Source organism: Lemur catta, chromosome 20, assembly GCF_020740605.2.
Source record: "Lemur catta isolate mLemCat1 chromosome 20, mLemCat1.pri, whole genome shotgun sequence".
NCBI classification, from domain to species: domain Eukaryota; kingdom Metazoa; phylum Chordata; class Mammalia; order Primates; family Lemuridae; genus Lemur; species Lemur catta.
In genome coordinates this window covers 4783594-4927772 of record NC_059147.1, presented here as the reverse complement: position 1 = coordinate 4927772, position 144179 = coordinate 4783594, and the positions used below count along the sequence as shown (strand labels likewise).

The following is a 144179-nucleotide window of genomic DNA, read 5'->3' as shown; positions in this document are numbered from 1 at the left end:
AGATCTGTTTTGTCCACCTTTGAGTGCACAATCAGTATGTGATGAAAGATTGAACTAATGAGTGAGTGATTTAGCATCTGGCAGCATTGGAGAAAAGCATTGTGAACCACTTGTGAGGTAGGATAGTGGTTCTCAGACAGTAAGACTTGGAGCTTGTTTTTTATATTTTGAAAAGCCCCCATCATGCAGAAAAGAAATGTGTAATATCTGTGTATTATTTTTGAAAGCCAACATAATTTCCTGAGATATAAAGGAGAAATTAAAGTCACTTATAATAGCATTTCAGTATGTGATAGTTGGGTGTTTATACCTCTACTTAGAAATATGAGTGCCACAGGTGTGTTGTGTTGTCAGACACACCAAGCAAAACACCATTCCTGATGGGATTTTCTGAAATGGTGTACAATTCTTGATAACGTCCTGTGCAAAACAGCACAGTTGTCCCTCGAATTACAAGGTAATTGTACTGTATATGAAAACCATGTGGATAGTTTGTGTTTATGTAGTGAAATATCGTTTGGCTCAAGGCTCAGATAACATGAACAGATCATTTTTTTACCCACACGAATGTCAGGATGTTCAAGAGTCATACAGAATGTGGGACAATTCATGCTTCGGATAGTCTCAAGCAAAGAACGAAGTCTGCCTTTACTGATTCCTGCCCACAGATGTCTATTAGCATTGCCCCATCAGGCTAACCAGTAAAAAAAAAAAAAAAAAGAAAAGAAAATGCATGCCCCTACAGGGGCAGGCTGCTCTGGCATCCTCAGCAAAGTCTTCAAGGCCAGAGGAGTGTGTGTAAGTAGAAGTGTAGATACAGCTTCTGATTGCAGAGGCCATTGTCAGGAGAAGTTGCAGCTTGGCCCGGTGGGAAAAGGGGCCCTAACAGGCTTTTTTTTTTCCGCCCCCCAAAACGGGCCGAGGATGCTTTGGTCATCTTGGGGGGTGGAGGACTTCCCTTTGCTTCCTACCTGACAGCCATGGGGGATGAGCATTTCTATGCTGAACACTTGATGCCAGCTCTGCAGAGGCTGCTGGACCCAGAGTCAGCCCACAGACTGGCTGTTCAGTTTACTTCCCTGGGACTCCTTCCTCGAACTTCAAGACTCTGACATGCTGGTAGGTACTCTTGGAACACCTTATGCATTAAATGCAAGGCTGAAGCTGGGAGTAATGTTTCTCAGCCGGGACTGATTCTTTTTAAAACCAGACCCTCGAGTTAGCAGTGAGAATTAGAGTTCAATCTGAGCAGTATTTGTTATATGTAACATATTATAAAATTAAATGACAAGGAGAATTATATATTACTTACAGGACTTATGTTAAACAGTGGTCTCATTTGAGCTTCACAACTACTCTTGGAGCATCTTTCTCACCTCCTGCTTACACGATCAGATGGTGCTCACCTTGGGCGCCCTTTGCTGGTCCTCTTAAAGGTTGCCGGAGACCAGCAATCCGTTCTGCCCAGCGGAGCAGCTCCTCCCTCTGGCTCCCATGAGAGTCTGTGCACTGTTGCTGGGGTTTCTTATGAGACTGGCTGAGCAAGGGCACAGCTGAAGCTGACTTTATTAAGCCGATTAAAGGGTTTTGTTGTTTGACACTCCTGGTTTCAGAGCAGCACTGTCAAGGGCCTGACGCCAGTGAGCTACTCTCTCCCACCCAGGACAGTAGACAAGAAGGTACGAATCGTAACCATAGTTGGAAACGACAGTGCCTGTCTCATGTTCATGCCATGGTAGAAACACTTTTTCTCCCCAGTCTTGTTGGTAATAGAGCCTTATGGTTTTCCAACTCTAGCAGGCATCACAATCACCTGGAGAGCTCTGTTAAAAATAGGTTCTCTCAGCACTCCGTCGCCTGCCTTGGGTGGAACCCAGCAATCCCATGTTTAACCAGCTTCCCAGGTGTTTCGGATGTAGGTGAGCCAGGGACCACACTTGGAGAAACACTGGGAAAGCCTTATGTACTTCTGACTTTTGTCGTCGTTTTCCCAGGAAGTGAGAGTTCTGGGTCATAAATTCCAAAATCCAGTAGGAATTGCGGCAGGATGTGACAAACACGGGGAAGCTGTGGATGGACTTTATAAGATGGGCTTTGGATTTGCTGAGAATGGAAGTGTGACTCCAAAACCTCAGGAAGGAAACCCCAGACCCAGACTCTTCTGCCTCCTCAAGGACCAAGCCGTCATTAACAGGTAGGCGAAAGACCCAGAGTTAACAGAGGAGGCCTCTTTCCAGTGGGGCTCTCGGTTTTTTCTCTCATAGAACATAGACATTGTTCTGACACTTGGAATGTTCAGGAACCCTGCTGAGCATCTATAGTGTGCCAGGCATCTGTCCTCACACCAGCCCTGGAAAGCAGGTTTCACTATTTCTGTTGAACAGGTTTATACGTCAAGGTTCAGAGAGCTAAATAACTTAGCTGCGGTCATGGAGGTGAAAAGCAGGAGAGCTTGGGTGTGGCTCAGGCTTATTGGACTTCAGAGTTTGTAGTTCATCCACCTGTTTCTCCAGTGCCCTCACTCAACTCTGCAAGCATATGTGAATTCAAAATATTTTGGTGACATTAAGACAGTAAAAAGGGCTGGGCACATACCTGGTCACACACTCATGTTTCAGTTGCCAGCAAGGCTGGAAGGAGTCATTAGCATCTTCCCCAGTATCAGGGGAGGTGGGTTCCACTGGAGGCAGAGAAGGGGAATGGCCACTAGGTCAGCCACCCACAGTGGGGCTGGGGATACAGGGATTAAAAAGAAAAACGATGCCTCTGCCTGCGGGGGGTGCCTAGTGACAGGGTGATAGAGAGGTAGGACATGTCGCTTGCCCTCAAGATTATAACCGGGATGGGAACTTTAAAGTACACATATATACATACATATCCTGGGCCAGGAGGATGGGTATGAAGCCCTCTGTGAATGCCAAGGGGCTGAGGGATCCTCTGCAGCTGGGAACTCTGTGCAGGAGGAGGGGAGCCTTAGATCTGGACCAGGAAGAGGGGCGATTTCGTAGGGAGAGAGCACAGGGAAGTGGAGCAGCATGGGCCCCAGGAGGACGCTGGCGGAGCCCAGGCGAGAGGTGGAAAGTTCGGCTATCAGAGTGGTGAGGGCTGGGGGGACCAGTGGCTGGGTAAGGAGCGGATGTAGGATCCAGCAGGTCTGGGGCAGCTACTGCAGACGAGTCGGGGCTGCTGCCAATGCTAGTTGGCTGACCGGCCTGTCTGTGACTTTTAATCTTTCCCTTTGTATTAGACGGCGTTCTGGCAAGTTCTCTAGGAGTCCCAGGCAGTTTAAGAACTGATTCTGACTGTTTGTTGTTTCTGTTTTCAAAAGTCATAAGTATACAGTGGAAATGGCCTCGGAGCTCTCTCCCCACATCCTTTGCCTTCTAACCTTGCCCTCCCCATCTGCTTGTGTGCTGCAGATACGGATTTAACAGTCAGGGGCTGTCAGTGGTAGAACACAGGTTACGGGCCAGACAGCAGAAGCAGGCCAGGCTCACGGAAGGTAAAATGGAGTTGCATCCGTGGGGCTCTTTGCATTTATTAGGAGGAACTGTGGGAGAAACACTGGCAACACTCTCAGTGAAATGAACATGGTTGAGCAATAGAAAAAGCCACTAAGGAACTCAGGGCTCATCTCCTAGGGGAATTTTCCTGGTTCCGCCCCAGCCTCCAAGATTTTAACTCAGTTTCACGATTTAGCAAAGACTCACTGTGTTTCTGTCTCATTATGTAACCTGTGTTATATCATAACTAGTGAAGGCTGGAAGTAAGCAAAGCAAAGTGGCTCAACTATGATCTTACAGGTGGTTAGGGTGTGAACAGGACATCTTCCTATGTTCCACTCTGTTGTCCTTTCTTTCACATTGTAAATAATATGTATTAGTTATAGAAGAGTTAGTAAATACAGAGAAGCATAAAGAAGAAAAAGTAACTCAAACTCCTCCCCACTCAGGGATAACTAATATTAGCATTTGGGAAAATATTCCCCATGACTTACTTTGGAAACAAGAAGCATGTTCGAAGGCTGCCTTTGGAAATGCAGATGTTTACTCTCCGTGGCTGTCTGCTTTGCTGTCTCTCAGGACGCACTTAGTGCTCATAGCCCTGTGGTGTCCTGACATACGTCCCCAGGTGCCCTCTGGGATCATGCAGGGCTGTGGCTCAGTAGGGATCATTTTCTTCTTTGGGTCCCTCTGAAACTCCTTCCATGAGGTTGAAGTCTCATTAGATGTCCTGGTGGCATGATGAGGAAACCCATGGATGTCAGATTCATTTCAGGAAGTGAGGCGGAAAGGTCTGGGGCATTAAGCAATGTCAGATTTGGAGAGTAGAAATGGCCTTGTTTGGGAACAGCTGCCTTTGTTATACTGCAGACCTGCCCACTCGGGGAACTGGGAAGGTCACGGTAGGGTGTCACTGTTTGGGATGCTCTCCTTCCTGCTCACCTTCCTTTTCTTCTTTTAATAGTCCACAGTGCTCTGTGCGCCAGCCTTCCCGCTGCCCCCGTGCCCCCCCTCACTCTCAGTCTGGCCCTGACGCTCACTGCAGTGCAAAGCCTATGGCAGTGCTCTGCACAGACGTACCCGCCAGCAGCTGGGAGTCTTGAAAACAGCTTCTTGCTAGCACCATGCCAAGGGACATGAGTTGACAAAGCTGTGGTGCCCTCTGGGGACAGAGCTACCCAGCAATTTCTAACTCCAAAATCTTGTCAGTTTGGGCAGATGACTACTAATGAAAGATTCATTAGCTACACAAAAGTGATATTCTCTTTCAAGCCAATTTACCTAAGTGGAAAAGAATTGAAGCTTACAAATGATCTTGGCTTGATGGTTGCTAAACTTGGGAAGCTTGGAGACCTTGTCTTCTAACTTTTGTCTGCTTGAGTTCTAATCCTCTCCCTCGGCCCCCTCCCAGGAGGTTAGCTACACAAATCTCATTTACTTTCAAGCTGGTGATAAGAAAGTGTGATCTGGAGTGTGGGAAGGTCATTAGCAGTACTAGATATTGTTCTTCCATCCTCCCTGGCCTGACACATGTTTTGTGAGCTAACTTGGTGTTCTAGGTCTTTTCCCAACCATCAGATGGAAAAAGCAGCCTATACCATTGACGTACCACTGACTTTTGCAGATAGGAGAGTCTCTTAGGAGAAGTCAAGTACAGACAACCCCTTTCTTTCACACACGGCATATTTCTGAAAATGCATTTTCCTGGAGATCAAAAATGCAAGTCAAGTGATAGTCCTATGGACTTTTAAGCAAGGTGACCTCATTACTTACGTGCAAATGGAGACACTTTGGAGAGTGAAAGGCGGTAGGCGGTAGGCAGTAATAATTACGCCCAGGCTACAGGAGTAGTCAACACTCTCCTGAGAGTGCTGAGATGTACAGTCACCTCAATTATAAGGGGAAATTCCTTTTCTCAGAACCAAAATTATAAAACAATTATACCTCTGCATTTTAGGCATGATAATTAAATTTTTTCCAGTATTGTATACATATTCTTTAATTTTGTTTTTTCCTCACAATTACACATTGCTTGTTGGAGCATCCCTTGAGATTAAAGTCGCCCCACATATATTGATTTCTGTCCACTCTGAGTTTTACTAAATTTATGGGGCCTACCTTTGGATCACTACTATTTGCCCTCCTCGTTTCTCCATTTTCCATTACAGTTTTAAAAATAAAAAAGGCAAAATGCCATGGAACATTCTTGGAGTTGCCCAGAATTGCTATACGGAGACTGCGGTGTTCTTTGGGGAGCAGGCAAGGGGCGCAGGGAAGCTTGGGCTCGGAGCGGGGGATCTACAAGGCCGTTTGCAGGCTGTCTGGTCGAAGATGGCCTCCGACTGTTGCCCAGGAAGTGGTGTGTGGGGTCAAAATCCTGACCAGCGATGTTTGCAGATGGGCTGCCACTGGGAATAAACCTGGGGAAGAATAAGACTTTGGCGGATGCAGCCGCAGACTATGCGGTGGGCGTCCAGGTGCTGGGCCCCCTGGCCGACTACCTGGTGGGGAACGTATCCAGCCCCAACACGGCTGGGCTGTGGGGCCTTCAGGGAAAGGCCGAGCCGCGCTGCCTGCTGACCAAGGTGGGCAGTTACACCCTCGTCGCCCATCCATCTGCTCCCTTTCATTCTCCAGGGCCAAGCTTCAGCGTCACCCTCAGGAAGCTGTCCCTGACACCTGGACCAGTCAGGCCGCCGTGCCACACCCTCCTGAAGCACCCTCTGACTTTCTACCACAACACTGATCATGTGCAGTAGTTATTAATTGTTGTCTGTCCCTGCTGTTAAACCCTAAGGCCCATGACAGCAGGGACCATGTCTCTCTCATTTGTCACTCTGTCCCTAGCACCTAGCATAGGAATGAATGGAATGACTTTCCACCATCTAGTACTTGGCGCAGTATTTCTTGGTTATGTTTTAGGAACTAAAGTCTAAAAGACCCTTAAGATATTATTAGCCAATGCCAGTGGGTTTTCTTTGGTTCAAAAGAATTGAATCAAATCCATCTTGATGGGGTCCCTCATGTAACTGAGGGCTGGGTTTCCTAAAAAGGAAAAATTGTTCATGCTTAAGTTTGATAACGTGTGAAAACCCACTGACCTGCAGCCGTAGGTCCCAGTTACACTGTCGGGCCGTGGTCTGGGGGTCCCCATCTCTGGCCATTTGTCATCCCAGGTGCTCCAGGAAAGGGAGGCCTTGCAGAGAGCATGGAAGCTGGCAGTGCTGGTGAAGATTGCCCCTGACCTCACAGCCCAGGACAAGGAGGACATTGCTAGCGTGGTGAGAGAGGTTAGAGTCAGGGTCTGGGCCGGGAGGGCGGTGGGGGGGGAACCTCTCATTGTCTGATGAGGCCAGCTGGGATAGCCCAGAACGGCAGCCTTTGTGATTTCCTCTCTGTGACACTAAAGGCTGGTTTGGTATCTGTCACAGTGTCATTCATCCTGTAGTAAAAACTGAATGTTTGAATAAATGTCTGAATGAGCCTTTTTCTTATGTCTCTTCCTTCCTCTCTTTCCTCATCTTTATCCAGCAAGGGCTTTAAAGCTCGTGCAGGTATCCCTGGCCAATCTCAGTTGGGACCAGCATATTCTGTCTCATTCTCTGCAGCCTTTCTGAATACCAGGTCTCTATGGCCACGACAGTGGCAGGAAAACAGACTGAGCCCAGCAGGCGTTGGTAAAAATCTTCATTCCACCACTTCCTAACTGGGGCCTCAGACAAGACACTGTATTATTTATTTATTGAGACAGGGTCTTGCTCTGCTGCCTGGGCTGGAGTGCAGTGGCATCATAGCTCACAGCAACCTCAAACTCCTGGGCTCAAGTGATCCTCCTACCTCAGCCTCCCAAGTAGCTGGGACTACAGGCGTGTGCCACTGGGAAGACCCTATAAAGTGGGTTGTTCCAAGGATTAAACTCTGTCCTAATGGAACTTCATGGGTGGTCAGTATGTGATAGCTATTGTCACATTGTGGCTCATTCAGACACTTGTTCAAGGAAAGGATAGTGAGGTCTGCGGCAGCTCTTGCTTCTGGGGACTGTAGGTGTGGGCACCTGGCCCAGCTGCTGTCTCAGACCTCCAAAGAAGCTTCTCTGAGTCCATCAGTGCCACAACTCAAGGGCTTTTCTCTGTCTCACACTGCAGTTGGGCATTCACGGATTGATTGTCACGAACACCACAGTGAGCCACCCCGCCAGCCTCCAGGGTACCCTCTGCTCTGAAATGGGAGGGCTGAGCGGGAAGCCCCTCCGGGATTTATCCATTCAAACCATTTGGGAGATGTACACACTCACCCAAGGCAAGGATTCGGTGTCTTCAGACCTGCATGTGGCCTGGGTTCCTGGGTTGTGATGGGAATCACTGTTCCCTAACCTGCTGTGTTGGGCGGGGGGAGCTGTTGGGCTGAAGCCAAACCGAGGTTCTGTTTCTTGCGCCCACCTGACTGTGTAGCCGTGTCCTTCTCTGCAGGTAGAGTTCCCGTAATTGGAGTCGGCGGAGTCAGCAGGAGGCAGGATGCACTGAAGAAGATCCGGGCGGGGGCCCCCCTGGTGCAGCTGTATACAGCGCTCACCTACCAGGGGCCGCCCATGGTCAGCAGGAGCTGGAGGCCCTTTTGAAGTGAGTGGGGCCTCGGGTGGCTAAAACAGGAGTTCGTTAGGAGACATTAATTCCAACCGCTCCAGTCATCCGGATGCTATTCATCTATTGCTCATTCAGAAAGCCTTCGAGGGGTACACTCTGAAAGCGGGGAACATTACTCTGTGCTTCTGCTTTGACGGAGGACAAACAGTGCCAAGGGGACTTGGGATTGACCCCGCAGCAGTGGTGTTTCCAAGGCAGAGTCATCCATTTCTCTGAGGGAGAGGAGCCTGGGGGGAGTCCTGGCAGCATTCCCTCTAATTAACATTGCTCAGTGTCAGGGAGCTGTCTGTACTTAAAATCGATTCCCTTCCTGCTCAGAACAGCTGCGTAGTAATACCTCTCAGTCCCTGGGGGACCGTGTCGAGGGCATGCCATGTGCCTGGGTGGGATGGTGCATTGAGGGGTGAACGTGGGCTTCCTGTAAGAGCAGGGCCCATCCTTTACTGTTTGCTGAAATTGCTTTATTTTCTTCCTTTTCAGCTGATTACAGAGAGACAAGATCTGTGAATGGATACATCTGTCAGCAGACAGATAAATGTGTCAGTAAAGTGGTTAGAATTCTACCAGTCTGATATAATTTGATCTTTGCAAAATGAGATAGTAGTTAGAACTACTTGAATTATCCATGAGTGCTAAGACCCTCCTCGTTTGTTGTTCCTTCTCCTTGTTAAGCCACGGCATCCTGTTCATCATCAGTGAGCGTAAGGGTGTGAGGACAATCACCTGGACAGGAAAATCGTAGGAGGAGAACTTAATGAGCAAACAGGACACATCCAAGAAGATGACATCACACATACAAAGGTAAAGGTGGGTATTAATACATTTCAATTACGTGGCCCTTTAGTTTTATGGATAACTGACAATGAACTCATTTTCTACTCTTTTTTCATAATGATGGGGACCTGGAAGGGCCCCAAGAGTCTACATAATGTTAATATTCACATTTTCGTTTATAGTCCTTGATGTGGTTGGCTAGGAAAGCTTAAACTGTTAAATGATTTGTGCTGACACGTGTAAGTTGTTCAATGATGTCTCTCAGTATCTTTGGAAGACCTGTGATGGTCTTACACATATCCCTAACAAAGGTCACTCTGCCTGCTTTTTCTCTTGTTGTTACTGTTGTTAAATTTTCAAACACCATTAGGCGCCTTGGCTTGACATCCATGGGACCTCAGTTTCCCAAGCTCCCTGCGACTGTAATGGTTTATTCCAGTCCTCACGTACCTTTACTGGCTGGCTGGTGAATATGTTCTCAAGCACTGATAAAATAACGGAAACAACCCAGCTGGTGGCTTGGTCTTGGTTCAATTCTAAGCTATAAAGTGGAGTAAAAAAGGCAGAAGCCAGGCTAGTGACCCCTAGGAGGAGCCAGCAGATGTAAGGCAACCATGTGGGCAGGCCGCCAGAGATGGGATTCTTCCCTTCTGCTGGGCTCAGGATGGGGAAACTGGTCACCTCCCTGAAGGACAAAAGTAGAAGGAACCATCTTGTACCCAACAGCTCAGAGAGAGGATGACAGGTGATCCGGAAAGCTGGTGCTGTGCATACCTGGATGGCTCTTCCTCCATGGGAAGAATATGTTTCCAAGAGTTGCTGGAGTTTCTGAAGCTGGCTGGCTGCATCTAGGAAGTCACAGGGCTGGTGAAGCTGGGTGAGACCCAGTCTGCCTACATGAGATTTCAGCCTCTGCAAAACTCTGAGCAGGTAACAGCAGAAGTGATGGTGGTTTTCAGGAACCACCGAAAATATATTTCAAGCTGACACTTTCAACAAGTGGAAGATTTCAATAAGTAGCAATTAGCGGTAGAGATCAGCAATTCATTTAGTTGATGATAAGGTTACATTTTCCCTGTACTAATGGAGATTGGACCCAACACCTACAGTATTACTGTCTTCTCTGAGGATGCTGGTGAATTTTTAACAATTGTAAAGTTCTAAACTTTTATCTAAAGGCTTTTAAAACCTCATGTAGCTATTTCTGTAGAACAGCAGGACATGCAACCTATACTGGTAAGTGCCCAGGGGACTCAAACTGTACTCGAGTTTGATAAACTGCATAATCTCACCATTCCACGGAAGAGAAAGAATGACAAGTTCCAACAGCCTTTAACAAAGCAGATGGAATACAGGGGTCTGATACAGAGAATATTTTTGGGTTTTTTTTTCTTAATTCTGTACTTTGAATCATCAGGTAGATTGTCTAGAAGCCGTCAAAGGGATCAGGGCTGCTAGCTCTATATTGGAAGCTTAAAGAAATTGAAACAAGCAGGTGGTTGTATCATGACTGTTGGTTATGAATGAGTAAGAAAGTAAGAGACGCGCAAGGGAGCAGGAGGCAGATGAAAGGTGAGTTACTGAAGTCTACACACCTTTACCATTTGCCCAGCAGGGTTCTGCCTGCTGATGACAACCCTGACCCTCTAAGTGAGAATAAATGAGGCTGGATAAGAGTGTCACCAGCTTGTTAATGTCATAACAACTCCATGGAGATTGTTCACACTCTGAGAACAGATATGGATTTCTCCTGAGCAGGAATCCCACAGTTTCCTGTAATTCCTGAAGGTAGGAACAAGATGAGAAAAATCAGTCTGCCGTACGTTAATCCGGGACTGGTAGCGATTACAGACGGTCAGGCTGTTTCTTACAGTCACAGGGGGATAGGCTTAGTGTTGCAGGGAGCAGTCACCTCACAGTAGGTTCAAAAACAGTTTTATGAGAGAATATGGAATGAAAGAAGGGACAGTTTGATCAAACATCAAAAACTAAAACAGTTCGAGTAGCACATAATCATTCCCACTCTGTCCTCAGAATACTTTATAGTCAAGAGTAAAAGCTACAGGTACGACTGATCACAACTCAGGGGACAGGAATTAGGGGGAAGATATTAAGGGTAAAAGGACCCCAAAGCCTTCCAGGAGATCCTCTCCACTGCTCTTTCCCATTACATAGGGAACGGGACCGTGTCATTTACCTTACCTCGACCACCTTTGTCAGACAGGGGGCTCGACAGAAGCATCTGAGAGGCAGGAGGCCTGGCCAGGGGATAAGGGAGACAGAGTTTCCTGTGGTTGAATCAATGGGAAGAGCCGCCCAATGACAAGATTGATTGGGAAAAGGATGACAGCAGTTCAGACGCTGATAAGCAGTTCACGCTGATAACCAGTTCAGACGCTGATAAGCAGTTCGTGCTGATAACCAGTTTGGACGCTGATAAGCAGTTCAGACCAGGTCACAGCAAATGGACTCACTGAAAGAAAAGCACTATGTCAACCTTCATTCTCAACAACCAAAATCCTCACAAAGTCATTCCTCTCCTAGGTTTGACTATTTAGGAATTTAACTACATTTATCTAGGGATAGACAATTACCATGGCAGTAAGGATCCCGATGTGTTCCTAAGACTGCTCCATTTGCTAATGAACAAGAACAGTGGGAAAATCTGCTAGAGCATTCTAACGTTAGGGCGGGGCAAGGTACATCATGATTCTGCTTCTAACCCTGAAGTTAAGGAGGGCGGAGCACAGTGCAAGGGTTGCACGCGACCCACGCCACACGCTAGGGCTCGTACATGTGTGCTCGTCTCTCTCGGCAGTGGTGCTGCTTCTCTTCCAGAACATGACGCTGGTGACCGTGTTGCAGAGGAGCAGCGTCCTGCAGCGCGAGAGCCGCTAGACCCTCGTGAACTGGTTCCAGGGATGCCGAGTTGCCACTGAGAGCCACAGGTAATCCTGGGTGAACTTCTCCACAACCATGGAGGAAAACATGTGTCTAAAAAGAGAAATCAGAATAGGAGAAACGTAAGATTTCAGTCTGACAGTGCTCCAGACTAAGATGCGGTTTGCCCAGCAATCAGCTACGTAGCAACTCCTCAGCCTCTGTTCTTCGCCTGTACAGACGGGCTTTCAGATAATTTCATTCTTCTGTTATTTTAGGATAAAAGGCTTCTGAGGATATGGATAATTTAATATTGTATAAGGGTTTAAAATTTAAAAAACTGTTGTTTTAGCTTTATAAGAGTTTTGATAATTCTTTCACTCTTTAAAAGTTTACAGTAAGCTTCCACTCAAAAGTTTGGATAGTTTGGATAATTCATCCTTTGAGCACCTAGTCTATCCCAAATGTGGAGGAACGGTAAATAATATATAAAAATAAAGAACCAAAAAGACTCAGCTGGGCTTAGAAACTAAATAAATATATCCGGGGAAGAGAAATGGAATGAGAAAACAAGGTAGTGAGTGACATAGAAGCCACAGGACTATGGAGCAGCTCTAGGCCTGGAAGAAAGCAGGACACAGAGGTGGGAGTTTGACTCTGCCGCCTAGGCTGGAGTGCAGTGGCGCGTTCATAGCTCACTGCAACCTCCAACTCCTGGGCTCAAGTGCCAGCCTCCTGAGTAACTGGGACTACAGGTGCATGCCACCACATCTGGCTAATTTTTTAAATTTTTTGTAGAGGTGAGGTCTTGCTATGTTGCCCAGGTTGGTCTCAAACGATCCTCCCACCTCGGCCTCCCAAAGTGCTAGGATTACGGGTATCACCCACTGTGCCCGGCCAAGACAGTGATTTAAAACATGGGAGTTGGGAGAGAGGTTATTCAAGAGTGGTTAAAGCATTTCTAGTTCTTTGTCATGTTCAGGAGGAACAAACCTATTCTAAGTAAGACCTTCTTAGAAAATTAATAGTGAAAAACTATGTTAAAAAGTTAAAGCTAACCACCAGAAGGAAAAAGAGGAGAAACAGCAGCAGGAGGTAGAAACAGAAGAGGAGGAAGATGAAAGAAATGCAATGTATAGTTTCTAAACTAGAAACCACTAACAATACAAGAGGTAGGGAACATTTAAAAAAACCCTGTCACTCCAACAGAAAGGGTGGTAACAAATAACACAAAATAAGATGGTACAGTCCAAATGGATCAGTAATCATAATTAATGTAAACATATTAAACTCACATATTAAGATATACAGATTAGATCTTATTTTAAAAAATACAATGATATGTAGCTTATAAGACATGCATCTAAACAAAATCATAGGAAAGGGCTGAAAATAAACTGATAAAGATATTTAATAGAAACATTAACCAAAGAAAGTTGACATACTAATATCAATATCAGACAAAACAGAATTTAAGATAAAAAGTGTTAAAAGGATAAAAAGGAAAGCTATATAACAAAAAAAAGGAAAAGGAAAAATTCACCCAGAATAACATGCACTTGAATTTCCTAATGAAATATCTTCAAAATATGTGTATGTGGTAAAAACATACATAATTAAAGGAGAATTAACAAATCTATCACAATACTTCTATGAGAAACACAGAGATTAAACAATCACATTTCAACAAAATGAATACACTTGAATTCTTAAATATACCCACATATTATAAAAAATACTAGAACTAGCTGGGCACAGCGGCATGCACCTGTAATCCCAGCTACTTGAGAGGCTAAGGCAGGAGGAGTGCTTGAGCCCAGGAGTTTGAGACCAGCCTGGGCAACACTGGGAGATCCCATCTCAAAAATAAAACATACTAGAACTGAGTCAGGTATCGGGATGGGGGGATACTTATTTACCACGTAAGTTTTCATAAAGAGGAGGAAATTTCTACCAGTTTACTCCTATACACAAGCAACAAACAATTTAAAATATGTAATTTTAGAAAGATATCTACATCAAAAGCAAACTCTACCATTTGACACTCTTACAACCAGTACATACTTCCCATTGTTGCACAACCTCTTCAATCCCTGGAATTATAGGTACATACCCCAAAGAATTTCAGCACATATCTGAAGAAGGACAGATACCAGACCATTCCCTGCAGATTGGCAGACACTCTTGGTTGCCTGTCCAACAGCCATTTATTTCCTTCTTCCTCTTTTCTAGTAGAAACCTGATTTTCCAGTAACAAGTAGCAACATGGGTGTGTTCACCCCAGGGAGTGAATCATGATTATTTTAAGCCAATTAAGGTGACCCCATGCCCACTGTCATTGTTTAGGAATAGAAATGTGTTTTATTTTGACCAAAGAAACCTAGGGGGAAATCTGCTAGGGTACTTCTCAATAAAAGATGATATAACTTTAGCTAGCACACAAGTCAGATGTGAGCTTCCATATTGCTAAAGGACACAGGCAAATTCAAACCCAACAACCTTTGCTATGGCAAACAAAACCACCAAAACCACAATTCACAATTGCAAAGATGTGGAAACCCAGGTGCCCATCAATACACGAGTGGATGAATAAAATGTGGTATGTGTATAACCATGGAGTACTACACAGCCATAAAAAACCAGTGGTGAACTATTACCTCTTGTATGAACCTGGATGGAACTGGAGACCATTCTTCTAAGTGAAGTATGACAAGAATGGAAAAACACACACCACATGTACTCACCATTAAATTGGAACTAATTGATCAACACTTATGGGCACATCTGGAAATGACATTCATCAGAAATCAAGCAACATGGATGGACCTGGAGACCATTATCTTAAATGAAACAATTCAGACACAAAGACAAATACAGCATGTTCTCACAAGTGGGAGCTAAATAACGTGTACCCATGGAAGCAGAGCGTAGAATGATGGACAGAGACTCGGAGGGGTGGGAGTGGGGAGGGGGTGGGTGACGGGAGGTGCTTGGGGGTACAATGCACATTGCTCCAATGATGGATGCGCTGAAGGCCCTGACTTCACCAGCATGCAATATGTTAATATCAATGTAGCAAAACTGCACTTGTACTCCGTGAATATATACAAATAAAAACAATAGAGGAAAAAAATAAAAACAAGCAAAAAATCCAAAATGAGATTTGTGTTCTTGTGGCAGTTCAGAAAAAAAGTTTCAGAATTCTTCGTTACTTCTCCCATCAAAAAATGGGGTCTATGTCCCTTCCCCTTGAATCTGATTTTTCAAAGCTAGGTCATAAAAGGCCAGAGAGCTTCCAGTTAGTTCTCTTGAAATGCCCCTCCTGGGAGAAGCCAGCCAGCATGTAAAACATCCAGCTGTCCTGAGGCTGCCATGTTGAATGGAGGCCAAGTGCAGACACTCTCTGAAGCCACAGATGTGCTCCCAGCTGGCAGGCAGCACCACCTGCTGGCCGCGCCAGGGGGCCACTTTTGGATCTCTAACACCAGGGACCCCAGAGATGACTGTGCAGGAGCCCAAGGGAAAACTGCCCGATCAGGCCCTTCCCAAATTTCTGACCCACAGAATCACGAGAAAATAAAACGGTCATTTTAATCCACTAAGTTTTGGGAGCAGCAATAGTAATCGGAATGATTCTTAATAAAGAACTAAGTATTTCTTGCTAGCTGGAAGTCCTGACTATTCAATCACACAAGAGGAGAGAAAGGAAACATTCATGAGGAAGAATTCAGCACAATTTTTAAAAAGGAGAGGGGATCAGGCTCTGGCAGAAGCAGTTCCATCTTTTTCGCCTTTAAGGCATTTTTATGTAAGGTGCTTGGACTTCTTGAAGTTGGTCATCTTGTTCTCATGAGGAAAAAGCCAAGAGCTCTGATATCACTGAACCCAAAAAACTGCAGGGAAGAAATGGAGCAGGTAGTCAAGGTACATTCACCTGGACGGCACATCAGTATTTACTGCTAATAGTGATTTCCCGACAGTACCTAAAGGAAAAGAGCTCTCTCTTTGCGGCTGGTAGGAAGACCCGGTCCTGCCAGGTCTTCCGGTCTCCTAGGTCCACGGCCAGCCAGCAATTGCACAGGAAGTGCCATTTCCTCTTAACTGCCACATCACTGGCAATCACCTGGCTTCCATACCTAGAGTAAAATGCAGACAGTCACGTTAGGAAGCTGGGCTTGAGTCAAGTGACAAGTAATCTTTCACCATCAGTGGATGTCCTAGTAAATGAGTGGTGTCAGCACAAGGCAAGAACTAAGGAAAGAAAGGAGAGTTGAGCCTGTCTCTCCCTTCCTACCCTCTAAGGGAGTTCATGTGTCAGACACCAGACTGCCAACTCCTGTTACCTATGAGCAGCTCAGTATGTGGGTGTACTTCATTGATTGATTTTAAATGTGAAGGGGCGGGCGGTTTTGAGTAGGCGTGCTCAGTTGCCTTGTCCATTTTTGTTTAGTAGAGTCTCACATTCGATTGCCCTGGGTACTACCCCCGCCTGTAGTCCCCGCTACCTGGGAGGCTGAGGCAGAAGGATTGCTTAGAGCCCAGGAGTTTGAGGCTGCAGTGAGCTATAAGGAGGCCACTGCACTCTAGCCCAGGCAACAGAGCGAGATCTTGTCTCAAAAAAAAAAAAAACCACTTTAATACCAAGCTGATGGAAAGCTCTAGAGGTGACACATAACCTTGAGAATTTATATGTAATAAATATTTATTGTTACAGTATTAACTATAATCATTAATTGTAACAAATACATATTCAGTCCTAATATAATCGTGCCACTGGACTGGCTGCTGCTAAGACAAACATGAATAAGACAGTATCGTTACCCTTGAAGAGCATAGGACCACTGTGAGCTAAAATTTTATAATCAAAGACTACATGTAAAGTTAGGATTGAGGTAAACTAGTGACATGAATTAGTGAGAAAAGTTGAAACTAATACATAGGTGTGAATTTCTTTAAGTGCTTCCTGTGAAAGAGTTATCTACTTTAAATTTTAAAATTATCTTCCTATGATTATCAACTAATAGGAATTCACTGTTACAATTCTAAAATACCTAAAAGTGTACTGAAGAAAATTTTTCAAATCTTGTGACCCTACTACCCGGAGATAATTATTGATTATAATTATCAAATATTATGTACTGGGCGGAGGAGGTGCCGGGCGGCCGCTTCCCGCCCCCCGGAGCGGAGCGGAGCCGAGGTTGGGCCCGAGCGGAGCCGGCTCAGTGGGCGCCACGCGCCCGCCACGGCCGGGAACACGTGGTCCTCGCGCTTCCACCGGGCGGACACCGACGAGTTTGACCAGAACAAATTCCTGGACGAGCAGGAGGCGGCGGCGGTGGGAGAGCCAAGCCCGGACCCTGATGAAGTGGACCGGCTCCTGCGACAAGGGGACAAGCTTCGGGCGTTTCATGCAGCCTTGCGGAACACCTGTCAACGCCAAGAATCAAGCTGTGAAGGAGCGAGCCCAGGCTGTGGTGCTGAAAGTGCTCACCAGCTTCAAGAGCAGCGAAACCGAGCAGGCTGTGCAGTCACTGCATGGAAATGGCGTTGGTTTGTTGTTGTTGTTTTTTTCCCCGGTCTCCACTCGTGGAGACCGAGTGACTTGTGAATGAAGTACATTTATAAAGGGTTTGAGAAGCCCACAGAAAGTAGCGCAGTGTTACTCCAGTGGCATGAAAAGGCCTTAGCAGTAGGAGGACGAGGCTCCATTATAAGAGTTCTTACAGCAAGAAAGACTGTTTAAAAAAAAAAAAAAAAAAACTCATGTTACCTTGAGAAGAACTTTGGATGCCCAGGCTGGGTGAAGAAGGGAATGACAATGGACCATCTTCCTAGGAACTCCCAACTAAACTATTTCAGGACATGTATCCGCTGAAATGTATTTTATTTTCAAGGTAAAGGGAGAAATCGTCTTACTGTTTCCTAAATCCTTTGCAGGATCTGATAGTCTATGCCTTTGTCTACAAGTAACGCAGAACTGACATTTTGACTGTTTACCAGAATGGCTGGCCGGGGTCAGTCAGGTGTACCTGTGTGCACTGGGGCAGGGATGATTTGGGCAGGTGCAGATCCAACGGCTGTGGGAAAAGGGAGAGCTTTTTTTTTTTTGGAAGTGGAAAAAAACCCCGAGAGTTTGTATAGACACCCCGTCTTCCCAGAGAAGGCAGACGCTCTTGGGTTCATTGTAAAGTGCCTGCTGCATCAATAAAGCTCTTGGCTTATTAGTATATACATGGCGGTGTGTTTCGAGTATGTAAGAAATGGTAACGAACAGGATGATAATGAATGAGAGTCCGACCGTTCCTCGGTGTGGAAGAGGTAGATGTGCGTCCCTGTTCAGCCATCCCTGGGGAGCGAGCATGGCAATCTGCAGGCCTCTGCCACAGCAGCACGGGAGCCTCGGCCACAGTGCTGCCGGCTGCTACGGAGGGGCGTTTTGGTGAATAACTATTTATTGTTTCTTACTCCTTTGATTTGTATGTAATTTTGGAGCTTATATAATTTAATAAAGTGCCAAACATTTTAATAATTGAAAAAAAATTATGTACTCTCCCCTATACACATACTTTTTAAAAATATTCAACTTTACTGGGCATAATTTACATATGATAAATTGCACCCAATTTTAAATATACAGTTCAATGCATTCTGACAAATGTATACACCTGTGTAAGCACCACCACCCCTAAAAACATCACCCCAAAAAGTTCCCTTGTGGCTCTTTCCAGTAACCTCCCACCCCCTCACTCCTGGCCTCAGGAGACCATGAATCTGCTTTCTTTCTCTATAGACTAGTTCACCTTTTTAAGAATTTCATATCCAAAGAATGGAAAAACAAGCATCACATGTACTCACCAGAAAACTGGTTTCCCTGACCATCACCTAAATGCACATCGGGGAAGGATACCAATTGGATATCAGACTGGGATGGGGGTGGGGGGAGGGGATGGGTTTATGCCTACATGATGAGTGCGTTGCACACCCTCTGGGGAATGGTCATGCTTGAAGGTGCAGACCCGGGGAGGTGGGGGGGAGGGGATGGAGGTATGACTACATGATGAGTGCCAGGCGCACTGTCTGGAGAATGAGAATGGACGCGCTTGGGACTCTGACTCGGGGGGATGGGCGGGACATGGACGATGTATATGACCTGAACTTATGTACCCCCATGATGAGCTGAAATAAAAAAAAAAAAAAAAAAAAAACCTAACAAAAAAAAAGAATTTCATATAATGCGAATTCATGCAGTATGTCTTCTTTGTATCTGGTTCTTTTTGCAGCATGATTTTCTCTTTTAAATTCATCCATGCTTTTTGTATATCAATAGTTGTCTCTTTCTTTGTTGAGTGGTACTCCATTGAATGACTATACTAGGATTTGTTTTTTCATTCATTTGATGGATATCTGTGCTGTTTCCAGATTTTGGCTATTATTAATAAAGCTGCTATGACCACATGTACAAGTCTTGGAGTGGACACACGTTTTCATTTATCCTGGGTAAATATCAAGGAGAGGAATTTCTGGGCGAGAGGAATATCAAGGAGATGGAATTTGCCACCTGGCAAATCCATGCTTAACTTTACGAGAAACTGCCAGATTATTCTCCGAAGTGGCTGTACCATTGCACACTCCCACCAGTGGCGTGGGAGTTCCAGTTGCTCCCATTCTCACCTAAACTTGGTTTTGTCAGAACTTTTAATGTAAGCCATTCTGGTGGGCAGTTAGTGCTCTTCCACTGTGGTTTTAATTTGCATTTCCTGATGACTAATGATATCAAGCACCTTTTGAAGTGCTTTTTTTTTTTTTTTGAGACAGAGTCTCACTCTGTTACCCAGGCTACAGTGCCATGGTGTCAGCCTAGTTCACAGCAACCTCAAACTCTTGGGCTCAAGCAATCCTTCTGCCTCAGCCTCCCGAGTAGCTGGGACTACAGGCTGCGCCACCATGCCCGGCTAATTTTTTCTATATATATATTTAGTTGTCCATATAATTTCTATTTTTTTTAGTAGAAATGGGGTCTCGCTCTTGCTCAGGCTGGTCTCAAACTCCTGACTTCGAGCGATCCTCCTGCCTCAGCCTCCCAGAGTGCTAGGATTACAGGCGTGAGCCACCGCGCCTGGCCTCAAGTGCTTGTTGTACATTATTCACCTTTATAAATAAAACTGAAATGATGTTATACAAACTGTTTTGTACGCACCTGAACAGAATGGGAGCAGCACGGAAGTGATTAGGCTCTGCCCGCCCACTGGTCGGTGTTTATAGCCTAGTAGGGAAAAACTTATTTTGCTAATAACTTTAGGGGGACGACATGCTCTTCTCAGGTGGGCAACGATCGGCAACTCATCCTTGTGAGTGCCTGCACCTTAGAACTTTCACTCCATTGCCTTCTTTTTTCCCAACTCCAAAAAACCAATAATCTTCATCCTTTAATTAATTTTATTACCTACTTTCTCCACCACCTTCTCCTAATTCTCAGGGTGTTGCTGAAGGAAGATGCCGAATCATGCAGACCAAACATGTGCCAAGTTCATGGGCTCTTATCTTTGTCCTTTCATCATCTCTCCAGCTCCCCGGGCACATCCCACATGCTCATTCTATTCTTTCCCTTCTCCTTGATCTCTTCATTTTGACCAAAAGTGAATTCAGTACATAGTTGTTTATAAAATTTACTCTTTAAAGATTTTTTTTGTATTTAGAAATATTTTTAATTTACCATACAGTGGGCCAACATTTCATCGTTATTTGCTGTTTGTAATCATGACAACATTTAATGAAAATAAAAAGATATCTATCCTTCTACTACCCAAAAAAAATCATATTGTTGATATGCCATCTTTCTTTCCAGGGTTTGTTCTTTGTAGATAGCTTTAAAACTTAAACCTAGTAATCATTTGTTACTGTTTGGCCCAGAGAGTCAGTTATTAATTGTGATGGCTTTGCCTTTCTTTCTCCATGAGCCGTAAAAAAGAAAAGGCAGCAAGATGCGGGTGCTCACCAGGAAGGACTGGCGCCCGAACTGTCATGCCAGAGCCAGGGCCTGTGCAGCTCCCCTAGTGAGGACCGAGTGGTGAGAAGGAAGACATCCAGGCCTCCCCGCTCAAACACCGTCTTCTGGGGGTCCCAAGGATGATGGGGCTCACTCCAGCCCTCTGATCTGTAGAGGGTGATAACCTAAAATGCGACAAGGAAAGATAAAATATAGGAAATTTTAACATGCTTCTTTGGGTTTATCCCTAAGAGGAAAGATGAAGACATAGAAAACTGTACTCAAATGAAGTCTCTGGAATCTCAGACAAGCATAGAGGTGGCTTTGCATTTACAACATAGAACCAGGAAATACTAATCTCTGTGATCCCTTTTAAAGTGCTTCTGGAAAGTGCCAGGATGTCACCAAGTCAGAGTGGGTCTCACGCGGTGGGAGACACAAAACAATGAATGAAGGACATTTATCTCATTAACCTTAGCTGTTGTAGTGACCCTTCTTCGATACCCTGTGTAGACCTGAATAAGGTAGTGAAATCGAGAGTCGGGGTCATTATCAGCCAGGATGGTGACCTTCACCTGCAGGAAAAGCAGAACCAAGTAACTTAGCAGGCCCCCAGGCAGCACAGCCTCCTGCCTCTTCCAGCGAAGGAGCAGGAGGAGGCAGCACTGCGGGTTGGGCAACCGGATGGAGAGCAGTGGCGGGGTGTGGTCAGAAGACAGACAAACTAGCAGACCTGAGCTAAGTGACTGAAGGGAGGATGAGACCTGAAATTCCAGAGCTTATGCCTTTAACATGAAATATTCACCGAATCAACCGATCAAGTCTTGGGCCTCTAAATCCACTTTCCTCCCACTCAGGGAGGATTGCCAGCTAACACAGAGGATACCCAGTTCAACTTGAATTTCAGACAAACGATGAATAATTTGTGCCATACTTAAACTGCATTCACTATGTATTTGAAATGCAAATTTGACTGGGTATCCTGTATTTTAATTTACTAGAGCTGGCAACTCTCCACCCAGGGCAACAAATAGATACTTTGCATATTCTAGAATTTCCAGGGTGTTTTCTGAGTCCCATGAGGATACAATCTTGGCTTAAAAAAAGTAGAGATTAAAGAGTTAATGTCTTAGGTCTTGAGACAGTAGATATGAAGAGAAATTTAAGCAAAGTCCCACTTGGATTTCTATGCTACGTAGTGTCATGCTATCTGCTTCTTCTGATCAAAGTCCCCCCAACCCCCAGTTTTATTTAATATCCTCAAGACACTATGACAAAGCTTTTGGAATCAAAGTCTCATTACCTTCTGCACATCTGCTTGGTCCTTCCTCCAAGCCCACACGACTATGATCATATAGAATCCTAAGAGGCTAGCCAGCCAGGACACCCCAGCGGGATTGCTGGTCACATGAAGGAACAGTTTGAACATGTCTTCAACATGCACCGTCCTGGGAACAATGAAGAAGTCACTGCTGAAGAAGGTCAGGTGGTTACAGAGACACTGTGTCCTCCAAATGGTGCTCTGCGGCCCAACCTGGAATGAGAGTCAAGACACCAATTCTACTCAGAGTGCTAAGGAAGGGACAAACCTAAGATGTAAAACACAGGTAGTTTCGAGATGGAAAAGGACGTCTGGACCTCTCCTTCACTGCTGGTGGTGGTGTGAACAGTTATAACCAATGCGGGGAGCAATGTGGCAACAGCCAGTGAGGCTGGAGCAGCTCTAACTCTGAATCCTGAAATTCCAGTTCTGAATATATATCCTAGGGGAACTTTGCATGAAGATATGTGAAAAGGAATGTTTTGTCAGCACTGTTTGTAACTATCAAAAATAGGAAACAACCTGTATGTCCAATAACAGTGCAACATAACAAATTAACAAGTATATAAGTACATAACACAGTGCAGAAGTACATAAGTAGAGTCAAACTGATGGAATACTATACAGCAGTTAAAAATTAATGAATGAGAAGTAGATGTATCAACACCGACAAATGCTGAGTGAATAAAACAAGGATATGTACAGCACGGTACTGTTTACACAAAGCCTAAAAGCATGCAAAACAACACTTAGTTATCTATTCAGTTTCAGTTTCTCTCTAGAACGTAAGCTCACGAGGATAGTGTCTTGTTCATTGCTGTGTCTCTAGTTCCCAGACTTGGGCATGGCATGTGGAAGATACTCAATAAATATTGGCTGAAAGAATGAACACATACACCAGACTCGGGACAGTGGTCACCCTTTGGTGGAAGGGAGGGAGTGAGATTAGAGAGGGATACACAGTCGGCTTCAGTTACTCCTGAGTGTATTATTTTTTAAAAAATCCACAGTAAATGGAGCAAAATACTAACTTTGATAAAGCTGAGTGTAAATTTAATGTTTATCATATTATTCCTGTATGTCATAACATTTCTTTATAATATTTTTTTTAAATGTCAGTAGGTAAGTGGAAGCCACTTACCACTGTGTTTGGTTTTGTGGATGAAAAGCCTAAGATATCGTCATTAGGACTGACTCCTTTCCATGGCACAAGGTTAAGTTCTGGATGCCCCACCTCTGTGCTCTGACCTGGGAAGAGCTCTCATGCTGTGCTTGGCGGCTCTAGTCCTTTCACAGAGTCCAAGCACTACAGGGAGCTTCGAGGAGGTGGGAGATACCCGATGCCTCCTGCGATCAATGGGTCTGTGTCGCCAGAGGAGCAGAGCTCTCCAGCCTGGCCACTCAGTGTGGCTTCCCCAGGACGCGGCACCGGCATCGGCCAGGAGCTCGTGAGAAGCGCAGGATCTCAGGCCTGGCCCCAGAGCCGCTGCGTCAGAATCCGCACTTTAACAAGCTCCCCAGTTTGAGGAGTTGCTTGAGAAGCCGCCATCCATCCCGAAACCACTGCTTGAGGCCAGGAATGGTGCCAGACGCCTCCCTGGGAATCCCTTTTCCTTCTCTTCCCAATCTGGATGACACTTTCTCAGCTGTTTTAAGAACAAGCTTCATAACCCCTCCAGGAATTGCACTGCATTCTTTCTGCTACTGAACCGAGACTTTAATCAGGCAGGAGCTCAGAGTGTGTGCAAATGGATAGTGCTGATTTAAAGTGGTTAGATGATAATGACGAAAGTGACACTCTGTCCCCATCTGGCCTCGAATATACAAGAATCTGCAGTTTTTTCTTAGCTGTAAAAATTCTCTTTTGTTGAGCAGGAAGTTTGTTTCGTTTTACCCACACCACATTTAATACTTCAAGATTTTTGCAGCTTCTAGATACTGCTTTCCTTATTTTATCTACAGCCATCAGATGCACCCTGGACTGTGAGAAAGAAATTACAAAGATAAAGCACAAACCTGCTCCTGCCCCAGAGACACACTGTCCCTGCCCACCACGCTCAACCCCTCCTGTTACCCAGGCCGATTTATTTCCCTTTTGATTATTTTTCTTTCTGGGCCCAGATAACAAATGCGCCCTGTGTAAGGGGGCAGCCAAGGTAGCAGAGAGGCCTGAGAAGTATCAGTTTCTTACTTGGCATCCGTTGCTCCTCCACGTCCTGTTGTGGCTGTCCCAGAAATAACCCTGACTGACGGCAGTGACGACAGAGACCAGCGGGGGTGTCAGCTGAGCACCCTCCTGGCTCCCATTCCACACGGCTGTTATGTAGTAGGTGCCAGTCCCGTACTGCAGGTTCTCCAGCGTCACCGCCCACATGTACTCCTCATCTTTGAGCAAAGAACACGGCTGCCCTATATTTCACATGGCACAAAAGGGCCAGTAGAACTTCTGTTCTGATCGGTCTATTGTTATTTTATTTTACAAATGAGGAAATGACAAGCCAAGAATCACAAATGATTTCAAAGGAAATGTTCAGTGATACAATCCCAGGATCCAGATTACCCATGTTCTGGTAAAGGATTTTTTTTTTTTTTTTTTTTGGAGAGAGAGTCTCACTCTGTTGCCCTGGCTAGAGTGAGTGCCGTGGCGTCAGCCTAGCTCACAGCAACCTCAAACTCCTGGGCTTAAGTGATCCTCCTGCCTCAGCCTCCCGAGTAGCTGGGACTACAGGCGTGTGCCACCATGCCCGGCTAATTTTTCTCTATATATATTTTAGTTGGCCAGATAATTTCTTTCTATTTTTAGTAGAGATGGGGTCTCGCTCTTCCTCAGGCTAGTCTCGAACTCCTGACCTTGAGCGATCCACCCGCCTCGGCCTCCCAGAGTGCTAGGATTACAGGCGTGAGCCACTGCGCCCGACCCATATTCTTTTGATAAATGAAAATTTAGGCTTAATGAATTAGAATGTATTATGAGTTTTAGAAAAATACGAAATTACACATCTAAATTAATAGAAGATCCAGGTAATAAAAGAAACCCAAGGGCAAAGCAAGGGTAGGAATAATGTTCCAGGAAGAGAGAGTCCTGCACTAGCATGTCCGGGGCCCGATGCCAGGCCCGGCTCTGTCACCAGCTGGCTGCTTAAGGGCTAAGGCAAGTCACCCAATCTCTCTGGGCCTCAGTTTCCTCATCTTTCAACCAAGGAGTCTTGTTCAAGCAAAGGATCTCTCAGGCCCCTTCCAGCTTTAAATGACACATTATTACTGCCAAGATCGGCACGAAAAACCGAGGGCACCTTCTGAATTGGAAAAAAGCCTGTTGGTTTTGATCAAGTATATGTAGGCACTATTTGTGTATCTTAGAAATTTTTAACCATTAATGTCTCCAATTCTTAGCTTTTCTAAACTACAGTGTAGTCTTTCTGGTCTTATACCAAGACTTACTGAGATAGCCTTACCCAAACCTAAGATTAGAAATGAAGTAGAAATATATGACATATTTCATATATGTATTCATCTACAATATGTAAGAGTTAAAGTATATATGATCCATGTTGCTGGAACTTTACTTTTGCTCTAAGTCTCAACATTTAATTATGAAAATTTAACTATATAGAAAGTTGAGAGAATTTTTACAATGAACACCCATACAATCACTAGATTCTACAATTAACATTTTACTACATTTGCTTTCTTACCTATATATCCTTTTCTCCACCCCATAATCCATTTTTCCTTGTTTGTGTTTTGTTTTTGGGGACAGGGTTTCACTGTCACCCAGGCTGGAGTACAATGGCACAGTCACAGCTCACTGCAGTCAAGAACACCTGTGCTCTGAAGCTATCCTCCCACCTTTGCCTTCTGAGTAGCTAGGACTACATGTCTGCCCCACCATGCCTGGCTGTTTTTAAAACTTTTTTTGCAGAGATAGGGTCTCACTATGTTGCCCAGGCTGGTCTCGAACTCCTGGCCTTAAGTGATTCTCCCACCTCAGCCTCTCAGAGTGCTGGGATTAGCAACGTGAGCCACTGTGCCTGGCCCTCATCCTTTTTTCAAATGCACTTCATGGTCACATGTATTTACATGTGTTAAAATTATACAAAACCAAATACACACAGAGAAATGAATGCTTGTAAATCTGGGGAAATCTGAATAAAGTTGATGTATTATATATATCGTTGTCATTTCCTGGTTGTGATATTGTTACTGTAATCATGAAGGATGTTACCATTAGGGAAAACTGGATTAAAGGTATATGAGCTATTTCTTACAATTGCACATGAACCTACAATTATCTCAAAATGAAAAGTTTAAAAAAGAAAGAAAGAAATGCATTTCAAGGTATGTTTCCAACGTCTAATTGGGGTTTTACCTTTCTGCCACACCTGATCCTTTGGAAGGGTGACGTTCAGGTGGAAGTGAGTGTGGTTAGGCTGATACTGGAAGCCCAGGTAGAGTGTCATTAACAGGGGACTTTCAGGCTCTATTCTCACTATCAGAGTTTTCTCCAAAGAGGTGATGTTCACTGTGATCACAAAATGGTCCATGCTCTTGTTGAGGCTGATGGGATGGGTTTCCATGCTCATATTTCTCCAGAGAATGATCTAGAATAAGAGACAGTCACTCTTCAAGTTTAAGATGGTCCATCCATTAACGCCTTTCAATTTCCTTTATATTGATAAGGTTGTGAAACTTTCTAGTCTTCCTCTTTGAATATTAGTAGCTAACATACCCCCAAGGGTTAAGGGAGAATATATAGATAGTCTAAGACTTAGAACACCTTTTTGTAAGGGTAAGGAATCTTTTTGTAAAAATTCCCTAAAGATGGTCATAACTAAATAATGGGCACTACCATCAATCTGAAATGATTTCCTGCAAGTTGTTTGCATCCTTCCATCCTACTCTCTAGAATGGCCTGTGCCCTTCTATTTTATTCCCTGAGAATCAATTCCTACCTCAATGTCTTCCATTAAATCACGGACTTGGAGCAATGGATGATTAGAGCTTAGTTTCACACTTCCAATGCTTCCAACAATGTTTTCGTCACCAAAATCCTTGAAGGGACTTAAAGCTAGTCCTGCCAGCTGGAAACAAAGAAAAGTCCAGTTTCATGAATTGCTGAAATATTTATAAGTGACCCCGTGATAGGTTACAAGGTATCAGATATCATAAAGTAAATGTTGGGATTTTGCCCCTGCTAATATCTCAAATGAAATAAGATTTTGTACTGTAACATCTATGAGGAATGATTAAAGACAAATCATATTATATTTGGGACCCTTAGTTTTGTTTTTTGGTTTTTTTTTTTAACATCTTTGTACGTGGAGGATTCTGTTTTACTGGGGAGTAAGGCAGCAATGCTATTTGTGTTTGTCAGGTAAATGCTGAAAGAAATACAATGCATGGACGTGACCAGGTTGGTATACCAAGTGGGTAATTATTGAGATATTCCCAAGCTTTGCGTAAATAGTGAAGAGCTGACATCATTTCAATTCACAACACAGAAGCTTAGTTAAATCCAGAAACCTGTTTACTGGTCTCAACTTTTCTCCCTGCCAGTGTAAAATAAAAACTGCTGCCACAAAACCTCTCTCATATGGTCCGGTCAGCTTACATACATTTCATGGTACACTCCTTTCACCCAAATGCCTCCTTGGCCATCCAACCCCATTTTCATTCTGATCGGAATCAATTTCACACTCACTTGGACATTCACTGCTGGGTGTTTGTTCAAGAGCTCCTCCAAAGCCGAAGCCGATGGAAAGCATAACCTCACAGGTGCCGGGTGACCCAGAGTATAAGAGCTCAGAGGCAAAGTTGATATGTTTTGGCTACTGAAAAAGAAGTTAAAATGGAAATCAGTTTTCGTATGTTCCCTAAAACTTAAAATGAAACTCTCCCCACTTCTTTCCTCCTACGTTAACCTGCTCAGCATCAGAGTGGCAACGGAAGAGATCAAGGTCACTGGAGATGCAGGAAACTGGCTCTCCTGTAGAAATGCTTCCTGGATGTTCCCAAGTGCCACCAAAGACATTTCTAGCATGTCTTCTACCTGCATTTAGAGGGAAACGCCATGTGACTTGTATAACCTCCATGTGTTGTGTTAGTGAAATAATGGTTTTAGAAGGGTGGAAGGTTTGTCAGTGATGTCATGAAAAGTGACATTCAATGGAGAAGACCTTGGAACCCCACACAAAGTACCTGCAGTCTGGCTGAAGACTTACTATCCTTTTTGTCAACTAAGAGAGCCAGCCAAGGAAATGTTCCTCTGCCCCATTATGTAATTGTCCTAGTCCTGCTCAGAATATGTTTTTTTTCTTTTTAAAAGACAGCTTTAAGATAAATTTCACATATACAACTCACCCACCGGGAGTATGTAGGTCAATGCTTTTTAGTATATGCACAGGGTTGTGTAGCCATCACCACAATCTAATTTTAGGATCCATCCTCCCTAAAATAAACCCGACCTCCACTAGCAGTCACTATCCATTCCCCCATCCCTACTCTTCCTGTTCCTAGATAACCACTAATCTATTTTCTATATCTATAAATTTGCCTCTTCTGGATGGTGCATATAAATGCATCACAACATACAGTCTTTTGTAACTGGCTTCTTTCATTTGGCACAATGTTTTCAAAGCTCATTCATGTTGGACCATGTACTTCATTTTTTTTGTTGCTGAATAATATTCCATCGTATGGATGTAACATATTATTTATCCACTGATCATATCATGGACATCATTTGGGTTGTTTCTGCTCTTTGGCTATTTAGCTATTTGGACAACGCTGCTATGAACATGAGCATACAAGTTTTTGAACGGACATATGTTTTCAATTCTCTTGGGTGTATACCAAGGAGCAGAATCACTAGGTTACATGGCAATTCTATTTTTAACATTTTAAAGAACTACCCAACACTTTTCCAAACTGGCTGCATCATTTTACAATACACAAATGTATAAGGATTGAGATGTCTCTGCATCCTTGCCAATACTTGTTTATTGTCTGCCTTTCTTGGGTGTACAGTGGTATCCCATTTTGGTTTCGACTTACAGTTCACTAATGATGTTGAATATATTTTCATGTGACTAGCAGATATGATTTACTGTCTGTTTACTATGTACCAACACTCTGCTAAATCCTTTTCACCCTGGTTTGGTGGAGAGGGAGACCCTGAGAGCCTTGGCAGAGTGGTTTCTTCAGCAGTGCACAGCTCAGCTGGATGCTCTTTGAAGGTCTAGGGAGAGTTTGGACCTTTCAAGATTAAAACGTTTCTAAACAGAGTTGGCCACTTGTGTCTATTGCACCTACCTGCTCAGCATCCTGCTCGGAGTTCTGCGAACTTTCCTCACCAGCTTCCCTGACGCTGCTGAAGGAGTGGAAGAGATGGACGGTCACAGGGAATCTGAAGCCCAGACTGCTGTTGTTCTGAAAAGGGATGTTCAGTAACTGCTCACTCAGGTAAATAAGAGAATCAGTGAGTTCAATATTCTTTACACATTTTAAATGCATTCTTCCAAAAAGCAACATTACAATTTGGCAAGGAAGGAAAATATATTATTTCATATTACCTATAGGGGAGGATTCATATTTCATGCCATTCAAGAAAGCTGATAATTCTTTGGAGTGGTAAGTATACCAAATGTCTAGCTCACAAAACTAACGTAAGAAAAGGAGTGCTGAGGAAAAGGGAAATGTGACCCAAATGATAAGTAGACTGTCCGCTTATATCTAGTCTATCTTGATATATCTTTTGATATAAAGCATTTGACATAGATTTAAAATACAGAACAAAGAGAAATTCTAAATGGAACAGAAAACACTAATTCTCTTTCAACGTAAGTCGTTCTCAAGAAAAATAAGAAAGGTTAGACAAATTGACAGGTATTTACTGAAATATTCACTGTACGTACTACTATTTGTTTTGAAATTTTATTCTCAAAGTTACATTTATTAAAAACTTGTGTAAGATAAAAAATAAAGGATATAGTAAATAATGTTAAAATAAAGACAAAGTATGTGCAACATACATAGAAAATGTTAACATTCATAATAAATAAAGCTCAAACAAGTTAGCAAAAGACAACCCAATGGGGGGAGGAGAATGGATGAAGGACATGAAGAAACAATTCAGGGCAGAAGTAAAAAGGTCAGTAAGTATATAAAATGATGCTTAGCCTCCTTAGTAATCAACCAAACGCCCCTCCACCTTTTCTATGTTTTCTTTTCTTGCTTTTGAAATTGGCAAAAGTGAGAGTGTGGAGAAATGGCTGGTGGGAATGTAAAATGGTACTTTTTTTTTTTTTTTTTTTTTTTTGAGACAGAGTCTCAGTCTGTTGCCCAGGCTAGAGAGCCATGGTGTTAGCCTAGCTCACAGCAACCTCAAACTCCTGGGCTCAAGGGCTCCTCCTGCGTCAGTCTCTTGAGTAGCTGGGACTACAGGTGCACGTGACCACGCCCAGATAATTTTTTCTATTTTTAGTGGAGACGGGTCTCGCTCTTGCTCAGGCTGGTCTGCAACTCCTGAGCTCAAGCCACGCTCCTGCCTGGGCCTCCCAGAGTGCTTGGATTACAGGCGTGAGCCACTGCATGGCCAAATGGTTCCTTTTAAGAAGGATTTTTGTTGTATCTATTGAAAATTTAAAAGCCCATCAGTTCTACTTTTAGCATTGTATCCCACCAGAGGTATTTGCGTACATGCGCAAAGATATAGGTACAAGGTTGTTCATGGACATGCTGTTTGTCGAAGTAAACAAATGAAAAAAATATAAGTGAACATTGAGTCCATTTATGTGCACTGACATGAAAAAATGTCCATGACAAGGTACTAAGTTTAAGAAAAAAAATGAAGGCTCCAAAAAATTTGTATACTTCAGCCCTATTTTTATTAAGAAAAAACCCCCAAAACCAAAAAGAGCTTATGTACACACAGAAAAAAGCCTAGAAAGTTACGTGCAGCAAGTTAACTTCAAACTGAAAATAGCAATTGCATCTAGAGAATGGGATTGGCGAGAAGGACAGAGATGGTGAGGGCTCTAGCTTTTTACTGTGTACGCTTTTGTTCTGATTTTTTAAATAATACGCATGTATTATTTCTGTCATTAAAAAGCCCAAGGAAACCAAAGCAGATTACATTTATGTGCTTATTGCAGAATATTCAAAAATATAGAAAATGGGAAACAGAAAATCACAATTCCCACTAATCTGACCACCTTTCTTTGCCTGTGTAGGAAGCCGTTCTACTCCCTAGGCACGACCAATCGTGGGGAAGTGACCTTGGTAAACGTGGCTGCAACAAATGCAAGGATCACGACCATGCTGATTTTGATGCCTGATTCCAGGCTGTACTACTCTATCCACTGCCAGGAGAGGATCTATTTTGCCTCCCATTATTTCTTCTAACAAACGCATCTCAAAGGCAATAAACCTGATAAATAAACAAATGAACATAAACACAGCATGTCCAAGGATGTCACTACTGATCAGCTTATTCACAATCTTTAAAGATACAAATGTACTTGCTAATGTTTAAATTCAGGCTCCACAAATCCTGCACAGGGCACAATCTCCAGATTCTGTTTTTCTGCTTTTCACTTTTCCCCTTTTTCTGTCTGGTTCCCTCCTGATCATCCTCTGCTTACGTGAGCTCGCTTAGAAAACCATGGGGCAAAGGCTGTCAGTGTCTGGAGGACCTCGCAAGCTTGCTGCAGCTTGTCACGAGCTTGCAAACCATAAACCGCTCTGCTGAATTTCCCAGCTACATCATCTATGAGCTATTGGAACAAAGAACTTGGTCAAAATGACTTGCATATAATCATCAGACTTCAACAGTTTGAGACATTGTCTTAACCAGAGTTGACTTTTGGTAACATTAAGCTCTAGGAAGCACAGGCTCTCCGAAACAGTTACTTTCAGAAGCTCTTCTGCAAATGCACAGAATTTATTTTCACTTCTTCCATACAGTACACAAAACGAGTAACAAGGTTATACAATGATTATAGCCCAAGGGCAAATGAGTATGGGAATAAGATGATAGGAGTACCTGTAAGTCTAAGAGCATGATCAAAGGTGAGGGAAACCAGGAAATCAAAACAACAGAAACACACTTTTCTATTCAGAAGTATCTCCCCTCCCCCCCCAGGTTTCCTACTGTTTGGTTCCCTCCATTCAGAGTTTGTGTTCAAGAGGGAACTAAAAGTGAATGACCACACAGCAGGTGGGAGGCAGAAAACCTCCCTGAAAAAACAAGCTGAGCAAACCGGACATGATCCCAGCACTTAAGAGTCTGCTGGTTTTGAACTGGACATCAACCCCAAGAGGCTCTGTGGACGCCAACTACTCGGTCCATTTCTAGAGAACAGCCCATTTATAGCTTAATCCAATCACACATTCGAGAAACCTTTATTAAATGCCTAGTGTGTACTGCCAGGTGCTAGAGCAGTTAAAGTCAGCCATGATCCCTGCCCTTGGGAACCACGCAGTCCCATAGGATGATTCCTGATTCAAGGGGTTTGTGAGAAGTCAAGTCATTTATAAAGTGATCTTAGAAGTGAGGAGCACCCAATTGTGGTTTTATACTGTGGGACTGAGCGTGAAGATATGGGTGAGATACATAGTTTCCACCCAACCACACATTTGCCAACAGCGGCCAGGGCTTGATGCCATTCTAGCTGCAGCCAGGAAGGTCACTGAGGGGGTCTTATGTGACATGTTAGAACAGAACTTGCAACCTGGGCTGAATCACGGTAGATCCCACCATTTATCTAGTCTTTTAAAAAATGTATCTTAAGTTATACAGTTGTCTCCTGAGAAATTTTGCACAATTTTGGTTATACTGAATCCTAGGCACTTGCTATGATATGTTTTAAAACTTTAATTTTCGAACCGATTGTCGCTGATATGTAAAAATCCAATTAGCTTTAGTATACTGGTGTGGTATTTAGCGAAGCTTCATTTGAGGCCCAGAGTTTGAAAGCAGCCTAGGCAACATAGCGAGACCTCATATCTAAAATGTAAAAAAAGTACACTTTAGTAAGAATTCCATAGATAATAATATTAAATACTTCTCTGTTTTAGTTTGCACAGAGATAGCACTGAAGGGAAAGTAAAAGAAATGTGAGACACTGTCTCTGCCTTTCAGATGCTTGGTAGATTAGACTTACACATTAAAATATTAGATAATACATTAAAAAGATAACATATTTTGCTACACAGAACATTACAGTTAACAAATGTTGGCAAAGAGGAAATTCACTGCTGTCTAGACACTTAGCCAAAGTGCTGTGGAAGAGATGGAATTGAATTTGGTAAGGATTTGATAGGAGGAAGATTAAATAATTGCCTTTCTGGAAAATTGGGTTGGTGGCAGGGCTGGAAGGTGGGCAGGAAATAGCATGAACTAGAGACTAGGTGTCAGGAAAATTGTGTGGTTTTGTGGTAAGACTGACCTAGCTAGTGTGTAAATTCTTACCGCAGAGAGAGAGATGTCTAGCAGATCAGATCTTGCTTAGAATCTAAGTTAGGAAAAGCATCAAAAACAGATCTAGGGCAGGATTCGTGGTTAACGATCATGTAAGAATAGAGCTGATGCAAGGCAGTTCATTCATATCTGGACTAGGAAGCCATGAGAAGTTCTTATGAAAGGAATGGTGCTTTCTAAAGCGGTGTTTTAGGAAAGTTATTGTTATTATAGCTAAGATGTGCTATAGCAGCAATTCCCAACCTTTTTGGCACCAGGGACCAGTTTCCTGGAAGACAGTTTTTCCAGTGGGGCTGGGGGTGGTTTCGGGATGATTCAAGCACTTTACATTTACTGTGCACTTTATTTCTATTATTATTACATTGTAATATATAAGGAAATAATTATACAACTCACCATAATGCAGAAGCAATGGGAGCCCTGAGCTTGTTTTCCTGCCGCTAAGTCCCATCTGGGGGTGATGGGAGACAGTGACACCTGAAGCGTGTTGCTTATGTCCATTCTACTCCATAATCTCGTTTTGCTTGCTGTCACTGCAGAAACCCTGCTTCACAAAGATAGGACGTTGGAAATGGAAGCAGGCTTTTCAGTGCTTTTGTGGCAATCTCAGGACATTCTACCTTGACTTTAATTCACAACGTATGGAGATGTGAAGTTGTCTCAAACATACTTTTAAGGTCACCATCATTTGTGATCTCAAACAGTTGATCCTCTTCTAGCATGGACAAAGTTGATTCACTTGGCCTGTTCACAAGTGGGTTGCGGATCCACTCCTTTCCAGTTCAGGGGTCTTTGTGGTTGGGAAGTAATGCTCAAACTCTTTTGAAAGCTGAGATAGGTGGTCATGCACCAGCTGGGAGAAAGAAAGCCCTGGCTCAGCCTGTTTCAAAATCTCTAATGTTTGAACCATGTCAAAACTCCCAGTGTTCACTTGTCACCCCCATAATTCCAGTCTGACTTCGAATGCAGCCACTTTATCTGCCGACTTGAACACAGTTGTCATTCTCCCCTGAAGTGACAGATGGATTTTGCTGAGCAGGTTGAATATGTCACACAAGTAAGTTTGGGGACCCATTCTGTGTCACTGAAATGTGCAGCTAGTGGTGACCGTTTTTCTAAAAGAAATCTCTGGAGTGGCTCTTGTAACTCAAAAACTCTGGCCAGTGATCTACCTTAGAAAGCCGTCTCGCTTCTGTGTGTAAGCGAAGATGTGTGCTCTGCGTCCAACTCCTCACAGAGCTGCACGAACACATGGAAGTTAAGGGCATGTGCTTTAATGTGGTTGATAATTTTAATCACATCCTGCAAAATGTTGTTTAGTTCAGGTGACACTTTTCAGCTAGTCAGCATTTCTCTATGGATGATGCAGTGCAGACTCACATTCAGAAGTGACCTCCTTGACCCAAGTAATGAAACCAGAACCTTGACCCAAGTAATGAAACCAGAAAGCCGTCCAGTCATGGCAACTGCTCCATCCATCCATTTACTGACACAAAATGACCCATTCACTTTTCCTGATATGTAATCATTCAAAGACTTGGATAGTTCTGTAGCTGTGGTATTGGTTGGCAACAAAAGTGCACATAACATATCCTCATACACATGGTCCTGAAAAATATATGGCACAGAAACAAGCATTGTTGCCTTGTCTACAGTGGTACACTTGTCAACCTGGATTGTGTACCATGGTGACTCATTAGTCCTCTCTAACGATTGCTCCTCAATAGCCTCTGCAATTTCATCAGTTCATTAGTTATCGTGCTAACTGAAAGAGGAACACGTGCCACCTTTTGAACTGCACCCTTTCCTAAAAGTTCACGGCCAATGTCCTTAGCAGCAAGCAGGATCAGCTCTTCCCCAGGAGTAAAGGACTTCTTAGCTTTAGCAATGCAGGTAGCCACTAAGAATGATGCTCTCAGGGCAGACATATTTGATGAAGTAGTGGCCTTCGATAATTGCTTCTGTTCTTCATGTTCATGTTTTTTTCTTTTGAAAAACTCCCAAGGCTTTTCTTTTAATGCAGGGTGCTTGGTCTCCATGTGGCAAAGCAGTTTTGAAGTTTTCATGGCTTCATTAGATAGCCAGTCACCCCATATTATACAAAGCGGGCTTAGAGAATGTGAATTACCTGTTGCAGTGAGCCTGTCATTTAAGTAGGACTCTTGGTATTTTCTTTTAAATGTAGCTTTCATTTTGTTGGCAGTCTTAGAGTCTCCTGCTGTCTCATCATTGGGTCAAAGAAGCTCTCCGGTGACATTTGTTTTTTACTCATCTTAGCTAAGGTTAGCTTATGGGCTTACCAAAACTGTGACTGAGACAAGAGTACAGGGTGGGAAAGAGGCACAGATGGAAATGGTAAATAAAATAGTCGGTAGGCCATGCACAGACTAAATAAGTGTCAGATTCTGACTTAAAGCCTGCCACCAGACACAGTTTAATTGTCGCTTGCCACTCACTAATAGGGTTCTGATATCAGTCTGCAAGCAATTGATTTATTATGGTCTCTGTGCAGTCAAACCTCTCTGCTAATGATAATCTGTATTTGCAACTACTCCCCAGTGCTAGCATCACTGCCTCAGCTCCACCTCAGATCATCAGGCATCAGATTCTCATATGGAGCGTACAACCTAGATCCCTCGCACGTGCAGTTTACAGTAGGGTTCGCACTCCTATGATAATCTCATGCTGCTGCTGATCTGACAGCAGGTGGAGCTCAGCCAGTGATGGGAGTGATGGGGGGAGCAGCTGTAAATACAGATGAAGCTTCACTCACTTGCCCACCACTAACGTCCTGTGCTCGGCTCCTGTGCGGCCTGGTTCCTAACAGGCCATGGACCAGTACCAGTCTGCGGCCCAGGGGTTGGGTCTGCAGATTTAAAGTATACAGAAGGATGTACATATGTTATATGCAAATACTATATACCGTTTTATAGAAAGGACTTAATCATCCTTGGATTTTGGTATCCATGAGGGTCCTAGAACCAATCCCCCGTGCATACCAAGAAACAACTGTATAGTGTTCAGATTTATATATCAACATGAATAAAAGTGTAAAATGTGCATGGAAATGAAAAATACCTAATTCAGGATAGTACTAACCATAGAGAAGAAGAACGTGGAATAGAGGATGGGGGTACACAGCGACTTTCAGGTATATCTTTTTTCCCCTAGCAGTTTCTTTTCCATTTATTTTTCTTTGACGTATGCGTTTTTTTTTTAATTTTTATAACTTTTTGTTTTGAGATAATTATAGATTCACAGGAAGATACAAAAAAATACACAGGAAAGTCCCATGCATCCCCTACCCCAACCACCTACCTCCACCAGCGTCTCCTACAACCACAGTATAATATCAAAAAATATCTGTGATATTTTGTTAATCTGGTTATAATAAAATTCACTATATGAATATAATAAAATCTTTTCCTTTTTTCCATAGTGTTATGTCCCATTCCTATGGTACTTTCATATATGCAAAAATGGTTTTTATTTATTATAATTAGTTTTTCCTTACCATGTGAATTACGAAACTTTTTTGAAACTAAGATGTGAGTAAGGTAAATGACTTCCACATGGTTACACAGCCAGCCAAAGGACAACATCTTATTCAGGTATAAACAGGACTTGCTCAGTAAATAAATTCTCCTTGAATGATTGAAAATGCATTTCTCATTACAAGCATGTAAACTATTTTAAACAAGAATCTCACCCTTGATAATATTTTCTTCTAATAAGAGAATTCAAGATTGTATATTCTTTTAGGAAAGGAACAATGCCTTATTTGTCTTTGAACCATCATACTGCCTAGTACATAGGTACTTAAAAAATACTTCTCGGGAGAAAAGATGAACGTGTGGAGCTGTTTCATTCATATCTCTTATAAACATTTTTATTGAATGCCTACTGACATGTGAAGGGCTTTTTGACAACTAAAAAGTTATTGGTAACCTTAAGGAAAATACCTTAAGTAGGCTGAGGCAGGAATGGACTATGGGAAACTGAGAAATGAGTTGCTCCTGAAAAAAAGGAACATAGTAGAGAACAATCTTTCAAAATTTTGGGAGTTATAAAAAGGTCAATGAGGTTTTTTTGTTTTTAGGTTTTTATTGAGATAGAGTCTCACTCTGTTACCTGGGCTAGAGTGCAGTGGCATTATCATAGCTCACAGCAACCTCAAACTCCTGGGCGCAAGTGATCCTCCTGCCTCAGCCTCCCAAGTAGCTGGGACTACAGGCACGCACCACCACATCTGGCTAATTTTTTCTATTTTTTAGTAGAGATGGAGTCTGGCTCTTGCTCAGGCTGGTCTGGAACTCCCGACCTCAAATGATCCTCCTGTCTCACATATCCCGAGAGTCTAGGATTATAGGCGTGAGCCACCATACCCGGCTGAAGTTTATTTTTTATTTGTTTGAGTTAGGCCATACTTTTACATTTGGAAGAAGAATCTAATGTAGAAAAAAGATATTTTGGCACAAGAAAAAGCAGAGATAAATATTAAAAGCAAGCTTTTAGAAAACGTAGGAATTAATGGGTTCAAAGAAGAGGGAAAGGTTTGTCTTGGACCAGAGAAAGTCATGTTTTTTCCTCTAAAAGACAAAGGAAAAGAAGGTGTGTGAATATCATGGGGAAGAAATTGAGAAGACAAGGCAGAAGTAGAAAGAGGCCTAGATTACAGTTCTTCAAGTTTTTAAATGAGAGGTGGGGGTGATGTCTTTAATTTGAGAATTGCTTGATTTAAAGATATATAAAATAAGAACTAACATTTCTATATATTTAGGAAAGTGATTACTTTCAGTTTGTATAAGAACTAGATTTACATTATTGCTTTCCATGATTTTAATTTAACAGGTACTTCCATTCAATCAACCCTTGGTGACAATGGGGTGATACTAGACAACCAGCCTATAGTCAAAAAAAGGTGAGGAAGGAGGAAGAATGTAGAAGGTGTTGACATCCTCTTTTTTAACAAAAGTAAACCACCTAATCATGTAAGTAAAGCAGTACTTAAAAACCACTGATCCTTGAGTCCAAAATTCAGTCCTAGTAAATACACATATTGCTCCTTGTGAATATTTAGTATTAATAGAATAATAGTAATAAAGAAATTAGAAGTATATGGTTTTCTGTTGTATCTCAGCAGAATCCAGCACTGACCAAGATTTACGAAAATTTTAAGTTTAAAAGATTTGGCAGAATTTTAAGCAACAACTTTTTTTATTCTCTTCAAAAAATTTTTCCATTGGACCAAAATTAGAATGATAAAGCATGGAAATAAAAATTTCATTTGGCGTTTTTCTACAGGTTACTTTAGGCTTAACCACCTCACAGATTTCCACAGGGATAAATCCAGCACTATCCTACGCTCAACCTCAAGGAATTCCTGATACGGAAAGTCCAGTTCCAGTTATTAATCTTAAAGATGGGACAAGACTTGCAGGAGATGATGCACCAAAGAGAAAGGATTTGGAAAAACGGCTTGAGGAGCACCCAGGTTATGTGGAAGATTTAGGAGCTTTTATTCCTGTAGGTGATACCTTAAAAATCTTGGTATATTTTATTTCTGTGATTTGTCAGACCTATAATGATGAAGCATAAATTCTCAACCACTTATGCTAAATATGTTTTCTGCTTAAGATTTAGGAAAATTAGCAGAAAAAATAATTACTATCTTTTCTATGATATCATACAGTGTCATTTTCCATTTTTCCATTGTGCATTCAACAACTATTTAATAATAAAAATCACTCTGATATAGAGTACTATGTTAGATTCAATGAAGGTTGCAAAGGTATAAAACTTTTAATCCTTTCTCAAGAAATTTATGTGGAAATAATAACGATCATAGTAAACATTTATTGAAACTTAACTATATGCCTGCCGTTATACTTAGCACTTAACATGCATGAACACTCACAACAACTTTATTACTTATTAGGAGGCACTGTTATAACTATTTTACAAAAAAAGAAATTGAAGGTCGGGCGCGGTGGCTCACACCTGTAATCCTAGCACTCTGGGTGGCCTAGGCGGGTGGATCACTCAAGGTCAGGAGTTCGAGACTAACCTAAGGAAGAGTGAGACCCTGTCTCTACTAAAAATAGGAAGAAATTATCTGGCCAACTATTTGTGTGTGTGTGTGTATATATACATATATATACAAAAAATTAGCCGGGCATGGTGGCACATGCCTGTAGTCCTAGCTACTTGGGAGGCTGAGGCAGGAGGATCGCTTGAGCCCAGGAGTTTGAGGTTGCTGTGAGCTAGGCTGACGCCACGGCACTCACTCTAGCCCAGGCAACAAAGCGAGACTCTGTCTCAAAAAAAAAAAGAAAAGAAATTGAAACGCTAAAATTTTAAGTAAATAGTCCAAGTCTGCAAAGCAAATAAACTCTTAAATCCAGTGTCCAAACTAGTACCGTTAAGCTTTCCTTCAAGCTTTAAGAGTACGCCTCCTATGCCTCTCCCGACGCACAAGTTTACACTAATCAAAGATGAGAATCATTATGTTTTATTTGCATTCCCCTTATCCTCTGAAATACTATCTTATGGGCATATGGCTTTTTTACTCCTAGAAATCTATTTGATTTTCCAGTACCTTCCTATCAGATGCTAATATATGAAAATTTGGGTATCACTGACTTTATAAGGTAAAAGAGTAAAAATACATCCTCTACACAGTGAAGTTAGCAGGCCTGTTCTGTCTACCTCCATTATGAAGATTAAACAGGTAACCTAAGTGAAGCTGTCTGCTACCCTATGGGCTTCTTAAGGACTATGTCTTATTCACTTTTGTATCCCCAGAACTAGCATGTATTTCCTGATACACAGAATAGTATCCAGCTCCCTGAAAATATTTATTGAATCTATGATTTTAAAATGAAAATCTTTTTCTTTTTTTTTTTTTTAATTTAGACAGGGTCTCACTCTGTCACCCAGGCTAGAGTGTTGTGGCATGATCATAGCTCACTGCAGCCTTCAACTCCTGGGCTCATGCAATCCTCCTGCCTCAGCCTCCTAAGTAGCTGGGACTACAGGCACATGCCACCAAGCCCAGCTAATTTTTCTATTTTTTGTAGAGATTGGGTTTCATGATATATTAATATATTTAGATGCAGTATTTTATATTGCTGGTGTTGTCACCAGGAAACAACCCAATAGTCTAAAACAAAGAGCCTGAGTTTTGGCTTTTAGTTGCCCTTCATATTCCTAGTTTACTCAAAGGATGCCACAAATTCTCAAGCTTTTATTTAATTCCTTTTGATTAAAAAAGATGGGCCAGGCATGGTGGCTCAGGCCTGGAATCCCAGTACTTTGGGAGGCTGAGGGAGGAGGATCGCTTCTGCCCAGGAATTCAAGGCTTCAGTGAGCTATGATTGTGCCACTGCAGTCCAGCCTAGGTGACAGCGAGATCTCATCTCAAAAAATTAAATTAAAAAAATAAATGCCAAGTAATTCTCTTATGAGGGGAGTGGTATTCTCTAAATGTAATGGGCAATCACAGAGCAAATACTTCAATTCTAAAAATAATGAGAATCATTAGTTTAACCCTATAATTTAACGTATTAGAAAATAACATTCATTTACCTAGTCAACCTTTATTGCATCACTACTATGTACTATTACTATTTTAAGGGATTGAGGATGTAATAGTAAACAATATAAAGTTCTTGCCCTCATGACACTTACACCGTAGGCTTGGAAAGATTATCATACCTTTCTCTTTTTAACTGCAAAAGAGTCTTTATTAAATTTTTATATCCATTCATCATTTTCACTTCAGATAAACCTTTTATCATAATGTTTTGTATAACTTTATCATAAGATTTTAAGAAAACCTTTTTTTAAAAGGGCAGTATTTGTTCCATCTACTAAAGAATATATAATTTTTCTGCCTTCCCAGGGATACTTTACATTAATGATGTCTTGGCTCTCACACTCTATTGTAACAGCTCTGGAGCTAAATAATTATAACATGGTGTAGAATGTAGTATAATAGAGGTGTGTATAAAGTGTCATGGGAACAGATATAAAAACAACTCTGCTTAAGCCGAGTAAAATATCTGGGGAAAGATAGAAAATAGAGCTGACATTTTACTAGTGGATGCAAAAAGAGGGCATTGACCAGGCTAACACAAAAGAAGGATATTTTAGCCATTATATAATAATTGTGTAGTTAATCATGATTTTCCTAGAAGAAATAAATATTTAAAAAAAGAATTATGAAGAAAGTTAAAAGAATATAACTATAAGGCATATTCATAAAATGGAATAAATCTGACATTCCAGAGAACGTGGAGGAATGAGTGGGTAATAGCAAATCAATAGAAAAGGTGAGCAGAATAGGTTCAGGCTGTGGCAGGACTCTTATGTCATATTGAAGAGTTTCTTGAAATCTTCTGATTGGTTGAAAATAGCTGCAAACATTAAGCACTGCTTTCTTAACAGTAGTACAGATTAGTAGCGTGGTTTGTTGGAAAGAGTGTTTCCCAGCTATGAGTTCTTAATTTGGCTCTGCTGTGTGTTAACTGTATGACCTTGAGGAGGATAACCAATCTGAGCCTTGATTCCCCATTTGTAAAATAAGAATACCTTTTAGTATTGTGAGGATTACATGAGAAAAAATGATAAAAACAAGTAGTGAGATGAAGAGAAATGAAGGCCACTAGAATAAATTATAAATTGTCACAGCACAGAGAAAGTCTTATACGTGGATAAAGAAAATTGGTAGGCCGGGCGTGGTGGCTCACACCTGTAATCCTAGCACTCTGGAAGGCTGAGGCACGTGGATTGTTTGAGCTCAGGAGTTCGAGACCAGCCTGAGCAAGAGCGAGACCCTGTCTCTACTAAAAATAGAAAGAAATTATATGGACAGCTAAAAATATATATAAAAAAAATTAGCCAGGCATGGTGGCACATGCCTGTAGTCCCAACTACTTGGGAGGCTGAGGCAGGAGGATTGCTTGAGCCCAGGAGTTTGAGGTTGCTGTGAGCTAAGCTGACACCACGGCACTCTAGCCTGGGCAACAGAGTGAGACTCTGTCTCAAAAAAAAAAAAAAAAAAAGAAAGAAAATTGGTCTATATATCATGGAATACTACTCAGCCTTGAAAAGGAATTAAATAATGTCTTTTGCAACAACTTGGAACTGGAGGCAATTATCCTAAGTGAAATAACCAGGAACAAAAAAACAAACACCACATGTTCTCACTTATAAGTGGGAGCTAAGCAGTGGGTATGCATGGTCATACGAAGTGACATAATGGACATTAGAGACTCAGAAGGGGGAGGCTAGGAGAGGGTGCAGGATGAAAAATTACCTACTGGTGAAACTTATCAGAGGAAAAATAACTATACAGTAAGTAAAGAAACTTACCAGAAGAGAAAGTAAAGAAACAGCTCCGATATCATTGGTAACCCCTTCAGGTATCACTCTAGGAATATGATGGTCTTTTAAGAAAAAAGACTAACAAAATCTTGCTCGTCAAGAGCCGATGGAAGGACACTACTTCCATATAGAGCCATCATTGTGATGGCCTTGAATAATTTTTTAAATGCATAATTTGAAGAAAAGATTTATGCAATACTTCTTATTAAGATATTTAAAGTTTAAATATTTTTTTAGATTTTATTTTAATAGATTTAGCAGGTACAAATGGATTTTTGTTACATGGATCAATTGTATAGTGAAGTCTAGGCTTTTAATGTACCTGTCACCTGAGTAGTGTACATTGTACCCAGTAGGTGATTTTTCATCTTGCACCCCTCCCATCCTCCCACTTCTGAGTCTCCAATGTCAATTATGTCACTTTGTATGACCATGGATACCCATTGCTTAGCTCCCACTTATGACCAAACATGTAGTGTTTGGTTTTTTGTTCCTGGGTTATTTCACTCAGGATAATGGCCTCCAGTTCTAGCCAAGTTGTTGCAAAAGACATTATTTAATTCCTTTTCAAGGCTCAGTAGTTTTCCATGGTGTGTATATACCACATTTTCTTTATCCACTTATCTCAGTCAATGGGCACTTGGGTGTCCTCCATATCTTTGCAGTTGTGAATTGCATTGCGATAAACATATGAGTGCAGGTGTCCTTTTTATAAAATGACTTCTCCTTTTGGTAAATCCCCAGTAGTGAGATGAGATTTTTGCTGGATTGAATGGTAGATCTACTTTTAGTTCTTTGGGAAATCTCTATACTGTTTTCCATAGACCTTGTATTTACATTCCCACCAACGGTGTATAAGCATTCTCTTTTTACTGCATCCTTGCCAACAGCTATTGTTTTTTTACTTTTTATTAATGGCCACTCTCACGGAGTAAAGGGGTATCTCATTATGGTTTTGATTTATATTTCCCTGATGATTAGTCATATTGAGCATTTTTTCATGTTTTTTGGCTGTTTTTTCCTTTTTCTTTTGAAAAGTGTCTGTTCATGTCTTTTGGCCACTTTTTAATAGAGTTGTTTTTTTCTTGATTTGTTTGAGTTCCTTATAGATTCTGGATATGAGCCCTTTGTCAGATATATAGCTTGTGAATATTTTCTCCCATTCTGTAGGTTGTTTACTGTTGATTATTTCTTTTGCTGTGTGAAAGCTTTTTAGTTTAAGTCCCATTTATTTATTTTTGCTTTTGTGGCATTTGCCTTTGGGGTCTTAGTCATAAATTCTTTATTCTAGGTCAATGTCAAGGACAGTTTTAAGTCTTTAATTCATCTAGAGTTCATTTTTATGCATAGTGAGAGAGAAGGATGCAGTTGTATTCTTCTTCATGAGTTTACGTAATTTTCCCAGCACCGCTTATTGAATAGGATATCCTTTCGCCATTGTTTGTTTTTCTCTGCTTTGTCAAAGATCAGTTGGTTGTAGGTGTATGGTTTTATTTCCAGGTTCTCTATTTTCGTTCCATTGTTCTATGTGTCTACTTTTCACCAGTACCATGATCTTTTGGTTACTATCACCTTGTAGTATAATTTGAAGTTGGGTAAGGTGATACCTCTAGATTATTCTTTTTGTTTAGGATTGCTTTGGTTATTTGTGGTCTTTCAGTTCCATGTGAATTTTAGGATTGTTTTTTCTTTTTCTTTTCTTTTTTTCTTCTTTTCTTTCTTTTTTTCTTTCTTCCTTCCTTTCTTTTTTTTTTTTTTTGAATGCCTCATTACTGTATTTTTATTTTTTATTTATTTATTTTTTATTTCAGAATATCATGGGAGCACAAATGCTTTGGTCACAATAAATTGCCTTTGCACCACCTGAGTCAAAACTACAAGCATGCCCATCCATGTTTTTTCTAATTCTGTGGAAAATGACATTGGTATTTTGATCAGAATTGCATCAAACCTAAAAATTTAAATATTTTAAAGTGTAAAAAACTAAAGTGTAAATAACTTCTATATAATGTAGGATTAAATTATTTGGATAGGCTCATTTGTAATATTTTGAGTAATTTTGCACAAAGATTTTAAAGACGTTTTCTTTGTCTATATATTTTAGAGAATGCAGCTTCATGAGGGAAGGCCCAAACAAAAAGGCATCGTTGCAGAAACCCCAACAAATTAGATATTAATAGTCTCACTGGAGAAGAGCGTGTTCAACTGATTAACAGAAGAAATGCTAGAAAGGTAATTACATGTTTGTTGTTAATCTTTTATATTGAGCCATATTTAAGAGATCTCTAGAACACTATTTCATTATGCAGGAGTATTTTCTAACAGACCTGGAAATGGGGTTGACTCTAGCAGATTTGTGGGGAAAGAGGTGGACTATAATTTTATGCCTTATAATTTAAAATCCCACATCATTGTCTAAACCATTAAATGAAATAAATCACTTAACATATCTGTGTCTAAGCAGTGCCATTGCATATTGTTGTACCTTTGCACAACAGCACTGTACCCAAGGCAGTGGTTCTCATCAGAGGTGATTTTGCCCATCAGGGGACATTTGGCAATGTTTGGAAACATTTTTGGTAGCCACAACTCAGCAGGGTGGGGAGGTGATTGGGAGGGAATGCTGCTGGCATCTGGTGGGTAGAAGCCAGAGATGCTGCTACACTTCCTACAACAGGACACCGCCCCACACACATCAGTACCAATCCAAAAGGTACAAAGGCTGAGAAACTCTCATCTATGGAGCTATCATAGCCATCATAAATTTATATATTTATTGCTGGATTTTTCCACGAGATGGCCTTAAAGTTTCTTGTCACTTTATGTAATATGTCAAAATCAGTGTATTACATAATTTTCTGGTAGATGAAAATAAAATATCTTAAACAAAGGTAACTTGTAGACTAATGGCACTTTTGTGCTTATCTTCTTGTTTTACTGATGGATAAATTGTAAGGGTTGAGGTTTTTCTGAAGTCTCTTTTTGAACCAGATATGGCTCAACATTTGTTTCCTCCAGTCTTTTTACATTTGGATTGGTATCTATCTCTTTTACCTCACAAAGTACAGAACAGAAGACTTGTGACACCATTTTGCAAATGTATATTTTTGACACACTGTTATTCTCATGAGTAAGTAAGTGAATAAGAAAGAACAACTGGCTTCAATACAAACATCAAATTTCTCACTGAGTTCTTTTGCTCACAAACTAAATTCATACCTTACATAGATCATGTTAATTCCTTGGTTCTGATTTACTCTCTGTTAAATGTCCTCATTGGTAGGATAAAAATACATAAAAATATTTGAATTTCTCACAAGGTATATTAGAATTAGAAGAAAACTTTTTTTTTTTTTTAAAGGGACAGGGTATTGCTCTGTTGCCCTGGCTGGATTACAGAGGGACGATCATAGCTCACTGCACCCTCAAACTCTTGGGCTCAAGGGATCCTCCTGCCTCAACCTCCTGAGTAGCTGGGACTACAGGAGTGCACCATCATGTGCAGCCAATTTTTTTTTTTTTTTTTGTAGAGACAAAGTCTCACTATGTTGACCGGGCTGGTCTTGAACTCCTGGCCTCAAGTGACCCTCCTGCCCGTCCTCCCAAAGTGCTGGGATCACAGGCATGAGCCACTGTGCCTGGCCAAGAAAACTGTTTTTAAAATAGCAGTTTTAATATTGTATACACCAACTGTTTAAAATTAATGCTAATTTCCAGAGAGAGCTTATTCAGCTTTTGTTAGCATTTTAAAGTGATAACATAGATGCCTTAGAGAAAGAACAAAGTGACATTTTAGCAGCATTTTACTTAAATTTTGTGCTGGCACAGATTGTGTTACAAATCTTTGCACTTGATCTTACACCAAAAGTTCTTACTAAATAGCATGAATGAATTTGTCTTAGCCAGTTTTAAGGAAATGAAACAGTTTTGGATTTTTACTTGTTAGGTTTGAAATTAAACATTCTAAATTTTATTTTTAATTATTGTAACTTCATAAGGGGCCTGTTCATTTCCCTTAATTTGTTAGGGTTCTTTATTGTCTTGAATCTGTAGGGTAGAGGCTTACGGATTGATGAGTTACTAAGGAAAAGAATCTACCTATTAAATTCTCATAAACCCCCAAGGGGGCCTCCAGTTTAAATTGAAGCTTAATGAAGGAGATAATAAAAAGGAGAAGGCAACAGAAATTACAGAGACTAAGTAAAGAATATAAGAATACTAGATAAGAATATTTGCAGGTAATATAACTGACCATATTAAACGCCATCTATATCCTATCAAGATATAGTATTAATTGATTTAATGGGGTATGGAAGAAGGAATTAAGACATTCTTTAGATTCCAAAGGGACATTAAATTGGTAAATGTAAATGATTTGTCCAAATATCATAGTCTTAATTTAAACTTCAAAATAATATTTTGTCTCAATGTCATACTAATTATCATATGTAGTGTCTTTTATTTTTTTAATTTACTTATGATTGGTTGGTTTTATCACTTTTCATATACAAAGTACTTCAGGGTGTCTGTATACATAATAGATAAGAATATGGGTTTTTGAGACCGGGGTTTGAATCCTGACCCTAACATTTATTAGCTGACTTTAGGCAAATTACATAAATTCTCTGAGTCTCAGTTCCTTCCTTTGAAAAACAGAAATAATATTATCTAAGAAGGATGTAGTAAGAACTAAAATAAGTTATACACATAAAATCCTCAGCACAATACTTGGCATATAAGAATAACTTATATTTATTATGTGCCAGGCATTATGCTAAGGCACTTGAATCGTCTCACATTATCTTAATAAAACCCTATGAGGGAAGTATTGTCGTTATACCCATTTTACAGATCAGAAAACTGAGACTCTAAGGTATTTACTGATTTGCTCGAATTCACATAGCTGGTAAGTCTGACTCCACAGAGTGTACTCTTAACTAGGCTATGCTGCCTATCCAACATAGGAAGTACACAGTAAATGGTAGTTATTCAGTTTAATATTCTGGTTATTGGACTCAAAACATTTAAAATTTACATTAACACATGTTTATATAGTATATCGATATCCATATGGGTTGTGGTGGTCCTTTTTAATATCATAAAGATGGTTGAAGGTGGTTCAAAAAGTATGTATTTTAAAGAAATTATAGAACACAGAATAAAAGCAAGAAATAGTTTCCTATTTAATAGTGTTTTGAGTATTTAACAATCTATTTTTTCATTTATAGGTTGGAGGTGCATTTGCTCCCCCTTTGAAAGATTTATGTAGATTTCTAAAAGAAAATTCAGAATATGGAGTAGCTCCTGAATGGGGAGATGTTGTTAAGCAGTCTGTGAGTATTTCATAAATACTAACTCGTACATGATTTAAAAAATTAGATGCCATTCAGTTATATCTTAGATCGAGTTTTACGTTAAGAATTAATAAAGGGCCGGGTGCGGTGGCTCACGCCTGTAATCCTAGCACTCTGGGAGGCTGAGGCGGGTGGATCACTCGAGGTCAGGAGTTCGAGACCAGCCTGAGCAAGAGCGAGACCCCGTCTCTACTAAAAATAGAAAGAAAATTACCTGGCCAACTAAAATATATATAGAAAAAAATTAGCTGGGCATGGTGGCATATGCCTGTAGTCCCAGCTACTCGGGAGGCTGAGGCAGGAGGATCGCTTAAGCCCAGGAGTTTGAGGTTGCTGTGAGCTAGGCTGATGCCACGGCACTCACTCTAGCCCGGGCAACAAAGCAAGACTTTGTCTCAAAAAAAAAAAAAAAAAAAAAAAAAAAGAATTAATAAAATATTCCATGAACCAGAAAATCATGGGAGAATTACATGAAAGTAGCATAGTTTGCTCATCCTTTTACTGGACTCTGTGGTTCCCAGTCTGCAGGTGTTACTGCTGTTCTGAGTCAGGTGATCTTTCTCTCTTTTAAGTATCTTTTTCATCTTGGCTCTATCTCCCTTATTCCCAAAATGACAGTCGAAAAATCCATGGGAAGCATCTCATCTAACCTTCACCTTTCACTTCCCCTATCCTTTCTTTATTGTTCTTCCCAATGAGAAGGGGGCCACTTCTTTGGTCTTCTAGAACAAGTGCTGATATGAAACATGTAAGGGTTATAGAAGACCCATGAAAAAATTTCTTTGGACCTTATGTTTTCTAGAACTATTCTACATACCTATGTCTCACAATATGGAGGAAGGCTAACAGCCTCTTTCTACTCCATTATCCTATGATAAAATGGAAAGTGGAAGAGCTATATCAATACAGAATCAATTTACAAATAATTACCTATATTTAATAGGGTATTTACATGATGAGCTAATAGCTATTTTGTTTTATGTAGCTACTATTCATGAATATATGTTACTTCCAGGGATTTCTTCCAGAAAGCATGTATGAACGTATACTCACTGGTCCCATTGTGAGAGAGGAAGTGAGCAGGCGGGGGAGACGGCCTAAAAGTGGAGTCGCGAAGGCCACAGTAGCAGCAGCTGCATCTGCCACCAGTGTTTCAGGCAATCGTTTGTTAGCCAGTGGATTACTTCCAGGTGTGGATCTCACAACTCTTCAGGCCTTACAACAAAACCTACAAAACTTGCAGTCACTGCAAGTAACTGCAGGGCTGATGGGAATGCCTGCTGGCCTTTCCTCTGGAGGAGAAGCTAAAAACGTGGCTGCTATGTTCCCCGTGCTACTGTCAGGAATGGCTGGATTACCAAATCTGTTGGGCATGGGAGGACTCCTGACAAAGCCTACAGAATCTGGGACAGAAGAGAAAAAGGGAAATGACTCTAAGGAGCTAGAAGGAAAAAAAGAAAGGACAGAGAGCCAAAGTTCAGAGCATCGTGGAGAAAACTCTGTGTCGAGTTCTCCTTCAACATCCTCTACTGCTGCATTAAATACAGCTGCAGCTGCCAACCCATTAGCTCTTAACCCACTATTACTATCTAACATACTTTACCCAGGGATGCTTCTCACTCCAGGCCTTAATCTTCATATTCCAACTTTGTCCCAGTCCAATACTTTTGATGTACAGAAAAACAAAAACAGCGACTTAGGCTCATCTAAGTCTGTAGAAGTAAAGGAAGAAGATTCCAGAGTTAGAGATCAGGAAGACAAAGTGGGTACTGAACCAAGTCCTCTCAATGAAAACAGCACAGATGAGGGTTCAGAGAAAGCTGATGCTTCATCGGGCTCTGATAGTACATCATCATCATCCGAGGATTCAGATTCTAGTAATGAAGACTGATTCCCAGACTCTACATTAAATTATGAACTGATTTTGGATTTTTTTCTTTAATTATTAATTGTAAATACCCCAGTGTTGAGTGCATCAAAAACTTACTGACCGAACATTTCAGTTATTTGTTTAGAAGTGCAAACTGCTTTCAGAGACGTTTGGCATGTACTATTTCTTAAGATTCATAAGTTTCTGAACTCGTATGTACTATCAAATACATAAAGGTGTAAAATTACAACAAAAGGCATTATAATTTTGGTGGGGGTTAATTTTATGAAAATTATGCTAAATAAGAGTTGTATATTTAATATATTTGCAGTGAACACAGAATACTTTAAGCATATTACTGATTAAATTTGAATACAGTTTTACAGCCTCCTTGACATCTATAATTTACAGATCAAAACTCAACAATAATTTGGGCAGCTAATGAATATCATGAAAGCTGTAGAATCTACATCACCATCCATTGCTTTAATTACATGAAAATGCTCTAGTGTTGTGATGCACTGCTGATGTTTCCAATTCAGGTACAAGTATGTTTTAAAGAAGAAATAAGTTTCCCAATCAGCCAATTTAACTGGCTACCTGTTACCTCAGCTGAGTTAGTTTAGGATGTTTACATTCGTTTCTAATTCTGTACTTGTTTTCAGGGATTTTTTAAAGACATCCTATATATCATGTTAATCTGGCAAGAAATATGACTTGCTTTTTGCTGAACTTAACTCAGATATCAGTAAAATTAAGTCATAAAATAATCCTGTGTCAAGTGACTTTGGCACCCTATAGACATACTTAGTTTAAACTTTTCAAAGTTTGGCCTCCTATTAGAAATAATTATGTCTCAGATGAGTAATGTCTGTTTCCAGGGTTCAGAAAAGGCAAACTCATGAAATGCCACTGAAAAGAACTTTCAACACAGTATACTTCATGTAAAAGAAATTGTTTGCTTTATTTGTGTAGATTTCTATTTGTGTTTTATGTCATGGAAATATTCCAAAATTAACAAATAGTGGTAAAGTAATATGCAGATCATCTAAATTCATTTTGAGTTTCTAGGTATAAGCAGACTGAATGTTGCCCAGAATCAGTGTTGGGTTATCAGTTTATATTAAATATACTGAGTTGCCCATTTTGAAGTGCACTTTAAATAATCTCAAAAAGATGTACAAGTTATACCTGTAAACCACAAAAATGAAGCCCAAGGCTTCTGTTCAATTTCTGAAAACCCTTTACCATGTAAAATTTGTCTGATAATTGATTTGTAATACAATTTCTCCTGCTAAAGCTGCTATTATTCTGACACGGTAGAGGTCCGGGTTCACCTTCGTATACATTTAAAACAATGAGAACTGAATTAGACATAAAAATATTTACATTCTATGGAGAGATAAATGTTAGCATTTTTCTGGTACTCAAATAAGTCAGTGGTAACTTTTGCAAGGGGATAAATTTAGGGGGGAAAAGCACCCCGATTCTCTCCTACAGAAAAAATAACTTTCAGTATGTTTTGACAGAACTGTTGCTTTGTCACGAATTAAGCAATTGTATTAGGTTTTCCAAGACCTTTACCAGTAAATTATGTTTCTGTATGTAAAATAACTAACCCCTTATTAGAGAGACAGTGTTATATGTATTTACAAAATTATATAAGTACCATTGGGATTGTATTGATTTTGTATTTTCCCAAAATAGTACTTTGAATTGATAGTCCTTTATGCAGTGTCTTAGCAATAGTCACTATAATGCCCATGCAGGAGAAGTGGGTAGCAATTCTTCATCATGGAAATGATATATTACATATTTAGTATCTTCCCTTTGCAGTATTGCACTTTTGTTTAACTAGAATACACCTATGAGATAGCCAAAGTTTTTCAAACACAGTTAACTTAGTTTGCCAGTGGAGTATTTCAGTACCATCCATATTTGTCTTCTTCCCTTTAGTTCTACCCACATGATCTTTATTCCTTTCTTTCCCCAATAAAAAAAAAAAGGCAAAAAATCTCTAGATCTTGTCACTAAAATCTAATTTATATCAAATTTATGAGATAAACTATTTTCCTAATTATGGTCAAATGAATTTGGTTAACATCCTAGTAATTCTTTTTGTATGTAATAAGGCAATTACAGTTTTCGAAGCATTAAGGCTAATATTAACTTTAAACATTCTCTTAGGTTTTAAGACACTTCTATTTAGTGTTGATTGGGGAAAAATCCAGTTATCAGTTAAGGGAAAAAAAATGCACATATGGTTGTGTAAAGTCAAGGGTTATAAGGAAAAAAAATCAGTAGAATTACATAATACTAAAATTGCAGTTGAAAGGATATTCACATATGTGTTGGTAGTTACTAAAAGAATTATAGCTGTTACTGCCTTGTATTTATAGCCTTTGTTTCAGGTTTCATGATTCAAGTCTTAGTCCAATTTTTCTTTTGGACATTTGCAATATTTACCAGTTGTGTTTTGTGTAGTCTGAATTTGCTTTCTGTAGTTGAGCAAACGTCTTAAAAAGTCATTTGTAATTTATTAAATTACTTTCTATGATGTTCGATAGAGCAAATGGAAGTTTAATTATTTTTTATTAAACATATTATTTGACTACCCATGATGTCAGCCTCTATACATGACAATACTTTTTAAATTTAATTTGATGTATAATTTATCTTCAGTTATGAAAGAAACCATAGTCATAAATCTTTAAAAGGAAAGTATGCTTTGAAAGAATTTTTAAAAGACAGAAATTGGCCATAATCATAATTATATCCACAATATCTTTTTTTATTTTTTTGAGACAGTCTTAGTCTGTCACCTGGGCTAGAGTGCAGTGGCGTCATCATAGCTCACTGCAACCTCAAACTCCTAGGCTCAAGCCATTCTCCTGCCTCAGACTTCCAAATAGCTGGGACTACAGGCATGCGCCACTACACCTGGCCAATTTTTCTATTTTTTGTAGAGACAAGGTCTTGCTCTTGCTCAGGCTGGTCTCAAATTCCTGGCCTCAAGCAAGTGTCCTGCCTTGGCCTCTGAGAGTGCTAAGATAACAGGCCTGAGGCACCACACCCAGCCCACAATATCATCTTAAATGTTGCCAATGTTTTGATTTAATTTCATTGTCTATCCATTGATATTGGTGGTTGCAAAATATAGAAAATGCTTCGTGTTGGAATTCAAATTATTAAACCCCAATCTCCACCCCATGCCAAAAAGTAAATATTATTTTATTAAGTTTACTTCTGGACCATTAAAAAATCCAGAAATACTCAGAGACATACATAACCTCTAAGAACTATATTTTGGAAATCAATAATTATTTTTCCCTTGGTGTTAAGAATTTTTCTTAACTCATTGCCATTATTGGTAGTGATTTTTATAAACATTAAAGAAAACAGGGCCAGGTGCGGTGGCTCATGCCTGTAATCCTAGCACTGAGCTTAGGAGTTTGAGAACAGCCTGAGCAAGAGTGAGATCTTGTCTCTACTAAAAATAGAAGGAAATTAGCTGGACAACTAAAAATATATGGAAAAAAATTAGCCGGGCATGGTGGCGCATGCCTGTAGTCCCAGATACTTGGGAGGCTGAGGCAGGAGGATTGCTTGAGCCCCGGAGTTTGAGGTTGCTGTGAGCCAGGCTGACACCACGGCACTCTAGCCCAGGCAACAGAGTGAGACTCTGTCTCAAAAAAAAAGTAGTTTATCCTCCAATTACAAACATAAAGTAGTGGAGTCTCATCATATACCCATTTAACTTGAACACATTGAACTATACTTTCATGTTTAGAAAATCTTTTTTTTCTGTTTTGTACAACATAGCATATAAACACAAGCCAACTACTTCTAGTAGTTCATCTAGTTCTCACCCAGAACAGGAACAGTCATCTATTCCAGTGCTGGAAGAAGAACTGCCTATGTTAGATGTTTTTGAGAGAAGGTATACTGTGTGTAAATGATGTATCCTGTATTTTGTGAGCTTATAACAAAAAGGTGATTTTTGACTACACATAATCACCCTATACAGTGAATTTAGAATTTATATAAATGCAGTTTCAGTACATAAGCTATTCATTTTAAAATGCAGAAAAGTATATACTTAAATTATCCATAAACCCAATCAGAGATAAACACTGTTGATATATATACATCCAGTCTTTTGTATGTCTGTGTTACATACATGTAGTGGGTTAAATAATATCTTTCAAAAACTCATGTCAACCCAGAACCTCAGAATGTGACTTTATTTTGGAAATAAGGTCTTGGCAGATGTAAGTAGTTAAGTTGTGGTCATACTGAATTAGGGTGGGCCCTAAATCCAATGACTAGTGTCCTTATGAGAGGAGGAGAAGATACACAAACGCTGGCAAGAAGGCCATGTGTGTGACAAAGGAGGCAGAGACTGGAGTGATACAGCTGCAAGTAAGGAGCACCAAGGATTGCCAGCAACCACCAGAAGCTAGGAGAGAGGCAAGAAATATTTCTATTTCATAACCTCCAGAATGAACCAACCCTGCCAATAGCTTGATTTTGGATTTTGGCCTGAAATGTGGGGTAATAAATTTCTGTTGTTTCAAGTCACCTAGTTTGTGATCATTTGTTATGGCAGCCCTAGGAAACTAATACAATGTGTTTTTATATTAAATCAGCATTATTATGATACACAATATTTAGTGTATTGCCCTTAGTATACTGACCTTTGTCCTTTGTCAAATAAGAATCCTGCAGTGTGGCCGGGCACGGTGGCTCACGCCTGTAATCCTAGCACTCTGGGAGGCCGAGGCGGGTGGATCGCTCAAGGTCAGGAGTTCGAGACCAGCCTGAGCAAGAGTGAGACCCCGTCTCTACTAAAAATAGAAAGAAATTATCTGGCCAACTAAAAATATATATACAAAAAATTAGCCGGGCATGGTGGCGCATGTCTGTAGTACCAGCTACTTGGGAGGCTGAGGCAAGGAGAATCGGTTAAGCCCAGGAGTTTGAGGTTGCTGTAAGCTAGGCTGACGCCACGGCACTCACTCTAGCCCGGGCAACACAGTGAGACTCTGTCTCAAAAAAAAAAAAAAAAAAAAAAAGAATAGGATTTGGATTCGTATGTCCATTTTGGCATCCATCTCCAATAATTTGCTTAATTCCTGAACTGAAAATATTTGTGTTTTTAAGGATTTTGGATTATTTTGCCAAGTTTACAATGAAGCTATTAGTAGCAATTTATACTACCATTAGCAGCATACATTTTTGCATGCCCATTTACCCCCAAATTCTTACCAATACTGTGTATTGTCTTTTAAAATAATCTTTGCCAAATTAATAGGCATAAGTAATATTTTGATAATTTTTTAAATTAACTTTTCTTAGGAAAAAAAAAGACAGAAAATCCAAGGGGGGAGGGAAGCACAAAGTAAACAAAAATCCCCATAATGCTAACAGAGATCATTGTTAACCTTTGGGTAATTTTTCTTTGCATATACATATTATATATTAATAGAATTATACTGTACATACCATTTTAACCTACTTCTTAAGGTTTACTATATCATGATTAATCTTTCCATATCATTGAATCTTCTACAACATTTTTAAGGGCTTTCTAATATTCCAGTGTACAGATGTATTATACTTTAATGCCAGTTATTGAACATTTAGATATTTTTCAGTTTAGGCTATTTCAACCATAGTGTGTCTGTGGTTAAATCTTTGCCATAGAGAATCATAAAGAATCTTTATGATTCTTTCATTAAAATAAATAGTCATGAAATAGTTATGTTCAAATGTTAAGACCAGTAAGATTGTACTATTAAGTCTTTGTTAATTTAATAGTTAAAAAATGGATTGTTAGCTAGTCCGATGGTAGTGGGTTATCAGAACTTATCAGTGTCACTAAAGTTGGTATTCAACCCCCTACTGCTAAATTTGACTGGCTTTAAAAAAAAAATAAAAAAATAAAATATAGATTGTTTTAGTTTATATTTCTTTGATTATCAATAACATGTTAATAAGGTCTTTTCATATCTTTTTATAGGCCATTTGTATTTCTTCTGTTGTGGGTTAACTGTTCTTTGCATACTGTTATATAAGTGGTAAATATTTTTCCCAGTTTGCATATTAATTTTCTTTTTTAATATGCACATTTAAAATTTTTATGTGGTTGTTTCAATTTCTATCTTTTGTCTTCAGTTTTTTATTTTTCCACAGAAGTCTTTTCACCCCCAAATTATATATATGTTAACCTTTGTTTTCTTTATTTTTAAAAAATATTTGTCTTTGTTGACTTAGAATTTGTTTTGGTAGAGTATAGTATAAGATTGGAATTGTAATTTAAATTTTTCCAACTAGTAACTCAGTGTCCTAGTGTCATTTATTAATAGTATATAATATCTCCACTGATTTAACATACTTGGATTTATCATAATCTAAATAATGTATACATTAGGAATTATACAGATCATATATATCATATAAATGCATGATATATCAAAGACACTTTTTCTGTTTTGCATATCATGCAAACAGTAGCCATAAGAAAACTAGAGTGACTTTACCAATAGCAGGTAAACTTTAAAACAAAAAAATTACTAAAGAAACATTTTATAATGATAAAAAAAGCTCAACAATCTACCAGCAAAGTATAACAATTATAAGCATATATGCACCTAACAACAGAGATGCAAAATATATGAAGCAAAAATTAACACAATTGAAAGGAAAAGTACACAATTCAACATTACTTATTCACTTTCAATAATGGCTAGACCAACTAGGCAATGGGTCAACAAGAACGCTGAAGACTTCAACAACACTATAAACCACCTAAATCTGAGAGATATCTACTCAACATTCCACTCAACAATAGAATCAAATTAGAAATCAATGACAAAGCTTGGAAATTCACAAATATGTGTAAATTAAACAACATACTCTCAAATAACAAATAGGTCAAAGAAGAAATCTCAATGGAAATTAGAAAATATCTTGATGAATGAAAACAAAACAGAACATGTCAAAACATGAGATGCAACCAAAGCAGTGTATGGAGGGAAATTTATACCTGTAACTATCTACATTAAGAAAAAAATTCAAAGCAACCTGACTTTCCATTTAATAAATTAGAAAAAGAAGATCAAACTAAACACAAAGCAAGCAGAAGAAAACTATGAAGATTAGAACAGTTACTATTAATGAAATAGAGAATAGAAAAATAGAGAAACCTAATAAAAACCAAAAGTTGGCTTTTTTAAAAGATAAGTGCATTGGTTGAATGTGTTCCCCAAATTCATGTTGATTAGAGGTGGGCCCTTTGAGAGGTAATTAACATTAGGTAAGGTCATCAGGGTGGGCCCCCAGGATGGGACTGGTGGCTTTATAAGAAGAAGAAAGAGACCTGTGCTGACACGCTCTTGCCCACTTGCCATGTGATGCCCTCTGCCATGTTGTGACACAGCAAAAAGGCTCTCTTCACATGTTGGTGCCCATGCTCTTGGATTTCCTGGCCTCCAGGACTGTAAGAAATATATTTCTTTTCTTAAAAATGACCCAGTCTGTGGTATTCTGTTACAGCAACAGAAAATGGACTAAGATAATCAAAAAATTGACAAAATTTTAGCTGGACTGATCAAGAAAAAAAAGAAGGCTCAAATTACTACAATCAAAAATCAAAACCCAGGCACAGTGGCTCACATCTGTAATCCAAGCATTTTGGGAGACTGAGGTGGGAGGATTGCTTGAGGCCAGTAGTTCAAGACCAGCCTCAGTAACACAGAGAGACCCTGTCTCTATAAAAAAAACTTCTTAAAAAAATCACCTGGGTATGCTGTGGCATGCCTGTAGTCCTAGCTATACTCAAGTGGCTGAGGCAGGAGGATTGCTACAGCCCTGGACTTCAAGGTTGCAATGAGCTATGATGGCACCACTGTACTCCAGCCTGCCTGGGTGACAGAGTGAGACCCTGCCTCAATCAACCAATCAATCAGGACACTTGAAAAATTTAATTGGAATGTACATTTTTGCTGAAGGGAAATATGAAAGAGAGAATAAAGGACTGTTAAGCACAAATAGGATACAATTTTTGAGGAACAGTAGAATGGAAATATGAGTTAAAGGAGAAAAAGGAATGATATAAATTTTCAACTTATTAAAGAAAAATTTTTAAATGGATGACAGTATCACATTGCCATGACAGCTGGAGTCCATTAGATATATTTGAAGTTTAGTAACAGTTTTGTTTTAAAAGGCTTATAGTTACAATGTTAAATATTACATCCTCTGCACCTAATCAAACCTTCAATGAAAAATTTCAGATGTCAACTATAAAATATGTTAGGAGGTAATTCCTTTAGGGAGACAGACCAAGAAGTTTAAAGAACACTGTTTTGTTGTATAAAAGATTTATGTGAAGTTTCACAGTTAAGCTATAATTTTTTAAGATGATATATACAGTCAGCCCTCCGTATCTGTGGGTTCTGCATCCTTGGATACAACCAACTGTAGATAAAAAAATACTAAAAGAAAAACCAGTAAAAATAACAATACAACAATAAAAATAATGCAAATAAAAAATACAGTATAACTATTAATACCATTTGCATTGTATTAGATATTGTAAGTAATTTAGAGATGATTTAAAGTCTATGGGAGGATGTGCATAGGTTATATGCAAATACTGTGCCATTTTATATAGAGGACTTGAGCCTCCACGGATTTCGGTATTCATGGAGTCCTGGAACCAATCCCCTATAGATATTAGGGACAACTGTATAAGGTAAAGGAAAAATTATTTTTAGATGATTGGGCTATCAGATCATAACAATAGTAAGGATTTTACATCTAAAAAATCTGAAGATATGTCTCAATGATCATAATCTGTCGATCCTTTGACAAATATTACAGCGAGTCAACTCAATGCTTGACACCATATTAGGCACTGAGGTTACAGCCAAGAACCCAACAGACACTTCTCATATTCTCATAACACTTAAAGCATAGAGAGGAAAACAGACATGAAACAGTCAAACATGTAAATAATTCATTATGGTTATAATAAGTGTCATAAGAATATTCAATAGACATTTAAGGGTGGGAAAGTGTGAGAGAGTAATTTTCAGTGGGGATGAAGGGGCAGGAGGGAGAGAACCTGTAGGTGTGGAAAGTGTAGACTTTGTGCTAAGAGTAGCAGGAAATCAGTTAGGTAGGGGAAGATGTGATCAGATTTGTGTTTCAAGATGGCCATTCCAGCTTCTGGGAGGAGAAGAAGGTAAGATAAGGAAAAGAAATGTTTGGTAAGACTAGTCTAGGAATCTAATTTCAACTCTTAGCACCTTGTTCAAAACTATGACCAAGTCAGTTAATCTCCATCATCAAAAGTGGCTATGAATTAGAACCTATCTCTAATGTCAATTATTACATCATGTTAGCTCTTTGAGGTTAAAAAAATGAAAAAGTTGTGGTGAGATTAGAAGCAGCATAAAAAATTACCAAGAAAAATATTCAATTATTAAATGATTTTCCTTCCTGATAATCGATACATACATATTTTATACTTAATCAGTGTTCTGATTATTTCTTGCTATATACCAAGCCAACCTAAAACTTAGTGACTTAAACAAAAAAAATCATTTCTTTTGCCCAAAGATTTTAATTGCTACAATTTGGGCAGGGCTCAGTGGGAAGGTTCATCTCTGCTGCATGTCATACAGAATCAGATGGGACAGCCCGACTGAAGGTTGGAGGATCTGCTTCCAAACTGGCTGATTCAGCATAGCTGAGGGCCAGGGGCCTTGGGCTCTCTCCACATGGTGAGAAGTACAGAACTCTCAGCACATAAAGACTCCATTCAAACCTCTGCACTAAGAGAGGACCAAACTCTAGCAAGGCTTCTGGCAGCTTAAGGCCAAGTCCCTAGAATGACTGCAGCGCCCCCCTCGAAAAAAAAAAAAAGTCTGCCTGAGAAATGCTGCTAGGAGAATTTACCATTTTTTCCCAACTGAAACTTGAAGATAAGTCTCTGACCTTCCTTTCTTAGAAGATTTACTAAAAAGGGCTCATAATTGTGAATTCTTCCTCTGTCTCTTTGAGATATGTATGTATCTCCTACAACTCAGGAGTGTCTTTCTCAAGGACCTGAAATCATTGGAAGGATAGGGACGCTGACTCTCAGTGGGAGGATGGAAGCCTGACTTTCATGATTGCCAGTTAGCAGATACAGCTGGCCTAAACACTGACCAACACTTTGTAATTCTTCACTTCAGCTCTGCTCTCTCCCCTTCCCTCATTCTCCCTTTAAAATGTTCCGTCACGTCTGTGTATCAGGATGCAGCTCAGCTCTTTCACCCCTAGTCTGTCAGTACATACTGTTTTTACACTTTATCTAATGTTCAACTTTGTTTATCTCTGACAAGAGGTGACCTGGGCTTCCTCACAGTATAGTGGTCAGGTTTAAAGCATGGATGAAGAGAGAGTTAGAGGTTGAGAGACAGAGAGAGCACACGTGCCAGTCAGGTGAAAGATTTGTTGCATTTTATGAGGACGCCTCAGAAGCCAAGTAATTTCAAGGTAATTTCACAGACTCCACCCTCATCCCCACCCCTGGTCAGTTGAAAGGCAAGTTCTGGAAGAGCCTGTGAGACTACAAATATTGTTTTGTTGTTCTGGCCATTTTCGGAACTTGCAATCCTCTACAAAGGGCTTTAAAAATATTGGCATTAACACACAAATGATATTTTAATGAAATGTATATTTAATGCTTTATTACCATTAATTTTACTTCAATTACATTAAATTACACGAAATTTTACTAAAAACAGTAAAGATAATTTCACCTCAATAAACAGGTTTGTTTTTTTTTTTGAGACAGAGTCTCGCTCTGTTGCCCGGGCTAGAGTGAGTGCCCTGGCGTCAGCCTAGCTCACAGCAACCTCAAACTCCTGGGCTCAAGCGATCCTACTGCCTCAGCTTCCCGGGTAGCTGGGACTACAGGCATGTGCCACCATGCCCGGCTAATTTTTTTCTATATATATTTTAGTTGGCCAGATAATTTCTTTCTATTTTTAGTAGAGATGGGGTCTCGCTGTTGCTCAGGCTGGTCTCGAACTCCTGACCTCGAGCGATCCACCTGCCTTGGCCTCCCAGAGGGCTAGGATTACAGGCGTGAGCCACCGCGCCCGGCCAATAAACAGGTTTTATTCTTAGTTGTTGAAAGAAAAACTTCACACAAATTAAATGACTATTTGAGCAAAGAAAAATTCATGAATTGGCAACACTCAGAATCAGAAGAGGTTCAGAAAGCTGCACTCTGCCACGTAAGCAGCGAGCTTTTATAAAGAGAATACAGAGGCAAAGTAGAGAAATTACTTGCTTGATTACAGCCAGGTGTTTGCCTTATTTGGGTATGATCTGGTGGAACGTTCCTGATTAGAGGTTAGTTGGAAGTTTCTGCTTGGTTAAGCTTAAGTTTTCTTTTACTGTTTACATTAAATTCAGTTTTGGTTTGCTGAGGTAGGAGCTCCAGCTGCAGAGACAACCTCATGCTAACAGCCTCCTTATTGGCTTTAACATAGTAAAGTGTTGGTAATGGTGTCCAAAAGAATAAATACCATTATTTTAAAATTAATATCCCCAGCCTAAATATCCCAAAAGTTCTAGAGTGTTTTTATAAACTTATTTAAAAATACTTATAAACCATTTGTGTCGGCCCCACATTGACCTTGAGACTCAGCACTTAGAAAGCAAATCCAATTCTAAAAGCATTGTTAATTACTGTGCAATTTGCTGGAAGTTTCGTGGAGAGGTTTTCATTGCCTCAAATTTGTTCCTGAGATATCCTGTTACCTGTCTCTACCTGCTTTTCTCCTATCTGCAGATTTCTGCCTCATTGCCATTATAGCTTCCATAAACTCCTACTTTTGTCCCAGCACTCTCCCCCCCCCCCGTCCCCCCGCAGTTTACATACCCCACTGAGAAAACACAAATATAAAAACAGCTCCTCAAGCTTGAAAATATTTCCTACTATACCCATTTCTAAGTCAAGAGGATTAGCAATTTTAAAAATTAAAAAAAGGAGACTTGGAAATAAAGTGATTCAATTCTACCAGAGATATAAAAAGAAGATGCAAAATAAAAATTAAAAAAGGAGGCTAGGCGCGGTGGCTCATGCCTGTAATCCTAGCACTCTGGGAGGCCGAGGCAGGAGGATCACTTGAGGTCAGGAGTTCGAGACCAGCCTGAGCAAGTGGGAGACCCGGTCTCTACTAAAAATAGAAAGAAATTAGCTAGACAGCTAAAAATATATACAGAAAAAATTAGCCGGACATGGTGGCGCACGCCTGTAGTCCCAGCTACTCGGGAGGCTGAGGCAGGAGGATCCCTTGAGCCCAGGAGTTTGAGGTTGCTGTGAGCTGGGCTGACGCCACGGCACTCTAACCCGGGCAACAGAGCGACAGAGTCTCAAAAAACTAAAAAAGCAATAAAGTTAAACCAAGTGATTGGTTGAGGATAGTACAAATATGTCACAGTGAATGTAAATGTGCTGTATAGAAAAAAGAATTACTGCATTTTAAAAATCCAATAATTTTTTGAAAGGCTCACATAAAATTAAAATGTAGGAAACAACTACAAATTAGGATATTTGCGCTTAGGCAGACAGGCCCTTGCTATTATCCTTATTTTTTCGATAAGTACTTCCAGGCGATGAGGAAGTGTTATTTCTGGGAACAGCTTTTATACAAAACATTCACACATCAATGTTTCTTGGACGTTTTCTCTTCTGTACAGCCTTGCCGAATGGCGTCACGATGGGGAGGTATGTACTTAAAATGCGGAGAAGGCCCTTTATTTCAGCCCAAGTGAGACTACAAGATCTCATTTTCTTTTTTTTTTTTTGTTTAAAGATGACTTCCGGCCTTGTGGCCCCCGCGGGCCGCCGGCGTGGACTCCGTTTCCCAGCAGGCCGTGCTCACAACTACGGGGGCTGCGTGGGGCCCGGCGCGTGGGCGGCGGCGCAGTCGCGGTGCTGGCGGCCGACGGGCGGGCCCTTCGCGGTTTGAATGGCCGCGGGCCCGGGCCCACACTTCATCTGAGGACCGGCTGCCCGGTGTGCGCCATGCCGTCCGGAGGTGACCAGTCCCCGCCGCCCCCGCCTCCCCCTCCGGCGGCGGCAGCTTCGGAGGAGGTGGAGGAGGACGACGGGCAGGCGGAGGACGCCGCGCAGCCCGCCGAGTCGCCGGCGCCTCAGACCCAGCAGCGGTTCGACGAGCTGTGCAGCCGCCTCAACGTGGACGAGGCGGCGCGGGCCGAGGCCTGGGGCAGCTACCGCAGCATCAGCGAGAGCTACACGCTGGAGGTGCGCTAGGGGGAGCAGAGCGGCTTCCCGGGCCCGGTCGGCGTGCCGGCCGCGGGGATGGGTGCCTTCCCACCCGGGGGGCGCCCTCAGGGACCCTCCCGCTGGCTCCGGGGTCCCGGCCCGGAGAGGGCGGGAATCCTCCGCGCTCCGCAGTCCTGGAAACCAGGCGTTTCAAAGGCCCTTAGCGGCGCTGAAGGTGAACCCGCTCTCGCTGCTCCTCCCTCTCGGGTTCAGAATGGGGAGCACCTCGCGCCCTAAAGCAGCGCAGCGAGGCTTGAGATGACGCTGGGGTCACGATTAGAAAGGGGTCTCTGTGACTCGTTTGATTCCCCACCCACCTGGTCAGTGGAGTGCACAGGTGTAGTTGGTCAAGACCGTACGTAGAAGCGGCGGGAACTTGCCCATTTTTGCGCAGCGATTAACCGGAGTTTAGCGCCTGGGTCTCCAGGGTTCTCTGTTCTTTTCCTACTGTACCAAATTGCCTTTGCCCAAGTATTGTGTCGGTTTGAGCAAACGCGTTAAGTTTTGGGCTGTGTCCATGTGTGTGTAAGCAAATTAAGACTAATCTTCCCAGGCCAGATGAAATGCGCTTTCTGCCCACCCGGATATAGACGCCCTAGGAATCAGCACTGTAACTGCCTTGAGGACCTTTTGGTCACCCTAGATGTGGCACAGGACTCCTGTTGTTGCCATGATCCAAGGATGTTATGTCCCTTTCTTCTGACGGGGTTTGCAAACGAAAAAAATGGCCATTCTAGCGAGTGACTGTCAACTCTGTAGGCACCTCCCCTGCGTGGGCCAATGAGAGGTGACTCGGAAGTCCGGATTGTTTACCAGCTGTGCATGTGTGTGTGGCATTTAAACTTGATGCCATCTGATTTTCTCAAGTAGTTTTATATAAACATTAATAGTTTGTAGAATAGGCTCAGGACATGAAGACCTAACCAAGGTATTATTTAAATAGAATGTGGTGTTTTTGCCTGTGTGTCATCCTGCTAAGGTTTCTTTTAATTTGTAGTTGCTTTCGTAGAATTTTAATTCAATTACTAGTTCTCTCTCCCAGTTGTTGTATCTGCAGAGAAAAGGTAGTGTATGGTGGTTTTAGAACCTGACAGACATGGATGACTTCAAACAATTTACTTAACCAATTTACTTATCAGTTTTGTGATATGCAAGCTGGAGATATTTGTACCTACCTCACAGAGCTGTTTTGAAGGTTAAATAAGGTGATATGTTGTTCTGGGCACATAAAGTGCTCAAATGGACGGTGCTTTCAAGTTTTCTAAGCTCTTTCATATACTTGCATGATCCAGCTGAGTAGGCCATGTTCCTGTTCATCCCTCAGTGCTTTCCTGTGTTTAGGGAAAGTGAAGGACTCTTTTGGTGAAGGGCATAAGTGCCTTCAAACAAGCTCTTCCTTTGTTCTCAGAATGATCTTGTAAATAAGACAGAACAAGCATTATCACCGTACAGTTGAGGTATTTCAACTCATAGAGGTTATGCTGTGTAAAGTCTAGTGTTACATAAGCAAGTGACGCAGAATAGATGGTTAGTAAATTATTTTGGAAAATATGTTTGGTTATTCCATCTTTTTGATTACTGACCTTAGTCTCAGCTTTTTAGCCCAGTTTACCAATAAATGGCCCGATGATCTGAGGTGGAGCTGAGGCAGTGATGCTAGCGCTGGGGAGCAGCTGCAAATACAGATTGTCATTAGCAGAGAAGTTTGCACAGAGACCATAATAAATCAATTGCTTGCAGACTCATATCAGAACCCTATCAGTCAGTGGCAAGTGACAATTGAGCTGCATCTGGTGGCAGGCTTTCTAGTGGCCAGTGAGTTGATGTACTTCAATTGTGCATCTGTGGTAGGCTTTAAGTCAGAATCCGACACTTATTTTAGTCTGTGTGTGGCCCATCCATTATTTTATTTGCTACTTCATTCTGTGCCTCTTTCCCCCACACTGTACCACACACTTGTCTCAGTCACGGTTTTAGTAAGCCCACAAGCTAACCTTAGCAACAGTGAGTAACAAACAAATGTTGATGGAGAGCTTCTTTGAAAAGGGGGAAAGACCCAGTGATGAGACAGCAGGAGACTCTAAGACTGCCAACAAAATGAAAGTTGCATTTAAAAAGAAAGTACTAAGGGTCCTACTTAAATTGCAGGTTCATTGCAATAGGTGATTCACATTCTCCAAGCCAGCTTTGTATAATATGGGGCGACTGGCTAGCCAATGAAGCCAGGAAAACTTCAAAACTCCTTGGCCACATGGAGACCAAGCACCCTGCATTAAAAGACAAGCCTTGGGAGTTTTTCAGAGGGAAAAAACACGAACACAGAGAACAGAAGCAATTATTGAAGGCCACCACTTAATCAACTTTATCAAATGTGTCTGTACTGAGAGCATGATCCTTAGTGGCTAACCGCATTGCTAAAGCTAAGAAGCCATTTACTGTTGGTGAACAGTTGATCCTGCCTCCTGTTAAGAACATTTGCCATGAACTTTTAGGAAAGGGTGCAGTTCAAAAGGTGACACGTGTTCCTATTTCGGCTAGCACCATAACTTCATGAAATAGCAGAGGATATTGAGGCCCAATTGTTAGAGAGGATTAATGAGTCACCATGGTACACAATCCAGGTTGACAAGTGTACCACTGTTGACAAGGCAACAATGCTTGTTTTTGTGCAATATATTTTTCAGGAGGATGTGTATGAGGATATGTGCACTTTTGTTGCCAACCAGTACCACAGCTGCCGAACTATTCAGGTCTTAATGATTACATATCAGGAAAACTGAATGGATCATTTTGTGTCAATATATGCACAGATGGAGCCACTACCATGACTGATGGCTTTCTGGTTTCATTACTTGGGTCAAGGAGGTCGCTTCTGAATGTGAGTCTATGCACTGTATCATCCATAAAGAAATGCTGGCCAACCGAAAAATGTCACCTGAACTAAACAACGTTTTGCAGGATGTGATTCAAATTATCAGCTACGTTAAAGTACATGTCCTTAACTTATGTCTGTTCACGTAGCTCTGTGAGGAGATGGACACAGAGCACACACATCTAGTCTTAGAAGTGAGATGGCTTTCTAAAGGTAGCTCACTAGCCAGGGTTTTGGAGTTATGAGAGCCACTCTAGAGATTTCTTTCAGAAAAACAGTCACCACCGGCAGCACATTTCAGTGACACAGAATGGGTTGCAAAACTTGCTTACTTGTGTAACATATTCATCCTGCTCAACAAACTCAATCTGTCACTTCCGGGGAGAATGACAACTGTGTTCAAGTCGGCAGATAAAGTGGCTGCATTCAAAGTCAGACTGGAATTATGAGGGTGACGAGTGAACACTGGGATTTTTTTTTTTTTTTGAGACAGAGTCTCACTTTGTTGCCCGGGCTAGAGTGAGTGCCGTGGTGTCAGCCTAGCTCACAGCAACCTCAAACTCCTGGGCTTAAACCATCCTACTGCCTCAGCCTCCCGAGTACCTGAGACTACAGGCATGCGCCACCACGCCCGGCTAATTTTTTCTATATATATATTTTAGTTGGTCAAATAATTTCTTTCTATTTCTAGTAGAGACAGGGTCTCGCTCTTGCTCAGGCTGGTCTCGAACTCCTGAGCTCAAGCAATCCACCCGCCTCGGCCTCCCAGAGTGCTAGGATTACAGGCATGAGCCACCGCGCCCGGCCATTATCAGAGGTTTTGAAAGAGGCTGAGCCAGGGCCTTCTTTCTTCCAGCTGGTGCATGATCACCTATCTCAGCTTTCAAAAGAGTTTGAGCATTAATTCCCAACCACAGAGACCCCCCAAACTAGGAAAGAATGGATCCATGACCCATTTGTGAAAAAGCCAGGTGAATAGATGTACTCCGTGTTAGAAGAGGATCAACTGCTTGAGATAGCAAATGACGGTGGCCTTAAAAATATGAGACAACTTCACATCTCCATATGTTCTGAATTAAAGTCAGGGTGGAATATCCTGAGATTGCCACAAAAGCACTGAAAAGCCTGTTTCCATTTCCAACATCCTGTCTTTGTGAAGCAGGGTTTTCTGCAGTGACAGCAACCGAAGGAGGTTACAGAGTAGACTGGACATAAGCAACACACTTCAGGTGTCTCTGTCTCCCATTACCCCCAGATGAGACTGTCTAGTTGCAGGAAAACAAGCTCAGGGCTTCCACTGATTCTGTGTTATGGTGAGTTGTATAATTATTTAATTATATATTACAAGGCAGTGATAATAGAAATAAAGTGCACAATAAATGTAATGCACTTCAGTCATCCCCAAACCATCTCCCATACCCTCTCCCCCATCCGTGGAATAATTGTCTTCGATGAAACCAGTCCATGGTGCCAAAAAGGTTGGGGACTGCTGTGGTAATGGATCCACAATAGTTCATAAGGTTACAAAAATAAGTTTTATTTATTCATGTATATGTTTTGATTATGTATAAAATTAGCAGGATGTATATTCAAGCTTAATTTTGCATTTATTTCTCTACTGTAGATTTTGAGCATGATTAAAAATACATAAACAACAATATTGTTTCCGCTAACTATGGCTATATAATAAATTACCCTAAAATTTAGTGTCATATAACAACAATGTAGATTGCTCGCAGACTTTGTGGGCCTGGAATTCTGACAGGGCATAGTCTGGATGTCACGTTTCTGTTTCAGAGTGACTGGTGCTTCACCTGGCAGACTTGAGCAACTAGGGACTGACACAGCTGGGGCTCCTTGGGCATTTCTCTCTCTCTGTGACTAACCTCCATGAGGTCTTTCCAGTAGGGTGTTCAGGGTATCTGGACCTTTTACATATTGGTTCAGGACTTCCAAGACACATGTCCTGGGAGAGAGTGCCAGGTGGAATCTGTATCGCCTTTTATTATCTTTGACATTACATAGCATCACGTCCACCTGTGCTATGGTTGAGCCAGTTATTCAATGTGAAGGAACTCTGACCCTTGCCCAGGTGCAAGGTGAGGGGACACAGATCCCTACCTCTCAGTGGAAGAATGTCAGGGTCACATAAAAAGAACACATGGGATAGGGCCATCATTGGAAAATAGTTTCCTACAAACATAGAAACAACACATTGAATTTAAACTTAAGAATTTTTTGTATTGACGTATATGTAGTTCATTAACTAAAAATCAATTTTCTTTTCTTTTACAGGGAAATGATCTTCATTGGTTAGCATGTGCCTGATATGTGGCTTGCAGAAAATCTGTTCCAACCATGAGCAAAGGGACAGCTGAAGGAAACTTTGTATTCTTAATTAGAATCCTGCGGTGTTCAGAGCAGAGGTAACTATGTTAAAGTTTGAAAAGTACAGTACGACTAATATAATTGCTCATAAATCAGGGATAGTAAGAATTCTCTTTGTACATCATTTTTTGAGCATTTGTACCTGTGGAATGCTGAATTTAGAAGCTGGGGCATGGCTTTCCTTTATTACATCAAAGTTCATATCCATTTTATTTTACTTCTTTGGTGAAGATATTTAAATTTTAATGTATTAGGCACTTGTATGAAAGAGTTTACTTCTAAAGGTTCATAGTGTAATATTGGGAGAAATTTAAATAAGTCTATTGAGAAACTTTAGGAGACACCCTAGGTTGAAAGAGTAAATGTATTATAGTATACTTAGAACTACATGCACAGGACTTGGGTCATAATATATAAAGAACGTGTAAATATTCCCTGGTTTCCTGTTTGTGGGCTAAGTGACACTATTATAATCAGTCAGAAAGGGTCAAATAATGTTTAAAAGAAGAGGCAGAAGTTGCTTTATTTATCTGTTGTATAATTGAATTGATTACACTTATTTGTGTCTTCTGGATGAATTTTCCTTATGGCTTGTTACAGACTAATGGAAAAAGGATGCTTGGCATTTTGGGGGGAATTAACACTGTCAAAATTTTTGGACCTAACGATTAAAAAATCACTTGCTATTAAAATAATAGGACATGTAATATTTTAACTATAGTGTATTTGTTAACCTTAACTCCATCCTGAGGTATATTTAGGCCTAAGAACAAAAAGCATTGCATAGAGAGTTGAATGACTGGACTGTGAACATGCAGAAATAGACTTATTAATGAATAGGAATAGGGTGCAAAAGTGCAATTATTACGAAGAAGAAAACTAGAGGCAGAGTAACCTAGTAGACTGTCAGAGAACTTTAGAAGTGAAGGTCATATTATGGAATCCTCATAATTAACTATAGTAAACTAAACGTACCTAACATTTTAATGCCAATAATACAATCTTGCGTTTTGGTTTTATTTCCCTTTCAAAAACTCATTTTTTATGTTTAGATTTTTACTTGTGGGTTCAGATTATTTACTTTTTTGGCCATAAAGGACTAAGCCGGTTATGGGAGCAGATTGGGAAAAGATACTTACAATGCATAAAATTGACCAAGGATCAGTATCCAGAATTATATAAAGAATTATTAACAAATAGTTAATCAACAAAAATGAGGAACCAATAGGACTTCGCAAAGGCCAAAACTCACATGGGTAATAGATACAGGGAAAGATGTTCAATCGTACTAGTATTCAAGGTAGTTCAAAGTAAAAACAAGACAATGTTTCATTCTCATCAGTTTGGGGAAATTTGGAATCTGATAGTACCAAGTTAGGTCTTTATGCAGGGAAATAGGAACTCTGTATTGCTGGCGTACATTTGTGAGAATATAAATTGGCATAACTACTTTAGTGGGAACTTTGGCAGTACCTAGTAAAATTGAAGGTGTACATTCTCTGACTCCTTGGGATAGTTCCTAAAGAAACTCCTGCAACGTGTACAAGGATATGTTGATTATAGCATTTTTTTGTTACTATGAAAAACTAGAAACAGCCTAAATTTCCATTGGTTGGGGAGTGATTGCAAAAGGTCATGGTATATTCATATGAAGGAATGTTTTAGCAGTTTAAAATGAATTAATTAGATCTTATGTATCAACATTAATAAATCTCAAAAACATTATTGAGTGAAAAAAACAAGTTGCAGAATGTTACAGTTTGATACCATTTATGTAACTACTTAACTGCTTATGGGTACATATATATATATTTATAGTAAGTATGAATACATAGGCAGGATTAAGACTAGCTTTGGAATGTGGTTATCTGGGGAAGAAAGGTAGGGAATGGGATTAGGGAGGAGCACACATGGGAATTTTGGCTATTTCTGTAGTGTTTTTAGTTTTTAAAGAAATCTGAAGCAAACATGAAATGTATTCAATATGTTAATGTTTGTTAAATCTGCCAGTTGGACATATGAATGTCGATTATGTTATTCTTGCTAATTTTGCTTGTATTTTAAAATATTTCATAATTAAAAAAAATCTTAGGTAATCTAAAAAAAAAAAAAAAGTAGATTAGGAGGATTAGAGGAATAAACCAACCTGTAGGAGATTAATCTATTCAGAGACATAATTGTGATTTTATTTCACTGTCTAAAGGTAATTTAATGAGATAAATCTGATTTGCTTTTAGTTATTTATATTTATGTACTTTACCTTTATGTCACTTAAGAAAATATCTCATTTTTTATTTTTAATATTGGCTTAATTGAATTTTTCAATAAGATGGAGAAGTGGGAAGACATGGGAAGTCTACCCTCACATTTCAGAGAACATACGGAGAGATTAGAAAGAAACTTCACTGTTTCTACTGTAATTTTTAAGAAATATGAACCCATTTTTCAGGATATCTTTAAATATCCTCAAGAGGAGCAACCTCATCAACAAAGAGGAAGAAAACTGCGGTATGTTTTTATTTGTTACCTGGTAATACACATTTGTCTGTGCTACAGTTTTGATCTCTCAGTTTATTTTGCTAGTCTTAAAAAAGAAGTGTGATCTCATATATAATCTTTTTCACCAATAGTTTTCTTTTAATGATTTTTTTTTTTTTTTTGCTTTTCATTGTGTTAGCTATGAAGAGATTGGCTTTCATATTGCAAAACGTATGGGGTCTTTGTTTACATAAATTTTCCTTTTTTCACCTAAGCAACCAAAAATGTGACTGCACAAGTCAGACGTAGGGACTTTCGCCAATTAGCTACCCTGGGTATAGACCACTAAACATGGGAAATATCTGACTGTGTCTGGGAGTCTTAAAGCACATAGCCTTGCTAAGGTCATCAAAAGAACTATTGTTATTCTTTTATTTTCCACCTTACCTATCTTGACCTCAAAAAACTTTAAAAATTCTTCGAATTTTCTTTTTTTCTGAGATAAGCTCTTTCCTTGGGTTCGCACTATTTCCTACCAATATTTTGTTGGGGCAGAACTTCTTGCATATTTTCCATGGGAAGCTGAATCTATTATAGTATCACTCCCTCTAACTGTGGGTTTTATTTCACACCTAATTTACAGTCACTTGGGATGTCTTTTGTTTTAATTCTTCTGTTGTCTCATGACTTTTTTTTTCTCTCCCAAAGGTGACAGCCCTGTACTGTGTCAGAAATTTTCCATTTTTGTTGGGTGCTTTTTATATATGCAAAAGGTAAGAAAACAATATTTATCTAGATATTATTTAAATTTTCAGGTATTAATTTTGTCAACCTACAATATGTACCAGGAAGAGTTTCTGACTGAAAATTTTCTGAAGTGTTTTAATCCCAGATTCTTTAAGTATCACCTTTTAATAAGAGGGTATTTTGAATTTCTTTATAACATCCAATTCTTCTGTTTTTAAATGGAAACTCCATCAGTTTTGTTCTTATACAACATCTTTTCCACCTAAAGCTACTCTTCTGAATTAGGAACTGAGAACCCCTTATTCTGCATATGCTTGTATTTTGAGCTATATTTTTCATGAGACATGTTTATTAAATTGAGTGGGAATGATCAACCTCAGAGTAGTTCAGATTTTTTTTTTTTGCATCTTTTTCAGACAAATATACTTAATCATATGCCTATAGATACTATTTATTTTCTCTCCCTTTCTCCTCATTTAATCTGCCCAAGTTCTGTATTCAGTGAAATACATCCCTGTTATGTTATGTCCTTTTTATATTTCTATGTAGAAATAATTTCAGTACTCAAAGTACAGTTACATTATTTGCATAACTTTCTTCTATAGGCTATGTAGCATGCCTTTGCCACTAGGATAGCCCAATAAAATGCAGAATTAAAAACAAAGAATCATAGAGCTGAAGGAGATTCATAAATATAAGAGATTCTCATTATTAGATCAACCAGCTCAACTTACTGCTACCTGTGGGCGATGTGGTGAATGCTGCTGGCTGCTGTTGATTCTCCTGGACGTGTACAAGATGTCTTTCCCTCTCAGCGTAGGCGCTGCTTTGTATACAGTGAAGAAGTTGGCTGCAAGAAACCTTCTAAGTCAGAGAGCACCTTCTGAATGCAGTTAATCTACCCAGATCGTTTTATTGACTTAAAAAAAATTATAGAATGGATTTCTGTGAAACCGAATAAAGATCTGAGCTCTATTGCTGTTTAGAACATGAAGAAAGCATATAGAATTCTTTTTGTATATAATGAATTTCTGTGCTTTTCTGTATCTGATGAAACTTGAATAGTCCACTGCATGGAAAATAATTTGAGTAACTTTTCTCAATTCTCTCAAGGGTAATGTTAATATATAACTTACCATTCTAGATCTCACTAATTTATAACCTACAGTGGGTACCTTAGGAAATTAAGGCTTACTTCTCTAGTGAAATCCTGATTGAGAATGTCTACTAAAAAATGAGTAATACTGGACTGAAGAAAGGGTATAATATTGTATAAAATTCGTAACTTTGCTTTAAGACAAGAGTCTTGCTCTGTCACTTTGGGTAGAGTACAATGGTGTCATCGTAGCTTCCTGTCACCTTAAACTCCTGGGCTCTAGCGATCCTCCTGCCTCAGCCTCCCATGTAGCTGGGACTACAAGCATGTGCCACCACATCTGGCTAATGTTTCTACTTTTTTGCAGAGATGGAGTCTTGCTCTTGCTCAGGCTGGTCTCAAATTCCTGGCCTCAAGCAGTCTTCCCAACCCAGCCCCAAAGTGCTAGGATTACAGGTGTGAGCCACTGCACCCACCGAAAATCATAGTTTTTTAAAAAGAAAAATGGATATGTGTCTAAGTGACTAAATGTGACATAGCAATGTGATGCTCTATAATTACAAAAAATCACAGATCTGTGAACTCATACATTATAGAAATGTATATAGCAAAACACCTATGGAGGAGCTTGTTAAAAATAGAAATACTCAGCTCTTACCCAGATAGTCATCAGTCTCAGCCAGCTACGTGAAATTGGCAAGATATATAGTGTTTGTTTTCTCTGTTAAGGGTGGTGGTCAGATTTTTCCAGGTAAACTGCTGAACTCATCTGAGATTTTTTGACTTAATACTGAGCTATGTGCATTAGCATTTTAAAGTTTTTATATTAATATCTATTTTTCCCCACCATAGAGACTGAGAGAAATTAACAGTATGATACAGACAGGAGAAACTCCAACTGAAAAGAGAGGGATTCTTTTGGAAGATGAAAGTGAATCACCTGCAAAAGGAATTTGCCCAGAAAATCATTCTGCCTTATTACACCGTCTCCAAGATGTAGCTAATGACCGAGGATCCCACTGAGGTTAGTCTCTTGCATTGAAATTGTCTTTCTACAAACTGTTTAGTAGCATCACTTAGTGCATCTAGATTATGGAGCTCTTTTCCTTAATCCAGCCAGTCAATTACAGCCTGTTAGTAACATGAAGGGACATTTTTGTGAGAAATTGGATTGACTGCTTCCAGTATCCATAGGATATTTTCATTCATCCCATCTGCCTTTTTCCCTGCCAATTCAGTGCTTACCATCAAGGCTGCTTAGAATCCAGAGTTGGATTTTTATCTCTTTGGCAAAGCTTTTACAAGTACTACTGACGACAAAGTGTTCTCACATATGAGTATAAGAGGTCTCTGTTGACATGCTCCAACAGAGGGACTGTATTTCAAATTCATCCCTACCTGTTTTCTGGTCAGCTGTAGTCCTCATGCAAAACAAAAATTAGGTATTTTGTCCTAAAACACTTGGTAGGAGTGTGAGATTTCTGCATTCCTAAATCAGAACAAAGGAGAGCACACCCAGATTTGGAGGTCCCAGGTCATTAGCCCAGGTCTCCTGTTCCCTTTGTGCTCTTCTTCCCTTTCCCCATTAGGTGTGATGCAGCGCTTGATTGTTCGGTTGTGCAATGTCTGAATGAACCTGTGTAAGTGGTGGCACTTTAGGGCTGTAAAACACATGCTTTTGTAACCCAGATTTTGTTGTATATTTGTGATAGCACTTTGTACACGGTGAACTTTATTAAGCACAAAACTTCCAGACTAAACATCCAATATTTTCGTTAATGCTTTTGTACTTTTTTAAAACTGTTAAAGCCCCCATAGCCACTTTCTGGGCATGTGTTTTAAATTCTCCAGTTTTTTGTTGTTATGTAGGAATCAGCTGGCTATGGAAAGATTTTAATCAAGTTTAACTGAGGGGATTAATATGAAAAATTATGACCTCTTCCTTTAGGAGGTAGTTACCTAAGAGACATGTATCTAGTAAGTTGGTATATTTTAAAATATTTTTGGGTGTATTTCTCGCAATTTAAAAAAATAGGTTGGTGAATTTAGGTTTTTATTAGTACATAGTACCATTTATATAAATTAGAAGATATTGGCTGGGCGCAGTGGCTCACGCCTGTAATCCTAGCACTCTGGGAGGCCAAGGCGGGTGGATCGCTCGAGGTCAGGAGTTCGAGACCAGCCTGAGCAAGAGGGAGACCCCATCTCTACTAAAAATAGAAAGAAATTATCTGGCCAACTAAAAATATATATACAAAAAATTAGCCAGGCATGGTGGCGCATGTCTGTAGTCCCAGCTACTCGGGAGGCTGAGGCAGTAGGATCACTTAAGCCCAGGAGTTTGAGATTGCTGTGAGCTAGGCTGACGCCATGGCACTCACTCTAGCCTGGGCAACAGAGTGAGACTCTGTCTCAAAAAAAAAAAAAAAAAAAAGATATTATTTAACAGCCATTGAAAAATCTATATACCTTTATTAATGACTATTGGTCCAGCAGTTTTAAAGTTGCATTAATAATCTTATTAGGGAAACAATTCAATTATAAATTGAATCAGTATAAACAAAGTTACTGGGTAACTTCATAATTCTCTGAAACAAATATGAAACTTACACTGTTCAATTAGAATAGTGTTCTGCAAAAATATTTATAAAACCTCTGAAGATACTGCTACTGTAATTTTATATGAAGATAAGTGTATTTTTCAATATAGCATTTATAAATTAGTCTTTGTTTAGTTATATTGAGAAAAGGGTATTTAATTTTCTGTATAAATGACAAAAAACAATCATTTATTGATTTATTTTGTCTCCACTGAACACATTGGACATTCATCATTTAAATATCTGACTTCATTAGAAACCATTTTAACACTTTTTCTCCCTCCTGCCATAAAATACAGTAAGTGATTTGCGTTCTGGTTTCTTCTCGCTTGACTAATATCTTTCTCAGTGGTAACAGTTTATAAATCAGTAAGACAGCAGGCTGAAGACTGAAATTCAAACTGAATTCCACTGAAAAGTGCTGAGTTATGGAACCTGCTTTGTCCATACCTCTCTTCTCTACTTCCTGACATGTACAACTGAAACCACTGATTTAAAAACTATTAAATAGTGTTGAATTCTGTCTGCTTTATTATTTTAAATGAATGCAACTTACCTTTAGCATTATATTCAGAAAAATACTTAAGCCTCAAGGTCCCCAATAATTTGGAGTACTGAACTAGATAACCGCCCTAAGACACTTCTGAGAGAAGGAATGTATTACTTAGAGAGAGGTTTCCCAAACCTGCTGTTAGAACCTACGCATACATGGAAAACACTGATCGTCAGTCATTATTCCCAGTTTCACTCTTGCGGCAGTCCTTTGCCATTGGTCAGCTTTAACCAGGCCCGAGTCCAGCAGGAAAGTGCATGGTGTACCAGATTCACCATCTCTTAAGTTGCTACTGTTTTCTCTTCTTTACTGAAAGGTTGTACTGAGCCAGGCTTTACCCATGACAGGCCAGCAACATGAACTCTTTTATTGTGCTGTTCTTCAGGCTTCTTCTGGGTACAAACACAGACATTTAAAAAAAAGATGAGATTTCAGCACTGTACAAACATGTTTCCCAAAAAGTTATTCTGTAATGAGCATTCTCCAATGAAGACATTATAGAAAAGAAACAGTGAGTTAGCCATTTCAAAATGGTTACCTGCTTGCTTTCCGAGTCAGCGTCTTCTCTCTGGCTTGGTCATGTACAGAAAGATTCCATGGAGAAAAGCTTAAGGGAGAGAAAATATTAAAAAACTATGTTTTGGCTTACTAAATGTATATAAACATCTGTTTTTCAATAATTAAGCCAGTCTCCCTAACTTAAGGAGTAATCTTTAAATAATCGTCAATGTGTATGTCTTAGACATTAATTGATTTTGTCACATGATAACTATCCCATATATGTGGATTATCTCATTTAAGCCTCACCCCTGAAGTACTGTTATTTAAAAATTAAGAAATCAAGGCACAGTAAAGCTAACAAGTACAAAAGTCAACTAGTCCATCTGCTGAGTCCAAGCTCTTAACAACCGTACTCCTCTGCCTTCTGTAAGACCCCAAAGTTGAAATGACCAAATCTGGAGTCGCTTTTCTCATGTAATAGGGCAAAACAAACTCAAGCAACCAAGTTTGTTTTGCTGAGACCCGGTAGAATGACCACAGCTGAATTCGTGCCCCGATTCTAGACTCAAGTATCTCTCTTAGTCTGTCACGAATTTTGTACTTTCCTGAGAAAAACTTCTGTTGGCGAAGCATTAGATGACAGGTTGAGTTGTTCCACAGGCATTTATCCTAGAATTACTTCTCTAATTCTTTTTTTTTTTTTTTTTTTTTGAGACAGAGTCTTGCTCTGTTGCCCAGGTTAGAGTGCCGTGGCATCAGCCTAGCTCACAGCAACCTCAAACTCCTTGGCTCAAGTGATCCTTCTGCCTCAGCCTCCCGAGTAGCTGGGACTACAGGCATGCGCCACCATGCCCTGGCTAATTTTTATATATATATATATATATATATTTAGCTGTGCATATAATTTCTTTCTATTTTTAGTAGAGACGAGGGTCTCACTCTTGCTCAGGCTGGTCTCGAACTCCTGACCTCAAGCGATCCTCCCATCTCGGCCTCCTAGAGTGCTAGGATTACAGGCATAAGCCACTGCGCCCGTCCTACTTTTCTAATTCTGTGAAAAATGACATTGGCATTTTGATCGTGATTGCTTGAACCTGTAGAATTCTTTTGGCAATATGGTCAATTTAGCTATATTCTTGTGATCCATTAGTATGGGATATTTTTCCATTTGTTCATTTCATCTACAGTTTTTTCATTAGTGTTTTGGAGTTTTTCTTGTAGAGATTTTTCACTTCCTTGGTGAAATGTATTCCTATGTATTTTATTATGGTTTTTTTTAAACTATGGTAAATGAGAATGCCTTGTTGATTTGGTTCTTGCTAGATCATTATTGGTGAATAGAAATGCTAATGATTTCTGTAGGTTGATTTGATTTTGTATCCTGAAACATACTGTATTCATTTATAAAATCTAAGAGTTTTTGGTGGAGTCTTTAGTGTTTTTTACCTATAAGACCATATCATCAACAAACAAGGATAATTTGACTTCCTCTTTTCCAGTGTGGATGCCTTTTCTTTTTTATTCTCTCGATCTGGCAAGGACTTCTAGTACTATAGTGAATGAAGTGATGAATGTGGGAATCCTTTCTTGTTGCTATTCTTGTAGGAAATGCTTTCAACTTTTCCCCATTAAGTAGGAGGTCAGCTGTGGGTTTGTCATCTATGGCCTTTAGATTGTAGAAGCTCATTTCAGAATGTAGGGGCTTGAAGGTTTCTCTCCTACTGTTTCCCCACATCCAGGGGCTGCTCCCAGCTCTCAGCCAGTCCCCGGCCCTGCAAGCCGCCTTCAGTCTTCTGCTTACTTACTTTTGGTGCTTCCCATTGCTTTTCTGGTGAATCTAGCATTGTCCCCTAGGCAGCAGGTTCAAAATTTAAGTATCTACTTACTATTCTGGTTCCTCTCTGTGGAAGAAGCACAGGATACCTGCATCTGGTCAGCTATCTTGATCCCTCCCTTAGACACCAATTTTTAAGACCAGGTACAAACATTTAAGTTTCTCAACTGAATATAACATATACACAACAAAGCATACAGGTATACATACATACATATATACGTTTATGCAAAATATATGTCTGTAAATTTCACTAACTGATCACACTGGCATCATCAGCACCTAGATCAAGAAATAATTTTACAGCACCCAGACCCTGCGTACTACCCACTTCCTGCCTGTCTTTCACATGATAACCACTAGCCTGACTTCTAGCAGCATAGAGTGGGTTGTCCAGGTTTTGTATTTTTTTCTAAACAGAATCATGTACTCTTTTTTTTTTTTGTTGAGACAGAGTCTCACTCTTGCCCAGGCTAGAGTGCCGTGGCATCAGCCTAGCTCACAGCAACCTCAAACCGCTGGGCTCAAGCAATCCTCCTGCTTCAGCCTCCCAAGTAGCCGGGACTATAGGCATGTGCCACGTTGCCTGGCTAATTTTTTCTGTATATATTTTTAGTTGTCCATATAATTTCTTTCTATTTTTAGTAGAGACGGGGGTCTCGCTCTTGCTCAGGCTGGTCTCGAACTCCTGAGCTCAAATGATCCACCTGCCTTGGCCTCCCAGAGTGCTAGGATTACAGGCGTGAGCCACTGTGCCCAGCCAGAATCATGTACTCTTGCAACTGACTTCCTTCTTTCAACATTATGTTTGTGTGATTCATATGGATTGTTGTATGTGGTTGTAGTTCATTATAATTTCTGTATAGTCACTCATTGTGGGAGTATGCCATAGTTTATCGATTCTATAGTTGTTGGGCATTTGGAGAGTACAGTACTCTGCTCAGGCTGAGATAACAAAATACCCTAGACTGGGTGGCTTAAACAACAGAAATTTATTTTAGCACACTTTTGGAGGCTAGAATTTCAAGATCAAGGTGTCAGACAATTTGATTCCTGTTGAGGGCTCTCTTCTTGGTGTGTAGACAGCTACCTTCTCACTATTTCCTACAAGGCCTTTCTTCAATGGTCAGGGAGAGAAAGTTCCAGTGTTTCTTCTTCTTATAAGGACACCAATTCTACTTGACTAGCACCCTACTCTTATGACCTATTTAACATTAATTACCTCCCTAAAGGCCCTATCTCCAAATGTAGTTGCTTTAGGGGTTGGGACTTCAACACAGGAATTTTTAGAGAGGATATGATTCAGTCCATTATAGTTTTTAGTTTTAGATTATTATAGATGTTGTTACCTTTGACTATTCTAGAACATATTTTCTAATGACTACATGCATGCATTTCTTTTGAATGTATATCTAAGAAGGTGCTGGGCCATTGGGGTTGTGGGTGTGAACTCTAGTAGACACTCCCAAAAGTTTTCCAAAGTAATTGTATGCACCTGCTCTCCTATGAGCAGGAAGAGTTGCTCCATATTGTTGTCAGTGCTTGGTGTGATGGTTAATGTTAGGAGTCAGTGTGACTGGACAGAGAGATGCCTATCCACTGGTGTTCTCGTGAAGTGTTGTTTCTGGGTGTGTCTGTGCGAGTGTTTCCAGAGGGGATTGGCGTGTGAGTCAGTGGGCTGGGAGAGGAATTTGTGCTTTAACGTGGGCATCACCATCCAATTAACTGGGGAGGGGGGTAGCCAGTTGGTCAGAAGAGGGGGGATTCATTCGCTCTGCTTTCCCTCTCCCTTCTCCAGTGGGATGCCTTTTTTTCCTCCCACTCTTTTAGCATTGGACTCTAGGTTCTTTGGCTTGTGGACTCTGGGACTTACACCAGCAGCCTCCCAGGCACTCTCAGGCCTTTGGCTTCAGACTGGGTGCTGCACTGTTAGCTTCCTTAGTTCTGCGGCTTTTGGACTTGGAATGAGCTACACCAGTGCCTTCTCTAGTCCTCTAGCTTACAGACGGTGTGTCGTGGGACTTCTCTGTCCCTGTGATCATGTGAGCCAATTCCCCTAATAAATCCACTCTCATATATCCATTGTTTCTGTCTCTCCAGAGAACCCTGACTAACGCACTTGGTACTTTTAGAAAGACTGGTACACTTTGATTCTTATTCATTACTATGTAATTCTTTCATTAGTTTTATTGTATGCGACAATGGATTTGCAAAAGTACATTTCTGAAAACAAGTTCCTCAATGGGAAAAATGGACCATTGATGGTTAGTTGGTAGTATGAGGGAAGGGACAATCCTGTCTCTCATCATGACCCCTAGTTTGGCGTCCAGGCATTGACTTCATCAAGAGTCTTTGTTACTGCAGCCACTTCCCTGAGCTTCAGGGAGCTTCCTCTTTTTGACACTCAGATCTCTGGACAGAAATCACATAATGTTGACACCTGCCAAGATCTTTCTGATACTCTGTTGCAATTAGGTAGTCAGAGACCCAGGGTCAGTCCAGTGCTACGACTGACAGAGGCAAAGAGCCTGTGAGACACTTTATCCTGGGAGTGGATCTCAACGAGGAGAGCTGTACTCCCCATGGGCATAAATGGGGGACACCTGCACCCTCACTTTCACAGGTACGTAGTACCTGTAAATCAGAGAGTCTTTTCTGTCTCCATTCTGCATTTGTATTTGCTTGGATGAGTCCTCCACTCTGTGCATTGACTTTCAGGTTCCCTGCTCTAAAAGCAATTCTCATTGCTCTGTGGAATTTCCAGCTTCCAAAATGCTGTCCTCTCCTCTTCCACTGTGTGTTCATGTGGTTTTGTATCTTTAAAAACTTTATTTTTCTGTCATTTTGAACCATTTGGGGAGGAAATGAACATTGACTGACTTTTTCTCACTGGAAGTAATGAACTGCTATTTTTACATAAATATTTAACAACAGTATTTTTCTACATTGTTGATAGTTACATTGCATCCCATGGTACAAGTACTGACTAAATTATTTAACCATTTACTATTGTTTGTCAATCAAATTATATCACATTTTTTGCTATTGTCAGCTGCAATCAGGTGAACATCTAATATTTGTATCTTGGGGCTCATTCAGAATTATTTCTAGAGGCCGGGCATGGTGGCTCACGCCTGTAATCCTAGCCCTCTGGGAGGCCGAGGCGGGTGGATCGCTCGAGGTCAGGAGTTCGAGACCAGCCTGAGCGAGACCCCGTCTCTACTAAAAATAGAAATAAAAATTATCTGGACAACTAAAAGTATATATAGAAAAAATTAGCCGGGCATGGTGGTGCATGCCTGTAGTCCCAGCTACTCGGGAGGCTGAGGCAGAAGGATCGCTTAAGCCCAGGAGTTTGAGGTTGCTGTGAGCTAGGCTGACGCCACAGCACTCACTCTAGCCTGGGCAACAAAGTGAGACTCTGTCTCAAAAAAAACAAAAACAAACAAACAAAAAAAACAGAATTATTTCTAGAAAGCAGTGTTTAAAAATATAGTTTTCATTATTATTTAGGCATGGCAAGGATGACAGATCAGGAGATGACTGCCACTGAAAAGGTAGTTATTACTCAGAGATCCAGGACAAGGGGACACTCCATGTCATGGGGAGGGAGCCACATGGGGACGCACTGGGTTCAGTTGGAAGATGGTGGGCGTGGAGTGAGGGCAAGAGCAGTTTCTGTGGTTTCTGTGGGCAGGAGGCGGCGAGGCAGGGCACGCAGGGTTAAGATCGGCCAGTCTGAATAATTTCACTGGGCTCCGGAGCACAGGGGCTGCTCCATCTGACACCTGCACGGGGGTGATGAGGGCGGCAGGTGTGGTCCAGCCTAGGAGAGCCCCGCAGGAGGCAGTTGGAGGTGCGGGCTCTGGATGGGTCAGTTTGTATACGAAAGACACACTGTCTGGTAAGTGGTTTACTATCTCTGGAAGTTATCTAAGCCTGGGAGGGGCAGTCCTTCTAGAGTTAGCAAGGCCCCAGATGTCAAAGCATCAGAATAGAGAAAATAAAGAACATAGTTCCTACAAACAGCTAGGACAGAGGATATGCTCCTTTTAAGTGTTATGATCGATTTTGCCAAATTGATGCTAAGAAAGCTTGAACTAATTCTCTTTCACTTTAGTGATAAAAATTCCTAGTTTCCCATACTCTTCCCATTCCTTGGCACTACCACTAAAAGAGTAGTGCTAAAAATTCTTGTCAATCCAATAGGTGCAATGTGAATATCTGGTTTGAATTTGCATGTCTTGGTGCGCATGCTATTGGTCTTTGAAAATGACATTTTATGTGTGTATAGCATGAAGACCCCTTGGACGGGCTCATCCTCCCCGACCCCTGTACCCACCCTGATGTGCTCCTGGCCTCTGCCCAGAGAAGGAAAAATAGGAAAAGACCAGACAATGCTTGTGGTTGTCTCAGAAGGGCCACAACTTCCCCAGCTGCCCACCAGCCCTCAAGGCATTCTACAGATTTCATCCCTCCTATGACCTTCTAACGAGAGGAGACAAGGCCAGCATCAGTAGATCCTGGGATCTGGGCAAAGCTGAGTGCACTCCAGCTTTTTGGAGAAGCTTATGCGATTTATTTTTGCTGAGTCCTGTGTGAACCCAAAGGGCCAAGCTTTCACACGCAGAGGACTTAACTGTCTTTGGAAAGGAGACCTCACCCTCCACCCTCCCGATGAGTGTTAAGGAAGTTCCCATCCAACTAATCCTGCTGGTCCCTCCAAATGGCTTGTCTGCTTCTGCCAGCTTCTACTTTCGGAAACGCCCTCGTCATCTGTCAGTCCCAGGATTAAAGCCTGTCAGTGGCTCCCCATTGTTCTGAGATGAAGTCTGTTCCCTTTAGATTGCTTTCACGCTCTCTGTCCTTTATTCATACTCCCAGTAAAATTGGCTCACCAGGAATCCCCCAAACCTACCTTGCACCACGGCTAATGTCTTCTCTGCTTCTCCAAATCCTGCCCATCTCATAATGCCCAATACCCATTAGGGACATGCCACAGACAGTTCTGGGCATTAATGCATACGAACACCGATAATTCTCAGGGCAAGAAAACACAAAACACCTCTCTATACTGAGGCCACTCTATTCACCCAGATGTTCATAATATAGTCTATAGTTTGATATTTGTGAGCCCTTTCTAGATTATAATTAAATCTTTTCTGGATCTAAATGTTTACATGTCTTTCTGAGTCATCCTTTTTCCTTTTTTATTCTTAAAAGGATAAAGGAAGGCTTTGTAGAGTATGCCTAGCAAACCAGGGACTAGATTTACAATCAGGTTCTTATGGTTTCAATCAAAGAAACAGCAAAGCTCAAAGTTTATCAAAGTGTGGTACACTTATTTCTGGAGTTAAGCAAGATCGTATTAGATGGTGTTCAAACTTTAAAGCATTTATATGAGGGTTCTGTATTTATTTTGCTATATAATGGAAAAAAATACCTAATATTAAATCCATTAGTTAATGTATATTATTTGTGGCAGAGGGTGCTGGCAGTCTGATAAAATCATCCCACCCTCCTCCCAGCTTTTTTTGCAATTACAGTGATCATGTGACTAACTGAGTTCTCAGGAATGGACCCTGGGTGGGAGTGAGGAGAGCCACCTCCAGGCCTGGCCCATGGAAACTGCCGTGGTCCCTCCTCCCCACTCCTCCCCAATCCAGCTGACTGCAATTAACACTCATGGCAACTTTAGAAACCATAAGGGCAAAGCCATCATAGTCTAGATCAGGTGTTAGCAAACTACAGCCCAAGGACGAAATCTGGCCCATAGTCTCTTTTTAAAAAAGTTTTATTGCAGCACAGCCATGCCCATTTGCTCATGTATTGTCTGTGGTTGCCATCACTACAACAGAGTTGAGTAGTTGCCATGGATACCATATGATCTACAAAACCTCAAATATTTATTACATGGTCCTCTATAGGAAAAATTTTGCCAACACCCTAGTCTAGATCTCCAAATGACCATATGTGGGACAGCCACCTGTTGATCTCAACAACACTCTGGTACTTTACATTAAAAAAAACCAAGCCATTGAAATTCAGGTCCTATTTGTTTATTCACTCGTACATTCTTACTCAGCCATCCCAGAATGATTGCCTAATGTAGACGGTCTGAATGTCAGTTGATTGCACATTGAAGATGACCACTTATGTCCCTGGGGAGTATTGCTCTCCCCTCTGGGACCCACCTCCAGGCCAACATTTCCCCCAGATGCTCTGACTCGGTCAATCCTGGGATTGGATTGACCCCAGGGAGTCTGATCCCCTAATTACTACATAGCATCAAGAGCCTTGGAAGGTGTCAACATAAGGTAATTTCTGCCCCATGATCTGAATGTTGAAAGGAAGACGTTCCCTGAAGCTCATGGACAGGGCTGCAATGACGATGATTGTTGTCAAAGCCAGTGTCTTGTCACCTAACTGGTGGTCATGATGGTGGTCAAGGTTGTCACTGCCTTTATATCAGTAATTGATCATCAAAGGTTCACCTTTCTCATTGAGTGACGTCTTTTTGGCCATACTCTCTTATAAACCAGATGTGTTATTACTTACAATTTCATTGGTTACTTTATTTTTTACTGTCATTTTAATTTTAAAAAGTACAATGACACATTTTTCATGCTTACCTTTATTTCATGGCAAGTTCTACAAGTCTGACATTCATGGAAATGATATAAAATCTCTGTTCTGAGTGAGTGTGTTAAAGTAAAAACAGTTAATCCATTTAAAGGCATCTAATAACAGTACAGTTGGTGAGCTGCTATGGCAAAAACATGGTAACAGTACGTGAATAACTGAGGTTCCCGAAACCCTGCTTATATCTAGGCTGCATTGGAAAGTGTCGTAGAATTCCAGATTCCTAGAGTGGGGTCCATGGTGAATGGTGCATGGGACAGCACCTCACCCAGAGCCACCCCTCTCCCCTATCCCCTCTCTTTCAAGATATGATCCCCAAATGTCACCTCGTGGGTTCCCGGCCTGCTGGTCTCCCAGTGCAGCTTCTCCACCATGAAATCTACACCTGATTAACGCTGGGATGACTAGGCAAAGCTGAGTGAAGGGCCCAGGTGGACATGGGCTTGCTCTGCCCCATGCCTGCTCTAGTATGTGCTTTGCGAGTATCTGTTGAGTAAATTGGTGGAGGTGGAGAATTTTGGGGAGGTGGAGTTGGAGCCCCAGAGGTGCCACTCTCCCAGGTTCTACAGAGTTGCTTAGGAGTTAAGGCCAGTTCCCAGGGTTTTACTCTCCACATCATTCACCTCCTGCCCTTAGGGAAGGGCAATAACCCTAATTAACTGCCGCGTAAACAAGAGATGCACCGCTTACTGTTAAAGTAATGCAGGGAAATTATATACTTTAAAAAAATTAGTTGTAGCGTGAGGCTTAACAGACTCCAGCCATCACATCCGCAGAGTCATTTTGAGCAGGCATGGGATACAGAGGCTGCACCCAAGTGCAGGGAAGGACTAGGAGTGGCCACCTCTATGCAGAATTGGCTGGTGTCACAGGGCGGGTATGTGATTAAACAGTGGATTGGGAGAATAGTTCCTCCTTATCTTCAATATTTTGCTAACACAGCACCTTAAAGTCTTCATAGGCCAAGAGACAGGACTGCTTCCCAGGTTATGAAGACCAGCTGGCTAGGGCACTAGGCAGGGTGGTTAACAGGTGTGCGTGTGTGCATTGTGCCACATGACTGGAAACTTGGTGTCTAATGAGGACTACCCAGACTGTCCCATGTGAATAGAGATGGTGTAATTTTCATTAGGGTGCTGTTTATTATCTTTGTTTCTCTTTTGCACAAAAGTAAGGGAGGAAGGAACCCTAGCCCAGGTCAAGCTTTGTAGAGTCAGTCACCTCTGGGTACTGATTCTAATGCTGTCACCAATCCCTACCCCCACCACAGGGCCCAGCCTGTTACCAGCCTGCCACATGGCTAGATTAGTGCTGATGAGTGTCCCTTTTTGAATCCGCATCTCTAGAAGCTTCAATTCACCTACAGCCTACAGCCCTGAGCAGCAACCCGTGGACCTCTCTGGGATTGTCACCTGCTGCATGGATGCTGGTTGCCCAGTCCTTCCTGATGTCACTATTGGTCTGCCCAAGCTTGCCAAATGACAGGGAAACAGGACACAGCTCTCCAGGTACCTGCCGCCTCCTCTGGCCTTTTCTGACCCTCCTGCCCTACCACCCTCACCCTGGGACAGTGAACTGTCAAGACCACCATGGACAAGATCAGGGTGTTTTGCCCTGTGATAAAGTTGGCAGTTAGAACACCTCCCCAGTGTGTCAAAGCAAGAAAAATGGCTGTCGTCCATTTCCTCCACAATGTGGCAGAAGTCAAAAGCCTCCATTTCTGGTCCTGACTTTGCCATTGAGTTGCTGCGTGAGCTGAGGCAACCCTTCCTGAACTGTGGGCCTTAGTTTCCTCTGGGCATGAAGAAAGGAACTGGGTTGGGACTATGGATTAGTTGGCTCAGGCTGCCAGAGCAAAATATCACAGACTGGACGACTTAAAGAAGAGAAATTAATTTTCTCACGGTTCTGGAGGCTGGGAGTCCAAGTTCAAGGTGCTAGCAGGGTCAGGTTCTTCTGAGCCCTTCCTCCCTGGCTTGCAGGCCACCCTCTTGCTGAGTGTTCATGTGGTCACCCCTCTGTACCCGTGTACCCCTGGTGTCTCTCTGGTACAAATTTCCTCCTCATGTTAGGACACCAGTCAGATTGGACTAGGGCCCACTCTAGTGATCTTATTTTATTTTATTTTATTTTTATTTTTTTTTTTTGAGACAGAGTCTCGCTTTGTTGCCTGGGCTAGAGTGAGTGCCATGGCGTCAGCCTAGCTCACAGCAACCTCAAACTCCTGGGCTTAAGAGATCCTACTGCCTCAGCCTCCTGAGTAACTGGGACTACAGGCATGCGCCACCATGCCTGGGTAATTTTTTCTATATATATTTTAGTTGGCCAGATACTTTCTTTCTATTTTTAGTAGAGACAGGGTCTCACTCTTGCTCAGGCTGGTCTCGAACTCCTGACCTGAGTGATCCACCCGCCTCGGCCTCCCAGAGTGCTAGGATTACAGGCGTGAGCCACCGCGCCTGGCCTAGTGATCTTATTTTAATGTGATCCCCTCTTTAAAGTCCCTGTTTCCAAATATAGTCACATTCTTAGGTGCTGAGATTTAGGGCTTCCCCATATGAATTTTGGCTGGACCCAGTTCAACCCATACAGACCACATGGGTCATTTGGCTAAGGGGCTCAGGACCCTTTGCCTTTCCCCAGCAGCAAACCTGAGACAGGGATTCAAGCACAAGCACAGGAAACAGTGCCAGGAGAGGAAGGTGAGGTGGGGAAGGGAAAACAGCCAGTCAGGGGTCCTTTATGAAGTCAGTTCCCACTGTGGGTGCCTGGAGCTTAGTCTCAAGAGGAAATTGTGGGAACAGAATGCAGATTTCAAAGTCATTCCACAGGAGGGTTGAGGGGGCTGAGGTATTTATCTCCCAAGAACCCTAGTGCTCCTGTTTGCAGCCATCTGGTGCCCTCTGAGTAGCCCCACGCTGCCGCCCTTCCTGGCAGCCTGGAGGACCCAGAGGGGTCAGCAGGGAGGCAGAGGCAGGGAGCAGGGGGGAGGTGGAGGAGAAGCCAGAAGAGACAGGCTCCATGAGATCCCCCCAGGCCATTAAGTGTGTGCTAGGGCAACAACAAAACTGATTTCTCAAAATGTCTGGACACAAAAGCAGAGTGCTTAAGAGTATGGGCCGTGCAGCCACGCAGGCTGTGTCCGGTCCTCAGCTCTTCCTCTTATTTCATGTGTGATCTTGGACCAGGTCCTTCACCACACTGAGCTTCGGGAGATGCTAGTATTAATGTCACAGGGCGGTTCTGAGAACTGAGATCCTGCGTACGAAACTCTCAGCCCCGTGTTTGCCGTGCAGTAAGCTCGCAGGGAGTATTTGTCAAGTGAATGTATGAATGAATAAATATGGAAAACACAAATAAGTAAAAACACCCACAATATTACAGCCAGGAAATGGTTATTGTGATGCTAATTAGACATGTAACCTTATGAAATTTTCCTATGCAAATAAAAATGTTACTACTAAAATGGGATCATATTATACATAACTGGATTTTAAAAAATGCTCCTTTAGTGAAATATAATTCACATGCCATAAAATTCACCTTTTTTTTTAACAGAAATTTATTCTTTAATGTACAATAGGCTCCAAGACAACATTTCATTTTAGCTATAGGTGGCAGAAGATGTTACGGCAGGGAATACAGATGTTTAAATAGGAATCAAAGGTCACCAGAGCCTCCGGCACAAGGAACAACTTACTTTACACCAGATTATTTATTTATTTATTTATTTATTTATTTTTTTGAGACAGAGTCTCACTCTGTTGCCCGGGCTAGAGTGCTGTGGCATCAGCCTAGCTCACAGCTTCCTCAAACTCCTGGGCTCAGGCAATCCTCCTGCCTCAGCCTCCCAAGGAGCTGGGACTACAGGTATGCGCCACCATGCCCAGGTAGTTTTTCTATATATATTTTTAGCTGTCCATATAATTTCTTTCTATTTTTAGTAGAGACGTGGTCTTGCTCTTGCTCAGGCTGGTCTTGAACTCCTGACCTCAAACAATCCGCCCGACTCGGCCTCCCAGAGTGCTAGGTAAACCAGATTTTTTAATTCTGCTTGTAGCCAGGAGGTCCTTCCCCGCAGACTTCACTTTAGCTCCTCCAGTTTCTTCTGCTCCTCTTTTTGTTTCTGCTTGAACACCTGTCTTCCTCGTTGTCTTCTTGGCCTGCTTCTTGGGCTGTTGGAGGGGCTGCTTCTTGCCACCTTCATGGCCAGATATAGCGCTGCCTCCCCTTCCCCAGACCCTGCTGAAAATTCTGCTTTTTAAAGTGTACAGTTCAGTGGCTTTTAGTATATTCACAAGGTTGTGCAAATATCACCACGATCTAATCCCAGAACATTTTTACGACCCCAAAAAGAAACCTGGTGCCTATTAGCAGTCACTTGGCATCCCCCTCATTTCCCTCTTCGCCAGCCTCTGGCAGCCACTAATCTACTGTCTGTCTGCACGGACTTGTCTATTCCAGAAATTTCTTGTAAAAAACGATCACACAATATGTATCTTTTGTGCCTGGCTTCTTTCACTTAGCATAATGTTTATAAGTTTTATGCACACTGTAGCATGTTCTTTTTATGGCTGAATAACATTTCACCCTGCGAATAGACCTCATTTTATTTATGCATTCATCAGTTGATGGGCATTTGGGTTATTTCCTCCTTTGGCTATTATCAATAATAATAATATTTGAGTATAAGTTTTTGTATGAACACATTTTCAGTTTTCTTGAGAATATACCTAGGAGTGGAATTGCTGGGTCATACGGTAACTCTGTGCTTAACTTTTCCAGGAACTGCCAAACCATTTCCCAAAGCAGGTACAACAGCTTTATCACCTATTTTTGCCCCTTTCAAAGTCGATCATAACTGTCTTTCCTTGTCAGTATATAGACATATGCATCACTGGTTTGAGTGAGTACATAATATTGCCTTGGCCAGGTACCAGAGTGTATTTAACAAATTTGCTATTGATGGACATTTGATGATCCTTTGGAAGAGGCTTTGAGCATCTCCCTTTTTGTCCCCAGCGGTTTGTAAATGGGACTTTACAGAGCACTTTGTATCCCCCTAATTTGGTGCTTTCACATGTATTGCAAGCCCCCCACACATCTGTCTTATCTACTAATGGTGAGCTCCTTGACAAGATGAAGCATGTCTTGCGTTTACCTGTGTATCCATAACACCCAGCCAAGTATGAGGCATTGTGGTAAATGTTCAAAGAATGAATGGATACATGGCTGGATGGTTATAGCCCAGGACTGTGGATAAATAAAGTTCATTTTTACCTTCTGTCCAAAAATCCCTTCTTTGAAAGGTAGCAAGTTCCCTAACCCTGGAGGCGTGTGACAGGAGGCTGGATGAGTTGGCAGAAAAATTGTAAAGCAACTTTAGGTATCAGAAAGGAGCCTAGAACTCTATGAAATACAAGCCCAGGGAAGCTAAAAGATATGTCCTAAGCTGCCCAGCTGGGCAGCTGTGGGGCTTTGAGTTGCTGTGAATATTTCTGAGTCTGTTCTGGGGACCCCACAGCAAAGCTCCCCCTTGCCTACTTGTGCCTGACTTTGGGAAGCTCCCAGCCCACTGAGGTTAGAGACCCACAAAGGAGAAACCCTTATGTAACAAGTTGTTTGGCAAGTTTGTAGCTAACTGTAATCTGAGAGTTCAGTCTGGAGAGTTTACATAAAAGAGGCTGAACTCTGGGGGGCGTGGCTTGGAGGTTCCACCAGAAGTCCAGGCAGATCTTTGGTAGTGGAGACAGCTTTTCTCTTATCCCTGCTTAGATCCTTGGGCTGGGGTGGAGGGAACTCCAGGGCCAGGCGAGGCTCTGGGACGGGAAGGCACATCCCCTCAGCGCAGCACCTAGACCTGGACAGCTCACAGACCCTGGGAGCTGCTGCAGTTCCACGATGTGGCTCTATGCTCTGTTCCTGACAACTCTTGCCACCTCCAAGGCCTGGGGTGAGTTCCTCTGTAATGCAAACATCAGGGGCGCATTTGGAAATCCTTGTCCTGGGACAAGGTGGGCAGAGGTGCCTACAAGGGAAAGGCACTACAGGTCTGGTCTGCGGAGGTGCATGCCTCTGGACTTGGACTTAGACTTGGAGCAGTGGAGACCAGCTGGCCCCGGCCAGTGCTGAGAGGCAGAGGGGGAGAAACACCCTGAGACCGCAGCTGCACTGCATGTGCCACAGGCAGGAGGCTGATGGGCTAATGAGGAATTTGGAGCTCAGCTTAATTCCCCTTGATTATTCCAGATATGGTTGCATCGTGGAGAGTAGCATAGCAGAATATTAAAAGCAAGGACTCTGGAGCCAGAGCGCCTGGGTTTGAATCCTGGCTCAGTACGTCCTAGCTGTGTGTGTCTGGGCAAGGTGCTTAGCTTTTCTGCGCTTCGGTGACCCGATCTCTGAAATAGGGGTTCTGACGCTCCTACCACATTGGGCTACTGTGGGGATGACATGGGTTGTTTCTAAAGCACGTAGGACAGTGCCTGGTATAGAGGAAGTGCAGGAAAGGGATGGATACATGAAGTAGTTGTCTATGAATGTGGTGAAAAAAATTTGAGGTATGGTCAGGGCAATGTATCAGAAGCCAGTTGCCATTGAAAAGATAGTGTGTCACAGTTCTCAGGAGGAGGGGCACACACTGGGGTGGCAGTGGGGTACAAGGGAAGCACCAGAACAGTCAAGAGGGGCAGGGGATGGGCAAGGCCTTTTATTGTTGTTTTCCCTGGAAGAGAGCAGGCTTAGCACTGGCTACTGAGTAATTTCCAGGGGCTTTGGGCACAGGCGCTGTCCCTAGTTATCTGGTACCTGGCTCTGGGGTGACTAAGGCAGGTGGATGGTGGCCCAGGGTGTGGGAACCTGATCAAGGAGGTGGTTGGTGTGTGGGCTCTGGGATGATTGGACCCCGGGAGGGACAGTTCCTCCAGAACCAGCAAGGCCTCAGGTGGTGAAGCATGAGAATACAGACAGTAACAGACATGGGAAATACAAGATGCAGTGAGGGACCTCGAGCTACCTCTGTGCCATTTTATAGATGGAGAAGCTGAGACTCCAAAAGCAGAATGCACTTGCCCAGGGTCACCTGGATAACCACGCCCTACTCTATCTCTGGCTCCTGCATCCAGAGCCAGGGGTCCCCCCATCAGCCCTGACAGCCCAGGCCCTGTCTGGGTTCTGTCTTCTCTGTGGTGGGGAGACATTATGAGAGAGAGGCCTGAAACTGCTTGTAAGGGCAGATTAAGAAAGAAAACAAATCTGGACTGGAATATTCCTTTACCTCTGGTTACCCCAGGCAGCGCCATCCATTTCCATCTTTAGGAATTTCTTACAGGCTGCTTCCACCTCCTTAGTTTCCTCATCTGTAAAATAGGCATGTTGATATCTACCTAGCAAGGCTTTCCTAGGATTAATTTAAATGAACTGGAGTGTGTGTCTGATATGTAGCAAGTGCCCACTGTGTACATGCCACATATAACATAGTGGGAACTGCTGCGGTTCCCATTCTTGCTTACGCCTCCCGCCCATCTTTCTGCTTTCAGCATTCTGGCTTCTGTCCACTTCATCCATGCTGAAGGTTGTCACTTAGCTCGCAAACCCAGGCCCAGTGCTTTCCTCTCTGCTTTTACTTTCCTCCTCTCTCCTGGGCTTTCGTGATGCCCTGATGTACTCCTGGCCTCACTCTGACGCGTGTTCTCGTGTCAGCTGTAGCTGTCCCTGAGTTTTCTCTTTTGTTCTTTCTCTTCTCTCTCACACTGGCCTCTTCGATGAAGTCACCACATCCACGGTGCACACCTCACCCTCTGGTGGATGGTCCTACCCTGCCCCTCACCCGACCTCCTTCCAGTCTAGAAGAGCCCACGTCCTGTGGCATCTCTGCCAGGGTGTCTCCCTGACACCTACACTGACCCTGTCTGAACTGGGACCCAGCCTCACAAGCCAGCTCTTTCATCTCCTTCCCTTCCATGTCCCCCACACCTGGTCAGGGACCAAGTCCTTCAAAATTCCTTACAAACATTGCTATATTTCTTCATAAAAGTTGTCTTCTAATTATAAAAAGACATCTATGTTCAGTGCAGAAAACTTGGAAATCGCAAAGAAGTCACCTGCGATGTCAACCCCATTGGCACGTCAACGAACAGCCTTCCAGGGAAGTTCATCTCAGCGTTATTTGTGATAATTAGGAACAATGACAAAAGAAAACAATCTAAAATATCCACAAATAGGATCAGCTGTTAATAAAATGAGACATAGATACTGTTTTGTAACCAGATGTTGCATAAGGAGTTTCTAATGTCATTGAATATTCTCTGATGAGACCAAATCTGAATTATTCTTTTCTGTTCTGGGTACACACATTGAAAGACAAGTTGAATGTTTGTCTGTAACCAAAGCAGCTCAATGGGGAGGACAAAAAGCTAGAAATAATTTCCTGGGAAGGATGCTCAGAGAAATCGAGGTCACTGAGGCCAGACAAGACTGGGAGGGGGTGGCATGAGCAAGCATCTGAAAGGCCACCTGCCCTAGAAGATCACATTAGGTCAGCTTGGTCCCATGGCAGGTGGAACCAGGACTGACGCGGAAGCTGCAGGGACATGGACGTCAGCTCAGGCGGGGAGAACTGTCTGCTCTGCAGAGTGGAGCAGCCGGGACTCTGCCCCCCAGTCTCTCTCCTCTGGATGTCCTGCTCTGAGCCACGGCAGAGTCCTCCTCTAGCTTATGTCTCTTCCTCCAGAACACCTCCTGCTGCTTGTTTGTCTATGAAATAAAACCCCAGCCCTCAGCCTGGCATTCTAGGCCCTCGCTGACCTGCACTCTCTCATCCCAGGGTATTTTCCACTCCCCGTAGCCTCCCCCTGGTGCCCATGGGCCACTCGCCCTGCCCGGCAGGCTCTGCATTTTGCTGTCTCCGAGCCTCAGCACATTCTCTCCTCTCTGCTTCACACCACTCCTTGCTTTCATCTCCCCTCATAAAGTCCTCCTGCTGCTGCAGGTCCCAGCCCCTCCACGTGCCACCAGTCCGATGGCCTCATCCCTCTTGTACCTCCTGAAGCACCTCACAGGTACCTCTCCTAGGACACCACCACTTTCTTCCCGGATTTAGGCTCAAGTATGTATGTGGCTCCTTCTCCCTGCAAGGCTCGGTGCCCCTGGGAGCAGGGGCCACCTCCTGTTCACCCTGTCACCCTGCATGCGGCTCAGTGCAGGATCCAAATAGATGAATGTTCCAGGGGCTTCTCAGAGGGAGACCAAGGGACTTGTTTTCCCAGCAGCTCTCCTTCTTGCACTTATTTTTGACTCTGTGCTTTTCCACCTCCTATTCCAATTTGCTCCTTAAAAGCCCTCTGTGAGTTAGGAAGGACAGTGACCCCTCACCCCTTTTTCACATAAGGAGAAACTGAGGCCTAGAGGGCTTAGGTGACTTACTCAAGGTCACACGCCTAGAAAGTGGCAAAACCCACCTGGAATCCAGATCAAGCCTTGCACCTCCGATGTGTCCTCATTTCCTCTCGATGTCCAGCAGGTCACCCGTCCTCGCCGCCTGTGGTGGCCACCGTGCATGGCAAAGTCCTGGGGAAGTACGTCCGCTTGGAAGGATTCGCACAGCCTGTGGCCATGTTCCTGGGAGTCCCCTTTGCCAAGCCTCCTCTCGGATCCCTGCGGTTTGCTCCTCCGCAGCCTGCAGAGCCATGGCGCTCTGTGAAGAACACCACCTCCTACCCGCCCATGTAAGCCGCGGGGTTGGCCTGGGCACCTTTCAGTGGGGAGGTTTGCCTCAGAGTGATGCAGGATGGAGTCCCGGCAACCCCTGGTGAGCTTATACTTTGTTCTGGAATTCTTAAGAACACTGTAGAACCTTAAAAACATTCCAGAACTCACAATTTTCTAGAGCCCTTTATTCAACACATCATTATTGAGAACCTGCTGTGTGCCAGGCATGTATGTTCCAGGTCTTGGGATCCATTAGTGAACAAAACAAAGATCCCTAGCTTCATGGAGCTTGCGATCTAGCAGAGGGAGACAGACTATGAATAATATGCAAATTATTAAATGAATAATGTGCTCTGTTAGAAGGTGATAAGTGCTCTGGAAAAAAAAAAGCATTTGAGCAGATGATCAGAAGTAATAATCCTATTAATTCTTCTGACTTGCTCTTTGACACAGCTGGGGGGTAGAGGGTGTGAGGAGAGGTGTGTGGGTGGGGTGTTGACTTGCTGTGAGCTCTCAACTCCCAAGTGTGTCTAGTCACTTATTCACGAGCAGAGCAATGGTTGGTGTGTCCTGCCTGCCTGGCCAAGCTGGACAAAACAGCCCAAGCTTCCAGCCGGCCTCACAGCTGCCCTGCTCAGGGCATCTTGGACACCTGCATGCATCAACCCAGGCATTATTTTTATCCTCAGCAAGGCGTTTCTGACAATTTCCTGGATCCTGACTCTGGCTGCCTTCTTTTCCTTTCCTTTCTTTTTCTTTCTCTTAAAAAAAAAATTCCCTGTTTTATTTTCTGATTGCAAATTCAACGTATTTCTTGTAGAAAATTTAGGAAATCCAGAGAAGGAAAAGTAGGAAAATTAATACCATGTACAATCGTACCACTCAGAATTGCTGTTAATACTTTAGGTGATGTTTTCCCAGTTCTTTACCTGTTGCATACTTTCTCCCTTGGAAATGGCATCATCTGTACCAATAGCTTGGATGCCTGCTTTGCTCATTTATGAGTATATCATGAATATCATTGTATGGGCTTAAATTGCATAATGTGACATTTAATTGCTGCATTGCATTGGATATTAAACCATAATTAATTTACCCAATCTCTTATCTGGGGTTATTTAGTTTTTGATATTTTTGATAATATAATTAGTACACTGATGAACATTCTATATCTAAATTTTTATGCACATTCATCAATATTTTAGAAGAAAGTTTGAGAAATAATATTTCTGAGTCAAAAGTAGCAATTTTACTCCAGAAATGTTCTAACTATGCTCCTTTCTTTGATATATGGAAATCTCCATTCACCAGGCTCATGCCACAGTTTAAGGTTAGGGGCTATTTGATATGCAAAATAATGATGGTAGATATCATTTTACACTTCATTTTGCATTTATCTGAATACTAATGAAGTTGAACTCTTTTTCTCTTTTTTGACATTTGAATTTCTGTTTTATGAGTATCCTGCCCCTTGCTCTTGGTGATCTGGGGAAAAATTTCCCTAGATGGAAATCAGGAAGTCTATCTTCACTGACTTCGAACTTGCCGTTTGACAGCTGCATCATTCCTGGCATCTGAGTGCCTCAGTCCTCACGTATACAGTGGGGGCTGCCGTGGCTGCCTTCTGGGTACACTGAGATCCGGCAATGTTGCTTATAATTTTCATGGAAATATGAGCACCATACAGCATGGGTCTTTTGGTTAGGTGACCTTGGGCAGGTTTTCTAACCTCTCTGTGCCTCAGTTTTCTCATCTGTAAAATGCACATCATGATAGAACCAATGTCATGGGGCTGATCTGAGGCTTAAACGAATTAGTACATAAAGAGTACTAAAGAAAAAAAGAAAGTACTAAAACAGTGCCTGGCACATATGGAAGACTCAATAAATATTACCAGTTTTCATCAGTGTTGGATCTTTGAGATCTTTCATCAGGGCAACCAACAGAACTTGCTGAGGATGAGTTGATGGTGGAAACTTGGCATGTCAGAGCTGCAAGACCCTTCTAGAAATCACTCCTCTCACATAGACCTGACAGATTGAGTCCCAGAGCAGGAAAGGAATTCACCCAAGGTTACTCAGCAAATGAGTGCCTGAGCCAGGAGTAGAATACAGATGTCCCCCAAAGGTTTCACGCCTGACCTGTTGCAGGCCCTAAATGTCTTCCACTTGAGTGACTTCTCATGGTGTATGGAAGTCTTCCATGGACTGGAACATGGTTACCTGGTGGAGGAACAGGGTCACCCTGCATCCCACCATCTGGAGCCCACAGATAGCAGGAAATGTCTCCTCCCAGGGCAGGTCAGCATTTTTGCAGCCTCCTCTCCTTGAGCCAGGGCATCTCAAAGGCTCTGGGAAGGGGAGAGGTACCGAGACCATCTCACTCTGCTTGGCCTTGAAAGGACTTAGGTGAGTCCCAGGGCCCCAGCTGGACCCCCAGATGCCTCCTCCCACTTCCAGCATCTCGAGTCTGGCAATGGCAAGTCCAATTACAGTCTGAACCTCCCAGATCAAGGCCCGGCCCAGCCCCAGGAGTCACCTTGCTTAGGTCTGGTTGAACCTCAGGGGTTCCTCTCCTCCCCTCTGCAGGTGCTCCCAAGACCCAGTGGCAGGGCAGCTGCTCTCCAATCTCATTACCAACAGAAAGGAGAACATTCCTCTCAAGTTTTCTGAAGACTGTCTGTACCTGAATATTTACACTCCTGCTGACTTGACCAAGGAAAGCAGGCTGCCGGTAAGCCGTGGGAACCCCTGGCCCAGACGGTCCATAACCACGGGATCGTCTGGTGCAGATGGGAAGGTGGTGAAGCACAGGCCAGGACTCTCAGGGAACGCAGGGTTTGCACAGGAAACTCAAGTTTCCAGTGTCAGTTTGCCCTAGTGACATGGAACCACTGGAGGAGTTTGCTGTACATCTGAACCGCACATCTTAATTGTCCCAAGTTCTCTCATGCTCACTGAAGGACAAGAGTGATTACTCTTAGTTGGTAGTTTAAGACTCTGATACCCAGAGCAGTTGAGACATAATTTCCAATAGTGTTAGAGCTGGAAGGGGTCTTAAAGAAAAGCCAACAACTCAGCACTTCCTTTACAGCTAGAGAAACTGAGGCCCAGATGTGGGAAGGGGAGGTCACACAGTAGGGTAGAGTTGGCTCAGGTCTTTTGATCTTCAAACCAGTGTTCTTTGACATGGAGCAGGACATCAAGCATGTGTGTGGGTGGCCCAGCACACTGAGATCAATCTTTGAAAACCTTCACTGTCCCATGACCAGTGCATGGGGGCAGAACCTGGGACAATCCCAGAGCCAGTTTCTTTTATCTTTGGCCAATTCTCTGGGATTACATTGTAGCTAATTTCCCTCCCTAATAGTCTTTGGCACAGGCTGGTGACTCAGCCAGTCAGCATTTCCCAAATAAGGGCCAGAGATGGGGCAGGCTGCCAGCTGCAGGCTGAAGGGTGGGGGAGGGGAGGTTCTGCTAGAGAAGGAGGCGATGCCTGGGGTGGCCAGGGGAGGGCGTCAGCACCCAGCCAGAGTCCCAGGAGCACCCTGGCTTGGTACCAAAAGCGGGGGAGCAGGTCTGTGAACTTGGGACTAGATGTTGGCCTCAATGTGCTTTCTAAGGCACAAGGAAGTAGGGACAAAGGTTCACTCACTCCCTCATTCATTGATTCTTTTATTATGTACTCAGTGCCCCCATGCAAGGTTAGACTTGGGGGTTGGGGAAAGGAGGAACATGAAGCCGCTTCCACGCAGCCCCTGCCTTCAGGGATCCTGCCCTCTGGGCTGCACAGACACATGCTGACTGCAGCATGTCCCCGCAGACCAGCCCGTGGGCTCAGCTGTCACTCAGAGATGACGGTAACCTCAGCCCCTCCCCAGGAGGGAGGCGGGGATCAGACAAACGGGCTGTGGGAGCCTGCAGACAGAAGGACCTCTAGTACGGACACAGCATCCAGAACTGCAGGGTCTGGGTTTAAACCCTGGTTCTGCCTTTGAATAGCTGAGACACTTGGGCAATTTCTTAACTTCTCTGTATCTTTGAAATGGGAGCCATCAGGTGTGAGTGTTCGGTGCTGACTGCCCAGCTTTGTCTCAGCCCCTGGCTGAATATGAAAAGCAAGCACTTGTGAAACCTCAGAGGGGAAGGGAGGCTCGTACCCCACCCTAACAGCAGGCTTGCTGCGCTGTGGCCACTGGCTGCCGTGTGCTGGGCAGCTCAACACCTGGACTCTGGAACCAGCGGCCTGGGTCCAAGGCCTGCTTCAACCACTGGGCTGTGTGCCCTTGGGCAGGTTAAGTGCCTCAGTTTTCCTATCTGTCAAATGGGACAGTATCAGTACCTACCTCATGGACAGTTTATTTTAAAGTGCTTAGACAGTACTTAGTGCATATTTTATAAGTTCTTTTATTAACAGTGTCATTGTTGATACTGCATAATCTTTTAGCCTCTCTCACTGCTTCCTTGTTATGTGAGCTCTTTAAATGTGAGAACGAGGAATTGTGAATCGTTGTGTCCCCTCTCATCCTCAGTTCCTATCACAGTCCCTGGCACATAGCAGGTTCCCAGGTAATGTTAGTCAAGTGATTGAAGACTTCCTGGACAGGCTGGATTCCAGGCTGGCCTTTGCAGGGTGGCTGGGATTGGGGAGGCAGAAAGGAGGCATGTTAGGAAGAGATGCCATTGGGACACGTGTGCTTCTCGAGACAACCGCTCGTGCCCAGAGAAGTCCAGTTCACCACAAAAGAGTTAACTGAGATGAAGCTGCACTGCAAGGGCTGCTCCGTGTGTACGTAGAGGAGCATGAAAGGTCTAGGCATGAGGGTGACAGGAGTGTCAGGGAGACCAGGGCATCCTTAGCCTTTGCTATTATTCCCATGGTGATGTGCTCAGAGTCAATAGCCTGAGGGGTTGGGAGGTGGCACTGGGACTGGGGAGAAAGGCAGGGGCAGCCAGGGTGTGAGGAGTGGGGTGGTGGCCTCAGCTCTAGCTGGGAGGGTCATGGAGGAGAGACGTTTCCTTTGGAAGCTTGTTGGGCACTGGTGGACTTTGGGTAATGGCCTGCTTGAGTCATGGCCAAGAAGTAGGTGATCAAACCAGACAACCTCTTAGTTCTTCCCACCTCTGCTTCCTATAACCAGTGGGGGTGCTTCTCCCTGTCCAGGTGATGGTGTGGATCCACGGAGGTGGTCTGGTGGTGGGCGGGGCCTCAACCTATGACGGCCTGGCCCTCTCTGCCCGTGAAAACGTGGTGGTGGTGACCATTCAGTACCGTCTGGGCATCTGGGGATTCTTCAGGTAAGATATTGGCCTGTTCTCACTTCAGTGCTGTCCCCAAAGCTAGGAGATACTAGGACCCGGCTTTGGTCTTGTCAGCCCTCAGAGGACCTTTGCTAAGTTCCTTAATAAGGCATTCAAATTCCTTCCTAATCAGGCCCCACCTAACTCTTGTTCCTCACCCACGCAAATTTACTTGCTTCTGAGCTTTTGCATATGCCGTGACCTCTGCCTGGAATGACAAACTCCTATTCACCCTGCAAGGCCCAGCCCACATGTTGCCCCCTCTAAAGTACTCATCTCCTTTTCACCTGTGCTGCCCCAGCATACTACGCATTCTGCCATCAAGCCTTTCTCGGCAGTGAACGGTTCACACATTTTCCTTCTCCTGCAAAAGGAAGGGAGGGGCAGAGTCAAAGAGGACGCTCAGCAAATGCTTGTGGGAGAAGGAATGGGTGGCTGGAGATGGGAGGTTGTCGGAGCACCTGAGCCCAGCGGGCCACCCTCCCTGGAGGAGTGTCGGAGTGCACTCACCCCATATCCTGCTGGAAATCTGGGGCATGCAGCAGTCAAGACTAGAGGCTTCTCTGTGGGGACAGGAGGCAGGCTTCCTTCTGGGGACAGTGACCGTGAGCCTTTTCTGAGTGCACCTGACCCAGAACATCTGACCCCGAGGTGTGATGGGCGGGTGGGGGAGGGGATCCGCTCACTGCTGGGAAGACCCGGGGAGCAGGAGGTCGGGCTGTGCTGGGCCTGCCAGTGGGCGTCCCAGGCAGTCACCGAGTTTTCCCCTTCCTTGAGACTCCACGTCCCTTTCCCCTATGGCCCCGTCTCTGCTGCCCGTTACAGGAAAACTGCTACGTGTCCTGTCTGCAGTCCCCTCCTCCCTGTCTGTCCTCTACTCACGCCAGCCGGGTTTTCCCCTGACCACGCCGCCAGGCTGTTCCGTCAAGGTCACCCATGACCTCCATGTGCTCTGGGCCTAACCTTCCTTTGAGCTTTCAGCAGCAGCCACACAAGGCCACTCACACCTCTGTGACATGGCTGCCTTCTCTTGGTGCCACCTCCTGCCTCACAGGCTGCTGCTTCTTAGCCCCTTTGTGGGTCTGTCCTCCTTGTCCCCGTCCTTGGGACTCTGCGTATCTCCCTCTCCCTCTGGACTAGTTCCCACTGATCCCCAGGGCACTGTCAGAGCCCTGTGGTTTGGCCACTTCTCCTTTAATCCCAGACGCCCTTCACTAGCTACCTCCTCTGTCCCCACGGGCTGTCTGAGGCCCCTCACTCTTCACAGGGACTCACTGAGCCAGGACTCCCACGCCCTCCCCAGGCAGAGGTGCCCCTGCTTCTCCCAGCATCCCCTGCTCAGCTGCCAGAGGCTCCGTCCTCCCAGTTTCCCAGGGTAAAGGCCGCGAGGGCAGCCTGGACTCTTCTCTTTTCCCCACACCCTGCACGCAGGCGGCAGCTGATCCTCCTGGCTCCACCTATGAGATGTACTCAGAGTTCCCGTTGCTCACCCTCCCTTGCTTCACCCTAATCAGCCTGTCTGGCTCTGGCCTGGATTATTATCACAGCCACTCACTTGGTCACTCTGTGACTTTTGTGCTGCAGCTGATCCACACAGTAGCCAGAGATCATAAAGGCATAGATTGAGTCATGTCATTCCTCTGCACAAACCTGCAGTGGCTTCCCCTGCTACCTGGGGTGACATGCAACGTGCTTCCCCAGGCCCACAGGGCCCTCTCCAGCTGCACCTGCTACATGCACAGTGCTCCCTGGGCCCCAGGGCCTTTGCACTTGCTGTTGCTTCTGCCTAGAATTGTCTTTGGAGATTTGCAAGGCTCACATGCTTGTTTCATTCCGGCTTCTACGCAGATTCCACAGCATCCCAGAGGCCTTCCCTGGTCATGTGATCAGGGGCACCCACTGCCCCACCCCTGCCTTTTCCCTCACTCCATTTTATTTTCCCTCAAAGCACTTTCACTACTTGACATTTTATCTGTCTTCATCTGTTCATTTGTTTATGGTCTGTACTGTGAGCTTAGTATATGAAATTTTCTCTGTTTTGTTCTTATGTGTGCTCTATCTCCTAAGACAGCATTGGGTACATAGTAGATGCTCAGTAAATTGTGTCCAGATGAGTGAATGTAGAGCCCTACAACAGCACAATGCAAGGGAATGGAAGGCAGGGGAAGGCCCCTGTGTCAGGGATGTGGAAGCCCAGCCTTATTCTGGAAGGCTCACCAAGAGCCCCGATCCCTGTCTCTAGTCCTGACAGCCCTGCCATGGCGTCTGTGCTGCCCACTCCAACCTGTTCTCTTACTCACAGCACAGGGGACGAACACAGCCGGGGGAACTGGGGTCACTGGGACCAGGTGGCCGCGCTGCGCTGGGTCCAGGACAACATTGCCAACTTTGGAGGGAACCCAGGCTCTGTGACCATCTTTGGAGAGTCAGCGGGAGGTGAAAGTGTCTCTGTTCTTGTAAGTGCCTGGCACCAGGCCCCACCCCCAGGCTGATGTGGCAGCTGATGGGACCACTTAGGGACCAGCCTGCCCAGCCACGGGCACCTTTGCTTACAAGGCCTGGATTTGCAACACACCCCACTCATTGCCCAGCATCACATTGTGGAGAGCTAACGTCCAAACTCTCCTTGGCTCCCAGGAAGCTCAAGGCTCAGCTTTATGTCCTGAGGCCATAAGAATCTTGTGCCCCAGGCTGCACTGGTGGCAGTCCTCCTCTTCTTACTTGGTTGATTTTTTTTTTTTTTTTTTTTTTTGAGACAGAGTCTCGCTCTGTTGCCCGGGCTAGAGTGAGTGCCATGGCGTCAGCCTAGCTAGCTCACAGCAACCTCAAACTCCTGGGCTCAAGCGATCCTTCTGCCTCAGCCTCCCGAGTAGCTGGGACTACAGGCATGCGCCACCATGCCCGGCTGATTTTTTTTTCTATATATATTTTTAGTTGGCCAGATAATTTCTTTCTATTTTTAGTAGAGACGGGGTCTCACTCTTGCTCAGGCTGGTCTTGAACTCCTGACCTCGAGCGATCCACCCGCCTCGGCCTCCCAGAGTGCTAGGATTACAGGTGTGAGCCACTGCGCCCGGCTGATGTTTTTAACACTAGGACTCAGCTCACTTCTTTTGGGAGGTAGGGGTGAGTATGAATTACAAAAGTGGAGGCAAGGACAAGAGCTGAACAGAGGTCATTGTTTGTTTCAAAGGCAGATCTATGTGTCGAGGGGACGTGAGCACTGAGAGCAGGCAGGAGCCTCTGCTGAGGTGGTCTGATGGCCCCCCATGCCCAAGAGGGAGCCAGCTATGTCTGGGTCTGAGGGACCAGGTGGGCTGGGGGAGGTGGGAGAGGAAAGACAGATGGAACACAGGATGGGGAGGGAGGGGACAAGGGGATGTTGGACACAGACACAGTCTGGGGTGCGAGATGTCCTGCCAGTGTGGGGAATGGGGCTGGGGGCAGTACTGAGGGCAGCTGGGATGGGAAGCAGGTTGGAAGGTGCTGGGAGCTGTGAGGAGCCCTCCAGGTGCCTCGGAGCTGAGCAGAGGGTTTGTCAATCATATATTAGTGTCCTAGTTGAATACTTAGAGGAGATGCTTTTGTTTTTTGATGTAGAGAGAAAGGAAAAATGGAGATAGTCCCAAAGAAGAAAAAAGCCATTCACAATCCTCCTCCCCAGGGATTGTCACTGTCGCTATATTGACGTGTAGTTTTGTGGTCTCTTGTCAAGCCTCTATCCATCTATCTATCATATATCTCTTTTTCTATAAAAAAGTTTTCCTCAATATTATAGTGTAACAAAAATGTTTCCCTAAACATTAAACCCTCTTCCATAATATGACCTTTTATAATTGCATAGTATTCCATGGTAAGAATGAAGCATCCGGCCAGGTACAGTGGCTGTCATCCCATCACTCTGGGAGGCAGGGGTGGGAGGATCGCTTGAGGCCCAGAGTTCAAGATGAGCCTAGCGAGACCCCATCTCTACAAACACCAAAATAATTAACCAGGCTTGGTGACATGCACCTATAGTTCCAGCTACTTGGGAGGCTGAGGTGGGAGGACAATGAGCCCAGGCGTTGGAGGCTGTGGTGAGCTGTAATGGCCACAGTGCTCCAGCCAGGGTGACAGAGCTTTCAAAAACATAAAAATCATTTACTCAATCTCATTGTATTGGATCCACGGGTTATTTCCAATTCTATAACCAGCATGGGCACTCTCAGAAGTCTGTGTGTGCCTCCCTGGTCATTTTTCTTAGCATAAATTCTGAGTAGTGGAAATGCTGAAGCAGAACGTGCAGCTGGGAATTGCCAAGCTGTCTTTCTGGTGCCTTTGGCTGCTGTGATCTGTGCGTGCCACACGCTTCCTGTTCCGTCCCTGGCTCTGTGCTCCGGATCCATCCCAATGAGGTTCTCTGGGGCAGGCGGGGCCCAGGGTGAGGCTGGGAAACAGGCCAGGCCAGGTGAGGAGCCCTGGTGCCCTCTGAGCCCCAGGGTCTCCTGGGGACCGGGCCAGGGCAGAGCTGTGGGTGGACCCTCCCCTGAGCATGAACTCTCCTCCTGTCTTCTCCCCTCCCAGGTTTTATCTCCCCTGGCTAAGAACCTCTTCCACCGGGCCATTTCTGAGAGTGGTGTGGCCCTCACTTCTGCTCTGCTCAAGAAGGACAACATGAAGCCCCTGGCGAAGGTAGGTCTCCCACACCCTTGGCTCTGTGCTCCCGACATACTCGGGGGTCGTTCCTGCCCTGGCACCAGTGGATTTTCTCACAGAGTCAATGAAGTGACCGTGGCTTAGCGGAAAGGGCAAGGAGACCCCTTGCTCAACCTCCCAATCGTACAGCCAGGCAAACTGGAGCAGAGCATGGAAGCCAAGTGCCAAGGTCTGCAAGGGATCTGGGCAGAGCTGGGAGTCAATTGTGCAACTCTGGACTGTGACCATGTGTACTCCCCGTGACCACATGCCTTAGAGGTTACCAGGAAAGGCTTCCTTAAAAAGTGACCAATAAATCAGGATCAGAAAGATGAATAATAATTTGCTTACAGAGTAAAGAATATTCCAGGGAGAGGACGCAGCATGTGCGAATGTCCTGTGGCAGGAGAAGCATCTTGAGAGTGAGAGAAGGCTGATGTGGCCAGAGCAGAGAGCAGGGGGAGCTTTAGGGTGGGGACTGAGGGTCCCTCAGCTGAGGGTGCACTGAGGGTGGGGACTTTGGCAGGGGCCTTGCTGCCTGCACAGGACCCTGGGGAGGATTTTGTGTTTATCTGCAGAGCAGTGGGAAGAGAGGAAGGGGTGACTACAGGGTGGTGCTGCTGAGCAGGGCCCACTGGAGCCAGAGAGGTGCAGGGAGGGTTTGGTGGGGCTGTGGGGGCTGGTTTGGGGCAACTCAGCCTTCAGGGGCTGATTAGCAGGTGGGCAGGAAATGGAGACCCAAGGATTTTTTTATGATTTTAGAGATTTTTTTCAGAATTCATTGTTTATAAGCAACAGGTGGCCACTGGGGCAGACTTGAGTCAAGAAGGGGACTTTATTTTTCAAGGAAGCAGAAGTGGCAGGGGTGAGGCTGGGCTTTGTGAACAAACAGCCAGAAATTGCAAAGTGAAGGGAATTCAGGTCTCTCTGAATCTTGCTCTTCTCTCCCCCTCCCTCCCTCTTCCCCACTTCTCCCTCCTGTTGGTTCATTCGCCAAGCAAGTTCTGAGCAGGGGTTCTGCAGCAGACACTGTCCAGGCTCTGGGACCCTGCGCCCTCCCCATGGCCCTGCCACCACGGAGCCCGCCTTGGGTCCATCAGGGCCTTCCTCTCTGGCCGAGCTTTGCTGTCAGTTCCTGTGACCACCCCATCTGGCCCTGGGCTTGGGAACTCCCCTGTGGTTCCAGAAAGTGGTCAGGTTTTCTTCTGTTTGGAAAACACTCATGTCTACACTCACAGCTCTCCACCCCCATCGCAGATCACTTAGAGAAAGAGGCTGGCAGCACTGGCTTTGCTGAGATGCCCCCGTGGTGCATCAAACTCTTCCTTTCAGAAAAGTCCGGGTGACGGTGTGCAGGGCAGACCACACCCCCCAGTGTCCCAGACAGGCTCAGGGGAGCCTCTCCTTCAGGAGGGTTTTCTTCTTACATTTATTTTTTAAGGTGAGAAGAGGTTCTGGGATGGGGTCAGGGGTTCTCCATGCATTAACAGGTGCTCCTTGGTGGCTTGCTAAGGACAGGGGAGGATACATCTGAGCCTATGTTTGTATGGCCCTTGGCCTAAAAATGACTTTTTTTCATATATAAATAATTGAAAATAAATGAAGAAGAATATTTCAAGACCTGTGACAATTATATGAAATTCACATTTCAGTGTCCATAATGAAAGTTTCATTGGAACACAGAGAAATGCATTTGATTTCCTTCCGTAATAGCGTTGAGACGGTGCAGCAGAGACCACATGGCCCACAAAGCCTCAGATATGACTGTTTGTCCCTTCGATGAAAATGTCTGACCCCTGCCCTGGAGAGTCACGTTTGGTTATTGCTCAGGACTCTAGCACGTGACTGTGCAGGTGGAAACTCAGCCGTGCCACAGATGCCTCGCTAACTGAGAAGCACCATCCGTGCCTCAGGACGGATGTGCACAATTTTCCTTTAGGGCCCCGTTTCAGTCACATTCGGTACTTTCTGAAGTGTCTTGGTGTGAATCACCTTATCCAGGCCTCCTGCAATTCTGCACGTTTCAGTGTGTGGGAGACACGGTACCCTCCTACACACTTCCCACGTATTAGCTCATCTTACAAGGTAGGTGCGATCATTATGCCCATCTAAGGGTGGAGAAACCAAGGCCAAATGGCCAGTATGTGCAAAAGCCAGACTTAGAAACCAGATGGTGGGTTTCGGGGTTCCATACCCTTAACTCCTCTCTTGAGACACTCAGCTTTGAGATCATTATGCCCATTTTAGCAGAGATAAGGCAACACACAGATTGTGTACTTATCACTTATATCACATTTCAGATTAGGCACAGGGGCAGCACTCTAGGGGCCCCAGAACACACACATCTGGTCTAGAGTACTTTCTGCTCCCCCTGCTGCCTTGCAAAGTGGTCTGGGGACAGAACACATCTTTCTGCCTTGACGGAGGGAAGGGACAATGCTCTTTTTTTTTTTTTGAGACAGTGTCGCTTTGTTGCCCTGGCTAGAGTGCTGTGGCGTCAGCCTACCTCACAGCAACCTCAAACTCCTGGGCTCAAGCGATCCTCCTGCCTCAGCCTCCCGAGTAGCTGGGACTACAGGCATGCGCCACCATGCCCGGCTAATTTTTTCTATATATATTTTAGTTGGCCGGATAATTTCTTTCTATTTTTAGTAGAGATGGGGTCTCGCTCTTGCTCAGGCTGGTCTTGAACTCCTGACCTCAAGCGATCCACCCGCCTCGGCCTCCCAGAGTGCTAGGATTACAGGCATGAGCCACCGCGCCACCGCGCCCGGCCGGGACAATGCTCTTGAGCTTCTGTTGCCTGTGGTCTTTGCAGCAAGTTGCTGTCACTGCTGGGTGTGAAACCACCACCTCGGCTGTCATGGTTCACTGCCTGCGCCAGAAGACAGAGGAGGAGCTCTTGGAGGCTACACTGAAAATGGTAGGTGGGTCCGTGCTAGTCCCCCCCCCCCCCCCCCCCCCCCCCCCCCCGCATGCAGTCATGGCCCCAGGCTTCATCTTTTCTGCTGTCCTCTTGCCCTGGAAAAACTCCCTGGGACAGTTTTTCACCTCTCAGAATTCTGTGGATCTGAATAGGGAATTTCCTTTTTGCTTTTTTATTAAAACATACCTCAAATATCAAAAGAAGTCCAAAAATACATGAGTAAAAATTATATAATAATTCTCCAACTTTATGGAAACTTAATATTTTGCCATTCTTGTTTCAGATGTGCTTTATAGAGATTAAACATTACATATTCTCAGGGAGAACCAAAATTCTAAATTTTTCGAACTCAGTTGCAAATCTAGGTAGCCATTCATCCACCCATCCATCCATCACCTGCCTGGTAATTGTCATCCATCTATCCATGTAGCCATCCAGTTCTCCCGTACTCCATGTATTGACCAACTCCATCTGTCCGTCTATCCATCCATGCTAACTGTATGGGGGGAGTGTGGGAGAGGTGATGCAAACACGGATTGAACATGGTACCTGGTCACAAGTAACTATCCCGATACTTAGAGGGTTGAGTATGGTGAGAGTACAGAGAGGGAAAACATTCCTTATAGCCAGCAGGGATGCGTCACAGAGAAGGTGACATTTCAGGATTGATGGATGGCTGTGGAAGCCATCTGTCATCACAGGGAAGCTCGGCAGGACAAACGCCCAGAGAATACAGCATCTAGAGCCAATGGGAGCTATTCCCGTGGTGGGAGAAGAGTGTGTGTTGTCAGCTCAGCAGTGGCCTGAGGCCTGGACTCCCTGTCTGGACCCTGCAGACCTGGGGATACTCCTGGACGCCCAGGGCACGTCTCCAGCACTGGGCTCTGCCTGCGTGTCTGTGGGGCTTGGGTCCTGGTTCATCAGGCTGTGATATGGAGAACAAAAATGTTTAAAAAGTTAAAGCACAACTGGTTCTAATGTCTGGAAATAGGCAAATATTTCAGTAATTCTTCACGTAGCATAAGAGGGCCCAGCTTATAAGGAAATAGCTGGTGACTTTGTGAAAATTCAGACCTACGATCCCAGGACACCCTCTTCAGACTTTCTGAGATTTTATGGATGTGCTTCCATGATGATCCACTGCCCCCAACTCACACACACGTACACGCACACTCACTCACACAGACACACACACACCTGGCTGGTGGGGCTACAACCCATAATGGAGGAACCCTTCTGGTCACTTCCTGCATCCCAGTCAGACCTGTTCGCTACAGTGTAACATGACAATCACTGGAATCTTGGTGAACACACACCAAAGAGAAGCATCATGGAGCTTGTATGAGTCAGGACTTTCTAATGCAAGATGAGAAAGCCCATCTCAAATTGCCTCGAGCAGAAAAAGAAATGTGTTGCAACAGAATCCTTGGGTTACTGAAAAGTCCAAGAGCAGATAGCTTCAGGCATGGCTGGATCTGGATGTTATTGGGAATGTTCCTGTCTCTATCCTTCCGTTTTGCACTCCTCTATGTTGGCTTCACTCTCAGATTTAAGACAACAGCACTCTGGACTTATATCCTACCTGCTTAGAAACCCTCTTTGCCAATAGTTCTAGCAAAAGTTTTGGGGTACACTCCGTTGGACTGACATGGGTAAGTGCCCATCCCTGAAATAATATCTGTGTTCAGGGAGATAGAACACCCAAGGTTGAATATAAATGCCTGAATTTATGGAGTGAGAGAGGATAAGTGGGAGGTCCCCCCAAACAAAATTGGGGTGTTGTTGCCAGGGGAACAAGAAGGAGAAATGGGTGGCGGGCATGTCAGTTACCAACAGCAGACTTTCTCTCCAGAGCTCCCGCCACCCTGGCCAGGGTCCCCAGGGCCTGTCCTTCCCTAGCTGGTGCCTGCCCCTCCCTCAAGTTTGCCCACACCCTGTGCTCACATCCATAGAGCTGGCGTCCTGCCCACTTCCTCTTGGCCCTGCCAGGGTGGCACCAGGAGGGAGAACCCGACACCTCTGGTGCATAGCCACAAAGATCAGCTTTCTCCTGGGAAGCTTCTCACCCACATCCTCTGCCTTTGTCTTCACAGAAATTTTTTGCTATTGATTTACTTGGAGACCCCAGAGAGGTAAGGACCTTTGATTTCTTGATTAAAGGTTTTAACTCTTAAGATCTTTAAGCTCCAGTTGACTCTGAATGAGACAATTCTCCCTTGTGGAACCCCCATAACTCCTCATGTGTATGGTGCTGAGGCCCAGAGAGGGGCAGTGACTTGCCTGGGGTAACACAGCCAGGGGACCAGAGGCAGGACTGGAACCTGTTCCCTGGACTCACAGTCCAGTGCTCCCAAGCATCAAATATGAGACTCCTGGGCTCACCCACCCCCTTTCTTATTCACATTTCCTCTGCCCAACATGGCCCTGAGGGAGGAGGCTGGACCGGAGCCTCCCACTGTTGGGAGGCAGAGGTCACAGGAGCTTCCCTGAGGGGCACAGATCCCCTGGCAGGCCACATCTATACAGGGGGAGCAGCACCGGGGACATCCCAATAGTGTCCTCCACATCTTCTGCTGTCCCCCCAACAGGTCGCCAGGGTCTGGTGGCATCACCTGTGCAGCATCTTACAGTCCTGCCCTCTCTGCTCCCCCTCTGGAGATCACAGCACTTTTCCCGGAACAGGTCTTGTCAGGACTGAATGAGAGTCACGCAGCCAATCAGCTCAGGCTTTGCAAGCACTGCCCGCATGGCAGGACCTGACTCGGGAGCTGGGGACGTAGCAGTGACACACACAAGATCCCTGCCCCTTACAGCCTTCCATTCCAGTGGGGGCATGTACAGTAAAGACCAAATAAAATACGTAGTGTGTTGGTGACGGGCGGTGTTAAGGGGTGGAGCTCACCAGTGGTTTGAACTTACGTAGCAGGGTCAGGGACGGGCTGAGTGAGAAGGTGGCATCTGAGCCGGGCTCCGGAAAGGGGGAGGCAGCTGTCAGGAAAACTAGAGGAGCTGTCCAGGCAGGGACGGCTGCTGCGCTAGTCCTCGCTGAGGCAGGAGGCTGGTCTGCAGAGCTGGAGAGGAAGGAGCCAGGGGACAGACGGGCTGGAGGCTGAAGAGGTGGGAGGTGGGGGTGGTCGCTTGAAGCACTTGGACTTTGATTTGGAGTGAAAGAGGAGGCTTCAGAGGGTTGGGGTTTTTTGGGTTTTTTTTTTTTTTTTTTTTTTTTGAGACGGAGTCTCGCTGTGTTGCCCGGGCTAGAGTGAGTGCCGTGGCGTCAGCCTAGCTCACAGCAACCTCAAACTCCTGGGCTCAAGCGATCCTCCTGCCTCAGCCTCCCGAGTAGCTGGGACTTCAGGCATGTGCCACCATGGCCGGCTAATTTTTTCTATATATATTTTTAGTTGGCCAGATAATTTCCTTCTATTTTTAGTAGAGACGGGGTCTTGCTCAGGCTGGTCTTGAACTCCTGACCTCGAGCGATCCACCCGCCTTGGCCTCCCAGAGTGCTAGGATTACAGGCGTGAGCCACCACGCCCGGCCTCCAAGTGTCCTTTTCACAATCCATTTAAGGCTGTATTTTTGTATTTTGTTCTTTGTGTTAGTTAGAGATCTCACCGTTTCAGACGCCCCCCAGAGTCCTGCTGCAGCGCTGTTCCGTGTTCCTAAGCTCAGGGACGCTGCGCTGTGTGTGGCGGGGAAAGTGCACATGTCAGACGAGCTTTGCTGGGCGATGAGTCATAGTGTTGGCCGTGAGTTCAGAGTCAATGAACAGTACAGCACACCCGGCAGAAAGGAGAGGAAAGTTGCCCGTCCACACCTGAGGCCAGTGTGGAAAGTGGTAGAATCTGCAGTGTGTGACGAGCTACGGCAAGGACGGAAAAGCAGCTTCAATTGCAGACTCAGGAGACGATGAAGCGTTTTGTAGAAAGCACAGGGGACGGCACGGCTGTGGGGCTGAAACCAAAAATATTGACAGCCGTGGTATCCAGGGTGAGGAAAACGTCAAGGCCTTCCTGGGTGGTGTGTATTGCAAATAAATACTACATATAGCAATTCTTTAAAGAAATATCTATAACACAAAATGTCTTTAAACAGAAACCCACGCATAAAATAAGGTCCATGAATATATTGTGTCCGGAGGCTGCCAGGACCTGACGCCGTGTTTCCCCTTCCAGTGGCGACTCGGCGCTCGCGCGCCCGGCGCTCAGGGCAGCGCTGTGGGACACAGCGTGGCTGCCGTGAAGGACGAGGGTCTCCCGCAGAGAGACTTGCAGAGACAGACACCCTTCGGTGGAAACACACAAAACTAGACATAGAATACATGTATTTACACTGAGTGAAATTTCGGGTCTCCCCCCGGTGACCTTACCACTGCCAGCCCCTGGTTGAAGTCCTACTCTCTGGGGTCACACAGACTTTGCCCCCTTGGTCAGGACGCTGAGCTTCTGTGGCTACTGCCTGGGGCCACACAGGCCATGTGCTGCCCTGGCCCTCAGACAGGCAGATGGGGGACGCGGGTGCTGTCTGGGGAGGGGAGGCTCAGACGCTGCCCTGTCTCTTCCCCAGAGTCACCCCTTCCTGCCCACGGTGGTGGACGGGGTGCTGCTGCCCAAAAGCCCTGAAGAGCTTCTGGCCGAGAAGAATTTCAACACTGTCCCCTACGTTGTCGGCATCAACAAGCAAGAGTTTGGCTGGATCCTTCCAACGGTGAGCACGTGCAGCCTTAGACAGACTCAGCGCTCTCCCCAGTCAGCCCTCCCCGCTCCGGCCCCAGGCGTCCTTCCTTCTCCAAGCCCCCATCTGAGTCCAGGGCAGCTGTCCCCTCCCTCACGAGTTGTCATTTCCATGGAAACCTCTGGGATGGCCCAGCTGTGACCAGGGTGGTTTGGCCCTCTCCCCAACACTCTTTGATCGTCTTCCAATGAGAGAATCCTGCAGCGTCCGTGCCAGGAGGGCCTGTGGGGGTAACGGTTGTGCAGATGGGAAACGGAGGAGCCTGGAACAAGACAGGAGCTTGGGCATTGAGGCGAGTCAGGCCTGGGCCTGGCAGCTTCTCACCTTGGGCCCGGTGTGTAGTTTCCCCATAAATCTCCACACACGCTCTGTCATCTCTCTGGAGAGAATCAGAGCAGGTTGGTTCTCCTTGAGTTAAGATTGACTCTAAATGCGCAGCAAGACCTTCCTTCCTGTCCAAGATAACAAAGCCAACCCTAGTTAGAGCAGTAGGGCAGGTTTTATCCAGTAACACCATTGCAACAGGGAATTGTCCGGTGTGGACGGGCCCCAAATCTCTGAAACAGAGGCTGGAGATGTTCTGAAGCCTGGGCTGTGCTGAGGGAAAGCACGGTGGGGTGCGGAGTTGGGGCTGGCTAGTCCGTGAGGCCAGACCACCTGGATCGGTGAGTCCCCCCTTACCTGGAGGAGAAACAGGAGGCAGGGGTGTGAATGGCAGTGAGGCCCTCCCTGAAGTGAGGCTGTAACCTTCACACAGGACTGGGAGGGAGACCCAGGGGTATCTCCCTGAAGGTTTGTACTTCATAGAGAGGCCCCTCAGGTCCTTGAGGAAACAGTTTGGGTGGTAGATTTGCACCCCGAAGGGCAGAGAAAGGCCTTATAATGGGAAGCTTTCTAAAGTCACTGCTCTGGGAGGGGCTCAGGGGACTTTGCCTGTCACCATGTTTTGGCTGCAACAAAAAGTAAGTTCTCCTGGCAGGTCGAGCTTTCTCAGGCAGGCATTGTAAGGCAGTGGGGGCCGTTGTAGGGGCCGTTGACCTTAAGCTGCTGGGAGACCTGCCAGGGCTTGAGGAAGTCTCTGGGTGCAGAGGTTTAGACAGAGTTGTTATGTGCTGAGAGTTCTGCAGTTCTCCCTTCAGAAGGATATCAAAGACCAAAGCCGTGATGGCAGGATTTGGGACTTCCTGTGTCATCTGTGACAGGTGGGGTATTTGAGAGGTCTGTGTCGCCTGCCCCAGAGCCCTGGAATTCAGCACTAGCCTGGCTACAGCTTCCCTCTCTGCCTCGCTGACCACTGTGGGGATTCTAGCCTGATGCACACACACACCACAAACACACACAGACCACTCAAACGCACACACACACACACACAGAGCAAAAAACTGGCACAGCTTCTGCCAAACTTATTTTAATCCTCTTTGCAATCCTTGAGTTTCTGGATGGAAGTCCATTTGATTCCTTGATTTTGCCCAATTCATTAAAGACTGATGCTTTTCAAGGCCCAAGAAAATTAGAGGACCTTCAGACTGTGTTGGATTGGTTGGTTGGTGAGGTTGGCTGTTGTTCATTCCCAATGATTCACAAATATTTAATCATTTCTTTTAATAGTTGATGGGCTATCCATTTTCTGAAGGCAAACTGGACCGGAAGACCGCCACGTCACTCTTGTGGAAGTCCTACCCCCTTACTGTAAGAGTCTAGGAATCGTGGGAATTGAGTGAGACCCAAAGAGGGGCAGGGACTTGTGCCAAATCACAGATCAATTAAATTATAGAATGGAGACTGGGGCTTGAGGGTTCTGCCCCCATTTTTCTACCTTCCTCATTTCACCACCCGGGCAGTGGGGGGAGTTGCCCAGGGCTGGAGAGGTTCCCCCTCGATGCAAGCCTTGCTCACTGACTGGCCAGAGAAGCTGCACTGCTCACCAGGGGACGTGGTCACTGTCTGGATCTATTTCAGGGCATCCCTGAGGAGCTGACTTCGGTAGCCATTGAGGAGTATTTAGGAGGAACAGATGACCCTGTCAAAAAGAAAGACCTGTTCCTGGACTTGATTGCAGATGGCATGTTTGGTGTCCCATCTGTGACTGTGGCCCGACGCCACAGAGGTGAGTCCTAGAGGCTACACAGGAGAGGAACACCGGCCCCAGCAGCTCCGGTATCTGACCTGCCCACCTCCCCGCGGAGACAGATGTGGACACTGCCGAGGGTCAGTCCTCACAGGCAGGTTCCATATGGCATGGGGTGTGGCACTGTCCTATTTTGGTTTCTGCCTGCAGCAGACTCTGAGTAAATGATCCAGGTGCATGCAGTTTATCTGTCAGATAATGGTAGGAAACAGCAGCAGGGAGGTGGGGAAGTGTCAGGAAGGAGGTGGAAGACAATCTGTGATGCATTGTCAAGCAGGTGTCCACTGTGCACAGCTGGAGCTGGGAGCTCTGGGACACAAGCAGAGGACATGGCTCAGGCTTGTCCCCTCTGAGCAGAGGGAGCTGGGGTCTTTATCCACCAGCTCTCAGTTGTCATTGGTTGAAGGCTGTTCCACAGAGTTAGTTCTCTGGCACTTTGATGGGCAGCACACATGGCTATATTAGTCTCTGGTGGCCCAACAAAGGCCTAAGGATGCTGGATGCTTGAGGTGGGCATCGCGCTGGCAGCCCCACAGACAGGGCATGTGGGTGATGTGGGTGAGGCACCAACAGCTTCTGCTACAAGGGCTTCCTGCCTGCAGCGATGGTGGGATGTGCGGCTACAGGACGAATATTGGAAGACGGGTCTTGGAGGGTTTCCAAGGTCAGAGCTGGCTGCAGACTAGTTTCTTTACTGGTGGAGCTGGGGACAGAGCAGGAGACAAGGACAGGATCAAGAGGGCTGTCCAAGACTGCTCAAGAAGCCCAAAAGGAGGGAGCAGTAGCAGACTTGGGTGGTCTGAGGAATGCCAGTGTCTGGGACTGGCTTTGTCCATCTTGGTGTGTGCCAGAATGGACAAGCAGAAGGCCAGGGTGGAGTCTACCGTGGAAACTTCTGACGCTGATGTGAGGCTGTGTGGGTGGGGTGTGAACTTGTGTCTGCAGGAGCTCACCTAGAGGGGAGGTGTCCTCCTTTGGGTGCCATTTGGGGAGCCTCACAGCACCTTTCTTCTTCCACCAGTTCTCACTCACCTAGTCTGCGTGCCAGGAAAGGGTCCTCCGGCCCAGACCTCTCTCTTTTACCATGCTCGAGGGGTTTTATTAATAAAAGTCAGGACATGACAAGCATACCGAAAGCCAGCTTCAGCTGACCTAGTATGTGTGCAAGGACACCTGTGTACAGGAAGGTGCAGGTGTTCTTCCTCCCAAAGGCCTTGATGAAACCCTGTAGCCAGAAGCTGCCTGGGTTAAATCTGTCGTTTCATAAACTTGGTTTTGCCTCCTGCTGTGTTTCTGACCTATGGTGCTCCCTTCTGCGTCTTCTGCTGGTTCTGCCTGTACTGACCCGGTGCTTTCTATGTAAGTTTCCATTACTTTGGGTTCCGTCTTTTTGCTAGACTATTCAGATTGTATCAACTTTCATTTTTTGTATTTGTCTCACTCTTTTTGATAAAAATAACTTTTCTGAATATAAAATTAATGTTATAATTGTAGAAAGTTTCAAAAATATAAACACGTAAAGAAGGAACTAGGTATCACTCAGTTCCTCCACCTAGAAATATCTGCTATAAAGTTTTTATGTATTTTCTTCTAGTAATTTTTCCATATCATATATTATTTAAAAATCAATTTTAAAGTGTGGTTTTGTTAACACAAAAGGTATATTGTGATGATTTTGTTGATGTCAATAAAAATTCATCAAAAAGATTCATTTCCATTGAATGGATATTACCATTTACTTTAATATTCCTATTGGATATTTCAGTCGGCTGCTCATATTATGAGGCTACAGATAACATTATGTTCAGCCTTATGTGCATAAATCTCTAGCCACATGTTTAATAATTTTCTTAGGATATATTTTAGAAGTGATATTACTAGATTTGACTATAGGAACATGATAAAGCTCTTGATACATATTGCAAATTTTCTTTCCAGTGTATAAGAATATGGATTTCTTTTTTTTTTTTTTTTTGGCCCCTGGAATATATTTTATTTTATTTATTTTATTATTTTATTTTAATAAATTTGAGGAGTATAAGTTGAATTCAGCTACATATACATAATATTTTATAGTGGTAGGGTCTGGGCTTTTGGTGTATCCAAATAGTGTACATTGTACCCCACAGATTTTTCATCCTTCGTCCCTTCCCACCCTTCCCCCTTTCAAGTATCCAGTGTCCATCACACCACTGTGTGTGTCCTTGTGTAACCATAGGTTAGCTCCGACTTATAAGTGAGAACATGTGGCATTCATTTTCCTGTTCCTGAGTTACTTCACTCGGGATAAACGGCCTCTAGTTCCATCCAAGTTGCTGCAAAAGACATTATTTCATTCTTTATTATTGCTGAGTAGTACTCCACGGTGTATATATAGCACATTTTCTTAATCTGCACATCAGTTGATGGGAATTTAAGTTGATTCCATATCTTTGTGATTGTGAATTGTGCTGTGCTAAACATACGAGTACAAGTATGTTTTTGATATAATGATTTTTCCTCTGGGTAGATAACCCAGTAGTGGGATTGCAGGATTGTATGGTAGATCTACTCTCAGTACTTTGAGAAATGTCCATATAGGTTGCACTAATATACATTCCCACCAACAGTGTGTAAATGTTTCCTTTTCACCACATCTGCCCCGATATATATTGTTTTTTGCATTTTTAATAATGGCTATTCTAATTGGAGTAAGATGGTATCTCATTGTGGTTTTACTTTGCATTTCCCTGATGATGAGTGATGTTCAGGATTTTTTTTCAAATGTTTGTCGGCCATTTGTATATATATCTTCTCAGGAAAAATGCCTCTTCATGTCATTTGCCCACTTTTTAAGGAGGTTGTTTGGATTATTCTTGCTGAATTTTTTTAGTTCCTTTTATATTCCTGATATTAGTTCTTTATTGAATATTGAATATATATTTTGCAAATATTTCCCCCCCATTCTGTAGCTTTTGTATTTACTCTATTGACTATTTCTTTTGCTGTGCTGAGCTTTTTTAGTTTAAATGAGTCCTATTTTTTTATTTTTTTGTTGTTGTTGCATTTGCTTTTGGGATCTTCGTCATAAATTCTTTGCCTTGGCCAATGTCCAGAAGAGTTTTTCCTAGGTTTTCTTCTAGGATTTTTGTACTTTCAGATCTTATGTTTAAGTCTTTAATCCATCTTGAATTAATTTTGAATATGGTGAGGGGTAAGGCTCTAGTTTCATCCTTCTGCATAAGGCTATCCAATTTGCCCAGCACCATTAGTGTAAAGGGCGTCATTTCCCCAGGGCATGTTCTTGACAACTTTGTCAAAGATCAGTTAGCTTGTAAGTATGTGGCTTTATTTCTGGGTTTCCTATTCTTTTCCAGTGATCTGTGTGTCTACTTTTATACCAGTACCATGCTGTTTTGGTTACTATAACCTTATAGTAGGATTTGAAGACAGGCAATGTGATGTCTCCAGCTATGTTCTTTTCACTTAGGATTGCTGTCACTATTCACGCTCTTTTTTGGTTCCGTATTAATGTTAGAATTGTTTTTTCTAATTTTGTGAAAACAAGGTTAATATTAATATTTTGGTAGAAATTACATTGCATCTGTAGATTGCTTTGGGCACTATGGCCATTATAACAATATTGATTCTTCCAATCCATAAGCATGGGAAATTTTCCTATTTGTTTGTGTCATCTACAATTTCTTTCATCAGTGTTTCGTAGTTCCCCTTGGAAAGATCTTTCAACTCCTTGGTTAAGTTTATTCCTAAATATTTTACTTTATTTGGAGCTATTATAAATGGAATTATGTTCTTAATTTAATTCTCAGCTTGATCATTATAGGTGTATTAAAATGTTATTGAGTTTGTACATTGATTTTATAACCTGAAACTTTTCTGAATTCATTTATCCAATCTAGGAGTCCTCTGGAGGAATCCTTAGGGTTTTCTAAGTATAAGATCATATCAGCAGCAGAGATAATTTGACTTCCTCTTTTCCAATTTGGATGTCCTTTCTTTCTTTCTCTTGCCTGATACTCTGCGTAGGACTTCCAGTATTATGTTGACTAAAACTGGTGAAAGTGGGCATTCTTGAATTGTTCTAGTTCTCAAGGGAAATGCTTTCAGCTTTTTCGCATTCAGTATGACGTTTGCTGTGGGTTTGTCATATATGGCTTTTATTATTTTAAGGTATGTTTCCTTTTGCTGAGTGTTTTGAGGGTTTTTGTCATGAAGGAATGCTGAATTTGTCAAATGCTTTTTCTGCATCTATTGACATGATCATGTAGTTTATGTTTTTAATTCTGTTTATGTGGTGAATTACATTTACTGACTTGTGTATGTTGAATTATCCTTGCATCCCAAGTACAAAACCCATTTGATCATGGTGAATTATCCTTTTCATGTGCTCTTGGATTCAGTTGGCTAGTATTTTGTTGAGGATTCTTACATCTGTGTTCATCACAGTTTTTGGTCTGCAGTTTCCGAACATCCTTTCCTGGATTTGGTATTAATATGATACTGGCTTAAGAGAGGATAAGATAGGGAATATTGCCTTCTTATCCATCTTTTGGAACAGTTTCAGTAGGGCTGGCAACGGTTCTTTGTACATCTGGCAGAATTCAGCTGTGAATCCCTCTGGTCTTGAGCTTATTTTGGGGAGGAGATTTTTTTTTTTCCCCCACTCATTCAGCTTGCTACTCATGATTGGTCTATTCAGCAGTTCTATTTCTTCTCGGTTCAATCCCATGAGGTTGTATGTTTTCAGGATTTCATCTGTTTCCTCTAGGTTTTCTAGTTTGTGAGCCTTTAGTTGTTCATAATAGTCTCTGATGATCATTTGTATTTCTGTAGTATCAGTTGTAATGTCTCCTTTTTCACTTGTGATGTTTATTTGGCTCTTCTCTATTTTTTCTTGGTTAGTCTAGCTAGTGTTTTATTAATTTTGTTTATCATTTCAATGAACCAACTTTTTGTTTCATTGATTCTTTGTATTATTTTTTAGGGGGGTCTCTATTTCATTTAGTTCCACTCTGCTCTCTGTTATTTCTTTTCTGCTAACTTTGAGTTTGCTTTGTTCTTGGTTTTCTAGTTCCTCGAGGTGCAACATTAGGTTATTATTTTTATGATCTTTATTCTTTTATAATGTAAGCATTTAATGCTAGAAACTTCCCTCCTAGCACTGCTTTTTCTGTATCCCACAGGTTTTGGTGGTGGTGTGTTTCATTTTTATTGATTTCAAAAAAATTTTAATCTCTCTATTTCTTTGTTGACCCACTGATCATTCAGGGGCATGCCATTTAACTTCCATGTGTTTATGTAGTTTCTGAAGTTCCTCTTTGATTGATTTCTAGCTTTATTCCACTGTGTTCTGAAAAGATACTTGATACGATACAGGTTTTCTTCAAATTTGTTAAGACTTCTTTTGTGGCCTAAAGTGTGATCTATATTGTAGAGTGTTTCATGTGCTGATGAAAAAAATGTGTAATCTTTAGTTGTTGGGTGAAATGTTCTATAAATGTGAATGAAGTCCATTTGTTCTAAAGTCCAATTTAACTTTAACGTGTCTTTGTTGATTTTCTGTCTTGATGATCTGTCTAGTGCTATGAGTGTGGTATTGAAGTCCCCCACTCTTATTATGTTGCTGTCTGTCTCTTTTTTTATGTCTAGTAATATTTGTTTTGTGAATCAGGGTGGTCGAATGTTGGTACATATACGTTTTGGATCATTACATCCTCTTGCTGAATTGATCCTTTTACCATAATATAATGACCTTCTTCATCTTTTGAAACTATTTTTGATTTAATGTCTGTATTATATAAGTATAGCTCACTGTTGGTTTCCATTTGCATACAATATCTTTTTGCACTCCTTTATTTTCAGTCTATATATGTCTTTATGTGTACGGTGGGTTTCCTGTAAGCAACATGTAGTTAGGTTTTGTAAAATCGATTCTGCCAATCTGTATCTTTTAAGTGGAGCATTTATAGTCAATATTAATACTGATATGTAAGATTTTGTTCTTGTCATATTGTCAGTTTATTTTTAGTTGTTTTATAAATTCTTTCTTTTTCTCTGTTCTTCTGTCCATGCGGTTTTCTGATCTTCTGTCATGTTGCCATTTAACTCCTTTCTCTTCCTCCTTTGTGTAATCATTTTGTGAGACCTGTGTTGTGATGATGAATATTGATCTTTTGTTTCCATGTTTAAAACTCCTTTGAGTGTTTCCTGTAGGGGTGGTCTAGTGGTGATGAATTCTTTCAGTGTTTCCTTATCTGAGAAAGACTTTATTTTGCCTTCATTTATGACGCTTATTCTGGCAAGATGTAAAATTGTTCATTCGCAGTTTTTGGGGTTGTTTTGTTCAACACTTTGGAAACGCCATCCCATTTTCTTCTGTCCTACTAAGAGGTCTGGTGTTAATCTGATGGGGTTTTCTTTATAGGTGACCAGATGGTATTTTCATGTGATTTTTAAAATTCTTTCTTTTACTTCAGCTTTAGTTATTCTGACTATGATACTCCATGGTGAAGTCCTCTTTGACATGTGTTTGCCTGGGGATCATTGGGCCTCCTGTAGCTGAATGTCTAACTGTCTCGGCAGTACTGAAAATTTTTTGACTATTATTTCCTTAAGTAGGTTTTCTAAACTTTGATCTGTCTTCCTTCATGAAAATACCAATAACTTGTAAGTTGTCACTTTATGTAGTCCCGGATATCTCAAAAGATTTGCTCATTCTTTTTTCCTTATTTTTTATCTGACTGGATTATTTCCAAAGTCCTGTCTTCAAGTTCTGAGATTCTTTCTTCTGCTTGCTATTGAAGTTTTTAATATTTTTGTGTTTTCTTCAGTGATTTTTTTCAGCTCTGGAATTTCTGTTTGGGTTGTTTCTATGATATCTCTCTTGTTGATAAATTTCTCATTCGTATCCTGAATTGATTTTCTGTTTCCTTATATTAATTTTCAGATTTCTCTTCCACATCATTGAGCTTCCTTAGAATCAGCATTTTAAATTCTTTATCTGACATTTTAGGTATTCATTTTGATTGGGATCTGTTGCTGGACAATTGCTGTGGTCCTTTGATAGTGTCATATTTGCTTGTTTTTTCATGTTTCCTGTGTCCTTCTGTTGATATCTGCTGTAGCAGTAGTTTGTTCTGATTTTTGAGATTGTTTAAGAAGGTGAGAATTTTTTCCTGAAGCTGTATATTTGTTGTCTGTTGAGTAGGACACTTTGGCTTTGAGTTTGGGTGCCTGCAGTAGTGTGATCTTTGTATGATTTCTTAGGCAGTACACAGGGTCAGTGTTATCTACGCTTGCTTTGTTGGTGTATGGACCAGTTTTTAGTTGAGTCTGTGGTGAAGATATTCTGGCACTTGAACAGCAGCGGTGCCAGTCTTTGGGCTGCAGTGGTGGAAGCAGTGGTCTGAGTATGCCTGATTTTAGTCCCCAGAGCAGCTTACAGTGACAGCAGTATTAGTGTGTCCTGGGTGGCCAATTCTTGGGCTTTCAGGTAGCTTGCTCAGAAGCTAGAATTTGGAGCAGAGGGTTGGGTTTGGTGGCTTCTCGGGCCCCTATGCAGCTCGTGTGATGTGAGGAGTGACAGTAGTGGTGGTTGAGCCACCCACTAAGACCCAAGTGGTCCATATTGGTGTCACTGGTAGCTGCAATAGATTGGTCAAGCTAGTCCCCAGTTCCACAACTGCCTGTAAAAGGGCAGCGGGTACTGTGCTAAGTGTGCTTATGAGAGTTTTGTCTCCCCTGCCCCTTCCTGGCCAGGCAGTGGCTACAGTCATGTAGCCTTGAATTCAGCCTGAGCGTTGGGTGCAGCCCAGTGTTGAAATATCAAAATGGCACCAGCTGTGGGCTTGCACTTAAAGAAGGGAGGGCCCCTTTCAAACAAGTGGCACGGGCAAGAATCTGTGGGGAGTGGTGTCTGCTCGCATCTCACTCTCGCAGGAGCCCACAGCAGGGCAGTGGGAATCGTCCTACGTGTGTGTAGTAGAGCTTGGGCTCCCTTGTCCTTCAGCCAGGCTAGGCTGCAGCTGTGTCCACGCAAACTCAGTCCAAGGACAGGGTGCTGCCCAGGTTTAAACTCCCAGAGTGGCCCCTTGGGCTCGTGACTATAGAGGGTAAATCCTTTTCCAGACAAACAGTGTGGGCAAGATGCTGGGGGTGGGGGAGCTGCCTGCTCACGATTCTCTCCCGCGGCAGCCCATCGCAGAGTAGTGGGCATGTCCTGGGTGTACGTAGGAGAGCTTGGGCTCCCTTGTCCCTCCCCAGAGGGCAGGGTTGTGGTGCCCTCGGCCCAATTTTGGACCAAGGGTAGGGCATTACCTGGTTTCAAACTCCCACGATGGTGCCCTGAGCCTATCACCAGAGGGGTGGGGCCCTTCTCAGGCAGGCTGAGCTGGCAAGAAACTGAGTAGTGTCATTTGCACAAGATTGTCCCACAGCAGCCACCTGGCCCAAGGCTAGGGTGCATCCCAGCATGACACTCTCAAATGGCACCTTGAACCTGCAACTGGAAATACAGGGGCCCCACCCAGGCAGGCAGTGTGGGCGAGAAAATAGAGAAAAGGCTGTTTGCCCATGTCTCAGTCTCAACAGCAGCCCACAGGAGTGTGGTGGGGACCTTCCAAGGGGTGCCTGGGGGTTCCTGGGCTCCTGTGTCCTCCTTGGGGCAGTGCAGCGGTTGGGGCTGTGCCCACAGTTCGCCAGTATCAGGCTCTCAGAACAGCACGTGGCTCACGCTGCCCTAGGCTCAGACGCCTGTGGGAGTCCGTGTGAGCCCCTTTCTGGAACAGCATCTCTGCGCAGTCCCCAGGCAGCTCCCATGCGAGGCCCAAGCCCGGTGTGGGTCAGGGGGTCTCTTGTAGCCGAGATTGTAAAAACGTGTCTCCGCAAATGGAGCCCTGGGGGCTTCTCTCTTACTGCGTCCCTGTATCCAGGAACTTCTCTCGGCTATTAGCCAGGCCCCGGCTGGGCAAGTGGCCCTGAACCCTGTCCTTTCCCACTTGTGCTGTTTCCCGTCACTGTCCTGATGAATCCTAGCATTGTCTCCTAGGTGATCTGTTTGAAATGTGAGAGTATGGTTAGTGTTCTTGTTCCTCTCCACGGAGCAGGCACTTACTACCTGTGCCTAATCAGCCATCCTGATCCTATGAGCGTGGATTTCTTAACTCCTTTTCTCACTTGAGACACTAAAATTAAAAATTAAAATAATGCAGCCAATTATATAAACCATCCCCACCAAAAAAAAAAGATATCACACTACATTTTAATTTTCATATCTTTGATTACCAGCTCTCTCCTTATTGTCTCTGCTTCTGTTTTTCTTAATTGTGTTGGCCCAGATCTGTGCCCCACTTTCCTACGAAAACTTGTGTTATAATTATAGGAATTTTATAAATCTCAGTTGTTTTAGGCAAACAGTTAAAAGTTTTAACAAATATCTTTTGGGAAACATGCTTCCTAAAATAAGTTCTGTCATTCACAAAAGGTCTTCCCTCCATGGTTGGGCTCTGAGTTCCTTTGTAAAATGTTTGCGTGGCAGAGGCAAAGTCAAACCCTACTTTTAGCAAGTTCCACTTGATCTTGAAGCAGCCATTTAACCAGCGCATTACAGACCTCAGAAGGATGGCTTATCCCAAACAACAATTCCTGTTAAGCCAAGGGTGCAGTGATGGAGGCCGAGGGAGATGGTTAAATAAGTTAGTCTTCGTCCTCACGATGGGGTAACATATATCGTTAGGTCCTTTTGTGGATGAATATTTAAAGATGTTAACAGATGATTTAGTATGTTACAAAATAACATATATAGTATCATCCAAATTTTATCCACATAAAAGGGAGATATGCTAAAATATTAACAGAGGCTTTCTCTGAGTGGCGGGATTATGAGTGATGTTTTGGTCATTTTCTTTTTTTGCATTTTACAAATTTCTTACTATACCCAAGGAGGGAAAAGTTGTCAGGTTTCTCCACCAGCCTGACTTGGGGCCTGACTCTTTCTCTCTTAGGGACACTCCTCAGTGGACATTGTGACCAAAGCAAAGTGCTGAGCTGCAGGGCTGGGTGGCCCATGAGTTATTCCTGGAGGAGCAGGGATTGGTGGCTCCAGTGAGCCAGTCAGTAGTGAAACTGACATCTCCCTGGGGCCTGGACGAGTGGGTTTGGTGGGGGCAGAGCAGGGGGGAGGAGAGAGGACAGGAGAGAGGCAGGGTCACCCTTCCACGGCCTCTTCTCATCTCTATAGCAGCCTTAACACCTTAACACTCGCTGGGCCAAGCAGGAAGCGGGGTGTGTGAAGGGACAGTGAAACACGAGGCCCTGAGTGCTGTGGATCCTTGAGAAACAAGAGCCAGCGTCTTCTGTCTCTGCATAGTTCTGTTTTTCAATAACCTCACTTTCAGGCACGCAACTTGGATTGCTTCACTCTTCTCAGAATGGGTGAGAAAAACACTGGAAATGGTCAAAATTAGCCTGCATAGAAGACTCCTATCAAGTTGCGGATATTCTCCAATTGCATGAGCACTAGTCTGTTTTCAGTGAACTGTAGTAGTGTAAACTGCACATACGTAGATTTTCATGTGTATGAATGCACCTGGTGGCAAAAGGAGCCAGTGTCCTTATAATGATAGTTGTTATAAATGGGCTGACCCGGGGATTTAACATTCATTCATTCAGTATTCATTAATTAATTTCATTCACTCAGTCAACAAACACCTGGCTCAAATCCCAGTTCCACCTCAACCAGCTCTGCAGCCCTCAGCAAGTCACTGAGCTTTCCTGAAATGGCTTCTCACTGTGCTGATCACCAGGGGTTTCCTGCAGGGCCGGGGACCTGGACACCACCCAGGGCTGTGTCTGGTAACAGGACCTGTGCATGATCGTGTCTTCTCAGATGCCGGAGCCCCCACCTACATGTATGAGTTTCGGTATCGCCCAAGCTTCTCATCAGACATGAAACCCAAGACGGTGAGAGGGGACCACGGGGATGAGATCTTCTCTGTCTTGGGAGCCCCATTTTTAAAAGGTAATGGCTCTTGGTGGCTGTCAGCCTGGAGTTAGGAGATGTGGGTTCCAGTCTGGGTTTGGAGGCCCTGAGCAATTTCTCCTTCCGTCCTGGTCTTAGTTTCCCGATTCACTGTAACAGGGTTGAATGACATTGTGCAGCCCCGACCCTTCCTCCTGCTCTAACACGCGTGAAGGAGGGTGTGCACTCATGTGCCCTCAGCCACAGTCACTCTCAGAATCCTGGCCTGTGACATCAGTAAGGCAGAGGTGGGTCACCTGCAGGGCCCTGCTCTAGGGCCAGAATGTCACTACTCCATTTCCCTCTCACAAGAGCATATCAGAATGTGAGGGAAGTTCAGGTTAGAATTGGTGTTAATTAACCTTGAATTGGGTCTAATGTGTGTCTGCCGTCTGTCCTTCTGTCTATCTCTCTGCTTGATAAAATCTTGTATCTTTAACTTAAAATATTTAATAACAATATTTTAAAGAAAAATTCTCACAAATGTGTTCAATACCTTAACTCTCAGCAGCAACAGATGACTGTGACCTGCCTCATGGCTGTTCATGACACACCAGTGCCTCTGGGCATCTCCCAGTCTGGTGATTCCTTAGGACATTTGCAGCTCTGCTGTTTTACGTAATATGAAAATGTGCTGTGTGTAGAAGATTCAGAAAAGACCCAAGGGAGAGCAACCCCGAGAGTTGGGAGTTCTGCAGAGCCAAGCCTGGCGTGAGGCATTCGGACGCTGAGTGGGGAGGACGCAGGTGGGGGGCACAGAAGACAAAGGTGGCCGGGCATGGATTGGCTGCACGCCCATCGCTGAGTTCTAGATCAGTCATCCCCAACCTTACAGTGCACAGGGATTAACCAGGAACTTCTTGAAATGCAGGTTGTGACTCCATGTGTGGGGAGTATTCACCAGGACTCTTGTTTGTAACAAGCTCCCAAGTGACACTAAGGCTGCTGAACCATGAATCAACCTTGAGTAGCAAAAGGTTTTTTCTTGTTCCCACAGAGGGTGCTTCAGATGAGGAGATCAAACTTAGCAAGATGGTGATGAAATTCTGGGCCAGCTTTGCTCGGAATGGGTGAGGCTGGTGGCAAAGGTGGGACAGGGTTGGTGGGGGCAGGTGGATCTATGGAGAGGGAGGGGCAGCTTCTAAAGTTTGAGTGACCAAACTCCCCACCCTGTGAGCACAGTGCCATGACAATGAGAGTTCTCTGAAAACAGACAGGCTGCCCCAGGACATGGTGAGCTCCCCGTCTCTGGAGGTGTACAAGCCTCTGGAAAGACATGAGCCAGGAGATCCCCGCAAGTCTCAGAGGATTGCTGGGACCACACAGCAGCTTTAAGGGGTTTCTATTTGATTCTGTTCCCAGGAACCCCAATGGGGAGGGACTGCCCCATTGGCCAGCGTATGACCAGAAGGAAGGGTACCTGCAGATTGATGTCCCCACGCAGGCAGCCCAGAAGCTGAAGGACAAGGAAGTGTCTTTCTGGACCAAGCTCCTGGGCACGGAGGCTGCCAAGAAGCCACCACAGCCAGAACGCACTGAGCTGTGAACGGGAGGCCCCGCCAGCCTCCGGAGCCTGGAGGAGCCAAGACAGGGCTCTTCTACAGAAGGTGATCGTGGGTCAGACAGCATCGCATTGTGGGGCTGGAGAACTGTCCGCTGGGGGTGGACAGAGGCCAGAAAGATGCAATTTTTGCACTTTTGACCTCAATCGTGGGAATAAATGTTCTTTTGGAGGCCAAATCAGTGTTTGTGTCTCTGGCTAGAGATTAGTGCTTCCTCCTCAGCGAGAGGAGGATGGAGAGGGAGGCGCCAGCAGTAGGAATGTGCCTCTGCTGGGGACGGCTTGGCCTCTAGACAAGCAGCACCCAGCAGGCTGGGCCCTGGGAGGTGCCGAGGGGACTCTGCACATGCCCCGTGTCTCTGAGCCCCAACAGCTTCCAGTGGTAGGACCAGGGATGGCCCAAGTGCAGCAGTCCTCCCTCGAGTTGGAGTTACCTGTGGAGATGGAGGTGGCACAGGCTGAGCATGAACCTGGATCGGTGGAGGGAGAGGGGCCGTGGGGACCTGTGGCAGTGTTGCGTGGCCTTCACTGACCCTCACACAGGTGTGCAGGACCTTCCTCAGCATACACAGTGGCCTCCCAGCCCCTCTGTGAGGCTGTCCCTTCCAACAGCTGGCCTTAACCCCTCTGGAACCTGGGCCATTTCAGGTCCTGGCAGTGATGACCTTGCAATGAGACCCTTAAGTGTTATCCTAAAACTGTCTCTTTTAGAATCTCAGGGGTGATGTTTCAAATCTGCTGGGATGTAAAGTGTTCTAAGGAGTGTCAGTCCTACCCTGACAGCAAGAAAAAGCTGGATTATTTTAAAAATTATTACTGTTCCTGCATAAAAGAAAGAGCTGAAATGAGAAGGCAAATGATTACGTGCAATGCAAGAGAACAGAGGCGCCTTGGAGGATGTGTGTGATGTGAACACTGGCTTCAATCCACCTGTATGCTGAAGACAAGGTCGCTATAATCCGTAGAACCTCTCAAAATTTTAGTCAAGTGTTAAAGGCCAAGTGCATCCTAGAATGAGAGTATAAAATCCCTGGGAACCGCAGACCTAAGGGGGAGTGTAAACCCACACTGACTCTTCTTCACGGACCTCTCTCGGGTGTTCCGAGAAAGACAGGAGAGAGCCTGCCTCCAGGCGTGCAGGCGTGAGCCCTGCTCTGACCATACTCCCCCAAAGAATAAAATCCTTCAACTACTGGGGAGAGACCAGCAAACCTTGTCTCCCTCAAGGCACTTGTGGAGACCTACTGAGGCTGAGGAAAAATTGAAAAACCCCTGGTGATGGATAGCAAAGCGTCCTGGGTCCAGTTCATTGGTATGTACTGCTGGTGAGGGGAAGGATTACCGAGAAAGTTCCATCTCCAAGACTGAGGAACACAAGGCCTGCCTATGATTGAGGCTAGAGCAAGGCATTAAGAAAGCCCTTCAGAAACCCCACCCTTACACAGCACACCAGAGTAAGCACAAGCACAAGGTAACATTAAAAGAATTTGAAGCCAACGGTGCACTTAAAATAACCATAGCAACAACACAACCCAAGCCCTACTCATCTCCTGACTACAACAACTTAATTCCACACACGCTCGTGTGCAGAATCAGTCTTGTAGAACAGTGGTCACCAACCTTTTTGGCACTAGGGATGAGTTTCACGGAAGACATTGTTTCCACAGAGCAGGGTTAGGGTGGGGTGGTGTGGTGTCATGGTGGGGTCTGTGGTGCTCAGGCAGTGATGGGTGGCCCATTTCCTAACAGGCCATGCACTGGTACTGAGCCATGGATTGGGGGTTGGGAACACAGTTGTAGAAGATAAAGCGTGCCCATTTCCAGTCATAAATGCTATTTACTTCAGTTTGTAGTCTCTTACACACAATGCTGAGCATTGAGTAGAAAATTGCAAACACACACACAAAAAAGCAAGGAAAAACCCATTTACAAGTGACAAAACAATCTATAGAACCAGATTCTGACATAACCTAGATTTTAGAACTAACAGACTGAGAATTTAAAATAACCATATGGAAAACATACAAAGACAGATGGAAATTTCAGCAGAGAGGTAAAAACTATAAGAAAGAAGCAAATGGAAATGTTACGTTTTTTTTTTTTTCATTCCTAATAGAAATCAAGAATGCCTCTAATGAATTCAGCAGTAAACCTAACACAGTTGAGGAAAGAATGGGTGAATTTGGAGGTAGATCAGTATAAATTATCCAACTTAAATGAAAAGAGAAAAAGGAGTGGGGGAAAAAAACAGCACATAACATCCAAGAGTCATGGAATAATATCTAATGGTCTAACATATGTATAACTACAATACCAGAAAAAGAAAAAGGACAGGCAGAAAAAAATATTTGAAAAGATAACGCTGAGAATTTTCCAAAACTAATGAAAGACATCAAAACATGGATCTAAGAATCTTAGAGAACCCCACATAAGATTAAACAATATTAGCATACATGTTTAGACACATAATGAGAAAACATGGAAGGCAGCCACAGAGAAAAGACGTTACATACAGAAAAAAATTACAGAAGGCTTCTGGAAACTATGCAAGGCAAAAAAAGAAAAAAGAATTTTCAACTCAAAATTCTAAATCCAGCAAACATATTATCCAAAAAGAGATTTTTCACACAGACAACTAAGAGGATTTATTGGTATCATACCTGTGCTACAACAGATATGAAAGGAAGTTCTTCATGCAGAAGGTAGATGATACAAGGAAAATATCTGGATCTACACCAACAAAGTGAACACTACAAAAAGCTTTAAAGTAAAGGTTGGATACTTTTCCTTATAAAGTCACTGTCTTTGGCAAAAGTAGTGCCAATGAACTATGAGCTTAGAGCACACTTCAGAGCAAAAATAATGACAAAAATAGCACAAAAATGGGAAATAAGAATTTACAGTACACTGATGTAAGCCTCTTATAATTCATATTATATCATCTGAAGGTATAATGTAATTAATCAAAGATGTATTAATATATGGCATATGAAGGACAGCCACTAAATATTTTGAAAACTAGATATGAATAAGGAACCAATAGTGGAGATAAAATACAATCATAAAAAATAATCCTAAAGCAAACAGCATGAAAAGAAAAAAAAAAACCTAAGAAATTTAAAGTGCCACTAAAATGACAGATTTTAATCTAATCACGTCAATAATTACATTAAATGAAAATGATTTAATCACACCAATTTAAAGAGATTGTCAGATCAGATCAAAGAAAAAGGCAAGACCCCACTAAACACTGTCACGGGGAGTCTGTCTCCTCTTTTTGATGTTTGCTGATAGTTTTTAAGCCTCACCCCTCTTTTTGTCCCCTCTTGCCCCACATCTGGAAAGCTGATAAAAAACCCTGGGTGCTTCCTCCCTTTGTGCCGGCGGGAGATTCAGCCCATGAGAAAGTTTACCAGGGCCCCAGTGCAGAACCTTCACACCCCAGCTGCTCATCCTGAGACAGCCTCGCAGAGATCCCACACAGCCTCAGTGAGGGGAAGAAACAGCGCATTTTTTTCTTTTGGTTCACAGAGAAGAGGTGACACTGGAGAGCAGAGGCCAGCAAACTACAGCCCTCAGGCCAAACGTGACTAGAGGCTTGCCCGTGAGACTGTGGGCTCTTCAGGGTCAGGACCAAGGTCAGATTCATGTTCGTGGTTCCCCAACAGGTGCTTGGCAGTGGGACTGCATGGGTCGACCCAGAGATGACCAGCCTGATGGATCTTATAGACATCGACATCAGCCTTGGATGATCTGTTGATTGTACTTTAAAATCTATAACAATAATCATAATAGTAACTAAAAGTTACTGAACATCTATTATGTTTTCAATATAAACTACTTTCCATTATTACATCAAATAATCCTCACAGAAACTCTAGGAGGTGTATACTTGTTATCAACCCCATGAAAGTCAACACAAGGCACAAGAAAACTCAGCTAGAAAGAGATACACAGGACCAGCTACATAATTTCCTGTGCAAAATAAAAATGGTGGACACTTACTTAAAACTTCTTATAAAGAATTTGAAGACAGCAATGGCACAGCATTAATACAACCAGTGACTGCACAGGTCTCACACCCATGAAGTCAGCCCTGGTCACAGAGCTGGGATATGAACCTGAGCAGTCTAGATCCAGAGCCTGACAACCAAGAATCCTGCCACAGCTGCTAAAACTGTCATTCAGAGTGAGGGACAAACTGACATTTCTAGATAACAAAAATTGAGGAAGTTTAGTATCACTAGAACTGCCCTGCAAGAAATGTTTGGGCATTGACAGCCTTAATGGATTCCTTGCGTGAACAAAAGTTCTCTGAAAAGGAATTTTTGAGGAAAAAATTTATTTCTGTAAACAGTTTGCAAATGCCTTTGATGTAAAATGATGGTGTTTTCCAGACTGTGTAACAGAGAACAAAGGGAGGGTTCCAATTTTATAGCAAAAGTTTCCACCCAGGTTCCCAATCAGGTCTATTTATGCAAAAGGATTAAAACTTGCTTAGTTCTGACTGGTTGATACAGCTGAACCCTGATTGGTTGATACAGCTGAGCCTTGATTAGCATCAGCAGCTGATCCCTGATTGCCTAAGGCAGATCAGCTCTGACTAGTGGGTTCAGGTGAGCTCTGATTGGTTTGTTCAAGTGAGCTGTGAAAGTTCTAAACTTAGAGGCATGTGTTTTCAGGGAACACAGAGTACAAGGGTGACCTCTAGTTAGCAAGTGACCACCTAGCTCTATTTTAATTTTAGGCCCAGTTAGCTTGTCGAGATCAATGTTCACACAGCATGGGCAAATGAAAGGATGCTAGACAGTACCTCAAAGCCATACAAAGAAATAAAGACCTCAGCTGGGCGCTGTGGCTTATGCCTGTAATCACAACACTCTGGGAGGCTGAGGCCAGAGGATCGCTTGACCTCAGGAGTTGCAGACCAGCCTGAGCAAGAGCAAGACCCATCTCTACTAAAAATAGAAACCATTAGCCAGGTGTGGTAGCAAGTCTGTAATCCCAGCTACCTGGGAGGCTGAGGCAGGAGGATCTCTTGAGCCCGGGAATTTGAAGTTGCAAGTAAACTATGATGATCCCATCGCACTCCAGCCTAGGAGACTCTGTCTCAAAAGAAAAAAAAAAATCTCAATAATGGTAAATACATGGTCAATTATAAAAGCTAGTATTTATTATAACAATGGTTTGTAACTTCACCTTTTGTTTTCTATATGATTTAAGGGACTAATGCTTTTTCAATAGTTATTTATGTTTTGGGGGACACAAAGTATAAAGATGTAGTTTTAAGACATCAGTAACTAAAAGGGTTGAGGATGTAGTTGTAAAGTCTTTGTGTATGTTATTGAAGTTAAGCTACTATAAATTCAAATGAGAGCATTATAACTTTAGGATGTTAAATGGAATCTCCATGGTAACCACAAATAGCTACAGAATATATATGAGGGAAATATGAAAGGAATTTTAAAAATTCACTATGAAAAATAAAGCACAAAAGATGACAGTAATGAAGGAAATGAGAGACCAAAAAAATCTATAAGGCATACAGAAAACAAACCACAAAAATGACAGAGGTAAATCCTTTCTTATCAGTAACTACTTTAAATTTAAATGAATTAAACTTTCCCATCAAAAGATACAGATTGGTAGAATGGATAAAAGATATGATCCAGCCACATGCTATCTACAAGACACTTCAAATCCAAAGACATAAATAGATTAAAAATAATAAGAAAAGTGATATTGCATGCAAATGGCAACCAAGAGTGCAGGAGTGGCTATACTAATACCAGAAAAAATAGACTTTAAATAAAAAAATATTTACAGGAGACAAAAGACATTGTATATTAATAAAAGTTTCAATATAGCAAGAAGTATAACAATTAGACATTTACACACCTACTAGCACACCATAAAAATATATTAAATTAAAGCAAAAACTGACAGAATCGAGAGGAGAAATAGACAGTTTCTTAATAATATTTAGAAATTTTACCACCCCCATTTTCAATAACGGATACAACCACCAGACAGAACATAAGTAAGAAAATGGAGGACATAACACAATAAACCAACAAGATCTAACAGACAGATACAGAACACTCTACCCAACAAGAACAACATATACTCTTCTCAAGCACACAGAGGACACTTTCAGGGAAGACTGTATCTTAGGCCACAAATTAAATCTCAATAGATTTTAAAAGATAGCTGGTATACAAAGTGTCTTCTACCACAATGAAGTTAGAAATCAACAACCGAAGGAGAACTGGAAAATTCACAAATTTGTGAAACTTTAAAAAACACACTCAAACAACCAAAGGATGAAAGAAATCACAAAGAAATTTAAAAAACACTTAGAGATAAACAAAAATTAAAACAAAGCACACCAAAACTTATGAGATGGTACAAAAGCAGTACTAAGGGGGTCTGAAGAGCAAGGATGGTTTAACATACAAACATTAATCAATGTAATATACTACATCAGACGAAAAACCCAATATGATCATTTCACTTAATGCAAAAAAGTATTTGACAAAATTCAACACCCTTCATGGGAAAATACTCAAAACACTAGGAATAGAAGGAAATCACCTCAACATAATGAATACCACGTATTTCTAAAAGCCATAGCAAATATCAAACTCAATGGTGAAAGACCGAAAGCTTTTCCTCTAAGATCAGACATCGACATGGATGTCCACCTTCATCACCTCCATTCACACAGCACTAGAATTCTAGCCAAAGCAATTAAGAAAAATAAATAAAAGACATCCAAGGTGATGTCCACAATCCACTCAAGGTGGGAAGGGATGACGCCCAGCCAGTAATCTAGGAAACAGTCACTCAGTATGATGGAAAGAGAGCAGAGAATCACTTTAATGTAGGCTGCTGAGTTGCCGCTGGCTACGGCTTGAGGGCTCACTGAATGCAACTGACAAAACAGAACATGGTCTCCCAGAAAGGCCCACTGAGCTTCCACTAGCAACTTCATCAGGGTTCCCACGCAAATGAGACAAGACAAAGAAAACACGAGGGCTCACAATAAGAATTTCAAAACCCAATTCCAGAACTGAGACCCAGAGGGCCCAAGAGTACTTTTCCTGGACAGTGCTCTTTATTGTCCTTCCAGTTAGGGAAAGTCCTCTCAAACAAGGCCCTTCCTAAAGGGGAGGGAGGATCAACAAGAGCTCCCAAGAGGCTACAAGACCTCCAAGGAGAACAGCACATCAGGAGAAGGGAAAGACGGTGCCGGCTGCACTTGAGAGAACTCACCAAAGGCGTATTGTAAACCCCGAAACTGCTTCTCCACCGCAAGCAAGCTCCTACGCGGACAGTCGACGATACCCCACCAGCAAGGACAGCTCCTGAGACGGCCCCAGATTCAACAGAACCAGGCTCCTCTCCTGGCTGGCAGAGATGGTTAAGGAACACTGACCCATGTGCAAATGCCCGTGAGGGGCCTCCTGTCTAGCTTACCTCAATCTGTAACCCCATCGTGTTCATTGTCTGGAGCATGGCAAGTCAGTACACTCAGGGTTACAGCAGAGAAAGAGGTTTAATTGTAAGACGGACAAATGAGACGGGAGGACGTCACCAACCCACTTCACTGAGGAGTTGGCGACTAGCAATTTTAAAGGGTTTGAACAAGTAGTGGGTCGAGGTGAGGGCATCATTAATTGGTTGAAGAGTGTAGGGTGAAGTCATGGCATCAGGAGATGAAGAAACTGCATTCTCCAGGCTGATTTGGTTCCTCTGCAGAGGTCTTCAAACTAGTTGGCATAAACCATTCCACCGGAATTTAGGATCTGAAAAACATCATCAGCCATTCTTAAACAAATGTCTTATGATTCTAATGTCAGAGATCACATCTGTAAATCAATTCTCACACAAAAGCTTGAATGAATGAATGAATGAAAGAAACAAGCCCAGGATATCTTTTTTTGGAAATGATAAGCTACAATATTAGGACCAGTGCTTCCCTCTGTAGGTTTCAAATGCTGAATGATAAGATACATTTTAATACCATAGATGTATCAACAACTGTTAAGATACTGGGGAGTTTCCAATCAAAATTCCTTGGGGAAAGCAAACACTCCCAGAGATGAATGGAACACAGGCCCATCAAAACCAGTACGTTTTTGAAGGCATTTGCTGAACCTGACAAACATAAGCTTTGGTTTTATAGTCTTGTGGAATGAGGAGAATCTAAGTCAAGGGCCAGGGCTCAATAAAGGTGTAAAGCCTTATGGAAAACTTTGCCCCCCCCAACACACATATTAAACTAGAAGGTCTACAACCTCAGACGTTACCCAAACCAAAACCCCTTTCCCACCCCCATCCTCAGGGTATTACAGGCAGGGTTGCCTTGTTACTGAGTTGAACAGAAGAAAAAGAGGGGGAAAAATCAGTCTTCACTTTGATTTTCAGCCTGGGGAGGAGAGGGGATTTATGAGAAGGAGGCTGGGATTCCAAAGAACATCAAGCTTTGGATTTGGCTTAAGGCACCAGGCTGCAATAAATGCGAATCCTCGCTAAAGGAAGGCACCTGAACTTCAGGACTTGGGCATCACCACACATAATTTCCAAGGGCACTAAGCACAGACAAAGCCAACCAAATACACAAGGAAAGGATTCACCAGCAGTGAGAAACGGAGAAACAGTACACAACCCAAACAGACCCAAACGTATTTTAAATATTGAAATAAGACACAGGTTTGGAAATAATTTTGTTTATACTTAATAATAAACATAAATCATAAGCTTGAAAAATCTCCAGGTTATTGTAACAGAGGGAATGGCCTGGAAAAAAATGGCACAAATATTTTCTGTCTCTTTAAAACATCCTCCACTCCTGTTTGAGAACTGCAGCCTGCATCCCTGCCTCAGGCCAGTAGTTGGGAGGGGCAAGTCTTTTGTTGATTTGTGCAACAAGTTATGGCCCAGCCCAACCTGGTACAGGGAGATCCTGGGCAGAGGTCATGAGATTGTCTTCAAGGGAGATGGGATGATCAGAATTATCAACTGTAGTTGAACAGTAATTGCCTGCAGCTGAGAACCCATCCTTTGAAAGCTCTGTATTTCTGCAAATGTGCAGGAAAAATTTGGATTTTGAGAAGACAAGGCCTACGATTTTTCCTCTTTTGCCAGCAAAGTAAACTCTCTTTCCTTCCTCCTCAGTCTGCTTGTCCTTCTTCTTTGACCTCGTGGACAAGTGGCCGAGCTTTTGGTAACATTATTACTCAAGATGTAAAAGCTGAGAAGAAAACACCTAGGATTTTGGAACCCTATAGTGATCTTAGTCTAAAAGGATAAAGTTGGGTACCCTGTGGCATCACAATTAACTGAGGGAAAATCACAATGAAGCCACAAATCACTCCATAGAAACAGCACAGTTTAACCTTAGGACTTCAAGTATGAACTGGGAAACCCCTGGGCTAATATGAGCTGCAAGATTCGTAACAGTCTTCGCTTAGCATGCAGTGCTCACTTGCTGCAGACCACCAGGACAGCCCCCCTTTCCACCAACCACTGACTCCACTTCACTCAAGATTCTGCGACAGTAATGGGAGTAACTTCAATCCTTGTAAGAGAAAGTGAAAACTCTTCCAAAATTGAGTGAAAGTGAAAATCCTTATAAGAAGTAAAATCCTTAGAAAGGCTTCATTATAGCATAATAATATAATGAGAATAAAAGTATGCCTTTGCATACTTTTCTTATTACAGAAAATTATAAGGAAAAATTTAGTCTTGCTATAATCCAAGGAATTCATGTCATGTATTCAAAAACTAATGAAAGGATACTTAATATCTTACTCTCAAATGCCATAAGCCTTAGAGATCTTCAATGCCATATTACCCTCTGATCAACTGGATAATTACTGTGACTTCTTCTATTTTAAAATTTATATTTGACCACTTTTAAAGTGTATATTTACCTCTTCTCAAACCTATATTATTTTCCTTTTCAAATAGCCACTTATTTTGTCTTTTAAAACATCTTCATTGAGATGTAATTCATACCAAAACAGTCTCACCCACTGTAAGACTACTGTTCAATAATTTCGGAAGCACTGTACAATCATCACCACCCTCTGGGGTTAGAATGTTTCCTTCACTCCAGAGATTCCTTATGCTGGTTGGTGGTCACTCCTGATCCTAACCCCCACCCCTAGGCACAGACTAATCTATTTATGTCTTCAAAGATTTGCCTTTTTGAAAATTTTGTGTAAATAGGATCATAAAATACGTACTCTTAGTGTTTGGCTTCTTTCACGTAGCAGAGATTTTTAAGGTATCCATTTAAAATAGCATGTATCAATAGTTCTTATTGCTGTTGTATTTCACTGTATGGATATACTCAATTCTGTTTATCCAATCACAAAGTGGTATACATTTAAATTATTTCTACTTCTTGGCTATTATGGATAATGCTACTAAAATATTCACGTATAAGACTGTGACATACCCTCCCTTCCTCGCAGATCATGTAACTATTCCTGGAAGAAGAGAGGATGGAAACTTTCACTGTATTCATGTATTAAAAATTCACGTTAAGAATCTATAAAATTCTTACGTTAAAAACTAAGGTACATTGGTCCCCATTTTCTTTCTTGCTTGCTTGCTATCTCTCTCTCTGTCTCTCTCTCTCTCTCTCTCTCTGTTTCCTTTCTTTTTTAGAGGGGTCTCTATGTTGCCCAGGCTGACCTTGAAATTTTGGGCTCAAGTGATTCTCCTGCTTCAGGCTCCTGAGTAGCTACGAACACAGGCAGGTACCACCATGGCTGGCCCCATTTTGTGATTAGCAATCTCTTCTCTTATGCCTTCTTATCAGCAGATCCTCAGTAAATGATTGCTACAGCTTGAATGACTCTGCAAAAGTTCATGAGTTGGAAACTTAGTTGCCATAGTAACAGTATTAAGAGATGGGAGCTCTAAGAGGTTAGATTAGGCCTTGAGGGCTTTGCCCTCAATAAATGGATTAGTGCTGATATCTTGGGAGTAGGTTGGTTATCCTCTGAAGGGTTTCTTGAACAGTCTGGCCCCCTTCCTCTCTGTCTTGTGCACACACATCTTTACCATGTGATGCTTTACAGGATGGCATGGTCGCACCAGATGCTGGCACCATGCCCTTGCACTTCCCAGCCTCCAGTACCATTAGCCAAATAAACTTCTGTTATTTATCAACTACCCAGTCTGTGGTATCATGTTGCAGCATTAGGAAACAGACTAAGACAGAAAATTGGTACTAGCAGTGAACTGTTGCTATCATAAATACCTGAAAATGTGAAAGAGGTTTTGGAATGGGGTTATGGGTAGAGGCTGGAAGAACCTGGAGAAGTCGGCTAGAAAAAGACTTACTTGACTGACATACATGAAGCATCCAGGGTGATTCAGGTGAGGGCTCAGAAGAAGAGGAGAGCTGTAGGGAAAGTCTGAACTTTCTCAGAGAAGGTTTTTTTGGTCATGATCAGAATGTTGGTAGAAACATGGATATTAAAGGCAATTCTGACAAGGTCTCAGAAATGAGAAAAAAGGTATTGGAAACTGCAGTAAGAGCCATCCTTTATTACAAAGTAGCAAAAAATCTGGCCGAATTGTGTCCATGTCCTCAGTCTTGTTGGAACGCAGAATTTAAGAGTAATTTCTAGTGGAAGAAATATCTAAGCAGTTGCACAGTTACTTTTAACCACATACAGTGAAATATAAGAGGAGGAAAATGACTTGAAGATACAATTGAGAATTTAAAAAGTATCACAACAGAAAGATTTGGAATATTCCCAGCCTAACCATGGAGAGAGTGAAAAAACACATTCAGGAGAGAATTGGGGGGAGGGGGAACAGACCATTTGCTGAAGATATTACCATGACTACAAGGGAGCCAGGTGCTATTCATCAAGACAATGGGAGAAAAACCACGAAGGCATTTCAGAGATTTTTGAGGCTTCTCCACCCTTTGCTGGCCCAGACTGCTAGGAAGGAAGGAGGGTTTTTGGGAGATGGGCTGAGGAGGTCCTGCACAGGCTTGCTGCCTGGAGAGGCATCAGGTCTCTGCTGCCTGCATTCTGACGCAGCGCCCCTTGGATGTGCCAGCCACGGCTCAAACAGGCTCCGGTGTGGCTTGATCCACCACTCACGAAGATGTAAGCGGTAAGCCTTGGTGGCATTGACACGGTGCTAATTCTGCAGGCACACAGAATGCAAGAACTGTGGGGACACGGCTACCTCCACCTAGATTTGAAAGGATGATGCAGAAAGCCTGGGGGCTGGGCTCAGACCTTTCTTGGGGGTAGAGCTGAAACAGAATGTTCCCACTGGGATAATGTATAGTGAAGCTGTGGGAGCAGGACCACCGCCAGGACTCCAGAACTGTAGGGACCGCATGGTGCAATTCCAGCCCAGGAAGACCACAGGCAGGAGCCTCCAACACATGAGAACTGCCCAGTGGACTGAGCCCCACAAAGCAAGCCATGGGGACAGGGCTGCCTGCGGCTTTGAGGGCCTCACCCCTGCCCCTTGTGTGTCTAGGATATGGAACGCAGAATCAAAGGAGATTGGTCTCCCACTTTGAGATTTAATGTTATTTTCCCTGTTGGGTTTTTAACTTCCCTGGGAGAAGTTTCCCTCTCCTCTCACCTATTTCTCCCTTTTGGGAGGAGAATGTGTATCCTATGCCTGTCCCACCACTGCATTTTGGAAGTAGATAACTTATTTTCATTTCATAGGCTCATAGCTGGAGGGAATTTGCTTCAGGATGAATCGTGGCCATGTCTGACTGGAATGAAACCCTAGACTTCAGACTTTTCACTAGATTCTGGAACAAGTTAAGACTTTTGGGGCTATTAGGATAGAATGAACATATTTTGTAGGTGAGAAAGACATAAATTTAGGGGGCCAGAAGCATAAAGTTACAGTTTGAAGGTGTCCCCAAAAGTTCACGTGTTGGAAACTTAATGGGCACTATAACACTATTAGAAGGTGGAGCTTTCAAGGTGATTAGGCCCTGAGGGCTCCGTCCTGATAAATGGGTTCATGCTGTCATTGTTGTCACCTCAGGACTGGGTTGGTTATATAGAGAGTGGGCTCCTGGTAAGTTTGGCCCCCTTCCTCTCTGTGTCATGCACAGTCGTCCTTACCATGTGATGCCTTCTGTCACGGAATGACGCTTGCCAGATGCAGGTGCCATGCTCTTGGACTTCCCAGCTGCCAGAAATGTTAGCCAAATAAATTTCTGTTCTTTTAAATTTTTCCAGTCTTGTGTTATTCTTTTATAGCAGTGGAAAAGAGAGGAAGACAATGACAAAAAATTATATATCTATATACATCTAATTTTTTCTCTTCAAAGAACAGAAAACTATAAATATTATTTTAGCAGATTTGTAAAAAACCCAGCAAAACTTCTGTACATAAAAAACACTCCACCCAGGTGGGTGGCCCAGGTAAGCAGATGCTACGTGAGGGTGGCAAGGACCCCCAGCCAGACAGGTGGGGGCACAGTGGAGAGAGCAGCAGCCACCAAGCCCCAGGCCCATGTCGCTGCCTCAAGGGTGCTGGGGGCTCCGTGGGACAGGCCCCCCCAGTTCCCTGGAGCAGCAGGGCCCAGGGCACCCTGAGGCTTCACGCATAGCCCTGCTCTGAGGCCTGTGCTCATTCTTCTGCTCCTCTTCTGGGCCCCCACTCTCAGGTGCCAGAAGCAGACCCATACCACCGAAAGCAGGGCCACCCTCGAGACCATGGGAATGGTGTTCCCCGGACGGAGACATACCTGACTGCCACCTTGTATTCGAGGGGGCGAGGACGGCTCTGCTGGCATAAGTCCCTTTCCCACATTATAAACCCTCCTGCTGAATGGATGGGGCTCTCCACTGCGTGGCGTCACCTTAACATCGGCATCCCTTCCCTCACAGAGTGCTGTGACCAACGTGATGGGTGCTACGAGACTGGTGACCGGTGACAAAAGCAAGAATGACTGGGACGAGAAGTTTCAGTGTCGCCTCTTCAAGATCTGCCGAGATGTGCAGGAAATACTAGGACTAGCTCAGCACGGTCAGCCTTGTGAAACAACAGTGGAACTCTTGGTTGACAGGGTTAGACATTTAAGCTGCAAACCACACCTGGACAACCAACAAGCCACATACAGGTGTGGCTAAGAAGAAAACCTGAGCTTTTAAGAAAATGCTGACAGCTGGCAACAATAGATGAAGATGGAAGAACGTATCTTTTGACAAAGAACTAATGCTTTTACAGCATACAGCTGCCTTAATTTTGGGAAAGGACTATTTTAATAACTGACTTTAACCATGGAGAAATGTTCACTTAAAAGTATATTTGTTTACTATGAAAGTTTAAATGCACATTCATGCCTGGGAATATCTGACAATGCTTTTCTCTAGTTTAATTACACATAATGTGCTGTTCCTCTCTAGCCTATTGAGCATATAAATAAGTAACAGTCCTACCAATGACAGGACTAGTCACAAGGATAAGATTTTCATTTCTGTTTCTCTTGTAAAATTGGAACCATCAGCTGGTAATCTTTTAGGGATATTGATGTATTATGCAATATGCATACAAGGTGGCATGAACGAGATTCAGAAGCAGAGCCACTCTCATTTTATGAGCCACTCGCAATAAATGTCATATTTTGCTACAACCTTTACCTAAATTGGAGAAAAGATGGACAGATTTAATGAGACAAATGACAAGTTGAACATACACACATCAGAGAACTGTATGCTGTTATGCCTTAGTGTATAGCCCCTGGCATTTGTTCTTTAATAGTAGATTCTGGGATATTTTTAAAAGTCTGCAACCTTTTACCAATAATGGTCTTAATAAAAACTGTTCTTAAAAAAAACCTAAATTTAAAATTCTACGGACAGGTCACATAACAGCAGACTGGACAGAGTGGAAGAGACAATTGATGAAATAAAAGTAAAAGAAGTAATTCAGAATGTAAGAAAGAGGCCCTCCAAAACCATGGGAAACAGAGAGATTAAGAAATGCAGAGGGTAGATCAACAAGGTCTAGATACGTTTGGAGACATCAAAGCATAGATTCAAGAAGCCAAATGAATCCGAACCAAGATAAGTTGCTGGGAGACAGGGACAGGGGCAGGGAATAGGTTACGTTTACAGGAAGAACAGTTACACAGAAAGCTGATTTCTCAACAGCAATTATGGAAGCCCAAAGACAGTGGAATGGCATCTTCCATGTGATGAAAGACAATTAACTACCAACTTAGAATTGTCTAGCCAATAAAAATGTATCAAGAATGAGGATAGATTAAGACATTTTAAAACTGAGATTCATTACTAAGAGGACTTCGTTGATGAAACTTCTAAAGGATGTACACTACCAACAGAAGAATGATGAAAGTTCTGAGAGGCAGGAGGAATATAAAAGGAAGTATTAAATATGTAGCTAAATTTAAGTGAATACTGACAGTATCATATAAAATTATCAAAATGTCTAGTGTTTTTAAAATTATAAGACAGAATTAAAATGCAAAGCAACAATAGATATAAATTTGAAAAGACATAAACTGTTTAAAAATTCCTTATATTACTATCTACAGCGATAAAAAATAGGTCCTAGCCAAAATATTAGCATACCAAAAGTAGCAATGTATAAAACCAAAATCATATCACAATCAATTTCAGTTTATCTTACAAATGCAGATAATGTAATGCAATTCAACACGTTTAACTATTTAATGACCACCTTAACAGATGTAACGTAAGTACCTAGTAAAAATGCAACATTCATTCATGATAAAACTTCTGAAAACTACTATGAGAAGGGAACTTCATTACTACAATTATAGGAAAGACCCCAGGCTAGCCCCTGTGATTTCTGCTCCTTGGACTTCTCACCTTGTCTAATCCTCTCCCCTTGAGTGTGACTTGCCTCTGGCTATTAGAATTTTGCAGGTAACTCAAAGGTGCCAAATCAGTTATTTTTTAAGTTCATCAAAAGGGGGATTAGCCTCGGTGAGCCTGATTTAAAACCTGAGTGGACAGACTTGCCTTGCTGGCTTGATGAAGTAAGCAGCCACGTTGAGGAAGCCCACCTGGCCATGAACTGTGAATAACCTGTAGAGACTGTAGGCAACCTCTAGGACTTGAGGGTAGCCAGCCAAGGGTCAGCAAATAGCTGGGGACCTCAACTTAAAAACAATTCAGAAAAAAAAAACCTGTATTCTATACCTACATTTCTATTTATCTAGAAAGAGAGAAGGAGAACGGGGATAAAGAATAAAACAAACGCAGTAAAATGTTAACAACTGGGGAATGGTATCCAAGAATTCTTTGTGCTATTCTTGTAATTTTTCTGTAAGTTTGAAATTGTCAAAATAGAATAGTTCTAAAATGAAAAATAAATTTTTAAAATTATTAATAAATTATAACCCATTGAATAAAATAAACCATGCATCCTTAATACAAATGAAGGCATTGAAGGTTTCATGAGGAACACAGACATTTATATAGTCTCAAATTACCCCCCATACTAATTAATTACAAGGTGAAAGAAATAATATTACAGAGGAGAAACCCAGCAGATACCACCATTAGTGACCAATGCTAACATCACCAGTAATAGGACAAATCAGATTGTAGGTCACATGATAGCATGCAAAGAGAAGATCACAGGATCACTTCTGGGACGATCTAAATCCAATGATACTGAAACATCAGAAAATCCAATGTAGGGAAAGTCTGCATTACTAGACTTTACTCTCAAAAGATTCAAGGTCATGAAGGTTGAGGAAAGACTGAGGAGAACTGTTCAGACTGAAGTTGTTTAAGAGACATGACAACTAAATGCCATTCATGAATCTGAATGGGATCCTTTTGCTATAAAGGACAT

At 43.0% G+C, this 144179-nt stretch overlaps 4 protein-coding genes, 1 long non-coding RNA gene and 1 pseudogene across 10 annotated transcripts in view; 4 read left to right on the top strand and 2 right to left on the bottom strand.

The window, feature by feature from the left end:
* The window catches only part of LOC123625490 (dihydroorotate dehydrogenase (quinone), mitochondrial-like), a 9211-nt gene extending 581 nt beyond the window's left edge, over positions 1 to 8630 (top strand). Inside the window, 10 exon segments of the mRNA XM_045534049.1 lie at positions 834 to 1096; positions 1098 to 1119; positions 1995 to 2194; positions 3420 to 3502; positions 5901 to 6088; positions 6680 to 6793; positions 7649 to 7802; positions 7973 to 8095; positions 8098 to 8122; positions 8627 to 8630. Coding sequence (XP_045390005.1) covers positions 834 to 1096; positions 1098 to 1119; positions 1995 to 2194; positions 3420 to 3502; positions 5901 to 6088; positions 6680 to 6793; positions 7649 to 7802; positions 7973 to 8095; positions 8098 to 8122; positions 8627 to 8630 — 1176 coding nt within the window.
* Positions 8194 to 35047, bottom strand: LOC123625489 (polycystic kidney disease protein 1-like 3). Its single transcript, XM_045534048.1, is given in 19 exon segments — positions 8194 to 8869; positions 9371 to 9605; positions 9695 to 9727; positions 9729 to 9903; positions 10522 to 10725; positions 11145 to 11393; positions 11715 to 11914; positions 15784 to 15936; positions 20796 to 20971; positions 21245 to 21361; positions 22090 to 22320; positions 24299 to 24492; positions 26477 to 26708; positions 27060 to 27188; positions 27809 to 27935; positions 28029 to 28156; positions 29419 to 29535; positions 31749 to 31880; positions 34967 to 35047. Coding segments are annotated over 19 exon segments (3084 nt in total). The 3' UTR covers positions 8194 to 8698.
* Positions 16600 to 18693, top strand: LOC123625352 (annotated as a pseudogene).
* Positions 35048 to 35410: 363 nt separating the features above from the next.
* Positions 35411 to 50257, top strand: LOC123625488 (chromodomain-helicase-DNA-binding protein 9-like). Its single transcript, XM_045534046.1, is given in 7 exon segments — positions 35411 to 35479; positions 38401 to 38577; positions 38891 to 39112; positions 45078 to 45105; positions 45108 to 45205; positions 48202 to 48306; positions 49343 to 50257. Coding segments are annotated over 7 exon segments (1575 nt in total). The 3' UTR covers positions 50219 to 50257.
* A 13186-nt stretch (positions 50258 to 63443) lies between these two features.
* LOC123625344 (liver carboxylesterase 1-like) lies at positions 63444 to 127489 on the top strand. Of its 6 annotated transcripts, XM_045533746.1 has the most exons (19): positions 63444 to 63530; positions 68719 to 68849; positions 71261 to 71319; positions 71998 to 72062; positions 73985 to 74156; positions 86609 to 86770; positions 94780 to 94987; positions 97559 to 97703; positions 100134 to 100267; positions 102573 to 102726; positions 104834 to 104941; positions 107763 to 107867; positions 109964 to 110002; positions 112437 to 112577; positions 114213 to 114293; positions 114564 to 114711; positions 125618 to 125749; positions 126747 to 126819; positions 127112 to 127489. In XM_045533746.1, the coding sequence occupies exons 6-19, from the start codon at positions 86686 to 86688 to the stop codon at positions 127293 to 127295; spliced, it is 1737 nt and encodes a 578-aa protein (XP_045389702.1). In that variant the 5' UTR covers positions 63444 to 63530; positions 68719 to 68849; positions 71261 to 71319; positions 71998 to 72062; positions 73985 to 74156; positions 86609 to 86685; the 3' UTR covers positions 127296 to 127489. The 6 variants fall into 6 exon arrangements, with proteins under 6 accessions (XP_045389702.1, XP_045389707.1, XP_045389703.1 ...); XM_045533751.1 differs by lacking the exon at positions 86609 to 86770 and having other exon boundaries at positions 63449 to 63530; positions 94783 to 94987; XM_045533747.1 differs by lacking the exons at positions 63444 to 63530; positions 68719 to 68849 and having other exon boundaries at positions 71251 to 71319.
* A 7360-nt stretch (positions 127490 to 134849) lies between these two features.
* On the bottom strand, positions 134850 to 141579 carry LOC123625349. Its single transcript, XR_006730472.1, has 3 exons — positions 141076 to 141579; positions 140447 to 140575; positions 134850 to 135118 (listed from the first exon to the last, which is right to left on the bottom strand). It is a non-coding gene; the product is annotated as an uncharacterized LOC123625349 (long non-coding RNA).
* Positions 141580 to 144179: the final 2600 nt, after the last annotated feature.

Bases quoted from the DNA above. Each gene is read 5' to 3' on its own strand.
- LOC123625344 (XM_045533746.1), top strand. From the start codon at position 86,686: ATGCTGGTTGCCCAGTCCTTCCTGATGTCACTATTGGTCTGCCCAAGC. The intron at 100,268-102,572 runs GTAAGATATTGG...TCTTACTCACAG, and splicing joins GGCATCTGGGGATTCTTCAG to CACAGGGGACGAACACAGCC. The intron at 107,868-109,963 runs GTAGGTGGGTCC...TTGTCTTCACAG, and splicing joins TGGAGGCTACACTGAAAATG to AAATTTTTTGCTATTGATTT.